Consider the following 144,179-nt stretch of genomic DNA (forward strand, 5'->3'; position numbering starts at 1 on the left):
ACGACCGTTCTTACTTTAGCTGTGAAAGAATAGAAAAAAATCCCAGTTCGTCCTATTACTATCTTATCTCAAAATGTTCTGATGCATCTGTTAGCTATCAAATGAGGGAGAAATGTGAATCGCCGTCTGTCCATTTAGGATCACTCAATTATGAGTCTATTCCACTTTCTCTGGATGATATAGTAAGCTATAGGAATGTATACTGCGCGATTTGTAACGGAGTGGAACTCTTAAAACTAACACCGTGGAAGGTAATACTTCACTGTCCTGATGATGTCGTTGAAGACCTGAAAAACCACTCGCGAACAGTAGATGAAATAGTTCGTGACATGTTATGTCCATTTTCCATGGTTCCTTCTTCAGAGGGAACAGCAGCGAGAATATGCATTGGGGATTCCGTAAACTACGTAGAAAAATGTCCATCCCTCGCTGACATAGCACTTCAGTTTGTATGCTCGTCTTTTAGCGCGCATATTTTCCTGGAGAATAGATATGGAGACTGTGTTTCGTATAAAAACCCTGTTTGTTACGCCTGCAACGTCGGAGAGTTTCCGCCTGGTCGACGAATGTGTCCCCCTGAATGTTCTGGAGGACCTGGAATTAAAAGTGTATCGTTTACGAGTCCCTTGTCCATCCTCTTTGATTTTTCATCTGAGAGTGGAGTCAAAGTAGTTCAAGAAAACACGGTTATTTCTGAAACAACAGTTGCGTGTCAGTCAGGAGAGGTTTTCGATCCATACATTGGCTCATGTCTTAGACTATCATGTCCTGATGGCTACGAAATGATCGGAGATAAATGTGCCAAAGAAGTCTCAGCAGATGATTCAGTTTGCCGTCTCCTAGAATCATATGAAAGCAACGTGGTCACGGCTATTATGATTACAAGTGACCAAGGACTGTGCCAAAGTTTACATTTGATACATGAAAGTTGCAATTTCGCGAGGTTACTGATTACTATGAAAAACCAAACTTTAATAGAATGCGAAGAGAATGATTTCGGTGGTCAGTACAAAACAGTTCTCATGTGGCAATTAAACCAACGCTGTCTGGATTCTGATTTCAACGATATAAGTATCATGATTACTGATTTATCTCTTAACGCTTCAAACAACACCGAGTGTCAAATCTCCTCTTTTTCCATATCAAGTAGATGTGCACTGCTTGGTAATGGTGAGAGTATCTATACAAATTTTACAGATCTAAGAAGTGATTCTGACCCGAGAGGCGACCAGCATCTCTTCAACACGACCCCGAACATACGTTCCACTAACGGATTTAAGGTATTCGCAGCAAGTTACAACTCTATACCCAATAGAAATGATACCACGGAGAACATGTCAACGTTCAGATGTATCCCCGCGACTGACGAGCTCTTATGTCCCAGCTACGTATTTAACATCAGTTTGTTTATCCGTCTTGGAGACAGTGGCATGTTGAAATACTTGCCATCAGGTGATGTCATTTCACCGGGCGAATACGTTTTACTTGATAGTGACACGATCCGAGTGTGTCAGTTCCTGAGCCAAAATGTCACGTTTAATGAAACAACGCAGGACTTTTTCTTCTACTACTCAGCCATACAAACAACTCTTAGCCTTGTAGGCACAACCCTGTCACTAGTGTCTCTATTCACAACGCTCGTCTGTTACATTACGTTTCCATGTCTTCGTCGGCTTGTCAGCAACCAGCTCATCATGATCTTTTGTGGCACCCTGCTAGTGGCACAGTGTCTACTCTTGTTTGGCGGTATGGCGAGCTCGGTGTCTGAACGCCTGTGCAGCGTTCTAGCGGCAATATCGCACTTCTTGTGGTTGACTACTTTCACCCTGTCTTCTTCAATCGCATACGATCTCCGTCGAACCTTTGGATTCAGCAAGACGATCAGGGTATTGACAACAAATCGCAAAGTCCTCCTATTTTACTTATCATTAGCCGCAGGGTTGCCTCTGCTGATTGTGGCTACCTGTCTGGCCCTGATGTTCTCCGTAGAAGGCATTGATTTGCATTACGGCGACGAACAAACATGTTGGATTGGCGGAGGGCAAGCTAATCTCATAGCGTTCGGCGTCCCAGTCCTTGTGTTGCTGGTGTTCAATTTCTCCTGTTTCTTGGATACGATGCGTGGCATATTGAAGAGCAAGAGGGAAAGGAGGACCTTGCAAGAGGGAACAGAAAACCAGAAGGACCACCAGGAACTCCTCAAAATTGCCGTTAAGGTAGGAATATATACCAAGATGAAAATGCCATTATCCATGCTGTAAAAAAAAATGGGTCTAGACAAAAAATGTGTGAGGGGGGATACAAACATGTTCCTGTGTAGAGTATGTACATGTATAGTTTTACTTCTCTCTTAATGTATCAAACGTTCGAATTCAAAATAATGAATTAAAAAACGTATGCCAAACTGTTCGTTTACGGGAAACGTATAACTAGAAGTTACTGGCTTTTGTTTTAGGATTTGCACGGTCCTGCAAGATTTTCTTTGTTATGTATGTTGTGACTCTTGTTGCGACTCTTTTTTACTTGGAGAGGGGCCACATTGATAATGGGTGATTTTTTTTTGCATGGGATTTGTGTAATTCTGAAACCAGGGGGTATTTCACAAAGATTTAAGTATGACTTAAACTCGCATTTAAATGCCTAGTTGTGCGCGGTATAAAAGGCATGACAGCATTGGTCAGATGTGAAACACCACCCTAATTCATATTTCATCCTCTTTACTAAAGATCTCTTCACTCATGGGCTTCACATGGATGTTCGGCTTCATAGCTGCTTTCAGCAAACAGCAAGCTGTCTGGTTTGTTTTTATCATCATCAACTCACTCCAAGGAGTTTACATATTTCTGGCTTTCGCTGCTACCCGCAGAGTCTTCGATCTGTGGCGTGGCCTAGTGATGGGCAAGTCGTCAGGTACAAGCCTGCATGACTCCTCTCAGCGGATCAAAGATAGGACGACGACGACCTCTGTACGAAGTACATCCATATGATTGGGTGGACGTCTGGGTTTTGGATTAAACAAAAACCGCATCTGCCTTAATTGACACCACCCGCTATATAAAATCTCGACCGATTCCCCTGTTCAGGAGAATATAAATCTCCTTAATGATAATATATTGCCAAATATGAAAGAACCTATCAAATGTGTCAGTACTTGAATTATCTGTACATGTATAAACAAATAGCATAATTTATTCTCACGATGGCTCATTCCAGAGGTTCCTATATGAACATGTTCATATACGAGCCCCTTTGTGCTCCGAAATCGTTATTTTATTAAAGCTGAAGATTGCGTTTCGTGTTAACTACTTTATATTTATATTGATATATTTTGTCCATATTTAATTTCAAAGGAGAAAAAAAACAAATGAAATACTATTACATATTGTTATCAGTATTGTGCTCCATGAATCTGACTTTGAGGACCTTAGACCTATAATCCGTGGCCCTGGTCTCGGGGTGGGTCCACAAACGATTCCGAAACAATCAAGGCCCAATAAAGCAAGTAAATACTTTTTTATAATATAAGAAGTTAACAATGAGGTGATCGGTCTAACTAATAAAGACAGACATTCCCATGCATGTCTATACGCAACAAGAATTTAGGGCAGTTACTCTTTCACCCCTATACATTTCGAATAAAAAAAAATATGCAGTAAATTGTTTCTTGTCGATCGCCAATGCAAAACACCATGGTGATAAGCTCGGCCACTTCCCGAGCTGCTGTCTTATGTTTTCGAATATTTAGCGTAGTATGGCCCCCACCATAATCCCCTCTCAAACCTGTGTTTGGCCTTGTTACATTTGACGAAAGAGTAAAAACGTTCTCCTTTTGGGAAGTGGCTTCCCACCATCTACACCCTTCATCACTTGGTCACTAGCTCCGTTCATCACAGCGCTGTTGAAAAGTTTTAACAACGTCCTTGAAATTATACATTACATCTTGAAAATAATTTCACACTCTTGAGCACCGAATTGGATCAGTCGAATGATATGTTTATTTAGAGGTGATGATCTTGTTAGTTATTATAATTGTGTACCCAATCCTGATAGCTCCCAGTGAAAATATACACGATAGACATGATAGAGATCGATTATCCACAAAGCAAACCATTATGCCTTTAATCGTATGTAGTTTATGTTGATACATGTTTATAATCGAAATTTAGAAAGTACATGTATCTTTTTAAAAACCAAGTTCTCTCTATCCAATAAGTGGTGCTTGAACTGATTAGAGACCATTTTACGAAATCCAGCCTCTCACCGCTTTCCTCTGACACGTGTGTTGCACGAGGGGCGCAAATTTTGTAGTTTTTGTCATATTGTTGTCATTCGCGCAATGTGCGTCATTGTTCAGCATTCGTCGAGCGCTTAGACCAAAGTTTTCTGTTCAACGCCAACCGTCTAAATGGTTTTGTTATAGATTGCTAAAAAAATGTGCGCAGAGCTCGACGGCTTAAATAGTCAGACTGAAAAGCCGTTAAAAATACCCCCCCCGCCCAAAGAAAAGGCGCATGATTCTACACGCCAACAGAACACCAGACATGCAAAGAGCGCGCTAGACCAACGCCAGACTTACGCAGGGCGGACGTTTGGTATTCGTAGCAAGTTCGGCGGCGAACAACTAGCGCTTACACAGCGCACGCATACTGCTTTAGACGCTTTCCCAGTCAACATGAAGCGTGCTGAACGAATGTTGAAGGGGTCTCTAACACACCCAACGTTCTTCTTGCCTGTTCCTGGCGATTACCTGGCGTATGGTATCGTGCAGTTGGGAACAGGATTATTAATTCCATTTTGTCCAAGAAATGTGCCGACCCAATATTCAAGATGGCAGCAACTTTCCCAGACAATCCTTTTTTTCGGCCATTCTTTAGTTATTGTAAGGAACTTTAACGTCACATACGTTAGTGCGTTTATAGTGTGTTGATAAGGGTCGTTGAATCATGTTTTGCATATTTTATTTATTAGAGAATATTTATACAGATAAAAAGTTCAGCTATATTGCCGGTTTGTTTTCATTTTTGACTGAATTTCAGTGCTTTGGTCGTGCGTCGGGCTATGCTTGAATTATTTCAGGTTTGATATAAATTGATTAGTGGTTAGGTTACAAAAAATCAATAGCATAAAACATGTGAATAAGAAATTATGTAAATAAAATAAAAATAAGTGATTAGTATAATGTGGTAATAACTATTAGTATTCAGCACAAGTTGATGCAAAAGACAATGTTTTGGCCCAAAAAATTAAGAAAGGATCACATATTAAAGTGAAAGGTTGTTTGGTTTATTTTGCGGATGTGTTTATATTCAGTTCATATGATCACCAGCATTTTCTTTTTTTATGATTTCATTTTGAATTTGTTAAATTCAAATTTTAGCTCTATCAAAATGTAGATGAATACTGCACATTTCTGAAGTTTGTTTGTACATAATACACCTCTCTTGCAAGTAATAAATGGATATCGCGGCATTGCACTATTTCTTTCGTCTATGGCTCATGATTTCTATATAGTATAAATTCGAATATACACAATTGGTTTGTCAATTTAGTACATCTATCAATACATCAGCTACGGCATGATTTACAATATTTTAACATTAATAATAATAATTACAATGATAATCATGATAATGCATAATGAGCGACGTGTTTTGTATAAAACAAAACTTTTTGGGTCACGACGCAAAACCAGTGGAAGGTGCAATATCTGGCCATGGAGGTATTGCTCCATGATCTGGCTTTGGTGATGAAGGACTCCAGATACTTGGAAGTGGATGGCTCCCGGTATCCAGTCCAGAATATGGGAAAACAAATCTGAAGATAAACGAACATGCTAGAAAATTCCGCCATCTCCGTCTGGGTGCGAAATGTCTATAATCACCACATCTGTGAACCAAGGAGATATTTATCGCTAGTACTTGTTTCTTGTTTAAAATTTCCTGTATGGTTTAAGATGATCAGATCAATCGTAACTCTTTGTAAGACAGGACTCTGATATTCAGGTCGTGGTATATGAAATAAATGCGCGGAATATTACTGGAAAAAATAACTACAAAGGAAGATCCTAGTAATACCTTATTAAATGAAAGCATCGTTATCAGATAACGACGTGAAAATAGTACATTTTCACACCCTTATTGTCTCATAAGAAGTTGATTATCGAGCTGATTAACGTGCGTGTCACACAGGAACTTTCATGGAGCCCGCCCCAAAAAAGTTCCTCTACGGTGGGATACAACGTGTATGCACTATTGCCACAATCCCCTCCTCCTCTGAACACTGAAAATATTTGTTTTACTCTTTCTAGAGATTCATCCATGGCATAAATCTTGTGACACCTCTTGTGGTAAATGGTATACACTTAAAGGTCAAGTCCACCACAGAAAAATGTTGATTTGAATCAATAGAGAAAAATCGGACAAGCACAATGCTGAAAATTTCATCAAAATCCGATGTAAAAGAAGAAAGTTATGACATTTCAAAGTTTTGCTTATTTTCAACAAAATAGTTACATGTATATGAACGAGCCAGTTAAATCCAAATGAGAGAGTCGATGATGTCACTCACTTACTATTTCTTTTGTTTTTTATTGTTTGAATTATACAATATTTAAATTTTTACGAATTTGACGATAAGGACGTCCTTGCCTTAAGCATAAATTATTAAAATAATGGAATTCCAAGTGTTCAGGAAGGAATGAAACTTCATTTCACATGACAATGACGAGAAAATAAAAATATTTCATATTTCATATAATAAAATACAAAAGAAATAGTGAGTGAATGACGTCATCAACTCTTTCATGTGGATGTCACTGGTTCGTTCATATAACTATTTTGTTGAAAGTAAGCAAAACTTTAAAATGCCATAACTTTCTTATTTGACATCCGATTTTGATGAAATTTTGAGTGTTATGCTTGTTGAATTTTTCTCTTTTTATTCAAATCAAGTATTTGTTGGGGTGGACTTGTCCTTTAAAGGTTCATTGGGGATGATTTAGCTAGTAAGAAAGGTTCATCAGCTGTTTTTTAAGTCGCTCTTAACTTACGAACAGCTATATGAAGCGGCCCCTGTATTACATGTCCTCTCATTAAACAGAACCCATGAGCTTGCGAAAATAATGTATGTTTTCTCTTCATTCATAAAAAGAATAGTTATTACCTTTTTCTCACAGAATGGCATAGGGATGGATAATGTGAATTTTAATTGAAGGTAGATTTAGTGCTTTTAGATACAAAATCTACTCGTACATAACACACAGTTATGCATGCAAATAATTTCATACTATTTTGATTATCATCCATGCACTATGGACAAGATGGACCTCGTCTGAAATCGTATGATTTATTGTGAAACGTGTAATATTCCCTTTTTTGTGACAAGTTTTTTTTGTGTGTGCAATATTCAAAGGCCGATCGTTAAAAATATGACATATATATGAATATTATATTCGGCTGCAAATGTGGTAAGCTGTTTGCATTTAATATGTTCTCGTTGTAAATTATTTAAGGCTACTGCATTTTGTATATTCATTGATATTTCATTTGGAGGGGTGGAACCATCTTATCAAATATGTTGTTATTTTTAGACGATGATAATTTGAATTGAACCATGAATCCTACTAGAACATGATTGAACGAAACATTCATGAACAAAGTAAGTAAAGTCATGAAAAAAAATAAATGCAGCTGGTATGAATTTCGAAAATATGGAAGTCCTAATACACATTCAATTGAAGTAGAGCATTTGTACTTTGGATTGTTTGAGTTCTACGCTGCAGAGGTCATTGCTGATATTGATCAGTCTCGTTTTACTGTGACCGAGATGACCCTTACCTTGTTGACAGCAGATCCAACGTCACAAAAGTTTTAATTGGCATTGTCATTGCTTGGTTGAAGACAGGATAGACTATATAGGACTTTTTGGAAATATGTCCAAGTACTTCGAATTAGTACCCCAAGCGGGGATGGGAGACACCCTTTTAAACAGAGTCATGAAAGCATTTCGTTCCATGGACATGGACCTACCACAAATTCTCAAGAGGACCAAATCATAGGTCTCGCTCTCAGATGAATCAGCTATTTTAACAAAGTTTGTATGTATACGAAGCGAAGGGGCATCGAGGTAGAAGGAGTCCAATATACATGTATATTCATTGCAAACAAATTAATTCAGTTAATTAGATATTGAACAACTTTTGAAATCAGGAAATAGCTATTTCCTCAGTATTAACCCCTTCAATCGTTATATTCTTAATAAGGTCACATTCGCATTGTATTTTATATTTGAATTATCAGATTATGTTTGACCATCGTGACCGTGGCACCTGAATTATATATGCACCAGACTGCATGATGTTGAATGAAAGCTACTCTTTGTCATGTTGGTCAGTAAAATATCGGCTTAAACAATCACTACTATCTTGACTATGGGTGTCAATAACACACCTTTTTGCTTTTCATATTTCATTCATACTTTACATTACACAGTAAAAATGTTGTTTAGAATTGTTATACAATGGTTTTTTTTACTATAAGAACAACAGTTTAAACAAGTTAAACAACAAAGTTCTTAATTTTTGAGAACTCAAAGGGGTGCTCTGGGCTGGAAATATTAATATCTAAATAAATAGAGTAAAATTTACGGAGTGAAGTGCTGAAAATTAAACAAAATCTGGAAAAAAAGAGCGGAGTTATGGAATTGTAAAGTTTAGCAATATGATTATTGTGAAAACAGTTATATGTACGTCATCACGAACATTCATTAGATCAGCTGGTGACGTCATATCCCCGTCTTCCTTTTTCGTATGTTATTACATGAAATCTTCGTTGTTTCATTTTTTCATATACATGTGTGAATGATATGTCTCCCTTGTAATGATATTAATAATAATAATGTGACTTATAGAGCGCCAAATCCACTCTGTAGAGTGTTCAAGGCGGATAAAGAGCTAAGAGTTAAATAAAAAAAGTTTTTAGTAGATTTTTTAAAGTTTCGACAAAGGTACATTTTTAATGTCACCAGGAAGGCTATTCCACAAAGTGGGACATGCAAAATCATTTGATCTTTCCCCCCAGGTTTTTGAAACTTTTGGAATAACAAGGAAGCCAGAGGTGGATGAGCGCAAAGACCGCTAGTTCGATAAATGAAAGACTGTATTGTGGTGCTGATCCAAGAATACTACGGAAAGCAAGCAACAAAATCTTAAAGATAATACGATTTTTGATAGGGAGCCAGTGCAGCGAGTTCAAGATGGGAGTGATATAAGAGCGTTTATTTTACAATGACGATTCGAGCAGCTGCATTCTAAAGCTTCTGAAGCTTATATAATTGAGCCTGCAGTAAATTGAACAATATGACATTACACAAATCACGGCGGAAGGAAATCAAGACATGTAGGGGAAGGCGGGGTAAGTTGTGACACTTTTTGCATTTTGCATGTTAGAATTGATATGACTAGTACTATTGTAGAAATAAGTACCTTGCCTTTAAATTTGATTCTTGGGAAATGTTTCCCCTACATATAACTTTCTACCCCCACACTGAAAGTCATCGTGACCTTTGAAAAAAAAACGATGTCAAATGGCTCAACTTGCCCCACATATGGGGTAAGTTGAGCCACAAAAACTACGTACAAAATGTATGGGGGGAAAACCAGCATGTCAATTTTTTGTTTGAAGTCTTTTCACTAGCTAATTCTCTATAAATACTAACATCCTTTAAAAGGAAAAGAGCAGTCATGTAAATTTGCTCCTTTCAGCCTGCATTTCAATCGATTTTTATGGCTTGTTTGTTTTTTAAGATACATTACCATAAGAATTACTATGGCTCAACTTGCCCCATGCTGTTTGGCTCAACTTACCCCAGTCCGAACTTAGTGCGATAATTTTGTTCCACACATTTATTATGCATCCATCATATAAAAGACTACGACAAGAATGAAGATCCAGGCTGGACTAACAATGTTGTTATCATGTCTTTAATATATTTAAAGACGTGTGTGTGAATAAAGTACTTATCTATTTCACACTCTTTTTTACTTTTTTGGCTGAAATTCATACTTTTCCCTCCAAAAAACTACTTTTTGTTTCAAAGTGGAAAACAATGTGGTGGGGTTAGGGGTTATGCTATGGGTCATCAATACATGACACCACCGCAATGTCTGACTCATTCATTATTGGCCTGGGGGTGGTGGCTCAACTTGCCCCTATGCTCAACTTACCCCGTCTTCCCCTAACTTTTCCGTCGCGGACCTTGATGAATATTTCCGGATAAAACATTGAACTTTCGTTTAAAAGAAATGTGAGAAGAGTTGTTTTGAGTCACCTTGGCACTCATCAACAAGTTCCATAACGATCAGGGAACGATTTTTTTAAGTGGGGGTGCTGAAATCTCTTCTCAAAGTCGGGGGGGGGGTCACAATTGAGTTATCTAGTGTTCTTTTATACACACACATACACACAAACATATCATTGTTCTCTTCATCCATTTCTTTCACAAAATATTAAAATAAAAGAGGTGCAAAAGCTGTTGTGATTTATTATTTCACTCACACTTTTTTTTGTTTTGAATAATGTTTTTATTCTGATTTCATGAACAAATAGTTACATAACATTTCAATTTAACATTTCAAATCATATATAATACTTTACACTTCATATTTTCACTTTTTTCCACTAACTTAACAAAATCATGAGTCATATATATCTTAAAAAACAACAACAATGAAATCAGTTATTATAAAAATGCTTAAAGACCAAACTTCCCCCTCCCCCCCACCACAAACACACCCAAACACACACACACCCAACACACCACTGCCCAGAAGATCTGCTCACACTCATTATAAATAAATCATGTTTAAAAGTACAAAACAATTCGATGAACAATTTTGAATATAACAAGCTCACGGGAGAAGCATTACATATATTGAAAGTAAATAAAGACTTACAACTTAACCTTGTCACAATTTTACTGTTTCCCATTTTTGCAAGTGCCGCCCTAATTTCCCCATTTTAATAGCTATTTTCTTTTCTTGATCCTTATATTCTAAAATAAGTTTATGTATATCGTCAATGGTTGGTAAAACCCCCTCCTTTCTAAATATAAATAATATATATTTTACCATAAAGATAATAGTATTACAACTTTTTATTCTATTTGTATTGCCTGACAAACCAACAAATATATCCCGCCAATTCAAGTCCTTTATTTCATCTAATTCAAATCGCTGTATCAAAGTTTCCCATATCAGTTTGACCTTTAAGCAAGACAAAAATATATGTGAATATGTTTCCGTTTCCAGTTTACAGTACGAACAGAGATTATCTTCAACAAATCCAAATCTAAACAAATTAACTGTAGTGTAAATTGCCCCATGCAGAAGCTTAAATTGAAATTCCCTCTGTCTTCCAATTAATAATGTTATTCTTGGTCTAAAAAACGTTCACTAATTTCTTTCTCTGTATAATTATAATTATTTTGTCCATCTCTTATCTGTAAATCATATGACTTTTGCAATTCTTTAATAAAATATTCATATATTTTTCTTGATAATACCTCCTTAAAGCTAATTTCCCTCCCCAACAGAAGCAAGTTTATAATTAATTAAGTCTATCTCACAAAATTGTATCGAACCTAAATCATTTCTCCAATCACTTGGAATTGCATGATATATTTCACCTATTATAAACAAAAGATCACTTCCCATACCAAGGTTAAAAAAATATGCGACTGGTTTAACATGTCCATTGTCAATTAAGTGTTCAACCTTAATTAACCCTCGTTCTAATAAATCTTTATCAAATATCGTTTTATTTTCTATACAAATATTCTTATTATTGAAAATGATTGGATTTTTAGAACCATTGAAATGTCTTAAATTATCAATCTTTTGCCAAGCATCTAGCATTCCCAACTAATAAGATGGAATATTCAACTTACTTTTTATCTTTTTCATTTCATAATCACATAGAAAAATTAACCTTCCAACTGAACTTAGGGAATAATCAAAAAATAACTTCCACCCCAAAGTTCTTTCTCCATACAAAAGTCTTTTTACCCACATTATACGCTGCGTTCTAACAAATATTTCAAAATTTATCATTTTAACCCCACCACAATTATGATTCTGATACATAATTTTTCTTTTAATACGATCTTTCCCTCCCCATATAAAATCAAATGATAATTTCTCGATTTCTATATACACCCATGAGGGGACAACAAGGATGGATGAAACATAATTTAACTTTGTCAATGCATATGGTTTTCAATAAATGTATTTTTCCCATAATAGTCAAGTCTCGTTGTTTCCACCAACCTAAAAGCTTTTTTATTTTACTTAATATTTCTTTATAGTTCAGATCATCTTTTAATCTAAAGTCAACTGAAAATATTACTCCTAAAATTTTAACTTCCCTAACATATTTGCCAAATACATATACAGGGTCATTTGTTTTTCCATTTTCCTTACCCATGTACATAAAATGTGTCTTGTCCATATTTACCTTTAAGCCACTGACTTTTTCAAATTCTTCAAAAATATAATGCAACCTTTTTATTGAATCCATGTCTTTCAAAAAAATTGTCATATCATCGGCATACAAGACCTGTCTTATTTCATGCTCCCCCAAACTTATCCCTTTAATAATTTTGTCCCTTCTTATTTAATGTGCCAGTAATTCTATTGCAATCAAAAACAAATAGGGCGAAAGTGGGTCACCTTGTCTGACCCCCCTTTCTACATTAAAGTAACCGGTGGAATACCCACCATTCATAACACAACTACTTATATCCTTATATAGTATTTTCACCCAAGAACAGAATGACTCCCCAAAACCAAAAAAATTGAGTGCTTTCAATAAGTATTGATGAGAAACAGAGTCAAACGCTTTTTCAAAATCTACCGCAATAAAAAATCCTTGTCCTTGCTCCAAGTAATGTCTAGAGTAAAATAATATATCTTCTATTAGTCGAACTGCTTCCCCAATATTTCTATCTTTTATGTATCCCACCTGATCATAATGAATTATTTCGTTTAAAACCTGTTTGATCCTTGCTGCCAAAACCTTGGATAATATTTTGTAGTCTACATTTAATAACGTAATGGGTCTGTAATTTTTAATATATAAAGCATCTTTTCCTTCCTTCTCTATCAATGTGATAGTCCCTTGTTTTTGAGAAATTGTTAATTCCCCTCTTATATATGTTTCTTTTAATGCTTCTACCAACAAATCCCCTAACACTGGCCAAAGTGTATCATAAAATTCTACGGTAAAACCGTCATTTCCAGGTGACTTATTCCATTTCATTTCTTTTAACACCTTAAAACATTCTTCTTTTGTTATTTTACCTTCACATAATTCTCTGTTCTGTTCACTTAACTTTAAGACTTCGTTAAAAAATAAACTGTTATCATAATAACTTTCATTTTCAAAGAATATAATTTTTCATAGAAAATCTTTATTTCTTTTAAAATATTATTTTTGTCCCTAATAATTTCTCCATTTTCAATGACTAAGTCTTTAATAACACTTTTCCTCTTATTTATTTTTAACAGTTGTTCGAAGTACTTCATATTATTTCCCCCCTCCTCAAACCAATCTGCTCTAGAGCGAACTTTAATTCCTTGCCGAGAAAAATTATATAATTCATTTAACTTATCTTTTTTCAATTTAATTGTATCAATCACAGATCTCGATGACCCTTCGAGTATCTGCTTTTCTAAAGTCTTGATTTCAGCCTCTACTGTTTCTATTTCGCGTTTTCGTAATTTTGCTTTTTCCCGAGAGTATTTCATAGCGAATTCCCTCATTTTCATTTTTAAGAAATCCCAAAAGACTAATTTATTCGAAAACCTAGGTGCCCATTCATTTTTCAATTCAGATATAATATCATACATCTCTTTAATAAAATATTTATCCATACAAAGACTATTATTAAATTTCCAGTACGAATTTCCATAAACATAATTTTCTTTCAAATTCTGAAATTGTAGAATAATGCCCGAATGATCCGGTGTTACTGATACTAAGATTTCACACTTATTCACTAATTTTTCTAAACTGCATGATATAAACCAATAATCTAAACGACTTTGGACTAAAGGCGACCTTTGTCTAAAAGTAAACACACACACACCCTAACACACACCACCCACGCACACACACACACACACACACACACACACACATATATATATATATATATATATATATATATATATATATATATATACATATATATGACAGTCACTTCTAAACTTTATTTTTATAAAAGAACATTAATATAAAATATTTTAAGCACGAAGCGCGAGCTAATTTTTTTTAACTTCATGTAATTTGTCATGAAAAAATTGAACATTTTGAGCAATGTTTGTGATCCTGAACAAGATGCGTATGTACAATAACTGCGAGCGCGATCAGCGCAAGCAGATATTTTCAATATACCCTCTGGCCTGATCGAAAGGGACCAGTTATAAGGACTGTTTGCAGCTACCCATGAAGACGATACATAATATCAACAATTAAATAATGCGAGCGCGAAGCGCGAGCTGAAAAAATTGACATTCCAACCTATATACTGGACATTATAAGCACTTTTTGTAATCATGAACACGAAAGGTATATAACAGATGCGAGCGCAAAGCGCGAGCGGAAATAGAAATTAGATTTCAGACCTAAAAACGGGATATCTTAATCACTTTTCTAATCATGAACAGGATAGGTATAAACTATATACAATTGATGCGAGCCGCGCAAAGCGCGAGCGGAAACTAAATTGAGATTTCAGACCTTAAAACGGAACATCCTATTCATGTTTAGTAAATCAAGAAAATGATGGGCAATTCGATAACTTCCTACATTAATAATGTGAGCGCGAAGTGCGAGCATAAAAAAATCATCACTTTAAAACGAAAATTTTTATAATTTTGAGCACGTTTAAAAGGGTACTCCTGACTGAATGTATTATGATTTGAACGGTCGGGTGCACGCACACTTGATTCAAATTTCAAGTCCAACCACACCCATGTCCCTCCCTGCTCACTATCGAATAGTGTGTGTGGTTATCACGAATCGCGTGCGACCACGTCGATCTGTATTGGAGTAGGATATAAGTTCTTGGAATATGTGAAAGACAGTAAATGATTTGTGATTGTCGGATGTGATTATTATATATTATATTATAAAATATTTAAAGAATACAAAGGAAACCTGATTTCGTCGGGGTGCTGCATATGGAAAACACGCAGCATCCCCAGGAAGATTTCACCCCCAGCACCCCCGCTTTTGCAGGATCATGCATACGAGGAAAGATTGCTTCGACCTCTTGACAGGAGAGTTGTCGCGCCAAATTCAGAAATTATCCCTGTCAATCAGTAGTCCACTCGTCCGCCACTTCGTCTCCAGCCTCCGTCGAATACGCTTCTGTACTAACAGTGATATCAGAGCTGTATCACGGGAAGTCCACGTAGCTCTTTACCTTTCTAGTTCTTGGTGGAGCGTGGATGTTGAGAAGCTTAAGTTCAGTGTTGTAGAGAAGAACAGCAGTATCGACGTTGTCTGCAGAAGAAAGGATAATGCTGCTATCAGCCACACTCTGGACAAAAGTTACTCTACATCTCGAACGTTGCGGGATAAGTTGATCGAGTCCGACTGGGCTTGCTGAAACCAATCTCCCAAACAACTGCAGAGTGATATGAGATGCCCGGAACAACCTTCGGTTTAAAACACAGAGATCGGTCATCTGATTCCCGTACTATCACAACATCAAGTAGGTGGCCTTTATCATGAGAACTGACAAGCTAAGACATGGTGTGGCGACAAAGGAGAGAGTCAAACCTCTGCGTGTAAGATGAAGAGGCACTGTCGAGATGTATGTTCAAATCGCCGATAATTATCAATGGTGTAGTTCTATACATGCTGTCGTCGAGAAAGTCTGAGAATTCTTCCAGAAATCTGGAAAAGCTATGACTATTCGATGGCCTGTAGATTACCGCGACGTCGAAGCAACCGGAGTCGCTGGAGAACGAGTACCGCACATACATTCAAAACTGTCGTACCTATATATACGTGGGTTTAATGGTAACCTGTAGATTATACTTGTAGAGGAAGGCCACTCCGCCACCGCGCCTGGAGGCTCTAGGACAATGTTCGAATCTGTCAGAACTTGGGCGAAGATGAGCTATTACTACATCATCATCGGATGTGAGCCAAGTCTCACCTATGAATAAGTTGCAGCAATGAATATTTAATGCGCGTAATATTTATTTGAAAAATATAATTTCATACATTAAAATACAAAAGAACAAGTGGGGATATAACATCAGTTTGCACATTGAATATTCATGAGGACATGCCTAGAACTGTTTCACCGGAATAATGCAAACCTTTAACATACCATAACTTTGTCATTATTTTCTGATTTTTCTTAATCCGTTCAAATCATATCATTTTCAGCCTGGAGAACCTCTTCAAGCATGGTTGTTTAAACATGTTAAACACCTACTGAAAGTTTCATATAGTAAACATTGTTATATAAAAATTCAAACATAGTTTTCCTGTGTACCCTTTTGATTACCGCCAGGATAATCTGATCTGCAGGCAACCTACTCACTTACATTGTCTATTTCAATGACAATGATAATGTGATTTAAACCGCACTCTGAATACATGATTTACATCCTTTGACATTTGAAGTCGAAATATTGCGTATGTCTTCAGGATAAAAATTATACCGAAATACGATATGACCAAGAGTTATGGGGAGCAGATCACGGATGAGTCCATGTCAACGTCGAACTCGATGTCCATTCCGTCTCGATATCCCTCGATATCAGAGGCAATGGCTAAACAGAGGGATGACTTAAAAACCATGCAGTATGGTTCTTAACCTCTTGAAGGCAGTCGTCTTGAGACGAAACCATTATTGGTACCTTCCAGGAAGAACAGTGAGTGACTTCATATGATCTATGTATAATATGATGAATGATTTATGACAGAGGAGAGGAAAAAGAAGGAAAATATTCATAAGACGTGTAATAAAAGATGATGGGCGATTATCGAGAGGACAATGGATAGAATCGGGAGTGGCGCAGGGGTGTCCCGATTTGGGGGGGGGGGGCGACTTAAAGATATCATCCATTTTTCCTCTTGAATAATGTGGATATTTTTGGTATTCCAACACATCTTTATGGAGTTTAGACAATCTTGTATCTTTCCTCTTCTTCCTCTATATATTTTCTCAATTTCCCCTTCTTTTTAACAACTTAAGAAATCGTAGGTGGTCGTCGCCCATGCTTCCACTGTTTGGTTTTCACTTATTGATTATTAAACCTTTGGTATTCAAATTGACTTCCACGTTTGTCTTTTTATTTCCTGAAGTTCCCGGTTTCATCCAAGTTCGCCATCAAATGGCAATATTGATATTCCTTGGGATGACTGCCGTCTGCGCGATGAGGCAAAACGTAAGCGTTGCCATGGTTGCAATGGTGAATGAGTCCTACGTCATACACGACGATCAAATCGGGAACGAGAGTCAGCAAAGCATAGAGACCTGCGCAGCTTCTCCGACAGCAAACTCCAGTGCTGAACAAACGGTAAGTTTTATTACTTTGCTACTTTTGTAATATTCTTGAAGGATGAAATTCATCCCAGAAATAATAAACATAAAGTTGCCTTTGACAGCAGGGACGAGTCACCATCATCTATATAGTCTTCTGTGCAAACCTTTCACTCGATCGAGTTAAGGGTCTGAATGCGCAGCCTAATCGTGCCTTGTGTACTGAAGGCCCTCAAAGAGCTAGTCTTTGCGTGGAGACACACATGCTGATCAAAGTTTCAATCAGGGTCTGTGCCTGCAGACTACATCATCTACATGACAACGTCGTTATGCTCGAGAGGCAAACTTTTCTGACAGCCCCCCCCCCCTCAAAAAAGGTCCAAAACTTTCTTGTTAAAAAAAAATCTTGTATCAACCCGCAAAAAAAAAAAAAAATAATCAGGGTTCACCACCGGTATCATTATCTCGTCCAGAATTGACTGACAACCTACATTCCTACATTGGCCAAAGAAAGCCCACAGAAACGGACAAAAACTCAGTTTATTCAAATTCTGTCGAAGCCGTGGGGGGGGGGGGGGTTAGGGCATTCTAATGAAGTTCTGTATATACATGATATAGGAAGTGAACTGGTAAATTAAAACTTAGAATTTATATTCATCATTATATGAAAATAAACAAATATGCCCAAGATACTACAACAACTAATCATCCAAGGAAGCATAGGATATTCTACAGTCATAACTGCTTAATATTAATTGTGTAGTATTGCCCGATCCCCCAAATGGTATGAAAGGTTAATTTAGCATGTTTAGGTGAATCCAGATTTCACCTTCATATGATGTATTTTTACCCGGATTATGATGGTAACATTTTGCAGAGATCCGGCGATTTCTTATGGGATGCACAGACACAAGAACTGATCCTCGCGGGCTTCTTTTACGGGTACATCTTCACCCAAATCCCAGGCGGCTGGCTGTCCGACAAGTTTGGTATGAAATGGATCCTTGCTTCTGGATTTCTGTTATCGAGTGTTTGTACTCTCCTAGGACCTGTGGCAGCTTATGCTGGAACGGAGTGGTATTTCGTCACACGATTCTTTAGTGGTCTCGGTGAGGTAAGGATCAGTAAAACCATGGACCTGAAGCCCGTTTCATGCAGGACTGACCGACAAGGATCCAGAGTCAGGCCTGTACGCGGAGCGAATTTGTCTTAAAAAAGGGACAAGCATCCCCCTGGGTCTGTGTCTGACTTACAACAGTTGTAAATTTTACATTTATAACTATGGCAACTACCATGATATCAGGGGTTAACAACAGCCAATTGCATTCTGTTTTCATGATAGTTAAATCTTTATGAAACGGGCTCCAGAAGAGAATGTCATTTGTTGTCTGACAAGTTGTCAAATCGTGCATTTATATTCTTCGTTTTTAAAGAGACATTTGTTTTGTTGAATAATGGTTGGACGTGCAGTTAAGATTACGAACCTGCATTGGTTCTTTAAATTAAAATGCTCTAGTAGTGATCACTGGTCCCCTGAAGTATCCTGATTGATCCTGATTTTCATGCTTAGATAAGAAAACCAGCGCCATTTGCATAATTTCAATTACCATGTTGCATCCGATGTGATTCATTTTTCAGGGTGTCTCTTTCCCTAGTATGCTTGCCATGTGGTCTAAATGGGCACACCCGGAAGAGAGAAGCAGTCTGGGTGTCATCGGTGTCGTAGGTAAAAATTGAAATTTTATATACTTTAAATTTCTTTCCTTTATAATAAGTGAAATTAGGTAAAAATGTCCTTGGTCTCGATGGTATTCATTCCATCTCACTTTACTATTATCTACAACCTTTATCGTTGTCGTCGACATTGACGCCACTCCCGTTTTCTTCATCTTGTATTATCCTATCAATATCAAATTTTATCCATAATCGCTCATCTCCATATTGCAAGTTTGTCCTTATTGGTATTGTTGTGTCACATCATGTCCAAGAGCAGAGTACTAGCAATAGGAAATATTGGATCTAAGGTACATGTCAATATGTTCTTAATTAGAATATAATTGAGATTTTCTATCAACATTCAGACAGCTTTAACAGATACACGCACGATAATGATAACGCTCTTGACTTATTACCCATGGCGCTTTGGCGCAATTCAAATGAGAAATGATCATTATACAAAAATTCATCATTGAAATGAAAAGAAAAATATTCAGATAATAAAATGGAATAAGTTTGATACTTAAACTAAGGCATTATGAATCAATCACCGATCATCTGTTAAAAGAAAGATTTTAATTTCCCCTGTCTTTCATCAATAGAAAGTTTTTTGAGTTATTCTACTTTTTTATTTTCCAAACTGCTCAGGTTTCAACTTTGGAAATGTTTTGGGTAATGCATTAACAGGATATCTCATCAACCTCAACGTGATAGGTGGATGGCCTCTTCCATTCTATATATTCGGTTTGTGATAACTACTTTTTTTCAAACGGAATAAGTTGAAATATAAAAATAAACAGAGGTATGGTGTAAAGATCCGCTTGAGCTGTTTCAATTCTAAAAATGGAAGAAAATTGTAACGCATCTGTGGAGGTTTTTTTTTAAATTATTTTTACTGACACAAGTTCTGAAAATAGAGCTAATATCCAAAAAAGCGTTTCATCAACATTTTTGTCCGACAAGTTGTCGGTTCTGACAACTTTGCTTGATTAAACTTGGCTGAGAAGCACTGTTACTATGACAACTGTTGGATAAAACAGGACTTGTGAATAAAACATCCGACATTGATGTCCCTTCATGAAACGCTCATCAGATGGCCTCGTTTAATGGGAACAAAATGCAATGTAAAGAAAGATTATATATTTTTTTGTCATGCATCTGTGTATAAGAAAATGATTTACATTTTGAAAGGAAAACGTATTAGGAAATGGTGTGGTCGCGATGGTTATTTGTTGATCTGTCATCAAACATACTTTCTGGAATAATCTTCGTCTGTATTCAACTGAATGAACAAGGTTTACACAATCTTGGACGTACATGTACTGGTTTGGTCTAACCAGGTACAGGAGAAGTACAGGCGAGTCGAACTTTCACCCGTTAAACCATTTGAACGATGCATTTTCACTTAACAACCGCTTAATTTATTTAGTCAACAAATTTTCGTTTATTAGATGATCCCTTGAAAAGCCTTCGGTCTTCAGGTGTTTAATGTACATTGATTTAGTGTGTGCATTGATTACTATGTTGACAAAAAATAATAACATCTTACCATGCTTACAGGTTCAATGGGATGTCTTTGGTTCTTGTTATGGATCTTCGCTGCCTACAGTTCACCACGAGAACATCCCTGGATATCCCCAGAAGAGCGTGCATATCTCGAAGATGGTCTTAGACATTCTAACGTAGGTCACACATCATTTACCCATACTGGTACAGAGAGAGAAGCATATTCATGGTAAACCATCATACAATATAAATTGTATGAATCATGCAAGATTCTCTCTTATTAAATGTGCAAAGTAAATATTCCCTTGACAGGTCCTATAAGGTCCGGGTCTCCTTGACACACTATCCAACGTATGGCATAAGGAGGGGCTAGCGCCTTCCGAATTTGTAAGAGTAATTTTACAACTACAAGTACTACTACTACTACTACTACTACTACTACTACTACTACTACTACTACCACTACTACGACAACTACTACTCTCCTGGCTACTACAACAACAAGAACTATTCTAGTACTACAACAACAGCAACTACTACTGCTACTACTACTATTATGACAACTGCTACTCATGACTACTACAATAAGAACAACACAAACTACTACTGCTAGTATACCACTACTTCTATTTCAACTACTATACTACTACTACTACTACTATTATACTACTACTATACTACTTCTAATACTAAAACTGCCACTACTTCTACTACTTCTCAGAGGTGTGCATGGTACACTCCTACTGCTGCTGCTACTTCTACTACTTTTTGTTTTACTATTATTTTTCTTCTTCTACTACTTTTAGTACTACTACTTCTACTAACTTTACATATTACTATTGAATCAAACCAGAGCTCACCTTCGTGCAGAATTGCAATTCTTCTCGTATTATCCCTAGACACTAAGACCATCCGTGCCTTGGAAACACATCATCAGGTCCCCTGCTATGTGGTGCCAAGTGTTCACCCATTTCCCGCACACACTTGGGTTATTTACCCTCCTCGTCAACCTACCACTGTACTTCAGTGAAGGACTCCAGGTTTCCCTAGAACAGGTAAGTTTTCAGTGTTGTCCATGTGTTGTACATGTGTTGTATAAGTTGATGAATAGTGACCATTAATGAAATATTAGTAGACTATGCAACAATTCATCAATGTTTATAAACGTTGCATACTATTACCACTGCTTTATCACGGCTACTCTGACTGCCTGATCGGGCGCTCGAGCATTCAAGGAATTCCTTTCATCTGGGTACCCATTTACCCCTCCTAGGTAGAATATTGATAAACGCCTTGCCAGACGATGCGAGTGCTGCGGTTGGTTTGGAAATCACAGATATGTTTTTTGTTAATTCTGTTGTTGCTATAACAAATTAAAGTCACTTACAAAATTTACAAAGGAATATCGAACCCTGGATCTTGTGTTTCAGAGTCAAGAGACTTATCCACTGAGCCATGAGACCTCTGGTAGGCGATTTCATCTACAGATTATTGGCAACGATGCAGAACAGAAGGATCCCCTAAACGGAATCTCCTAGTGCTAGTTTTGTTATGTTACGTGTGGGTGTGGCAAGGTTTGTGTATGTGGGTTGTACTGGTGTGGATATGTGAAGGTGTATGTCAAGGTTTGTGTATGTAGATTTTGAGGGTGAGGGTGTGCGGGAGTGAGTGTGTGTGTGAGAGGGTCGTGAATATGTGTAAGAGAGTTCTAGTATAAGAGCGAAAAGAATGAGGGAGGGGTACAAAGTTTATTTCAAGTTTTTAAGGAATTTACTTAGTCAAATTACGACCACTGAAATTCTAATAATGAATGCTCTGAATAATCAGGAAAGTCAATGTGAGTTTAACTTTGTTAAAGTCATTTTAAACATTACACATTCAGCCGCTATAAGGAAAATTAGGGACAATATGTGTCGCATTTCTAGGATACACTTGTCGTCATATATGACAATTACATCTTAATTAATAAATGGTTTTATCATTTTTTATTGTATTTCATATAAAAGGCAGGTGTATATTCGGCTCTCCCTTATGTCCTCCAATCTTTCACCATGCTGGTCATCAGTTTTATATCCGATGGCCTCGTCTCTCGGCAGATATTGTCTAAAAAGGCATCGAGGAAACTTATGTCATTTATAGGTAAGCATACTGTGTCTGTTGCTCTGAACCCTCCTTTACCATGTTTACAAACTAAATGAATCGGACATTCTTGTTTTGTTTCGATTTGTTTTCTGGCAGCACACTTCGCGTAAATGACGTATTTATGATGCCTTGTTTTCGGTAAAAAGGTAAAATTGTCACCCCTAACATGCCTAACCAAACAATAATTTTGTATGAATATATATGCCTACCTGTTCGGGCGATAATTCTGTGAGTAGAAACTCCTAAGTTCGGAATCTATCAATAATATCAGCTGATTCATTAAATAAATCGCCACTATATCCATCATAAGAACATCATCAACACTGCCCTGTCTGATCTGGAACACATTCAATCGTCACTGTATTTTTGAAAGTGTCGTCGGTCCTCGGTAGCCCTACAGTAACACGGGGAATTTTTTTCTATTGAATTGATGTAATATCCTGACATATTTGTTAACAATATTTATGCATTTTTTTCACATAATATTTTTGACCATTTAGGTTTCGGATCGGGTGCCCTCTTTCTTATCCTTGCTGGTTTTTCGCGGTGCAACACTGCCTTGTCTGTGACGTTTGTGACCCTTGCCATGGGCGGGGTTGGTGCCTCTTTCTCTGGTCATTTCGTGGCCTTACTCGACATCGCCGGTCCGTTTGCTGGTTTTGCCATGGGGATGATGAACACGGCCGGTACACTGGGGGGCATCGTTGGACCATACATTGTCGGCGTTCTTACAGAAATACAGGTTTGAGACAAATCTCAATCAATACCTAGGTAGTTCTTATTAGTTGCAGATTGCTGATCAGCTTGAAATGTGGGAATCAGGGTGGAACTTGTTTAAAAAATTGCAGATTCTGAAATATGGATTACTTTCAAGGGGATTCATTCATTCATTTGTTTTCTAGATTGGATTTTTTGTAAAAAGCCAATATTAATACTTTTGAATGAAAACGTGGTTTTATTGGGTTTGTGTCAGAAAGGGAATAAAAGTTACTTGGGATATACTTTATCAGCCCTTATGCCAACGATGCCAAACTATAAGAATAGTGTAAATTGCTGTGATCATGTACCCCCCTCTCTCTCTCTTTTCATTTTTCCTATCATTCTTCTCTTTAATAAACGTTCTCTTACCAAGACCGATATTACAGGATGGCAGAAGGTGATGTGGTCCATCGCCGGTATATATTGCTTCGGCGGCTTGACTTTTGTCATCTTCGGCACAGTGGAACTTCAATATTGGGCCATACAGGACTACCAACCATATACAGTGATTGATGAATCGACAAGCTTGATAAAAAATAAAAACGTCGACGAGTCTGTGTCTTCAACTCAGGACCCACTTGTTGGGGAAAAATGTCTGTAAAGCTGCATATTTGAAAAGGGGAGGATACAACGTGCTGCAGATGTGTTATATAGATAATTGTCTTTTTTAAAGTTACACTTTTGTAAGTTTTCTTGTAAAAGGACTATATAAAAGCGGTTTTAATTGATATGACTACAGTACTGCTTCACGTTCTTGTTCTTTGTGTAATGTTACACAGGATGCGTACTTTGAATGCTCAAAGAAATCGACATTTTAAAGGCTACAAACCTGACGTCGGACATTTTCTTATTACCCAACTTTTACTCGGTGAGGATTGCAAAGAGTAGAAGTATAAATGAATGTTTATCTTCAGGCTCAATTCGCTCAAATATGTCTTTACCCGTTGACAACTAAGTTTCGTGTTACTAACGGGTTGAAAAAGCGAAAATAAGCGAATGTTATGAAACTTAAGAAAAACGGAATGCAAGAATAAATAATATTTTGCATAAACGAATGTTTAAAACGAACTTCACTGTTACAAGTCAGCATAAAGTTTTGTATATAGGATTTTGGTGTACATATTACTGAATCATGGAATGTTGTTGCGATTCAAGAAAGTGTGCGAATGTGAGAGAGCTGAAATAAAGTATATATGGCATCAGAGACAGGGAGAGACAGAGGAGGAGAGCGAATGCAAGAGAGGAAAAGAGCCAAAGACAAGAGAGCAACGAAAGTAGAGAGACAAGTGTCCAATCACAAAACACGTCAAATCCTCTTGGATAGATTATTCCGCAAACGAAAGAAATCTGTGTATATTAATCTGTATTTTATTGCTTCATGTAATAACCCAGCAGGTTTATACGCCATAGCAAATTAGTTAGGTATTATTAGCAATGTACATGATAACGTCAAGTTATCTTGAATTCATATACTCCGTATAATATCTCTCTTCATAATGTATAACATAAATCACGTGTTGCCGAGGGTGACATGAATCTGTTGGTGTTTTTGCTTATAACTTTGCTTACCCCAATTGAATACCAAATACATAAGTATGCCCTTCTACGTCAAGTTTTAATCATTTAGTTATCATTTAGGAATACTATCCAGGGAGTGGAGGATGTGCACACATAGTGTGCGGAAATGACTGATTCAATCCGATGACCGGGGTAATAATCTGTAGAGCGCTTAAACACCTGTCGTTCCGATGTATTAAGCGCTATATAAAAGCGGTTTATTATTATTAGTTTGGTACACATGTTTCTCTACGTACTAATCTCACATGAACCCTGTGGTAATATAAATTCGATACAAGTAATGATAACATTTTTTATCTACATTTGGATTCTGAATTCTATATACCATGTAGTAATATGCAAACGGTTGCATTCTGTTAAAATAATAAATAAAAATAGCACAAAGGTATCAGAACATTCAAGAACACAATGTTTCAATTATTGAAATGTTTCCCTTATCTTATACCTACTTTTAAAATAAAACAAGATGGCAAGATGAAATGTTCCTATACAACATTTAAGACAATGTTTCCGTTGCCTGTACTCCCGGAGGGGCCACTTACATTGACGAGTGGATACCATGCGCGACCAAAAAAACACGTAAAAAGGATGTCTTTTTCACGATAGGGCACGTTACGTACGTAACGTGATAAGGGTGCCAAAAACACAAAAATAATGACAAAAGGGTATCTATTTCGCTAGGAAAATTACGTGTTTAGGGTCGAATTTGCGGGGATGATAAAACAAAATTAAAATGTTTTATAAAGGATGTCCTTTTTGCCCCAACACTACGTGTTTAGAGTCCGATTTGCGAGAGGTGTAGAAGTGGGGTCGTACTAAACCAAATAAGGTAAAGCCGACGACCGAAGGAACCGTAACAATAAAACATGCCTGTACTTGTTTAGGGGTTCATTTCAGGAATATTTGCCAAGAGTATCGTTTTTGTTTCCAATACTTGTTCAGGGTAGGGTTTCACGCGCCAATACTTGTTAAGGGGTTCATTTTCACAATAGGGAAATTACGTGTTTAGGGTGCTTTTCGAGACCCATTGGTCGCGCATGGTATCCACTCGTGAATGGAAGTGGCCCCCCCGGGCCTGCACTGTGCTCCTCGCCGAACTCGCTGGGGGAGAAACTCGACGGATGCCTTGCTATAACAAAGATTGACGAGCGTATACACTGAATTAGCAGACTACGCTCGCAGGGATATTTTGGGTTGGTAAAAGTGGAATGGCCAGCGATCGACGAAGAATCAGTCGTGGGCGGTAGTGGGCGCTATGTGAGTGCTCGTAAATTCAGCAAAATGCTGTTTAAATTCAGCGAGGAAAATGACTTCATTTCTCAGTGTTTATTTGAAATTATAATATTTCCAAGAAGAAATTCTGTCAATTTCTCATTGAACTGTTATCAGCAATTGTTATTCAATGGAAAAGATCCATTCAAGCGGATTTTTTGTATCCTTTACCAACACTATCCACGAGCTTTAAGATCTCCCTGTTTGGGATCAATATATACAAAAGTTGCGGCTCGCGCTTCGCGCTCGCATTGTTTAGCGAGACAGGTACGTATCGCGATTACTAAAATTTGATCATGAAGTCGCTTTTTAGGTTTGAATATCAAAAATGTTCAGCTCGCGCTCGCATTATTTGATTGCTGATGCGTATGTTATTAATGATTACAATGACTACAAGTGCTTCCTTAAAATGTCTGTATTAGGTCAGTATACCTGACAAATGAGCGTGCTTCGCGCGCTTACTAAGTGACTCGAAATTTTTGCTGGTGCCCCCCAATGCCGTGACCCACGGTACGCCACTGACAACAGGTTTACTCTATTGCCACAATCCCCTCCTCTGAACACTGAAAATATTTCTTTTACTCATTCTACAGATACCTAGTGGGTGTTTCATAAAGCTGTTCATAAGTTAAGAACGACTGGTGACACTTTCTTGTGGTAAATGGTATACTCTTAAATGTTCATCGGTAATGATTAAGCTAGTAAGAAAGGTTCACCAGCCGTTTTTAAAGTCGCTCTTAACCTACGAACAGCTTTATGAAGCGGCCCCGTTATTACATGTCCTCTCATAAAACAGAACCCGTGAGCTTGCGAAAATGATATATATTTTCTCTTCATTCCTAAAAAGGAATGGTGATTACCTTTTTTCTCACGGAGTGGCATAGGGATGGATAATGTGAATTTTAATTGAAGGTAGGCTTAGTATTTTAAATACAAAATCTACTCGTACATAGCACACATTGCAGATATGCAAATAATTTCATACTATTTTGATTATCATCCATGCACTATAGACCTCGTCTGAAATTATATGATTTATTGTGAAACGCATAATATTTCCTTTTTTATTACAAGTTTGTTTGTGCAATATTCAAAGGCCGATCGTTAAAATATGACATACAGTGCGTATGAAAAAAAAGTTTACACTTTGAAAAAGCCCTGGGAATTCAAAAATATGCAACATTTGGGTAATGTTTTCACATAGATTCTTAAATTTTGGTCTCATCTATCTAATGGAAGTAAAAGTTTTGACAGAATAGTACACTAAATTGAGCACTGTCCATTTTTGTAAAGCTCGCAGAAATCTGCGCAGAAATGCTCGTTTTCACGCTGTGTCAGTGGGAAAGGGCGAAATCAAACTTACTCTGCGAAACATTTCTCATACGTTTCCCTTGCACTTTTTGTCAATTGAAATAAAACGGATACATTCAGGCATTTTGTAACAATTTTGCCACCCAAATTGACATTTCAACACTTAGTAAGCACAACTTTTACCCTTTTTGTGCCAGCTGGATCTGAGTACAAAACTGAACACAATATTTTATATCAGACATCTCCAGCCTTTTTATTTTACTAAGTTTTTATCATTTAAGGTGGGTTTACATTTCGTTTTTCATTTAATACTTGTTTCTCCACACCTTTCCCAAGCTTGACAATCTTTAACAAAATAAAAATCAAGCCTAAGCCATTTAATGTAAATCACAGCTCAGTGTAAACCAACTATCGTGACGATGGCCTCGGTGTGAGGGGTTTGGGGTGGGGCGCAATGCACTCTTCGAAGTGTTTTGGGCAAGGAAACATGTTTAAAAAGGCAAAAGATATCTTCAAATCATTTTACTAGCTAAATTTTATTTGTTCTTCATGATTAAGGTCTACTTTTATTCGCATAACTATTTCAAAGTTCTGGGCAAATCATTTTTCACTAACTTTTCAAAAGTAAGTGGTACTCACTCAAGCGAAAATATTTTTCAACAGTTATATCGCCATTTGCTTAAATCGATCGGTACCAATGTTAAAATGTGGAAAAATATTCAGGATATTACAAATGTATGATTTTACAGGATTTTTTCGAAGTGTAAACTTTTTTTGATACGCACTGTATATATGAATATTATATTCGGTTTCAAGTGTGGAAAGGTTTTTGCATTTAATATCTTTTCGTTGTAAACTTTTATAAGGCTACTGCATTTTGTATATTCATGGATATTAATATAAATTTCATTTGGAGGGGTGGAGTCGTCTTATCCAATATGATTATCTATAGACGATGATAATTAACAATTGATCCTACAAGAACATGACTGAACGAAACATTTATGAGCAAAGTTAGTGACGTCATGAAAAAAGGTAACTCAGCAGGTGGTATGAATTTCGCAAATCCTAGTACACATTCAATTGAAGTAGAGCATTTGTACTTTGGATTGTTTGATTTCTACGCTGCAGAAGTCATTGCTGATATTGATCAGTCTCGTTTTACTGTGACCGAGATGACCCTTACCTTGTTGATAGCAGATCCAACGTCACAAAAGTTTTAATTGGCATTGTCATTGTTTGGTTGAAGACAGGATAGACTATATAGGACTTTTTGGAAATATCTCCAAGTACTTCGAATTAGTACCCTAGCGGGGATGGGAGACACCTCTTTAAGCAGAGTCATGGAAGCATTTCGTTCCGTGGACAGGGACCTACCACAAATTCTCAAGACTACCAACATATAGATCTCGCTCTCAGATGAATCAGCTATTTTAACAAAGTTTGTATGTACGCGAAGCGAAGAAGCATCGAGGTAGAAAGAGTCCAAAATACATGTTTATTCATTGCAAACAAGTTAATTCAGTTATTTAGACATTCAAAAACTTTTGGAATCAGGAAATATCTGTTGTCCATTTTTTTAACAACAAAAAACCGATTTTACGATGTTTGAATACCATGTCGAGGGAACATAGGTGTATATATATATATATATATATATATATTGCAGCAACTTTACTCTTTCCATCGAATAAAAACAAAAGCTTGAGCTTTTTGGGACGGCAACTTAGTATGAAGTAACAGAGAGTAGTATTAACCCCTTGAATCGTTATATTTTCAATAAGGTTACATTCGCATTGTATTTTGCATTTTAAATATCGGAATATATTTGACCATCATGACCGTGACACCTGAGGTATATATGCACCAGACGGCATTGATGTTGAATCAATAAAGCTGGCATACACGAAAGATCAGTACTCTTTGTCATGTAGGTCAGTCAAATATCGGCCTCAAACTATCACGACTATCTTGACTATGGGTGTCAATAGCACACCTTTTGCTTTTCTTATTGCATTCATACTTTACATTACAGAGTGAACATGTTGTTTAGAATTTTATTCACTGCCGTTTACTATAAGAACCGTACCGTTGTTGTTTAAACAGTTTAGATAACAAATTTGTTAATTCTTAATAACTTAAAGGGATGTTCCGGACTGAAAATGTTGATATCTGAATAAATAGAGTAAAATTTACAGAGCAAAATGCTGAAAATTTGATAAGTATCTGGTAACAAATAGCGGAGTTATGATTTTTCAAGTTTAGCAATTTATTGTAAAAAGAGTAATATGCACGTCATCATTAATATTCATTTGATGGGCTAATGATGTCATATTCCCATCTTCCTTTTTGCTACGTTATTACATGAAATCTTCATTGTTTAATTTTTCATATACATGTGTGAATGATATGTCTCCCTTGTAATGAAATAAGCTGCAGCAATATCTAATGCACGTAATCGGTTGTTATTCCAATATTTTTGGTTCTTGAAGGAAAATGTTTGAATAAATTTAATTTTATATATCAAAACAAAAAAGAACAAGTAGGGATAAAACATCTGTTTGCGTATTGAATATTCATGAGGACATGCCTTGAACTGTTCCCCGGAATAATGCAAATATTTCACATGCCATAACTTTGTTATTCATTGTCCGATTATGATCAAGTGTTCAGTGTTTTGATTGTCTGATTTTTCTTAATCTTTTCCAATCACATCATCAGCTTGGAATAAGTCTTTAAGCATGGTTGTTTAAATTGTTAAACAACTGTTAAGCTGTTAAACACCTACTGTGTCATGTAGTAAACATAGTTGTATAAAAATTCAAACAGAGTTTTCCTGTGTATCTTCTATACCACCAGGAGAATCTGGTCTGCAGGCAACCTACCCACTTTATATTTTCTATTTCAATGACAATGATAATGTGATTTAAACCGCACTCTGAATACATGATTTACATCATTTGCATCATTTGAAATTTGGAGTCGAAAAATTGCGTATTTCTTCAGGATTAAAAACAATACCGAAATACGATATGACCAAGAGTTACGGGGAGCAGATCACGGATGAGTCCATGTCAACGTCGAACTCGATGTCCATTCCGTCACGATATCCCTCGATATCAGAGGCAATGGCTAAACAGAGGGATGACTTAAAAACCATGCAGTATGGTTCTTTACGTCTTGAAGGCAGTCGTCAGGAGACGAAACCACTATTGGTACCATCCAGGAAGAACAGTGAGTGAATTCTGATATTGGCCTGATAAATTTTATATAATCAGTCTCTAATTTTGAATACATGCATGATATATTTATGTTTTAATATTGGAAGAGGGCTTATTTTCTAATCATATATGTATAATATGGGGAATGATTTATGACAGAGGGGGAAAGGAAGGAAAAATAATCCTAAGACGTGTAATAAGGGATGGTGGGCGATTACCGAGAGGACAATGGATAGAATCGGGAGTGGTGCAGAGGTATCTCGATTTTTTTTTTTTTTGGGGGGGGGGAAGACGACTTAAAGATAACATCGTATGTTCATCTTGAAGAACGTGGGTATTCTTGGTAACACATCTTTTTAGACAATCTTGTCTCTTTCCTTTTCTTCCTCTTTATATTTTCTCCCTTTCCCCTTCAACCTGAGAAATCGTAGGGTGCTCCCACTATTTGGTTTTCACTTATCTATAATTATTGGAATTAATTTGGTATTTCAAGCTGACTTCCACGTTTGTCTTTTTAATCCCTGAAGTTCCCGGTTTCATCCAAGTTCGCCATCAGATGGCAATATTAATATTCCTTGGGATGACTGCCGTCTGCGCGATGCGGCAAAACGTAAGCGTTGCCATGGTTGCAATGGTGAATGAGTCCTACGTCACACACGACGATCAAATCGGGAACGAGAGTCAGCAAGGCATAGAGACCTGCGCAGCTTCTCCAACAGCAAACTCCAGTACTGAACAGACGGTTAGCTTTATTACTTTGCTACTTTTGTAATATTCTTGAAGGATGAAATACATCCCTGAAATAATTAACGTAAAGTGGCCTTTGACAGCAAGGACGCGTCCCCATCATCTATAGACTGCTGTACAAACCCTTCACTCGAGTCAAGGGTCTGAATGTGCAGCCTACCTACGCCTTGTGTACTGAAGTCCCTCTATGAGCTAGTCTTTGCGTGGAGACGCACGTGCTGATCAAAGTTTCAACAGGGTCTGTGCCTGCAGACTACATCATCTACGTGACAACCTCATTATGCTCGACATACTCATGGGCAAAATTTTCTGACACCCCCCCAAAAAAAGGTCAAAGACTTACTTGTTAAAATATTGTATCAACCCGCAAAAAAATATCAGAGGTCACCAACGGTACGATTTTCTCGTCCAGAATTGGCTGACAACCTGCATTGGCCTAAGAAAGCCCACATAAACGAAAAAAAAAAACAGTTCATTCAAATTCTGCCGAAGGGGGGGGGGGGTAGGACACTCTGCTGAAGTGATGTTTATAGGAAGTGTACCGGTTAATTAAAACTTAGAATTTAATATTCATCAGTATATGAAAATGAACAAATATGCCCAAGATAGCACAAGAACTAATCCACCAAGGAAACATAGGATATAACTGCTTGATATTAATTGTGTAGTATTATCCGATCACACGAATGGTATGCCTAAGTGTGAAAGGTTAATTTAGCATGTTTAGGTGAATCCAGATTTCACCTGAGTATGATGTATTTTTACCCGGATTATGTATATGATGGTAACATTTTGCAGAGATCCGGTGATTTCCTTTGGGATGCTCAGACTCAAGAGCTGATCCTCGCGGGCTTCTTTTACGGGTACATCTTCACCCAACTCCCAGGCGGCTGGCTGTCCGACAAGTTTGGTATGAAATGGATCCTCGGTTCTGGATTTCTGTTATCGAGTGTTTGTACTCTCCTAGGACCTGTGGCAGCTTATGCTGGAACGGAGTGGTATTTCGTCACACGATTCTTCAGTGGTCTCGGTGAGGTAAGGATCAGTAAAACCATGGACCTGGGGTCCTTTTCATAAAGGACTGACCGACAAGGACCCGGAGTCAGGCCTGTACGGGGAGCGAATTTGTCTAAAAAAAAGGGGGGGGGGGGGGGTCAACAGCCAAATACATTCTGTTTCCATTGTACTTGTCATAGTCATGATAAATATTTGTATAGGAAACGGACTCCAGAAGAGAATGTCATCAACATTTTTCGTCCGACAAGTGGTCAGATCTTTTCATATTCTTCATTTTTAAAGAGAAATTTCATCTGTTGAATAATAGTTGGACATGACAGCAATTTCTGAAAAACAAAAGCCATGTCTATGATCCAGGGACAACAGGTCGTTTCTAACGTTTCTTTAACCAGTATAAGAACCTCATTAGGTTCTTTAAACAAAAATGCTCTAGTAGGTGATCATTGGTCCTTTGATGTTTCCTGCTTGATCCGGATTGTCATGCTTACTTAAGAAAACCAGCGCCATTTGCACCATTTCAATTACCATGTTGCATCCGATGTGATTCATTTTTCAGGGTGTCTCTTTCCCTAGTATGCTTGCCATGTGGTCTAAATGGGCACACCCGGAAGAGAGAAGCCGTCTTAGCGTCATCGGTTTTGTAGGTAAAAGTCACCCTTAAAGTTTCATATACTTTGAATTTCTTTACTTTATTATGCTAGTGAAGTTAAGTAAAAATGTCCTTTGTCGCGATGGTATGCAGACCATCTCACTATTTACTATTATCCACAACCTTTATCGTTGTCGTCGACATCGACGCCACTCACCTCATCTTCATCTTGTATTATTCTATCAGTAATACGTTCTATCTGTACTCACTCATCTTCCTATTGCAAGTTTGTCCATATTGGTATGGTTATGTCACATCATCTCCAAGAACAGCGTACTAGCAATAGGAAATATTGGATCTAAGGTAGATGTCAATATATTCTTATTGTTAGAAGAAAATTAAGATTTTCTTTTAATATTCAGACAGCTTAAACAGATACACGCACAATAATGATAACACTCTTTGACTTATTACCCATTGAATTAAAACGTGCGATCTCAAACCAAATATTTAAATAGTAAAATACGAGTTTTACACTCTAAGTTAAGCATTATGAATCACCGATCTTCTATTCCGAAAGGTTTTAATTTTCCCCGCTTTCATTGATAAAATATTGTTTGAGTTTTTCTATTTTGTTTCTTTTCCAACTGCTCAGGTTTCAACTTTGGAAATGTGATGGGTAATGCATTAACAGGATATCTCATCAAACTCAACGTGATAGGTGGATGGCCTCTTCCATTCTACATATTCGGTTCGTGATAACTACTTTATTTTTCAAAAGGAATACGGTGACCTATTGAAAATGAATGGTTGTTTCAATTCTAAAAATGGAAGCTGTACGTTAAAATGATAACGCATCTGTAGAGATTTTTACTGACACAAGATCTGAAAACAGATGCCGATGGCCTCGTTTGATGGGAAAAGTATGCAATGATGTATTAGCAAAATTATATATGCACATGTATCTGTATCTAAGAAATTCATTACCATTTTAGAAAGGAAAAACACATATAAGAAAATGGTTTGCTCGCGATGGGTATTTGTTGATCTTTCACCAAACATACCTTCTGGAATAATGTTCGTCTGTTTTCAACTGAATGAATAAGGTTCACAGTCTTGGATGTACATGTACTGGGGGGTGTTTCACAAAGATTTAAGTATGACTTAGGTCGCACTTAAATGTCGACGCGTACATGATATGCAACGCGCAATCTTATTGATCAATACGCAGTAGTGCGCGTCCTCTTGGCATGATCTGACCAATGCTGTCATGCCTTTTATACTGTGCGCAACCAGACATTTAAGTGCGACTCTAAGTCATACTTAAATCTTTGTGAAACACCCCCCTGGTTTGGTCTAACCAGGTACAGCAAAAGTAGAGGCGAGTCGAACTTTCACCCGTTAAACCTTTTAAGTGATGCATTTTGACTCAACAACCGCTTATTAGTCTAACAAATCTTCGTTTGTTAGATGAACCCTTGAGTGGCCTTCGGTCTACAGGTGTTCAATGTACATGTACATTGATGGGATGTGTGCGCATTGATGACTGTGTTGACTGAAAAAAAATTCATGACATCTTACAGGTTCAATAGGATGTCTTTGGTTCTTGTTATGGATTTTCGCTGCCTACAGTTCACCACGAGAACATCCCTGGATATCCCCAGAAGAGCGTGCATATCTCGAAGATGGTCTTAGACATTCTAACGTAGGTCACACATCATTTAACCGTGCTCATACAATCATACAAATTAAATTGTATAAATTATGCAGGATTCTCTCTTCATGTTAAGTGTTAAAAGTAGATATTCCCTTGACAGGTCCTAAACCAGGTCCTTGACAGGTCTTAAGATCCGGGTATCCTTGACACACTATCCAACGTATATGATTACGAGCGACTGTTTAGTAATATGGCATAAGGAGGGGCTAGTGCAGTCATTCTCAATTACTTTTATTAAAACTCCACATTTCTGGTAGATCTGTACTGCTTCACTAGCGCTATCGAGCGAAATATTGCTGAGGGCCAGCAAGTGCCCTTGGTGGGCTCGAGGGGCGGAGCACCTGGAAGCTTTGGAATATGAGGCTTTTTAAATGGCCAATAAAGGATCTAATTAATATCAATACAAGAAATACAAATGCAAACAAACAACACAATTATTTTTCAAATGATCAGTGACTTTTCATAACATACCAGTGATACTGCTAGTTCACGAGGGCATGCGCATATCACAGCAGGCAATACCTTAATTGCAGCATTTTTCTTTCACAACCTTGGATTTTAAATAATCAGCTTTGGAAACAAAGTTTTTGTTTTTCAATACGTCCAAAGCTCCTTAATTCTGTGAAAATTATTTGTTGGTTAAAACTTACCCGACTACTTTTCGTGATGCCACACTAATATGCAAATTAAGAACTTTATTTTATATCTGTATATGTCACCACTTTTTCCGATATGATGTGCTTTGCCAGGAGTCCAAGCTGTTGATTAAAAGCATGGCTTGTCAAGTATAAGAATATTAAATTATGTATTCATTGTCATCATTTCGAATGCTGCATCTGAGCTATTCCATCAATGTTCATTGGTATAATCTGGAAATGCGAAATTACGAGCCCTAAAAATAGTTGCAAACGTGATTGTATAGGCCTACCTACATGTTTATCGTGATGCACATACTTACTATTGACAGTCGCACATGAATCCATACACCAAGCATATAAAAACCATAACGTTAGAATAAATAAAAATAAAATCAATGAAGTTTAAAGGAAAACTGACTTGTTTTCCCCCTTTGTGTAAAATTATCATCAAATATCAATTCTACATACATATTTTTTCCCATTTTTTCATACCGGCTCCCACGCGCCACTCCGCAAGGCTCGGTGCGCCACAAGTGGCGCGCGCGCCGCTATTTGAGAATCCCTGGGCTAGTGCATTTCGAGTTTGTAAGAGTAATTTTACAACTACCACTACTACTACTACTACTACTACTACTACTACTTCTACTACTACTAATATTACTACGACAACTACTACTCTAACAACAACTACTATTCTACTACTACATCAACAACTACTACTACTGCTACTGCTAATCCTACTACTACTACGATAACTACTACTCTCATGACTGCTACAACAAGAACAATAGCAACTATTACTTCTACAAGAACAACGACTTTTTATACTTCTATACTACTACTACTACTACTACTACTACTACTACTAATACTAATACTAATAATATTATTGCTACTACTACTACTATTATTACTACTATAATACTACTAATACTAAAATACTTATCCTCCTACGGCTGCTGCTACTTGTACTTCTTCTTCTTTCACTACTACTTTTTCTACTTCTACTACTACTACTACTACTACAACTACTTTTTCTACTTCTACTACTACTACTTCTATTTTTACATATTACTATTGAACCAAACCAGAGCTCACCTTCGTGCACAGTTACCATTCTTTTCTTTTTATCCCTAGACACAAAGACCATCCGTGCCTTGGAAACACATCATCAGGTCCCCTCCTATGTGGTGCCAAGTATTCACCCATTTCCCGCACACACTTGGGATATTTACCCTCCTCGTCAACCTACCACTGTACTTCAGTGAAGGGCTTCAGGTTTCCCTAGAACTGGTAAGTTTTCAGTGTTGTCCATGCGTTGTATAAGTTGATGAATAGTGACCATTAATGAAATATTAGTAGACTATGCAACATTTAATCAATGTTTATAAGCGCTGTATAATATTACCACTGCTTTATCACGGCTACTCTGACTGCCTGATCGGGCGCTCGAGCGTTCAAGGAATTCCTTTCTTCTGGGTACCCATTTACAACTCCTAGGTAGAAAGTGGCAAATGTAGATAAACGCCTTGCCAGATAATGCGAGTGCTGCGCTTGGTTTGGAAACCCCCGGATCTTTTTTCGTTAATTCTGTTGTTATAACAAATCAAAGTCAATTACAAAATTTACATAGGATTATTGAACCCTGAATCTTGCGTTTTAGAGTCAAGAGACTTATCCGCTAAGCCACAATACCTTTTGTAGGCGGTTTCATCCACAAAGTATTGGCAACGATGCAGAACAGAAGGATCCCCTAAACGGGATTTCCCAGTTTTGTTATGTTATGTGTGGGTGTGTCAAAAAGTTGGTGTATGTGGGTTGTATTGGTATGGGTGTGTGACGGTGTATGTCAAGGTTTGTGTACATTTTTGTGGGGTGAGGGTGTGTGAGTGAGTGTGTGTGTGAGGGTTGTGAATGTGTGTAAGAGAGAAATATTATAAGAGCGAAAAGAAAGAGGGAGCTAGGGGTGCAAACAATGTTTATATCAGGTTTTCACTGAACCTACAAGTCAAATTACGACCAGTGAAATTATCATTATTAATGCTTTGAATTATCCTGGTTGGTCAGAGAGATCAGTGTAAGTTTAACTTTGTTAATGTCATTTTAAACATTCAGCCGTTTTGTGTCGCATTTTCAGGATACACTTGTTGCCATATATGACAAGTACATGTTAAAGCATAAATGGTTTTGTTTGTTATTGTAATTTTATTTCACATGAAAGGCAGGTGTATATTCGGCTCTTCCTTACGTCCTTCAATTTTTCACCATGTTGCTCACCAGTTATATATCTGATGGCCTCGTCTCTCGGAAGATACTCTCTAAAAAGGCAACGAGGAAACTTATGTCATTTATAGGTAAGCATACTGTGTCTGTTGCTCTGAATCTTTCTTTGCAAACTAAATGAATCGGACATTCTTGTTTTGTTTTGTTTTCTGGCAGCGTACGAATTAATGACGCATTGTTTTCGGTATAATAGTTTATGTGTCACCCCTAACCAAACAACAATTTTACATGAATGCCTACATGTTCTGAGTAGAAACTCATAGGGTCAGAATCTATCAATAATTTCAGCTGTTCAAAATCATGAAAACCTAATAAAAATATTTCAAAAAAGGGAAAAAAAATAATAATATCAGCTGATTCATTAAATAAAACACCACCAAAACCATATAAGAACATCATCAACACTACCCCGTCTGGGGCCCGTTGCAGAAAGAGTTGCAATCAATCGCAACTCTAAAAATCAAGCGCAACTTAGTTTTCAACCAATCAACAGCGCGCATTTGGGACTTGCGATTGATTTTTTTACTTGCGTTTAAACGCAACTCTTTCTGCAACGGACCCCTGGTCTGGAAAACATTCAATTGTCACTGTATTGTTTAGAGTGTCATCGGTCCTTAGTAGCGCTACAGTAACACAGGGAAATTATTTCTAATAAATTAATGTAATGTCTTGGCATACTTCTCTCTAAGATTCGTGCATTTTTCATACAATATTTATTACCATTTAGGTTTCGGGTCGGGTGCCCTCTTTCTTATCCTTGCTGGTTTTTCGCGGTGCAACACTGCCCTATCCGTGACGTTTGTGACCCTTGCCATGGGCGGGGTTGGTGTTTCTTTCTCTGGTCATTTCGTGGCCTTACTCGACATCGCCGGACCCTTTGCTGGTTTTGCCATGGGGATGATGAACACGGCCGGTACACTGGGGGGCATCGTTGGACCATACATTGTCGGCGTTCTTACAGAAATACAGGTTTGAGACAAATCTCAATCAATACCTAGGTAGTTCTTATTAGTTGCAGATTTCTGATCAGCTTGAAATGTGGGAGACAGGGTGGAATTTGTATGCAAAATGACAAATTCTGAAATTCAAGGGGATTTATGTATTCATTTGTTTTTAGAGTGACTTTTTTGCAGAAAGCCAATATTAATACTGTGGAATGAAAACTTGGTTTTATTTGGTTTGTGTCAGAAAGGGAATAAAAGTCACGTGGGATATACTTTATCAGCCCATGATGCCAACCATGCCAACGTGCCGAATTATAAGAAGAGTGTAAATTGCTGTGATCATGCATCCTCTCTCTCTCTTCCATTCTTCTCCATCTCAATCCCTCCCTACCCCCCTCTCTTTTCATTTTTCCTCTCACCCTCCTCTTGTATAAACGTTCTCTTACCCAGACCGATATTACAGGATGGCAGAAGGTGATGTGGACCATCGCCGGTATCTATTGCTTCGGCGGCTTGACTTTTCTCATCTTCGGCACAGTGGAACTTCAATATTGGGCCATACAGGACTACCAACCATATACAGTGATTGATGAATCGGCAAGCTTGATAAAAAATGAAAACGTCGACGAGTCTGAGTCTTAAACTCAGGACCCACTTGATGGGGGGGGAGTCTACTAAAAGTATAAAGCTGCATATTTGAAAAGGGGAGACTACAACGTGCTGCAGATGTGTGATTTAGTTGTCTTTTTTATGACTACACTTTTGTTAGTTTTCTTGTTATAAGGACACATTAGAGATGTCAATTAATGTATTATTTTAATTGATATGACTACAGTACTGCTTCGTGTTCTTTGTGTAATGTTACACAGGATGTGTGCTTGAATTGATCCAAGAAATCGACATTTTAGAGGCTACAAACCTGACATCGACACTTTCTTATTACCCGATTTTTACTCATTGAGGATTGCAAAGAGTAGAAGTATAAGTGAATGTTTATCTACGGGCTTAATTCGCTCAAGTATGTCTTTACCCATTGACAACTAAATTTCGTGATTCCCATAGACTTTGTACGCAACGTTCCTGTATAGGCAATGGGTTTATTCCAGTGTGTTCCTAACGGGTTGAAATAACGAGAATAAGCGAATGTTATGAAACTTAAGAAAAAACCGGAATGCATGAATAAATAATATTTTGCATAAAACGAATGTTTAAAACGGTCTTCATGGTTACAAGTCATTTTAAAGTGTTGTTTATAGGATTTTGGTGTGCATCGTGTTACTGAATCAAGGAAGGGTATTGCGATTCAAGAAAGTGTGCGATTGTGAGAAATCAGAAGTGTCTATGGGATAGAGGAGGAGAGCGAATGGGAGAGAGAAAAAGAGCCAAAGACAAGAGAGGGGAGAAAGTAGAGAGACAAGTCCCAAGTCACAAAACACATCAAAAGTCTCTTGGATAAATTATTACGCAAACGAAGGAATTCTGTGTAAATTAATCTATATTTTATTGCTTCATATAATAACCCAGCAGGTTTATACGTCATAGTAAATTAGTTAATTATTGTTAGCATTGCACATTTTAACGTCAAGTTATCTTGAATTCGTATACCAAATACATAAGTATCCCCTTCTATGTCAAGTTAATCATTTTGTTTGGTACACATGTTTCTTAGTCTACTTACTAATCTAACATGAACCCTGTGGTAATATAAATTCGATACAAGTTACAACATTCTATCTACATTTGCATTCCGAATTCTATATACCATGTGTAGTTCTATGTAAACGGGTGCATTCTGTTAAAATAATAAATAAAAATAACATAAAGGTCTCAGAACTTTTAAGAACACAATTTTTCAATTATGTTTCAATGTTTCCCTTATACCTACTTTTAAAATAACACACAGCGTTCTTTAAAGCGAGATGGCAAGATGAAATGTTCCTATACTAAATTTTAAGACACTGTGGTAAATGTGATGGTTCATATCAAGTCAATAATAAATAATTGTACGTTTGCAATAATACAATTATATACGAGCATTAATGCAAATGTGTAAGCATAATACTACACACAAAGATGATATCAACCGTGATTTTAACACGTTAGGCAGTATACACGAATTAACCCTTGTGACGTCATAGTCTTTCTGATAATGGTGAAAGACTATTTTAAGGTTACCATGGCATAACTTGAGGTAAAATAATACACTGTATATTCAATTCGTTGATTGCTTACAGTAACATATACGATTGCCTTATTCTTTACCCCAATATATAGATCACACCAAGTAAACAATTTTGAATAGTATTGTAGAAGTATGCATCATGACGCCACAAATGTAAATACCAACAATATATATTGTGAGATTGCACGCTTATTCACACGATTTACATCACTGTATAACGTGACGAGAAGCACAAAACCGGTAATAGTAACAAGTCTTTCAAGAAGAGCGTGACAGAGGGAAGTGGGTGGAGCCGTTAAGAAAAGCAAAGGTGCTAACTTGTAATGTCGAAATCCATATCGTTTACGTGATTAAGCAGATACAAATAGGGAGGGAGGATAAGAAAAAAATACCGGGAGAACATGAACATGACGAGCATGACAGCATGAGCAAATGAGAAGGGGGAAATATGAATAGCAAACACAAAATATGAGAAAAAAAAATAGAAACCAGAAGTAATAATCCACATTCTCTAGATACTTCTTGTGTATGTACATGTTTTTTACAGGAAACCTAGTGTACTAAACCAAAGCTACAAACACTACTTGATTGTCATAGATTGAGTACAATGTGAGTATGCTATTAGTAATCGAATTCAAATTTAACATAGAAAATAGCAAAGAGTATGTTTGCTACAAGGCATTTAATGCACACACTTATTTAAATATCATTTAAAGTAGACACTAGCACTAGACAGAACACAATAAAATTTTATCAATACTACTAATGCTGGATTCGTATTAGTGAAGAATAATACTGCATTATTTGTTAAATAACTTTAATGTTAAATTTGTTGGACGGCATAATAAAAACATCTTAGTCATGCCAGTAGCTCTTACAACAAAAGAAAGAAGTATCGAAGATTGATTGTGAAATCCCCCAAAAATAAATGTTAAAATACTTGATAATGCAATTTATTTCGCTCATATTGTTCAGCAATTTACAAAATGCCTAAATAAAAATATGTATCATACTATTATGTACAATTATGACAATGATAGCACATACATTTAACAGACTTTATTGTTTCATATTTAGACGAACACACTTTGTCTTGGGAATGGAAATCTGTACAGAGTTGAATTTCAAATCAATTAATGGACTCTAAATAGACTGAATATTTTTGTTGTAATTCTTGGAGATTCACTAGTAGCGCTAGAAAGGAAGTCCCTCTTAGTGATTAAAAGTTTCTTCTCTGTTGTTATTAGTTTCCTTGTTCTTCAAGGAATTGTTGTGGCAGCAGTGGGATACAATCCCATCCAACTCCTGCAACCTTCGGCTTTGGTTTTCGAGCGACTTGATGTGCATCCTCGTCATCTTGCATTCCTCTGGGAAGCCCTTCGTGACTGGTGAAAGGGGCTGTCTGAAGTTTTATCCGACAAGTCCCACTTTATCTTACAGTTACCATAGTAACACCGATTCTTAGCCAATATACATCGAGGAAAGTTGTCAGATCTGACAACTTGTCGGACAAAAATGTTGATAAAACACTCCCCTGACCAGTCCATCGCACGTCTAATTGATGTGAATGACTCGCTGTAGGTACCCTCGTCACAGGTCCTTGGTAGCGTAGAGAGGATCTGAGACAATGTTTTCATGTAGGTCGATGAAGAGAGGGATATAGGTCAAGAAGTCCAGAAAGTCCACCGTTGCTTTCCCTTCTCGAGTGAACTTTGTCATCACCTGAATTATAACGTTATAGAAAAATATAAGGTCAGGCAATATGGAGATATTTGGATTAAAACCCATTCTTTCAAGAGATAACACGGGAGTATTAAAAGTACGAACAGAAGTCGATGACAGTCATTTCGACTTTGAGGTTGTTGATGTAGATTATCGTCATACTAGTAACTTCTCGAATTTTGTTAGAGGGCGAACACAATGTGATGTGGGTACATAAACTTAATAAATGAATAAGAAGGAATAAAATAAAAATAAAGATTCATGTTATCAAAAACACACCGAAGAGACATAACATTACATACCGATAGCAATTTCATGAATAATTTCCTGTAGGGCACATTTGTTATGAAAAGGGGAAACTTTCGCAGTTATTGGAACAATGCTTCGTGTGCTGATATATGTTTATAGTGTCACCTAACCTTGTTCATGATCTTATGTTTTATACAGTGCGCTTATACATGTTAAAGTAAGATTTTTTTTCAAACTCACCAAATCAACATGCTCTTTCCGGAGGCCACCTGCCTCCAGCTCAACCTGAAGGTTCTTGACGGGAACCTCACCAGGAAAACCATGCTCCTCTTCATCTTCCAGGAGATAGAACAACTCCTTCGCTCGATCCATCTTCACATTTAGAGCCTCAAAGTTGATCTTGTTGATCAGCTTCTTGATAAAGGGGCTAGGGGTGTAAAGATAGAGAAGATATGGCATGGTTATGGAAGGGAAAGTTAAGAATACGCCTGTAACATCGTATATGTACAGAGTTACAAATCCTTGATGGGCGTTCAAACGGTTTTTGGGGCGTTTCTAAAGTGTGTCTGTTATGTTTACGTATGGCTATATTGACATATAGAATGTGGAGTGCAGAATGCAATGTAAACATCTTTGCTAAATATAAACAAAGTACGTCTGTTTCCGAAATATTCGATGAGAGAATGCACTAAGATGAAAATATATTTTGTATTTGGTATAGAGATCTTTTCTATTTGTCATAAAGTGGCATGAATGTAACAAGGAAATAATAATAATAATGAATAATATAGTGTATTTATAATGCGCACATATCCACCTTGTTAGGTGCTCAAGGCGTTCCTATATTACCAGGCTAAGCTAGGCGTTCATAGCGCACGCATCCTTTTAAGGAATTACTTCCTACCGGTACCCATTTGTTTATGAGTTTCGATTGATTCTATCTACAAAATTAAGGCAGAGCCTTCATTTCAATATTTTATTTAATAATACTGGTTAGGGACAGGGCAGAAAATGCAAAATAAAAGAAGAAAAAAAAATGAATACCAGAATGTACTTACTCTAGCCTTGATATTTTCTCGGACAAAGCTGCAACGATTGTAAAGAGCTTAAAATCGATTCGATGACGCTGAGGTAAATCAAGAACCTGAAATTTAAAGTTTGATAAATTCAAGATTATTGGTCCATGAACAAATTGCACATGTCTTGCTTCCTAATTCTCAATAAAAGAATAGGTGTTGCTAATTAATGCGTCTACATAGTGTCCTTCATAAAATCATCTCCATACATTCAAATTCAAATAAAAATTCAAAGCAAAGTCGTACTTCGGTCTCCATGTTGTTGACCTTTTAAGCTTATAGTCGTCATTTTCCCCATTGTGTGTAATTTTATAATAGTTTTACTTTGCCAGATTATCGTTCAGTGCTCGAACCTAAATAATTTAGACCTGGATTGTGCGATTTAAAAAAAATTAAATCAGATTGATATGTCTGTTCTCATTCTTTGTTCTCTATCCATCATCATAACCCGAGGAAGGAAATAATGTGTGAGTGAATAATATTCCTAGCTTTCATCCACTCTCGTTCGCTTTTAAAATATCACAACTGTGTAAAAAACTGCAACCGAACTAAGATTATAATATAGTACTTACGTGGTACACATATTGGCATTCCTTTTCCGATATCAAATGACTATTGACTCTCTGCAACAGACTTTCCACATTGGCCGTCTCGATTTCGAACGGCTGTGTAAAACAATGGTATTAAAAAGGATAGTGGTTATCTCACATTAATTGATTTCTTTCTAAATTAGTGATAATGAATGCAATAATGAGGATAACTTAGGAGTCCTCCAAGACAAGGGCATTCATGCTTCGAGTACTATCCTTTATCATTCCCTACTACGGGGTTATAGTACGAAATAAAAAAATGCATGATTATGAAAATTTACACCATTAACGAGCCTTTGAGCTAGGCATGACTGACATGATATAATTCAATAATAACAAAATATCTACCTGGTTAGCTACCTGTTGTGCTCAAAATTCATTTAATTTGCCTGTCCGAATATACTGCACCTAAATTATTCTGAATTTTTGCGTCTATCGCCCACATGTATCGTCGGAATAGAATGTATTGTTTCCGTCTTACCTGTTCTTGGTTCATCATATTAAAGAGAGTGCTCTGTTTCCTTCTAAACTCTGGTTTGGATGCCATCCGATCGGATGATTCATTCTCTTTCATCCTCGTTTCAAGATTTTCCAACATCTTCTTTTCACCTGCAAAGCAATAATTATTTTTTGTTAAGTTGAAAAATCATGTACTGCACACTATGTTTCTACACAGTAAAAATTGAAGTGTTAAAATGTGTAGATAGAGGACCACATCATTAATTTAGCTCCGGTGTTATATTAACAGCGTTAGTTTAACATCCCATGGGTGTTATTACAACACCTTCAGCTGTTACTTCAAGACTCTTTCGTGTTATGTTCAAACTCTAGGGTGTAATTTTAACACCTCAACGAGTGATCCTCTAGGGGCACCAGCTAATGTGAGTTTTAACATACAAGGTTTATGCAGAACATAATGAATATAATTGATGTCTGTTCCCAGATCTCCCCGCTACTTCTTGGAGAAGTTTGGTAACGTGTTTTAATGGACTATGTGGTGATTAACCATTTCAAACATTATCTTATAAATCTTATAAACACCCACGTACACACAAGATTCATCTCCAGAAATGGAGGGAAATGTTAAAGCTGGGATTAAACCATATTGAAAATGAAAATCACATTTATTATCTTGAACATTTGACTTGAAATGATTTTTTTTTTCGAATTGGCTAATAGTATCTTACCTTCTAGTTCTTTGATTTGTTTATTCGCTGCTTCCAGTCTCTCCTCCGTGATTTGTTTACTAACGGTGAGTCTGCAAACCTCAGCATCAGTCTCGGCCTGATAAAAACAAAATCATCATTTTATCAGATAATATCTAAAGCTTGCTTTGAACAAAATCTTAAGCTCCTTGTTTATTGCTCTTTATAGTGTTGCTATCGTCATCGTCTGAATTTCAACTTATGTTTTGTCTAAATCTCCTGTTTTCTTTTACCCATTTCTCATCTTCATCTTTCCTCGTTTTCTTTCTCCATCTCCTCTTCTTTATTATTCAACTTTTTCGACTTCTCCTCCCCCTTCTCATTTATTTTCTTCTTTTTGATTTTCTTTTTATTCTCGTCCTTCTTCTTCTCGTCCTCTTCTTCTTCTTCTTCTCCTCCTCCTCCTCTTCCTTCTTCTACTTCATCTTCTCCTCCTCCTCCTTTTCAATCTTTTCCTCTCCTCCATATTTTCATTCTTTAAGTTCTTGTTCAAAAGTGAATATTAATTTTCCCTTACCATGGCAACCTGTTTTTCGGTCATTCTGCTCAAGACCCACTCGTCGGTCCCATTTTTCAGGATAGGGAATCCCAAACTGCCAATTTTCGTTGTTTCTGTTTCTATTGGTTTGGTTGACGATGAAGATGACAGTGGTGGTGAAGCTGACGTTGTATCTGCTTGATCAATTACCACACTTTTTGGTCCTGATGTCTTTGATGCTGTTGGAAAAAAAGAAACATTTCATTATGGATAATTTATCATTACTTTTAGGCCATACAAACAGACATATCGTACAATCTTAAAAGACAATGAATTCACTAATTGAATCCAAATAAGTTTTGTTTTTATAAAATGGAAGAAAATGAAGAGAGTTAACGTATTTATCCATGGGTCATTGCTCACATAGTAAAAATCAATACTGTTGCCCAGAAGTATGCATACCCTCACAGAAAGACATTCAGAGAAACAATTTGTTTAATTGCATATCATTTCAGCAAGTAAGATGATGCGGAATACATTTTCCTTCATTACAACAAAAATTATATTCGAGAGGCAAATACACATTTTCTTTTCATTTAGAGATGTCTTAACATTCAGAAAGGAATTGAATAAGCATAAAATGCATTCGAACTGAAAAGAGACATACAGTGTTCCTGTCGATTGAGGAAGGAAGATAATTATCTCTAAAATCAACTTCAAATATACATGTAGATCTGTAATGTTTCACACCTTTGTCTTTCTTTTTCTTCTTTGACTTTTTATCCTTCTTCTTCTTCGCCTCTGCTGCTGCTGCAGCATCTGGGTCCCAGTCAAAGCGGAAGATCTCGAGGAACTCGTTTCTTGCAATATCCGCGATCGCCTTGTTCCGAGAAGCTGTAAAATTATCGGTAAATGAGGGCAAGATTGATTACCAATACCAACGTAATAAGGCAATAGAGACACAGAAACATGCGGTATATATATATATATATATATATACATATATAAAACGATGTATACACGATTCCTACTTTCGACTGACTGATTCTGAAAAGCTGTACGATATCAAAAGTAAACTATTCGACTGACTTATTATGAAAAGCTGTAATAGAATCGTTAAAATAAGAGCGAGAATGATTACAAATTACAATACAATTGATATAAGGCATTTCTGCAAAAGAGCTATTCTGGTCCCTAATTACACTCTTCCCAAAGTGAGACAAGGGATCAGTCGTTTTGGAGTGGGATTTACATCTTTTTTAGAGTGCATTATAGCTCCTCCTTGGGTTAAAACGTCTAAAATTTTACACTGTTCACTCAACGTTCACTCAACGTAAGGATGTAAATCCCACTATAAAATCATTGAGACCAGATTAGCACTTTTACACTTACAGTGTAAGCTGTTAATGGAAATGATAGTAATGATATTCAGTTCTTTCGTAATCCATGACACATAGCAAAGTATATCTATATGCACTTATAAGCTATATGACACAACAACATTAAGTACATATATAGGAAATGAAATTCGAAGTATAAGTGAAGATTGCTAGGCACCAAGTTCATCAAATGACAAACAAATACATTTTGGTGAGATTTGTTGGTGAGTCTATCAAGGCCTTCAATTTATTCATCTGGGGGCAGATATAGATATGATTTAGATTTCTTGCATGGTGTATATATACGTCACATATATCACCATTTGGGGATATTTTCCATCTTAGCTGGTCAACTTACTTTCTAAGTACGAAACTTTCTCCTTCAAAGTGGCCACCTTCTGTTCTTGTCTCTCAAGCATAAAGCGGCTCCTATCCAGTTTTTCTTCGACGTCAAACTAAAAGGGGGAAACGGAGAATGGTTATCCAGTATTGAGTATAAATTATTGTCAGTGTTCAATAAGACTGAACAGAGGGCATTGAAATTAGAAATGGCAATCAATGGCCAAAGGTAATAATCAGTGAATAGATTATTGACATTTACATTTCATATGACACTATTTAGGGTTGAACGAGAGTAAAAAATTTATTGACTTTCTTTTCTGGTTTCTTACTACACCGATTGTAGATGTGAATATAGTATTTGAATATACTTTTGTATTCTTATCTCATGTCTCATAATATTCCCTTTTCTTACAGATAACTGTTTCATATGAATTTCTTTGTGATGTAATTTTTATTCTTCTTTACTGTTTATCATGTTGAATTTCTTAGAGCATTCGATCGATGGTTAGAATGGATATATGTCTGTATTAGAAATGTGATTTATTATCAATATTGATGGGAAAAAAAATCTTTAATAAAATGAACATACCTTGTCATTGATTCCATAGGATGCAATCTTTGCTTTCAACATCCTCTGCGGGTCGTCGCTTGAGGCACTATCAGCTCTACCACTGTCAACATCGTCATCTTTGACATCGCCTTTAACGCCTCCATCCTCGACATCGTCCAGTTTCATCGGACTAACATAGTCGTCTTCATTGACCTCCATGGGTGTGGTCTTAAAGGTAGCACTAAACTCTTCCAAGTCACTCTTGAACCCGAGATTGACCTCGCCTGGCCTCACTATTGCACTTCCGTATCCAGATGACTGCTCCGTGGTCATCGACCCCGTCTCCGACTGGTCGTCAATGTCGTGGTCACCCGCTGCCCTGTCCGAAGACGCCGTGTTCATCCATTGCCTTAACGTACGATCTTCAACGTTGATCCCCGTACTCCGGAGTTGGGTGTTGAAGACACGCTGGTAATGTGGCACACGTTCTTTGCTGAAAGGATGAAAAAATATCATACGAAAATGAAGTTTGTGGTTTTCCATAGACCTGTAACCATGATTACGTTGTCTCATTTATAAAAGTCTTGAAGTAATGGCCCATACACCATTCAGATATAGAGTCATTGATGTAGAATTTATAAAAGAATGTGGGTATAGAAATGGTAAAATAATACATTTTTGTTGTTGGTATCTCTGTCCAGAAGAACATTTTTTTAGAGTGGTATAATAGTAAGACATAAAGTTATAAAAATATTTACTACTAAGACCAAAGCCTAACAAACCTTTGTTTGTTAAGTCTTCTTATAGAATTATGTTCTTCCTGTAACATTTATGTGCCAATACGTTCTGTCTTCTTAAGAGACAATGCACTTTTATTGGTTTCGTTTTGGTGCTAGGTCAGGTATTAAATTGAAGACAAGACAAATAAGATTGGTGTACAATGAACTTACTGGACAATGCAGTACTTGGCAAGATAGTCGAGTGGATCCCTCAAGGCTGGGTCCGGGCTGCTAGGGGGGTTACCAGCTTCAACCTTCCTCCATTTTTTCTTCTTAGGTCTGAGAGAGAGAGAGAGGGGGTGGAGGGATCACATAAGTAGGAGATTTTAAATACCATCTTAGTCTCGATCCTATACCTTCCTGAATTCTTTGTCTCTCTATGATGGGCTATATGCCATTTTTTAATGGTTCATCAATATGGTATTACAGATATTAAATCTATTTTCAAAACATTGAATTATTCAATGATAAATAATTCCTACGGATAAACAGGATGGCTATGTATTCAATGGCAATAAGATTTAAAACTACTTGAGTTGAATAGTTTAGTAGCGAGCCTGCATGATACCATGATATGATGGGGAATGGAATACAGGCATGACATAAAAGGAGTTTGAGTGGGATCAAATAATTTCCAAAGTGCGAGAAAGAATTGATCATTACTTGTATTCCGGCCGTCTCCTCCACATGATTGGCTCGGGCTTCTGGGGCAGGGGCATAGGTCGTTTCCGGGGCTCAGGAACGGGTTCCTCGACTGGCTTCGGGGCTGGTTGAGGTACAGTGATCTCGGGAAGAGGTGGGAGTTGTGGTTCTACGGGGGCAGGTACCGGGAACGCAGGCACAGCAATGTCCGCAACTCGTGGCCCAGTGTCAGGCATTTCCCAAGGATCCGATGGCGGTGGCTAGTTGGATAAAACAATTTGAGTAACTAAGTCTACTAATATCTAGTAAACTGAGTAATCCTGCATCTGATTTATTTTTCAAACTTGTATCAATTACACGTTATGATATTTTTACAGTTTAAGTCAACCAACAAACGACTGATTCGAATTAATAGGGCCATTTTACGAACAGACGACCTTCTAAAGATTGATTAATTCCATATTTAGAAAGTAGGGATTTCACAGAAAATGCTTATTTTATTCATTATAATTCATATTGTAATAAAGTGCAATGTCAATTCAAGTGGTGAGTAGAATGTAACGTGATGAAATAATTCGTTCAGTGTCTTATGTAACTACGTTTTATGTGTAACCGCAGAGAGAATATGATTATTATGCGCTATAATATTATAAGTAATATATCAAAATTATTGACAAAATGATTTGCAGATCCAGCAGGAAGCAAAACATGTGTTTACGAACTTAGTCATGAATAAATGATTCGTCTTTAAATCATCACCTAATAGGGTTTCGAGTATTTCTTATTACATATAATATTTTGAGTGGAATAATATAATATAATATTGTTATTGAAGTGAAGCATTATGTTTACTCACCCTGACTGGCATAGGCGCTGCCACACCAAGGGGTTTGACTTCTTTCCTCACCCGCTTAGGAAGCTTCGCTCTTCGGTTCTTCTTCGGAGGATTAACCTTGGGCTTAGACTCTGCACAATTAAAAAAATATTAAGAAAATAGAAAACAAACACGATGAAAAACATATTACACTGTGAAAACTGCGGTGTTAAAACTGACACCAATTGGTGTTAATAGAGGACCACACCCTGAGGTGTTAAAATTACACCCTAGAGATTAAACATAACACCAAAGAGTGTAAATGTAACAACAAAAGGTGTTGTAATAACACCTATAGGTGTAAAACTAACACCACCAATTTAACACCGGTGTAAAATAACTGGTGTGGTCCTCTTTGTACACCGGTTAACACCACAGTTTTTGTTGTGTACACTTTAACGATTACAGGTGGATTGATGATAGGCATATCAATACCAAATTGTCCTTCGTGATGATGCGCAGCCTTATTCCTCTTCCTCCTCTCTTCATTTTAGCTGAACCATTTCCCAAACAGCCATAATTTGCATCAGGACCAAAGAAGGAGATAAAAATCAGAGACACAATGCCGAAGACAGTCGCGTTAAGAATCACCACAAAGTTGTTCTTTGAAGTCCTTTGATATGCCAAAGTGTCCGAAGTGAGTTTAGTTTAATACCAAAGTTCAAAGCCTTACACCAAGAAGGCCTACGCTTGTCGTCTTTTTGTGAGGATTTCGGTTACCACTTCTTATCCATCGAACAGTTGACTCCTAGATTTCTTTTAAACATTCTAGGCTGCTAATAATCGCCATTACAAATCACAGTGGCTATAAGATGGAAATGGCATGCAGTTGGCCTTTTAAGTGCGAAGGCAAAATCAAGGTAGATAACATCACCAATGTACTATCATGTCGATTACGTTTAATTCACGAATAATCAACAGAAATTTATGAATCAGTGACTTGATCAAGAATAGAAAAATCATGATAATGTTCCGTGATAACACCGCTTTTTTCATAGATACTGACACGCAATACGATTCAGACGTGATTCCATCTCTCGCATAATACAAAGGAGCTTCCAAATCGGTAGTTTATTACACTTATTGGACTTCTAAGCAGCTGGATAAGATTTGCAGAAAAGCTCTGATTTAATCCCCATGCCACAAGCCCACAACGGGAATCCATACAACCATATACTTGTATTCTGGAGGGATTTGTACTGTATATTCACAGGCACACTTCAATGTTAAACGTTGAAGTCGCTATGGACTAGACGTTTTTATAGTATGGTATTAATTAATGGGAAATAACTATGTTATAAGTTCAACAAGAGGCAGATGAATTGGAAATTAGCGGGACGGGCATCGCCCTTTTGTCTTTGGACTTTCTTTCAATCGATCCAATTATTATCATTGAATTAGTCCGTCGTGGGTTTAATCAATCAAGCGTTACTGCGTGCTCGCTCTGCCGTGCCATTTAACACAAAGAGGGATGCTTTTTCGGTAGCCATGGCAACTTCTGATTTTATGGTGGACGAGCTCGTTTCGATCGAGCTTAGAATAATCGGATTTGTAATCTATTTAGAATTTTTTTTTAACTGTGTCCCATTCCGACTTTATTTCTTTATCTCCCCCTTCTTGAATTCGATAAAATGAAAGGGGGATTTACCACAATGTCGGTAAGTATACATGTATTTTATCGTTATGCCAGGTGATCGAATAACAATCCAAGTTTATTTGCAACTCAAATATACAAATCTTAGTTAATAGGGAAATAAAACTCCGTGCAAATTCTGCTTTAATTAGAATGTGTGTCAGAGGAAAGTAGAAGGAGTGGGCCTATGGGACCATGGTAACGCTTCCGTCACACCAACGAAACCGACTCCAAACCGACTGATGATAAGCCATTGGATATAACGTAATAGCTTTGATCAGTGTGAAGTCGGCACCGGCTGTGTGAATGGCAATTTTAGGACGTACCTTTTTCCTTGGTTGGAAGTGAGACGGGTTTCCTTGGTTCCGGTTCAGGGGCGGGAATAACTTCCTTTACAGGTTCTTCGGGTGGATCGGGAGGAGACGGAGGGAGCTCTTGTTTCGGTGGAGGTGTCAGATCTTTTTCTATAAATCAAATATAATCATAATGTTTAGGAGTATTGTACGAGGTGACTTGATTCAGAGACAAACAAATCAAACGATATTTTTTTTAGAATGATGAATTTCTTTTATAAAAAAAATTGTTGTATAAAAGGCCATTAAAAGTAACAAAAACATATCTTTAGAAATAATTTTAAGCTCGATACGATGCGAAATGCATTTCTTATCACCGTATAAAGAACAAATCTATGAAACACGATTTCATACTACAGTTAATATATTGTTATTATACTCTAGTTATCGCTTTCAATCAAGTAATCACAAATACTAAATAGTAGACAACTCTATAATTGTTATCTATAACATACTAAAGCAAACAGTATTTGCACCAACTAAGTAAACTAATCACTTCCAAAACTACTGCATGTATTAATATATTCTAATAAAAACGATAAAACTTTATATGATAGATACAGAACAAGAGGTCTTAAAACACATTATATTCCTTATTGATCTTTTATTTCAATTTACTTAAACTTTAATTACCTGGTGATTTATATGGAATAATGGGTATCTTGACATATTCCTTGGATGATTTGGCTGGAAAGAAAGAAGAGAAGGTTGTTGGGTTGATGTTGAATATAGGGGGATATTGGGGATAATAGCTTGATCACCCAAGACTCCAGCCCCCCCCCCTTCCCTCATAGACACCCTCCCTTTACAAATCAAAGTGGGGATAAATATGTCAGAGGAATCTTAGCACAACTGCTAAATAGGTTATGGATTCGTCTACAAGTATTTTTAAAAAACAAATCGCCCAGCAACAACACTGCTTTCGGGGTTTTAATGCTTGTGCATTATCATGTTAAACTAGAAATGGGTAGAATCCGTACTGCAGAACAGGTAATTGCCCCAAACTATACTCTTACAAAAGATTTGAAAATAATAATCAACTTATTATATTTTTAAAACGAAAGTGAATCAATTTTTAATGTAATTATTTACCGTACTGAGGGATAAACACGCGTTAGTATACTATTTCTAAATTAGTTTTATTAAGTAATCTTAAAATGACATGCATAACACACACTACACAAACTTGACCATAGATTAACATTTAGAATGTCACATTACGACTAACGTATTATTCGACAGACATTTCAGAACATTCTGGATTATTACCTAAGCTACTAAGAAAAAAAATACACAAGCTTTCGAAAAACCTCAGAGAAAATCCAAAATAATGTTACCTGCAAACGTAATGTTAAAGTTATGAGATTTATGGTATAAATTGTGTTAATAATCATTCGTATGATCCTGATGATGAGTAAAAATATCATTTCTGCATTATTGAACCATTTAAACAAAAATGAAAGTGTAGCGTTTTGGATGTTTTCTCTATTTCTGATTTAATCATTTTGTAAAGTGAACAATAGAAACACAATCAATAATATAATATATTAATCGTATATAGTCATTATCTTGTAATGTTTCACAAAAAGATTTTAATAAAGAATTATTGCACTTCCACCGTTAAGTTTCAATATTAGGAAAGTGAAATTAATGACAAACCGTTACCATGGTTACATTGATGTACGTTAGTTTTCAAACCTGATAGATAACTTTACACATTACTTACCATCCTGTTTCTTGTTTTTAGTTTTCTTTTTCTGTTTTTGTGGTTTCTTTCTCTCGGGTGGAGGTTTCGTTTCTGAAAGCGTGTGTGAGGTTTCAATCATGAAATACTCGTAACTGAAGCAATTATTTGTGAATTCTTTAACCTCACGGTGAAAGTAGTTATTCATCGGGAAATGATGAACTAGGTGATGTTTGATATCATGTAACTGACCCACCACCTTTAGGTTTTTCAAATTTATCGGGGGCCTCGAAACTGGGGGTAGGGGCTTTAAAAAACTACGATTTCATTGAAATTTGCATGACCATCCCACCCCCCCCCCCCACTTTCACATCGTTCCACAGCCCCTGTTAATTCTAACGGTTGAAAGGGGAATTTAAACCTTAAAGAAAAAATAAAACAAACGAACAGAACAACTGTCAACAAACAATTGAAAATTAAGACCTAATGATAAATTAATAGATATTTACCTGTAGTGGAATGTAAATTAAAGAATGACAACTAATATAATATAATATAATTCATGATAAAGCATAAAAATATTCGACATTAATTGAATTGAGATATGAAATAAACAAGCGGTATACCTTTCTTCGGCTTCGGTGGAGGAGGCGGCGTAGGGTCTCTGGGGGGTGGTACCGGGGTCGGGTCTTTGGGAGGAGGTGGTGTTGGTTCCTTTGGAGGGGGTGGGCTGGGTTTGCGTGGGGGAGGCGGTGCTCGATTACCTGAGGCTGTCATAATATTCAATTACGTATTATTAGAATTAAAGTAGAAGTAGTGGCATTATCAGAGGTCTTCAGCAGAAGCAACAGCAGCGGCAAAAGTAGTAGTAGTAGTAGTAGTAGTAGTAGTAGTAGTAGTAGTAGTAGTAGTATAGTAGTAGAAGTAGTAGTAGTACTAGTATTAGTAGTAGTAGTAGTAGTAGTAGTAGCATCATGCAGTCGTAGTCGTAGCAGTAGTATATGGTAGAAGTAGTAGTAGTAGAAGAAGTAGTAGTAGTAGTAGTATAGTAGTAGTAGTAGTAGCAGTAGTAGTAGTAGTAGCAGTAGTAGTAGTAGTAGTAGTAGTAGTAGTAGTAGTAGTAGTAGTAGTATAGTAGTAGTAGTAGTAGTAGTAGTAGTAGTAGTAGTAGTAGTAGTAGTAGTAGTAGTAGTAAGAGTAGTAGTAGTGGTCGTTGATGTCGTTGCAGTGTTGTAGCAGCTGAAGCAACATAAACATCATTAGCAGTAGGCACATGATTTTTACCAAGTGAGTGGTGAAAAAACTATGCACCTCAAAATTCGCCAATTTAACTAAAGAAAAGAAAATATTCGGGACACAAAGCTCTCATATTGTACGTCCGAAATAGAATATTCATCAAAATTACTTGATACATTTTTATGTGATAGCCGAATTACGTGCATGTTCTATGATAATTAGGATGTATAAAGTGAAAAACTATATCAAATGCCATTTTTTTTAAAAACATAATATATACCAACTTCAAATGTGAAATAGAATTTTGGCCAAATAATATATAATAAGCGGATTCAATAAAAAGCTCACCTGCTGCTACTGGCTTCGTCGGAGGCTCTTGTTTCTTGCTGTAAAAGAAAAATATGAAAAAAGACATCAAAAAACGCTCTCACAAAATGAAATTTCCAACGTATTAATAATAAGCCCATATTCCTTAATTACAAAATAGTACAATGAATTTTGAAGAAACAGAATTACAAGATGGTACATTTTAGTCCTTTAGACTCGTCTCTTTATGATAATGAATCAATTTTTTGTTGTCACAAGTTTTACAATTTTTTTGTCCACTCAATATACGTTTTCTTCTTATTTATTAATTTTAAGGAAAAAACTTTGAATACCTCATCGAATATTTCAGAATTTCAAACATGTCATACTGTTACATAATTTTGGTAAAATGACAAAATACCATGGCAACGCTATCGTTATCCATTCATTTTTGTTAATTTAAGTACATTTGATTCAGGGAAGGCATTTGTCACCAATAATGTAACACATATCTATACTTTCATGGATTTGGTGATAATCAGATCAGGACCCGGTAACATAAGAAAGGTACAATCAATATTTTACAACCAATTGTTATAATGTATACATAGACGAACGGTTAGGCATGATTATATAATTGATTGTATTTGTTTATGTTACGAAGGCTATAGATCACTTCACACTTGCAAGATTAGATTAATATTGATCACACAATGAAGATGTGATTATAAGTGCTTAATGAACCAGGAGCAATGGGAATAAGAAATTACATTTGAACGCAATTAACAGAAAGTAAAACCCAAATCCAAAATACAGGCATCTGATTGGATAAAAATGATAAGCAGTGTATATTTTCGAAATGGTATTTGGTTCCAACTCATTCTGTAGTCTGCAACGGCCCCAGTTACTATGCAAAAAAACGTGTATTAATTCATTGCATTGACTGTGCGAACACTATAGATTAAATCAGACCACACTTTTACGAAGTGCATATCACAATCCCATTCGTTTAGTAATATAACACAATCGTGCAGTGAAAAGTTGTAACACAAAAAATTGCAATAAATTGGGAAGAAATATATAAGGAATAAATGGATATAAAATAGATTAAATGAATATTTATAATTTAATACGTTGTACTTGTCATGGATGTTGAATATGAAGGTGAAGGAGACCCCAACTCCCCCCCCCCCATTCATTGAGAGTGTGTGGAATTAAATCATTTATACCTAGAAATACTGGGCTACTCTGGCGCCTAAAAGGGGTACCACTACTGCTGCTACTGCTGATACAGCACCCAAGTCTACTGTATCTCGACACTTGATTGAAGTCATTTTTGGCAGGCATGAATCATTTCTTTGTACAAAAAATAATATCGTTTTCTAAATTGTGATATGATATTTTTTATAAAATTGGGGGGGGGGTCCAAATTACAACATAAGTATTCACATTTTATATTTTTCCATATCGATTGATTGATTGCTTGGTTAGTTGGTTGACGGACTGATTTTATTTACCAAATCAGCAAAAACTACAATGGATTTTATACATCGTAGAATATGATAACATCGGTAGGCTTGAACAGGGTAACCCGCGAAAGCTCGAAAAGCTTATTTACAGAGTTAAGCCAGGCTTGTTTGTTTATTATGAATACCAACCATGATGGAAAGCTTTACTTGCTTTGTAAAGCAAACAAACAAACGGAAATATTATAACTTCTTAAGTTATACCACACATTATAATATTCATCTTCATACACCTCATCATTTCCAAGCATTTGAATTCCATGACCACATCCAAGCTTTGTACACTTTCAAACATTTCTTATGTTTGCAAATCTTAGAGCCCCTTTTATGTATAGAACATACAAATGTGGTCAGTTAGTCATTGCGATAACTATTATGTGAATAAGGCTAAGCAAAAATCACAATCACGAATGCCATGGTTACATGCATTGAATTGGTACCCATAATATGGAAAAGTTACCATAATCCTGTTTTTTTTAATGAAACATGTCTTTAGTAATGATAATTATTATTGAAAAATTATATGTCTAGCCATCCGAATCACACAGGAAGCAATGTCGCTGTTGCTAAATGTGATTCTCTAAACTAAAGCTGAAAGGTAGATATATCAAAGTTAGTCAATAAAACGACGGATGACAAACTGGCTAACAATATTGGTGAAATCAGACAGAGTGTATAATTACCTGTACAAGACGGAGCAATCATCAAATTTATCTGTCATTTCTTACAAATCTCAAATCCTTTTGAACTTACTTCACCTTAGAATACACATGCACACTGAACATAAAATCAACACAAAACGCAGTTAGTAACAACAACAAAAGTGCGTGATATATAAGATGTTTTTTTTTTTCGATCGAGAGTGATGGATTAAAATGGGCTACATTATCATGGTTATGATTAATATTCGAGTGTAGCAAAGTAGTGACAGTGCAGATGTGATGGTAAAAAGCACGACGCTTTTGTGAAATGCTATAAATTTTCATTGTTTTTGTAAAGCTTCAGCAAAAAATGATAACACATAAAGCACAACTATGCGAAAATTTGATATCTCATTGACTTTCTAATGGTGAAAGCCATAAAGGGAATGCACGTACAAAGGGGAGGTTATAATAGCAATTAGTAATATTGCTTCGGTTTTACAGGATCTGTAGTATAGGTGAAGGGATGGTGTGAGTGCGTTGCAATGCGTAAGTGGGTGCGAGCGTGTGGGTTGTGGATAACTCGGGTACATCCGATTTACTCACACTGGCCGGATTTCCTTTTTCGGTTGTTCCTTTACCACCGGTTTGGGTGTCTCCTTTACAACCGGTTTGGGTTTTTCCTTTACTATCGCTTTGGGTTTCTCCTTTTCGACCGGTTTGGGTTTCTCCTTTTCGACCGGTTTGGGTTTCTCCTTTTCGATCGGTTTCGGCTTTTCCTTTTCCGGTTTCTCCTTCCTAGGATGTTCTTCGACTTTCTTCGGTTTCTCAATGGGTTTTGGAGGCTCCGTCTTAACCGGTTCAACTTTCTTAGTTACTTCTTTCTTCGGGGGAGGGGGAGGAGGCTCCTTCTGTGGTCGCTGTTTTGGCTCCGGTTGCACTTTCTCTTTGGGTGGTTCTTTTGGTTTCGGTACTTCCTTTGGTTTAGGGGGTTCTCTAACCGGTTTTTCGACAGGTTTTGGTGCGGGTTTCGGTTTTGGTTCCGGCTTTGGCTCTCTTTGTTAGGAATGAAAGTCATACATTTGAAATAAGACATAGATCGATAGAACATGCAATTGACATGAAAAAGGAAGAAACTAAATGTGTATTTTTAAAAAAGAATAATGCTTTTGAAACGCGTTTTTAGTTGCAGAAAAAAAATATTTATAAGGTAATTAAGAGATACAACTGAGTAAAACAATGGAGTGTGATAAAGTATAATGTAGGAGTGATAAACAATAAAAAAAACTACAAGTGTAATGGTATATGAACTCAATGTATTTTTTCACAGGAAAGCATTGCATCTAATGGATGCGAAACGCATCGACGAGAGTGATTTTATGCGATTCAAACCAGAATGGTGCTTACTAAAAATATTTCACAGAAACAATTTCCAATGAATAGAAAAATAATATGGCTTAAACTTACATTGTACAATATGGACAATGATCAAGAGACTTGAAAAACAATGTATTGTTGAAAATTGAAAAAAAATAAAGGAATGCTTCTGCTCGACAACATAAATTCAATTGTGCTAAAGCATGGTTAAAGAATGGTTGCATTTACTGCACTGCCTATTATAATATAAATTCTAACTCGCGAGGAAAATACTACTTTGGAAAATGACGTAACCCATAGTAGGAAGAAGGGAAAATTAAACGAACTTATCGAAAGAACGAAGAAGGCTTTTGAAACCAAGAGATCGGAGAAATTAGATGATATTCTATATCAAAAGAAGTGTGAAAAGGAAAAACGATGGCAATTACGCATAGTCTCAGCTGAATCGTAAAACCTAAAGGAAAAAATGGAATGAAGATGAGGATTCGAAATAGTATTCAATAACTAAAAAAAATACCTTTTCTGTTGAGGAGGTTCTTTCGGCTTTTCAACGGGTTTAGGCTTTTCAATCGGCTTCGGCTTTTCGACCTGCTTCGGAGGATCGGGTTTCTTCGGAGGAGGTTCTCGCTTTTTCGGCTCGATGGGCACTGTGGGTTTCTTTCCTTTCGGTGGAGGTGGCGGCGTCGGCGGAGTCGCAGGTCTCAGTCTTTCGGGTCTTTCCGGGGGCTTCCAATCCGTTTTTGTTGTTTTCGGTTCCGTCTTCGTAAGTTCAAATTTCTTCGGCTCTTTCCATTCGGTTTCCTGTCGGGAATGCTCGATAAACTTTGTCGTCTGCTTCTCGGTTTTCTTGAGTTTGAACCCTTCGTTCTTTGGAATGTTCAGATTTCGATCTGTCGAGAAGGGGTCCTTAGATTCAATTTCTTTCTTCTCAGTCTTCTTCAACTGGAATGCTTTAGGAGCTGAAATATAAGAGTGATAGTGTTCATGATATATATCCTCCAATAACTGCGAAAACAGAATATCATTTCTCTTGCCTGACGGAAGAAAAACAGCATTAGCCTCGATGTCAACAAAATGATAAAGCATATGCTAATACTTTAACTTTAAATTTTACATATTACATTTTCACATTTTACACTACATATTTCTTATTTTATACTTTACCAATTTACAATTTAAATAACTTTTGTAATTTTGACATTTTTTTCGTTTTACATTTATACATGATTTATTTTCTTTCATGCTAAATAAAGAAATTCATTTAGAAAATATGTGTAACTTACGTTTGTAAAGATTTTTCCTTCTCTCTGCTTCCTCTTCTTTTCGCCTTGCGTCTTCTTCTAATCTTAATTGTCGTGCTTCCTCCAACTGTCTTCTTCTTTCCTCTTGGCGGCGCTCTTCTTCTTCCAAGGCTGCGACATGAAACAGATAACCAGATCGTCATTATTTCTGTTCGACGGCTTGGATCCAACTTATTTCAAATAGTACAATTGTCTGAACTGAAATCAAACTAGTTTTCTTTTTATACATTTATTAAAATGGTAGAATATGCCTTGCCTGAAATTATATTTCATATAAGGTTTTATGGTTTATTAATAATGTCATTCATCTTGTTTTGCTAGAAAATACAACATAACATGAGAAAAAGGGGATGAATAACTCATGACATTGAAAAAGATTTGACTAAATGTTTGTGACTGAGACAGGTCTTATTATGAAAGGTACATATACAAGATGGATTTAACATAGAAAACTAGTAGAATACGTTCTATCACATATCTGAGTGAGATGTATGTGGAAACATTTGGAAATTCAAGGAATTACATGAAGATGAAGGCATATCTGATATATGGGATGATATCATGGGCGAAAAACATAGTGAAATGACAAGAATTGTGGATGAACCTTCTGAGCCGATAGAGGTGCCGACCCCGGATGTCGAGCCATCTGATTCGTCTCTCAAGGTAAAGTATTCCGGCCAATAGTGTTTGAGAGCTGCGATGACGTCATGAATAATGAATAAAGATGAATCGTGGACAAAAGGATGGATGTTGGAAAGAAAGTAGAGGAGAAAACAAAATCAACACGTTATTTCAAGCTTATTGCTAGTTATACGAAATTATTTTTTCATGTTTTCCGTTATTTATTTCAGTTTTATCTTTCATCTACAATTTTTTTTTTTACAATTAGACTCGTGTCTATGATATTTAGAAATCTTAGTACAGTTAACATCATTAAATGATTTCTCCACAAATTCAATACATCATTACGATGAAATAAGCACTACGCAATAGTGGTTTATCAAAATGGCAGAAGAATAATTCAACTACACTGATGGCAACCAAAGATAATTTTAAATTTCCATAAAGCACATTATCATGATCAGTTTTTCATCACTACTCTGCTATTGTTAATTTGACAATGTATTTGTGGTTTTTATATCGGTCAAATAAATAATAAGGATAATAAAAACAATAACGGCAATAGTGATAATAATAATTTTAGAAATATAAAGCAGGGAAAAGGCTTACCTTCGCGACAAGCGTAGCAATGTCCTGATTGATGGATGTAATGAAAGAAGAAAATGAAAGATTTAAAAATTACCTATCAGAAGAAAAAACTAATGTGTTGGGATTGCTGAGCGCAAACGTAAGCTGATAATTCTTCACACCTTAACCATGTTAACAGTAACTAAATAAGATCCTGCCAAATTCTAAAATTGATAACTGGTTTCTAAGTTAGATAACTTCAATAATTATGAGGACACGTGAAAGCCGTCAACGAAAGATGGCCGTGTATGGCACCAACGGCGTAATGAGCAAAAAAAAAAATGAGCTGGCCAGATATGGCATTAAGAGATTAGGGAATCTGCGAGCGAAGCAAGCGAGGAAATTTTCAATTAAATTTTCTAATAATCTTTTTAATGATTTCTTTAATACAGGAATCTATTTATGTAATAAATTTTGAGATGATATTCAGAGAATGATATCACATTTTACCCTTTTCCTTTTCTTTCCTTTTTTTTTCTTTAGTCCAGAAAAGGTTAGGGGTTCCATTGCCCCAAGCCCCCTCCCATCATAATTATGTAGCCCGGTGTTTGGCATAACTGCATCAATTTTTTTAATGCCCATCTGTGCTTTCGTGATTTGTCACTTTTGGCCTAGAATTTCTACCTGTTCATTGCAGCCACTTAAAATACTTACGTTCATGCAAGCTGACAGCCTTTACATCTTTGGCCTTGATCTTTTCCAAGATACAAAGTGGGATCGGGAGTGGTTTCTCCCGTGGGATTGACGGGAGCGGGAGCGTTGGCTCATCCAGCTTTGCGACATTGATATAATCTAAAATCCCCCTTTCTTCCTCGTCGATCTCGGCATCGTAGTGGCTTTCGATGTCCTCATCGTCTGAAGACATGTCATCTTTGGATGGGATCGAGATGTGATTTATGACATAGGTGAGAGGAGAAAATAGAATGGATGGGATGTTGAGATGATAATGGACGCGGAAAAATAAGAGAGGAGGGGAGAATTCTTTTTTGGAAGTAATATCGAATGAAAAATATGTATCTGATGGGAAAGGAGAAGTCACATGTAGAACTGAGTAACAGAGGAGGCGATGCTTTTTTTTCTGGAGGAGAAAGTAATATGGTTTGTTTGAACATCGAAGAGTTGGAATAACTTAGTTTATTCATGGAAGAGAATCTCGATGTGTACAACATAAAATGAATAGAAGCATATGCCTGTAATGATATGTGTAGCTTTAAGAAATTTTTATCAAATAAAAAGCAAGCCGTGGTATAGATACTGGAAATGATGATACATTCTGAAATATAGGTCTACGTATTAAGAGCATGGAATGATGTGAGAAACGACATTGGCAAGAATGTACATTCAAGAGGTTGAGTAATTGTACACAACATGAAATCATACTTCATACCATGATGTATTGATTTATGAGAGTATGATGTAATACCTGATATATATGTTGAGGGTGGGGGCGAACCGCCATCTTTGGGTATGTCTCCCCTGTAAGGCTCGACAGCTTGACGTACCATGGTGTATCCGCCACCTACTCGACGTGGCTTCGTCACATGCACACTGAAAATAAATTAAAAAAAAAATCATAAAGTAAACTAGTTAGATTTTTTTTTTGGGGGGGGGGGATTTGTCAAAATAATCTGATGTTATCATTTCTACTTATTAAACCTATAAGTTAGTGGCGACATATTAAGTTACCTTACTAAGTCGAATAACCAAGAAATGTCACAATGACGACATGTAACTTTATTTAAAGTCAACTGAGCATTCGAAAGATACATTGCCAATGGAGTTTCATGTCACTTTTTAGAAGTCGACAAAGCGAGAAAAAAAAATGTCGCCATACATTTATCTTATAAAGTTAATAAGTCGACAAAAGTCGACTTAACACAGAGTGTCTCGCCACCTCATTAAGTAGATGGAACATGAAAACATCCTAACTAAATGTATATATAACTGTTTAAGAATATAAGAGATTAAGCCAAAAATGATGACCAGATGAAAGGATCAACTGGGGAGATCATCATTGTCTAGTCGCATTTTAAAAAGAACAAAGTCGTTTCTGACTATTATATGAATATGCAAATGAGTTATTCCTAGAATGATTATTAATCTAGTCCAGTCAAAACTTTAGAACGTAAGATGATACAAATATATTTATAAGAACTATACTAATATACAAGGGCCGCGGAAGCCATGTACAAAAACGTAAAAACGACCATACGATTGTAATTTTTTGCATGATCAGCCCCCCCCCCTCCCACTTTGAAAACCGTTCCGTGGCCCCTGATATACTTTACTTATATACTTAACATAACTTACTGTGGTAGTTTGCTGAGAGAACAGCCGTAGCAGACTCGGGTGGTAGCAACGTGTTGGTGGGCGGGGCCATTTTGTGGAACCAACTGCGCATGCTCGATGCCTAATCGGTCATCATCCGTGCTATTATCTGGATTGTCAAGAAAGAACAGAGGTGCCTGGGTGTGGAAGAAAAATGATATAAAAATTATTGAGTTGCATATATATATTTGAATTCATCTAAGGCTTTTCAACGCATCATGCTGTAAACAATGATGAAATGCATGTACTGTTAGGTTGTGTAATTGTCCTCTTTTTTACTAGACCCTTTGATTAAAGGTGCTTATACTTTACACAGACTTATGTTGTGATTATGGAGAAAAGGGAATATCAACTCGACTCGAATGAATTCTTTGGATATGAAATAAAAGAAATTGCGTAATCAAGTCCAGATTGCTGGCAATTGAACATGCACAACTTTTGTTACATTTACATCCCAAAACAGACCCCAGGTCACTATTCTATCTGCAAAGTATGGTGAGTTCTCATTTAATGCACCATTTAAATTGGCCGGGTAGAATTTTATCCTTATTTCCACAAAAAAGTATAAAGAGTCAACTTTATATGAGTATACTCTTTACATTCATATATACTTCCAAACAGAATATGAGATTTTCCACTCCTCTCCTATTCCTGTATAATAACACAAATGCCGCATCATGGAGCAAATAAAACAAAGAGTAATGAATTCGGTTCTTACTTTGCTATCTGGGAGATTCCCAAGCTCGGCCGTGCAACCGTAACAGAAACTAGGAGGCTGTGAACTGTCATCCCGCCGAACTGTAGGGGTGAGTTCCTTGGGATGAAGACGAGCGGTACCAATAAAAGGGAGATAGCTGGTGCTGTTCAGATCTGATGAGACCGATGTCGCACCCATCGACGACGACGCCGCCGCCGCAGACGACTCCCATCGTTTCCGCAATAGATGTGAAGGGTAGCTGGCAGATAGGTTGGCGAAGAGGCTGTTGTACAGTCTACGACATGAACGGAGACAATTTTTATTAGATAATTGAAAGACATTACTAGTAGCGGTCGATCTAGGGGGTGTCCTCATCAACAACACCTTTGTCAAGTTTTGTGTTTTATATATGTATTTTCAGAGTCATACTTCGTCATCTCAATTTCTAATAAGGTGCTTTACTCATCCTATCACAGGTCACAGTTTGCCACAAAACAAAAGGCTGGGATGGGCGGAGAATATCACATAAATGCCATTTTGTCATATAAATTGACAGAAAGGCTGTAAGAAATGTAAGGATTATAAATGCCACTCACTAAAATATGGTATGGGACGAATTTACACATCGGCACACATTATACAGTATAAAATAGAAAAACGTCTTCACTGAGATTGAGAACCACACTTCATCAATGCGTCGGAAATATGCAGCTCGATTGAGTTAGGACAAGGATAAGGGGTTTAATTTTTTTGGTTAGGAGTAGGAAATTGTGGTCATATTCTTAGTCGTTTTCATCAAGAAATTGCTAAAAGTATGAATATACCTTTCCCAACGCTCTAGTTCCTTGCGATTTTGCCAATATTCCCTTCTCTCTATGAAGGCAGCAAATGCGCGGCAGCAATACCGCTCAAGCCGAATGACATTCCTTGGTTCAGTAATATCTTCTGGTGAATTCTCTGTCATTTTCCTGTCTTCTGTCCTGTAACTCCCTTTATTTGATGTAACAGCCAAATATTCCATTCTTGATCAATTTGCTAAATCTCAACACAGTGGTAACATGCCGCAAGAAGATGACACTCCGAATTTAAATTTCTCGAAGATCGAAAAGTATTTATACGAAATGGGAAGATGTTATCATTCTGAAGATACAAACCGGTCCAATCCATGAAATCAAATTAGTCGTATCATTCCTCCAAGCAATCATTTTTATCCAGTGTCTATTTTTTTAACATGTCTCGTCACGTTCATTTCCAAAATTTGGGCAAAGCTATAGCAATCGTGAGCTTCTAAAGCATAAACCCTTAGTTCTCCCCAGAATCTTGTTGTCATGGAAATTAATCAATAAACCCTCTAACGCCTCTTGGTAATTGTCATTCACTGATGAGAACAAACGTGTATACAGAATCTTGTTTTCTTATGCATGACTAAAAATTCTACCACCTGCCGGCAGTCAGGCATCGCCGCCTGGCAAATCGATTAAGTTCTTCCATTTCTTTGAATAATTGAAAATTAAATTAAATTGGTAATTCCACAACGCGGCAGTGAAATACGGTGTTTTAACAAAACTATGCACCTGTTTTGTCAAAGGCAATTAAACAAAATGAATGACCAGCTCCCGTGACAAACGAAAATCTACTTTCAGCAACTCTTCAATCATCCATGAATGTTCCGTGTAGTTTTCTTCAGGCGGCTTTCAGAGTTTATGTCCATACGTCTTATTTTTCCAGAGATGTTTATAAACACATTATCAAATGTCAAACATGAGAGTATTCAAATGGAAATAACAAAATGTATGTTTACATTGACAGTATCATGTTCATTCCCTCCACATGTACAGTATCTGCGATGTTCTCAAAACGTTACAAAACACGTCATCAAATATCAAACATTTACAAGAAAGGGATACTGTTGAATTTGAAGTGTCATGTCTATTCCCTGCTAATTGTATATATTTCAGGATTGTTAAGTATGAACCAGCCTCTAACACAATCACTTTAGCTTGTTTTAAATTAAGATAGGATGCATTTTTTCCCGCCATGTCTGAAATGAAATACTTTAGAAGTCAGAAATTGGCTCAACGGAACACTACATTTCTCGAAACATTTCTTTCTAACCCCCCCCCACCCGCTGTGTTGAGATTTCAAAATGTATCGCATATAATTATAGTCTCTCGAAAATCTTTGTAACACAATTCACTGTATTGACAGTACGTTTTACAGATAAGTTTCTAAAAAGTCAGAGAATAAGAATTTTATTTCCTTCAACTTATTTAAAAATTTTAAAGTGCTGCGATAGTGAATTCGGGTCTATCATTCGAGCGCAAAGCGACGAAAGCAGATATTTTACGCTTTTTAATAGGCAGAAAGCCTAGAATTCCAGATAATTCGAGGCATAACTTTCATAACGATTATAAAATAATAGATTAAATCAAAATTTATAAATATGAAAATATTATCAAATTATAACTTAATTCAACTTATATACATATTCCTTGGTGAAAGATTCTACTCTGGTGTTTTTGGAATCGTTATCACGAGAAGAATTGAGGCCGCTACCCTAGTCAAGCACTGCTTATGGTAGCGGTCTCCAGCATTGTTTTGTCCACTCAACAAAGTACAACATATAATATTGCAAACTAATAATACCTATATGCATTTTTGCCAATGAATTATTATTTGTATTTATTTTTGTAAAAGGAAATGTATCACAAGTTTTGTTTTATGTTGACTTGAATTGAATTGAATGTTGTACATTATGTTTGTTAATAATTTCTATTGGAAAAATGCTGAAAGAAAATCAAATCAAACTAACATAATCTAAAACCAAGAGATCCCTATCATGACTGCATTGTTTTTTTTATATTTGAAACGAATAATATATCACCTATTTATAAAATAATAAGTGATATATACTTACGCATCAATTGGTGGAAGAATGGTCTGTCTTTCAGTATTCTTTGTGTCCTGTGCAAATGAAATATAATTGAAGGTATGAAAATAATGAAATCATACATATTAATTGTACAATGTCATAACAAGCATTCAAAATTCACAACAAACATAAACTGGAATAGGAGTAGGAATATTCTGCACAGCAATCTATCGATGTGGATCAATAATGACAATAATACCATTAAAATGTGCAGGTCTTTTTAAGGTTTAGGTTTACACCTAAAGCCGAATTTATGAACTGAAATTGTTCTTTCTTTCTCTTTCGATAATTCTCCTATTCCTTTTAACCTTGTTTCCTTCTGCTTGCATGAATGTTACATTTCTATACAAAAAAAGAAAAGATAGGAAATATTCTTTGACTATATCTACATACATACCAAATAAAACGTTTTAACCACAGGAAATTGGAATTCATAAAACGATATAGTCGGTCTACTTAATGTCCCACCAACGGCCATTTTAGGATCCCTTGTTTCTGCCTGTGGTCGTATACTTCAATTAAAAAAAAACTTTTACAACTGTCTAGTACGCTCTCTTTAGCTCCATTCATGTAAATGTATCAACTTACTTCGGACAGAGGAAAGATAAATACTGACATAAGAGTAAATCAAACTTTAAAGAGAATGAAGTCCGGCTTGAGTTGACTTAGTTTTCAATTTAAAAGCTTTTAGCAGGTTTATGCTGTTGACCAACTTCAAGAAAGAATGGAGGCGTTATTTACTTGTACACCATGCAATAATGAATTGTCGCCCTCTATCGATACATCGAAATTTCATTAGCAAGCTGCAAGAAATAATATTTGTATGGACTGCAAGCACCTGAATAATATTACACAATATATCGATATCATGTGTTATGTATGAGTCCTTTCATGTTTACCGATGAGATAATTTATGTTTGACAATCAATTTAGATATGCCATGTCAGCTAATTAATATAAGCAAATTGTGTTACTCTTCAGGGAAAGGTTATTCTCCGATCTTTGATTTAATTGTTTTATTTGTTTTGTTTTTATTTTCCTAAAAATTAAGATTAAACTCTACAAAGGGTTGCTTGAAATCGAATTTCCCTCTTGAAACATACAAAAGTATGATCGATTTATTAGTTCTTTAATGCAGTTGTTTCTAATTATTCTGTTTTTGTACTCAGTAACTCTATGTATTTATCATTCAATATATCCTATAAAGGAAGATTATTACCGATTATCACTACCGTCACCATTTGTTGATAAATTGTTTTCGGGCAACTGTAACATATCCAACATTCCAATATAACCCGGCTGTCATTTTTTGCAACATGTTCATATTTATTGTCAAATACATCAACATTGATTTGCTTGTTCATGGTCGGATGTCGGAGCTACAGATCATTATCAACGGCGGAATTTTCATTTAATCATTTTCATGCTCTGCTCTTTGTTTGCATAACCATGAAGCGTGTTAGTGCTTATTGATTGCTTTACAGAGGACTACCCACATGAAAGCCATGTGTTTAATGATTTGACTTACAATTTATATAAGTTTACTTAATATTTTACTCCTCGTCATGAATAATATCATAACTGATCATCGTTTTGTGGTTATTTTCGTTAATGATGACGGTTTTGAGACGTGTACCACATGCGCCTAATGATATTTTTATGGTAGGGCAGCCTGTTTCTAAGAAAGATTGATGAATCATTAATTTCAACGGGTAAGTCTAGATTTGAATTAGAAAGCTTTGCCCTCAAAATTATACTCCGTCTGAGACTTTTTAATACGAAAACGAAATAGAAAATATAATATTTTTCATTGTAGAGCGTGACGTACCTTCAGTTCATTGATACCAAATGAATTCTGGAATTATAGGCCTATGCTTATAAACGTTATTTAGTAATATGACTTATAAAATTTCCCTTGAAAGTTATTCAACGCTTGAAACAACCTGATCAATTTGGCAATATTCGGGCGTGTTTGTAAACAGAGCGTTCGAATCACTGAGACCATGGAGCTCATAACTCTGTGCCGATACCAAACCCTTGATCTGCAATGCACAGGTCAGTAGACCAAAGCGAACGCACCGAGAAACGACACCACTCTGGTTGCTAAGGAGACCGCGACGCTTGGCGTTCCGCCCCCTTGGTTCACAACGTGGATTTTAGTGTGGTATAGTAAATACTGCATGAAGCGGATGCGACGTTTAACTGTCATATAAAACCACCAAGATGGGAGACTTGCTTGACCTGCGGATTAGGAGAACATTCCATCCTATTGAGTCAATTTAAATTCTAGGTTTTCACCAGTCACGTTCATATGAGAAGAGTCCATGACCTCTACAAGTTGACAAAGCAAGCCGGTTTCGGATAACATTTTAGGCCTATATATACTATACCAAACCCAACACTAAAATATCATCGTCATGGCCATACGACTCGTGCTGTTCGTGTATGAAACTTTCAATAAGAAAGTTTAAGAGGAAATAGCATTTAAAAATATTTGCTACAAAATCAATGAAAGACAATATAAGTCCAGTCTTATTTCCTTCAAATTTGCATTAAACAGTCTTTCATTGATTTTGTAGCAAATATTTTTTAAAAATGATATTTCCTCTTAAACTTTCGTATTGACATGTAATGATTATAATGGTATAGGGGGTATAAGATTTGAAAGAACGATAAACAAATTAACTTAACTGGACCTTTCTTGCTCACTGGACCTTTTTCAAACAGACCATGTTCACGAATCGACAACAACTTAGGCCTTCATGAAAAAAAGCAAAATGATAATATGACAGCAAACTTCCAGCATAAATCTAAACAGATAACAGAATCAAACTAAGACACAGGACTCAGTCTTCCCAATTCATGTTCTGTCGTTGGATGATACACAGCAAAAACTGCGGTGTTAACCGGTGTACATAGAGGACCACACCAGTTATTTTACACCGGTGTTAAATTGGTGGTGTTAGTTTTACACCTATAGGTGTTATTACAACACCTTTGTTGTTACATTTACACTCTTTAGTGTTATGTTTAATCTCTAGGTGTAACTTTGACACCTCAGGGTGTGATCCTCTATTAACACCAATTGGTGTCAGTTTTAACACCGCAGTTTTTACAGTGTATATTATTTATCGATCTTCCCTTTTCCAAACAATGATTTCAAAACACTCTACATTGTTTTCATTTTCTTTCCAATAAGATTGGTTAGTTAAATCTTTGATAATTCATTATCATATGTGTAAAATTAGCTCTTTGTTGGAATTACAACATCACTGGATATTACTGTGTTCATTACAAAAAATGATTCACAAAATATTACTTGTCACTTCCAAATATTTCACTATAAATTTCACGTTTCAGTATTTCTTAAAATGAAGAATATCATAAATTCTTATTGTAAATAATTGATTTAGAACAGTCGGAGGGCAATGACTAACCTAACCTTGTTTACGATTAATTGACTATTTTGTTCGCTCTCGATCGTGACCTCAAAACGATTTTATTGCGTGGATAAAACCACAATCACATTGTCAGTCTCCATTCAATTAAACATTAATTGCCGCAAACCTCTAAGATGAGTACAAAAGAAAACGATCAAGATTAAAAAGTAATTACGAAAGCAAGGTTCTACTGACCTAATAGGAGAATAATTAAAAGTATGAAAGGTATCACACAGATTCGGTATTAATCAGGTATACGGACAGTGTTGTTTTCAGTAATAATTAGTCGTGATTAGATATTCTAGAATAATTAGCCCTATAAATAGATCAAGTTAACCCTGAATGTACACAATGCAGCCTTTGAATCTGGGCTAGCAATTAGAATTAGAGAACAATGATTATGTAATGTTAAAATACCACCTCAAAGAATAATTTTCAACCATGTCACAATCACCTTCACTGTTTTCTCTTTCTTTTCTTTAGAAAAAATCTCAATTTAACTATTTTTCTTTTTAATTCATCATTTCCTATGTCACATGCCCAGGAGGGCCATGCATGCACGTTCCACTTGAATCTTTCAATCAAGAGTTCTTGATCCATTTTGTATGGGCTTTAATAATGACTAGACAACAAGGATAATCCATTGACACCACCATGCTAACATTGGCTAATTGCGGTTGGATTTCCTCCTACATGACCGTATCTTGGATCAATATCATCCATGTTTTGCATGTTACCCGATAATAATCGAATGATGATCATTGTTTTGTAAGATACCGCAGTGGCAAATTGCCCCGAGGCTCTCATAAATTGGTGAAGTGATGGGATCGATCGTTCGTTGAAAAGCGAAGGTGGAAAGTTGTATTGAATCGGTGCTAAGGAACATTTCGATGACAAGTTCTTTATTGATTAAAATGGAGGGAGGATGGGAACATAGTGGAAAGGTGGAAAGAAAAACAAGTAGAGGAATGTGGGTTATGGATTATGACAACTATATAGGTGTCACACCTGTAATTATTTCCCCGTGGACACGCGTGTTAAAATAGATCATAATCTATAAAAATCTAAAATCTTAAAATAGTTCAGAAATCATACGAAATAAGGAACGAATTAAGCATATAAGAAGACACATTTTTACTAAATTTATATCAGAAGATATGAAATATAATTTATATAACATTTCATTATCTGACCATCAAAATGTATGTTCAATAATAATATATAATGTTTACCGCTGTATGTTGACCGCTTCATTTTGGAAATAAATCTTGTGACGAGATCTCATCCATAACCAAACAAAATTAATTTCATAGCTCCGTTTCTCCCCCCAGTCAGATATTTCACTCTCATTTGGGAAAAGGGGTTGCCATTCCTTATAGAATCAGTGCAGGAACATTCCTGGTATCAGTATATCAAATTTCAAATCTTGGGAATGGGATGGAACGAATGAATATTTTTGCCTTCTTGTTATGTTGTTGCAACTAGAAGTGTTAAACAAATCGATTGAGAAATATACAGAAAAAATTTAAGTGTATACTTGTGTATAAAGGATAGAAAACTGCAATGAAAGAACAGTGGGAAACGTTATAGCTTAATTGGTATTACTATACTTTTACATCAGATCTTTGCAAAACAATGTACATTGCACACTGCTATGTCGATATAGAAGTAGGCCTAGTTATTCCGATTTTACCTTAAATAGACGTTAAAACCGTTCAAAGTAATAAAATATCATGGGGATAAATATAACAAAGTTATCATTACTTTTGGTTTGATAAAGAAACTTTCTATCGACTATACGCTCACAGCCCCAACTCCAACCCCCCCCCCCTCACTCTGGACTCCAGTTGAGGCAGCGTACAAAGACAGCGAACCTCCCCCCCCCAAAAAAAAAAAAATCGAAGTAAATGTGGGAATATGGAAACAGATTTTAATAAACACAATGGTAATACAATTGTTATGGAAAATGTTTACTAAATATTGTTTTAGATTGTAGCATTGCAATGAAAAGATAAACACGCGGTTTTTTAAAGACAAATACTGATATTGGCTACGGTTTTAATACATATCATTGAATGATCTTGGTTGGTAAGGAGAAATAAATCGATGAGAGCAAAACATTTGATTAATTCAGGCATATTTTTCTGGCTCTGACTAATAATTTCTACAAAAACTCGGCAGTCAGAGAAACATGTACCACATGTACCACATGAAAAACAAGAAAAAGTGTACTGTTATCTAGGCGATTTCGTCGTTTTTATAAGGTTACCACGACGCATAGAGCGTATAGATTAGACACCATTAATGTCTCAGACAAATTTATTAATTATTAATCAAATTGATAATGATCTTGTTTATCCAAACTACAAATCATGTTGGGAATAATGTAATTGTAATGAAAGATAAACAAATATCATATCACTATTAAACCTGAATTATAGAGAATCAAAGTATAACATTATTTGTTCAGACGTGATAAACGTCGGTGTTTTTTTATTTGTTTGTTTTGCTTTTAGTGTTTGCATTTCTTTTTCTTGGCGGCATTTCTGCATTCAATAATAGAACAAATTATATACATGAATTGATTCATGAAATACACAATATAATCTTGAACATAAAGGAATCATAACAATGATATTTTAAAGTAAAAAAAAAATATAGTTAGTGTACTGCTATATCGTGAGGCGTCAAGCTTGAAATCAATGGCGTCCTTATCGGTGGTTTGTTGTCATGGAGATGGCCAGGGTGTATAATCTTCTTATCTCATTTGTGTTATTTGTGTTCAAATAGTGAGGCTCGTTTAGATAAACTATATTTGCCTACAAGTTCTCAAAAATTATCCAATTGTTTCCCTTTCCCAATGGGGCATATATAAGCCAGCGTAATGATCGGAATATAACTAAGTACACACAAAAAAAAATTGCACATTGCAAATGCAATGTTCAATCATTTTTTTAAAAGAAAAATTGAAATGTGGTAGGAAAGCTCACTTGCCTGTTGTATCATTGAAAAGAATCATCCAACTTGTTTCCGAATACTGATGTGGTATAATTCCACATTCTAATGATTTTTCACGTATTAGCCTGATAAAAAGTTGAATCCGTTTTTTCTACATCACATACAGGACGTCTGCACATAACAATACCATAAATATGCTACACTGTCAGCACGGTGGCTACATTATTGTATAAATAGTAATACTTTGTAAACTCCTTGACGATGAAAACATCACGGATGGGGGGTACATGTGAATAAGGAGAAAAAGAGACCTAATCTTTAAAGTACACTAAATGAACAAAAAATGAACAAAGATTCTACATTGGAGAGTTCTTGAGAATTACCAATCTATTGATACAAGTGCATTGAGAAGCCAGACTTATGAATAGAAAAAGGGCGTCATGATGGGTGATAGCTAGATCGAATCATTGGGTGAATCGGATTGTAAAGTCGTAGAAAGTATTGTGAGATTACAAAGGGGTCGGCCCTGGAAACCATAAAAAATAGCAAACAGAGGGAAAATAGAAGCCCTGTGAATATTTTCTGGAGAAACTGAAAGACATAAAACCCATACGGGGCTCATAACTTCCCAAATCAGAACAATTTTCTCGATGTCATTAGTGAAATGGGGCGTTTCATGATGAATACGTGCAGAGGGAATATATAACTACCTCTTTTGATGGGTGTACTTTTAAAACTCTAATTTATCATTAAAATGTAGTTGAAGTGGTTGAAATATATAGAATACCATCCAATATACATGATACTGGATCCTTCAGCCTATATTCATTTATGTCTAGTAAGTCTAAGGGGTAATCTCCCCATTATGTTAGTATTACTAATGCTTTGTTTTTTCAAATCAAAGTTTAGATGAAGGAAATGTGAACATTTAATTTTTATTTAAAAAGAGTAAGAGCAACTTAGTATTTTATGATATAAATCAAGCACTCTTGATTTATTTTCAATGTTTAGCCACTTGCCTTATACGGTATCTCTATCAGATATCATACTATCTAATTTGAAAATTAATCTGTTTTGTTGTTTATTCCGTTTCACGACAAATATCGACTGTGAAATCAATAGAATCTAAAAGAAAAGCAGCCCCACTCTGAACTTATAAAACTCTCTCTCCATCACTAAACATCTTTAAATCTTGATTAAAAACATAAATGTTCAGTTAAGAAATTTACTAAAACTGAAGATTTAGCTGTTACCAAGTGCAGCAGAATTTAACAAGCTGTGCTGTATACAAATTTTCGATCCTGAACTAATGTTACACTGATGTGAACATAATGAAATAATAAAAATAACCCCAATCGTTTGGCTTTACACAGAGCACAGCACGGCAGGTGAAACATACCTGGCCAAAATGATATGCAAATGATTTTGGCTTGTTAAAGAAACTATAAATTTTATATAGGGGCTGGTAATTAATCATAAAATAAAATACTATAGAGATGGATGTTCGGCTGTTCGCCATCAAATTTCCTTTCTCATCGACATTGTGTATGTACATACATGTATATAATCTATTGATAATGAACTAATCATATTACTTTGTAGTCTACACGGATTACCTTTACTGAGCGGACATCGGGAGGGGGAGGGGGAACACGGAAAGTGCCCATAGCCTAGGGAAGTGCGGGAGCTGGGGCACCCCAAGGTGGGGAGGGGGTGCGTGTATTATTCGTATAGGCAGTATCCCTGGGAATGATGCTAAAGAGCATACATTTAATCAAAATTACCTTTATTTGTAGCGAACCAACCCTCTTTATTTTTGTTTGTCAAATTTGCTTCCAGACAAAAATCACCTATATTTTGTACCTGTTTTTTTTCTTATCGAATTAAAACCAGCACCCCCCCTTGAAAAAAATTGTTACCAGGGCTTTAAAAGTGCCCCGGAAGTTTTTGAATATATACCATTGATATTTTACCATGTTTCTTGAAACCTAAAACTTGTATATTATTTCATGATTGTAAGGTCTGCCTTTAAAAAATGGTCTTGTTTAGTGTCTTTCGATTTATCGGATACTGACCGTCTCCACCATCCTCCACGTAATTGTTAGAAAATAAATGATAGTGATGGTAATGATGACGATCATTATGGTAGAAGAAGAAGAAAAAGGAAGGAGTAGGAGGAAGAAGAAGAAGGAGGAGGAAGAAGAGAGGAAAAAGAATAATAATAATAATAAGAAGATGATGATGATGATGATGATGTTGATGAAAAAGAAGAAGAAGTAGGATGAGGGAAAAGAAGAAGAAGAGGAATATAAGTGAAGATGGAAATGTGATTGCAGAAACGAATTAAATTATTTTTTAATCAATTAGATCCATGATAAATCCGTCCATAATGTTTAATAAGACAAATAGGCAATGGAATCCTTGGCAGGGGGTATATTTCACCCCTGCATGATCACCAATTTATGCTAAAGATCAAAAGCTTTGATTTATTATGTACCACGTTGGGGGTAAATGGTTTTATTGATCATGTTGTTATTTAGAAAAATCAATCATGCGCATTGAGTTTTAAGAGACTATGGCTAGTTGTTTGTAGACTGTGACATAATCAAATTTAGATCCACATTTTTACACGATATTAATGACTTATCATGTATTTTAACTTTATAAACATGGCTCAAGAAAGTGTGGGTGCTGGAACACCCTAAGATTTTCTAGGGTGCTTCGTATGGTATAAACCAAAGGCAGCACCTCCTGGAAATCAGAATGGTATGCTAAAAAGCAAAAATTTGCCCGAAATCACCTTCATTTTGAAGAGAACCCCCCTCTCTTTTTTTGGGGGGAGGGGGACTTGTGATCCCCCCCCCAAAAAAAATAGCAACCTTCCCTCTAAAGAAATTGTTCTCAGGCCCCTGCTTATTATCCATTTACAATGTTACAGAATTAATTTATAAAGATTTAACACTTATTCAATATCTTTAGATCACGGTTATAAGAAATAAAAACCATTTCTTTTCCTATGAAATATTCTCTCTATGATAGCCTGGAAAATATGTTGGCAATCAATTAAAAACAATACATGATTTACTCTGCGGATACAAGAACGTAACGTCTGGAAAAAGAATAACATATTATAATTTCTTTAACTGGGCGTTGTGGCGTGCGCCTGTAATCCAAGCTGTGGGGAAGTTACAGATTGATGCAGAGGTTCGAGCCCTGGTCACGTCTTTCGGATGGTGACGTTAAAGGCCGGTCCCAGACGTAAATAATCATATCTGATTGATACACGTCTGACAAAACTCAAATACACACACACACACACACTTTTCAACGTGATTGTTTTACATTGTAGGAAAACAAATGTGCGCATTGGTAACATTATACGTGTGTATAAGATGTTTTTGAAATATAACTCACGGACTCAAAAAAAAATCATTTGCACACTGAGTCCACACAATCATATCAGTTTACTTTAACATGAAGTCTTCCCATGAGGCCGAGGGTTTCCCCCTCATTATTCCGACATTTGTCCGAACAAATGTTTTATGGCTCCTTCGTCCATGTAGGCATTACATTAAAAAAATGATTCGATCATATGACGTATCTAAATAACGTATTTTCTTTCGTGAAATATTATGAAACGTTACACCTTGATTACGTTAATGTGAAAACTGTGAACGAGGGACTCTCCCTCACCCTTACGACTTTACAAACGACTGCATGTAAGGAACGTTTTTTCTTTCCTTTCCTTTTCTTTCTTTCTTTCTTTCTTTCTTTCTTTCGTTTGCCGATGGAATATATTATTCTTTAAATCATTGATAAATACTTGGCTGCATGGAAAAAAGTGATCAAAGATGAAGAACCAATTATAACGCATTTTAGTTCTAGTATTCAATGATATTGTGCTAATTCCTCTATTTGGTCTCGAATGAAAGTTATTATAATCATCATATTTTCATTCTTTTTCGAACTCTTACCAACTGTAGTTAAAGAGATATTATGTGTTTAAAATGATACTGTTTTATGACGGGATCATCAGATATGGGGAAACCACTCCGAAGTACCAAAAAAGACGATATTAACGCGTTGACATTAACTGTCATTATGTTCTAAATGCTAGATTCAAACATTCAATACTTCAAATTAATTTGCCTACTTTTCAAAATGTTTGAATAAAATGATGATGCAGATTTTTTAATTTTGTTTGTTCCATTTTTAAATTATTCATATAGCATTGAAGAAAAATAATGAACAATTTTTTTTACATCGAAAAAAATAAAAACTTACAGATTTAGCTCTTGGGAATGTTTCGCTTCTTTTTCTTCGTTCTTTCCTGTTTCGTTTGGCCTCCAGGTAACCCCCTGTAAGAGAAGCCACAGGACCAGTTCTTGTATAGTCAGGTCGGGCTGGCAGAGGTGCATGGGGCAACCTCCATTCCTCGGGATACTCGGGCCAGTTGCCCTTGGCAAGTCGAGCTCTGGCTCTGGCAATGGCCTTTTGGTAGGTGTTGTCTAACCAAGAAGCTTTGATCCGCTTCGTCACAAAATGGATCGACTGCTTCTGTCCTTTATTTTTGCCAGATTTTGAATCTTGGATATGATCGTCCTCTTTGAAGGAAACGACGAGAGGATTCCGGCGCTCGACGTCCGACTCAACGCCGTCGCCGGCATCATCCTCAATCCCATGGTCGTGGACGCTGTCAACGATCACAGGAGTTTCGTCCAATGTGATGACAGTTCCATCATCTCGGGTGTTCAACTTGAGGACACTCTTGTTCTTAGAAGCTCTTGATGCTACAGAAGTGATCTCTGAAGCCACTGCAATCGGGTCCACAGAGCTGTAATCGTCGGCCGAAAACCCGCTATCGCTCTCATAATTTCGCTCGTGGTATGCTACGAGTTGGCTCGTGGAAGGATTGAGCAACGCCATATCTCTCCCCGACAAAATCCTCCACAAAATTATTTCTTCTGAAACTGTCCTACATCTCGCCAATCTTTACCCGTTCTCCATCGTAAATAATACCTCTGTGTCAAAAATATCGAATTATGATTTAAGCAAAATGCCGGCTGCTTATATTATTCTCTCCACTACTTTGCGACGGTCGGTGAACAGTTTGCAAACACGGTGTATAAAACACTGGATTGTCCCCATGGAAGTTTTTCACAATAGGCCTCCTAATCGTCATAGGCCGATTGACATACTCTATTGAATACCTCATTGTGTTCCTTTGCTTACGTTATCATTGATCTTTGCCCGGACTCTTCACTGGAGCTTGGAGTCTGAGAAATGGCGGAGACTGGTGAGCTATCATTTCTCATCCAATAAACATATCTTCGTTATAATACCCGTTATCCGTCCATATATCTGTGGCACATGACTACAATCATAACATATATATTAATATTTCTTCTTTAAATTACTATTATCATTCCACATGATCGTGGAACATGGCTAAACTTATATTTCTCACACCATGAGCATATCGTTTAATATATGTGCATGTACATCCTGCAATATCTCTGGCACATATATGATCCTCGTAACTACAATATTATTTTTAAAAACATCGTTATATCAACGACCCGTGAAATAAATACACTTATGCCCGTATTATGCACACTTATTTCCGTTTAATTGTTAGTTTTAGGATATATTATTCAGCATGTTCATGGAAAAGTCTGTATTATAGAAACTTATAAATCGCTCTTTACCTTGAACACCACTTAACCCCCCGTTCAGCCCCCCTTTTTTATCATAGTTTATTCCTCATCATTATCATGATGATAATGATGATGATGTTATTTGTGATGATGATGATAATGATGATGATTATAATCATCATTATTATTATTATTATTATCATTATTATTATCATTACTATCAATATTATTGACTCCGTGTATCTATAAATTGACTGATTAAAACTTTATCCAATCAATCTTAGCTAAAGGCTTCCGCACACTTTACGACTGGTCAACGATCCGATTATGAAACAAATTACATTTTTCTTACTTTCTGGAAATGTGGATGTAAAGTATCTTTTTTATCTGAGGTTCATATATTATCAACTGTGAGGATACTAACATAACGACATCAATTTCGAATGATTGCAAGCCTTCATTTTTTTTAAATGATTATTATCCAACTTAGTTTCAAATTGTAGACAATCGTACGATTGCTATGGCGTCATTACGATATTCAAATATCTTTTATTCGAATAATGATGATACCATAATCACAAATTTGAACACAGGTATTTGTACGACGATTTAGAACATTACACGATAAGATCAAGTACCATGTGACAATATTCGTTGTGTGCCATAATCGGGTCGCAACTCAATCGGAATGTGTCTAGTGGCGTTTATTACCAACGAGGGTCGCTTTCGTTGGTGTAACTGCATCATGAGCAGAGTAGAGGTGCCGTGGCCGAGTGGTCTAAGGCGCCTGGCTATACATGAAAGTCCGGGGTTCGATCCCCGGCGGCGGCACCTATGCCCGTGAGCAAAGCATTTAATCTACAATGCTCTTTTATCTTGCTTTCAAATAAATGAAAATGCTATATGCATTAGCAGGTAAGGGACGTGTCTTAAATATTTCATCCTACATGTCAATATTCGTCCTCTTAGCGGGCTCTATACCATTATGAAGACAAATGGATTTTCCCAAAATTAAAAATCTCGTAAATTGCTACCCTGAATGGCTTGAAAAACTGCGAAAAAAGTTGCATATATTTATTTATTTATTTAATTATTTACTTATTTATCAGAACATATTCATTCATGAACAAAAGATCAGCATAGAACTGTTTTTTCGTCAGTGACCCGATGAAAACATGAAGAACAACAAAAATCATCATATCATGCATAAAAATAAAGTCAAAATCTGAGGCAAAGATAACAATGCTTGGTAACATAAACAAATATTTTTACTTAAATTATAACATGAATAAAACTGAAATATTGAAGTTATCAGAACGGGACAGTTACTGATAATAAAACTACTAATTGTATAATTTATTCACTGATAAAACCCCCCACTGAAATGATAGTAATGAATTTATTATGGCATTATAGAAAATATATAGAAAATCTGGCGAAACAATAACAATAAGGTAAGAGCTCACTTGCAAAAGGGGTTAGGTCCATTTTTCATCAAATTTGATTTTTATGTCTCAATATATAGATTTTAGTAGAGCTATAAGATGATACCAAAGAAAAGTTGAAATTCCTATTAAAAGGTGAACTAAAATGGCAAAGAAATGTCCTTCTTTTCAAAAGGGGTTAGATCCATTTCAGTTTAGTTGCAAAAGGGGTTAGGTCCGCACAGATTTTTTTTTGGAAAATAATATCTTTAAATATATGAAGACATGTAGATTTCTCTTATACCCAATTTATGTTCTCATGGTAGGGTACCATGAAAATTCAGTTTCGCATAAGAATATTGCAATAAGGGAGAATAAAAAAATGATTTTCTTGGAGTGGACCTAACCCCTTTTGCAACCAAACTCTTCTGAAGAACTCATTTGTCAAAAGGGATTAGATCCATTTTTCATAAATCTTATTGTTTTCTGTCTCTAAACCTCTAAATTTTTAGTCAGTCTGATGATTCCAAAGACAATTTGAAATTCAAATGAAAACGTGAATGAAAGTGGCAAAGAAAAATCACTTTTTTAATCAAAAGAGATTGGATTAATTTCAGTTTACTTGCAAAAGGGGTTAGGTCCACAATGATATTTTTTAATATGTATATTAATAAAATGAAGACAGGTAGATTTCTTTTATACCCAAATTTATGTTTACATGATAGGGTAGTACATCATTACAATTTAGTTTCTCAAAAGAATATTGCAATAAGCATGATAAGTGAGAACAAAAAACATGGTTTTTATCGGAATGGTCCAAAGAGGACCTAACCCCTTTTGCAACTAAACTCTTCTGTGTCTAAAACTATAAAATGTCAAAGATCTTATTATTATTATTATTATTATTCATTATTATTATTATTATTATTTATTATTATTATTATTATTCGGAAAGAACTGAAGGGTAAAGGAATCTCGGTAATAACATGAAAACTAAGGAAAGATGAAAACAGAAATGCATTCATACATGTATATGCTGGTAATAATTGTGTATGACAGCCAATGTGAGGTGAAAATTGACATAGTATCATAAGAAATCTTTTTTTTAAAGGATAATTTGAAATAATTTTCTGAAACTGCATTCTTAAGAGAATCTGGCAAATACGATGAATATGATATGAATATGATATGATGAATATTACGTGTTTGTTTTGCATTACGGTGAAAATGGTAATTTGAATCTGATGAAAATGTTTAATTTCCTGAACAAAGTACAAATAAAATAGGTACGGCACCGATAATAGTCACCTTTCCGTCCTTTGAAATTATGAAATCTTGTTTACGGTGCTTAAAAAATGCACCCCTGCACTGTTACCGATTCCATTTTTTCAATTTAAGCTAATAATAATTTGGTATTCTTTTTTATCAGGTTATAGATCCTATAATCTATGTGGAAATACTACTTGATGATGTCAATTTCGATTTCCATCCAAGTATTTTATTCCAAATACATTAAAGATAACACAATGAAAAAAATATAAAGAGACAAAAAGTTTTTAAAAGAAAATCAAAGATATCGACAGAAAATCGGCAATATCATCTGAGGTAATGATAAAAAATGATAAAATAAGGATTGGCGCACATATATAGTCATGACTATATAGTTGAAACAAACAAATGGAAATGGGGCATGAAACTAATATTCAGTATATTGTATGGATGCGACAATGTCCAAAGAATAAGTAGGAAAAAAGTCATAGACCCCCTACCCCCCCCCCCCCCCAAACAAAGAGACAAAACCATGATAATAGAAATTCGATGGATGTTCAGTAATTTATTTTTAAATTGTCTTTTAGAAGTATTATAAAATTATATGTTAAATGTGCACGTTTCTAAACTATATGGGCCGGTATGTCATGTATGTCGGTATGTCTTATCGAATGTTTAGATTTATCTAGGTCCATCTGTGGATTCCCCAAGCCTAAATTCTTTTAAATTTAAGTTGAAAAAGTTTCTCCAAGATACTAGTTAGTTTATGTAACTCTTCATCACTCATACATTATATTTTTCATATATACTCAGCACTACGAACTGTGAAATATGATATTTTTTTGTTTTCCTGTTGATCCGTAACATTCGCTGTGAGTGTCGGGGCAAGAATCTGGAGAACATTGATCTTGCTTTTTTTCTCTCATTTTTTATTTCTTTCTTTCTTTTTTTCTTTTAAACTATTCATTCAGATAGATTTAAGTTCAAATTTCTACCATGTTGTATTTGTGTTTTGTTTACATTAATCATACGAATATGTTATAGGAGGCTGCCTCCTACAAGCTTCGCTTTTTAGCAGCTTCCTCCGTTTCCGACCTGTTATCTTGATTATTATACATAATAAGTTTTTTGTTTAATGATTATAATTATATCAAGATGTATGTAACAAAACTAATTGTAAATGTAAATGATTGTTGGAAATGGAAAATTAATGAAATGAAATGAAATTGTTAAATTATTTTTTTAAATGAGAACACGGTAGGGAGACATACTATTTGAGTGTGGTATAGTTGCATGATTCAAGGGAAGGAGTCGAGTCATTATGGTTTGTTTTACATATACATATCCGATTGGGTATTTTGTAGAATGATTAATATACGTAATCGGCTAGAGTATGTGTTATTCCAAATTGAATTACAATAGAAAGGATAAATTTGAGCATTGTAAAGGGTAAGTAATATGTAACTAGGCAAGTCATATTTCAAGCGATTCAAGATTCCATTAAACTGATAAAACGCGATATTTAAACAGAGACCGCGAAATTATTTGATCATTCTAAATTAGATTGTTTGAAATCATTCCTGAAATCTTAACTTGAAATCAGGAATTTGGGACAAGATTTTTAATTAGAACATCAATTTAAGTACAAACATTATTGATCATGAAGAAGTGACGCATCATCAGCACAAAATGACAACATCAATATCAAATGCATTTTACGAATCTGATTCCTCGAAATATAGTGCCTTTGTTTCTGCCCAAAACTAATACTCAATAACTTAATTAATTGATCTTCTCTAGCCACTCAATAGACCGTCATTAAACAAGAAATACTAATCAAATTTTTAATTCGTTCATGCAAGCCGAGAGCAAAACAAACAACTTCTCTCAACAAAAGAACTCAACGCACCTGTTACAATGTACCGTGACGGGTCAGAAAGTATTTGGTGTAACAATGCTCACAGTAATGTTTGTTTCACTATGGACCTACACCATAGAGATGATAATTAGTATACATCTCTATGACCTACACTGATCATGCTGATCAGGGAAACCTTCCACGAAATATACGTGATCTTCACGGACTATTGTTATAAGCTACCGAAACTATTGCATCTCATTGGCTCAGACTCACTTTGTCAGTGAAAACCATTCATTGACTACTAATATTTGTTTCATAAAAACAAATCTACTCTTGATAATGTCCAGTTAAAATGCAGGTGACTGGAATATTTCGACGTCAGACAAACCCATTGGCATGTTTGGTAGCGGCGCCTATTTACTTGACCGTTTTACTCAGTATTTGAATATATTCATCCGATTGATAAAAAGTGCATGAACGACGCGACATGGGTAAGGAGCTGGAAGAGACCCCCTACCCCCCCCCCCCCAACAAAGAGACAAAACCATGATAATAGAAATTCGATGAATGTTCAGTAATTTATTTTTATATTGTCTTTTAGAAGTATTATAAAATTATATGTTAAATGTGCACATTTCTAAACTATATGGGCCGGTATGTCATGTATGTCGGTATGTCATATCGAATGTTTAGATTTATCTAGGTCCATCTGTGGATTCCCCAAGCCTAAATTCTTTTAAATTTAAGTTGAAAAAGTTTCTCCAAGATACTAGTTAGTTTATGTAACTCTTCATCACTCATACTTTATATTTTTTCATATATACTCAGCACTACGAACTGTGAAATATATTTTTTTTGTTTTCCTGTTGATCCGTAACATTCGCTGTGAGTGTCGGGGCAAGAATCCGGAGAACATTGATCTTGCTTTTTTTCTCTCATTTTTTATTTCTTTCTTTCTTTTTTTCTTTTAAACTATTCATTCAGATAGATTTAAGTTCAATTTTCTACCATGTTGTATTTGTGTTTTGTTTACATTGTTCATACGAATATGTTATAGGAGGCTGCATCCTATACAAGCTTCGCTTTTTAGCAGCTTCCTCCGTTTCCGACCTGTTATCTTGATTATTATACATAATAAGTTTTTTGTTTAATGATTATAATTATATCAAGATGTATGTAACAAAACTAATTGTAAATGTAAATGATTGTTGGAAATGGAAAATTAATGAAATGAAATGAAATTGTTAAATTATTTTTTTAAATGAGAACACGGTAGGGAGACATAGTGTGGTTTGAGTGTGGTATAGTTGCATGATTCAAGGGAAGGAGTCGAGTCATTATGGTTTGTTTTTACATATACATATCCGATTGGGTATTTTTGTAGAATGACTAATATACGTAATCGGCTAGAGTATGTGTTATTCCAAATTAAATTACAATAGAAAGGACAAATTTGAGCATTGTAAAGGGTAAGTAATATGTAACTAAGCTAGTCCTATTTCAAGCGATTCAAGATTCCATTAAACTGATAAAACGCGATATTTAAACAGAGACTGCGAAATTATTTGATCATTCTAAATTAGATTGTTTGAAATCATCCCTGAAGGAATTTTGGACAAGATTTTTAATTAGAATATCAATTTAAGTACAAACATTATTGATCATTAAGAAGTGACATATCATCAGCACAAAAAGACAACGTTCATTTCAAATGCATTTTACGAATCTGATTCCTCGATATATAGTGCCTTTGTTTCTGCCCAAAACTAATACTCAATAACTTAATTAATTGATCTAAACTAGCCACTCAATAGACCATCATTAAACAAGAAATACTAATCAAATTTTCAATTCGTACATGCAAGCCGAGAGCAAAAAACAACAAATTCTCTCAACAAAAGAACTCAACGCACCTGTTACAATGTACCGTGACGGGTCAGAAAGTATTTGGTGTAACAATGCTCACAGTAATGTTTGTTTCACTATGGACCTACACCATAGAGATGATAATTAGTATACATCTCTATGACCTACACTGATCAGGGAAACCTTCCACGAAATATACGTGATCTTCACGGACTATTGTTATAAGCTACCGAAATCCTTGCATCCCATTGGCTCAGACTCAATTAGTCAGTGGAAACCATTGACTATTATTTTGTTTCATGAAAACAAATCTACTCTTGATAATGTCCAGTTAAAATGCAGGTGACTGGAATATTTCGACGTCAGACAAACCCGTTGGCATGTTTGGTGGCGGCGCCTATTTAATTGACCGTTTTACTCAGTATTCGAATATATTCATCCGATTGATAAAAAGTGCATGAACGACGCCACATGGGTAAGGAGCTGGAAGCCCCCCCCCCCGAGAGGAGGGGGGGGGGTTATCAAGTGCTTTACAAAATAAAAAGGAAAAAGTATATTATGAAATTTTCGATAAAATTAATGCGATCTTCATGCATCTTTGAAACAAGGTATAGGCCTATTGTAGAAAAAGGCATAATTTCCGATTTTTTTAAGAAACTGAAATGAAATTCAGTACAGTGATACTGATGAAACACCAATTCTTGCGAGTTCTCTTCCTATTGGATCGAGGGGGGGGGGGGGGTGTTCTCCCCTCAAAATAAGAATGAAGTTATACTACTTTTGTGTTTGATAACTCTTTCCGGGAGTTCTCCTGCCCCTCCCCCATTTATGAAATCCTGTACTCGCCCCTGGTAACCACCGTTTGTTAATTGGATTAACGTTTCGCGATGCTGGGTAAAGGAATATCATACCGTGCTTAACTGTTGCTACATCAGAATAAACACCTTTTGTTCTGGCACGTACGGCCGACTCAATGTGAAGATGTATTCATCCGCGCTAGTTCATGACACAACGAAAATATACAATGTTCTAGAATGTTTGGATGAGGGTTCTATTTCCACGTTTATCAGATTCATCCTACATATTAAGACAATTAATGTCATCAGAAATGCAAGAAAAGAGGTTAGTTTATTATTCGAATCATGTATTTTTTATAGAATATTATTAAGCATAAAGTGAAATGTTAATCCTTTTATGTCACTTCATGCAGCTCGAATTATGTGTAAAGAGCCTATAAGGCTAGGGTCAACATAGTCTTGAGGACGCAATGATGATGAAGAAGTATATGTCAGTTTGTCAAAAATAATCATCATTGCGTCCTCAAGACTAGGGTCAACAATGGTCAAATGGATTTTTTACATTTCCATTGAATTATTAAAATAGATAACGAAGCTTTATTCTCAAAGACTGAATGCAATATACAATGATTAATTCAACTTTGCATTGATAGATAGTGAGGTTTATTTCTTGAACATTGAATTTATAGTACAATAATTATAAATCCAACTATAACCAGAAGACCGCCAGAAACAGACAAGAATTCCGTGAGTACCCTCCGAGAAACTGAATTAACATATCTTTGGAAGGTTTATAGAAATCATTTCTAATGAGATATACGAATTAAGAGCTTTGCCCCAAAAGTTTTGTTTCGAAATACTTGTATTTGTATTTTATTCTTTTTAAGACGGAGGAGACGCTTGCCTCGAAACAGCTGAAGCGACAGAAGAACATCCCAGAAAAGAAGGCACGGCGACTGTCGATAACCCATGTCCTAAGAGCGGTGGAAGATCTTAGTAAGTAAATACTATATGAAAGAATATTACATTTCCTACAAGTTGATAACACTTTTTTATGAATATGAGGCAATCTGGTGCAAAATCGAGTACTTTTTTCCCAATATTACAATGCGGAAATACGATTGTGTGTTTAATAAATAATGAAAACATGTATTAACTTACCACCATCTTACAAAACTATTATATAAATAATTGCTTTAGGTTTGACAAAAATCAGAAAGCAAAAGCTTCAGTCCGTTTTTAAATTATCTAAGGTCTCAAAGTTGAAAGTACGAGTTTACTATATCATATTTCACGCGTGTTCGTGGAAATCCAGTAGTTTGTAATGCATTGTGTATTTATACTTTTTTCTCGTAATGTGGCGTAATGCGCCAAAGAATTGAGGGGGCAGACATGACGTACGGGAAAATTTTCTAGAAAAATGCTCCGCTCAAGTGAAGCAAGCGAGCAAATTATTTTTACAGTTTTAATGCAAAAATATTGTTTTGTAATGGATTTTGACTTAATAAATATGATTTCATAGTTCACCCATTTCTCTCTCTTTTTTGAGGGGGGGGGGTCCTGACAATTTTGGCCCCTTGCCCCGACACCCATAACACGTGCGGAAGATATGATACATTTTCTCTTTTGAAGGGGGGCATTGAATGACAAAAGAAAGTGTTTGGAGCAAGGGCGGATGGCTCACTCTTCAACCTCTTTCCTTAATTAATCAAAAATTTCGGAGGGAATACCCCACGCCCCTCTCCTTGTTGCCACAACGCCCCTCCCCCCTCTTTCTCTCTCTTACACACATTCTCCGATCTCGAGCCCAATTTCCTAAATGTAATAGCTGCCAGTAAATTTATGAAACAAGCGAAGTATTTCACTTCTGTGTTCTTGCAGAGAATTTTGTACATTTCGTGCATGCAGACATGCATGCGTTCATTTAAAAAGGGTAAATTTCCCTACCCAATGATGGATAATTGTCATGGTTGGGCACGTGCGGACTGTCAGGACGATCATATCGCTTCACGCAGTCATGTATCCTGTATCACTAAATACTGATTTTAAAATCAATTTGGAAATAATTGTAATTAATCGGTAATTCCATAAACCCCACTTTTTCCCCACCTCTTCAAGGGGAAACTACAGGCAGAAAATGACAATTTTTCTCAGCGTGTCCATGTAGATGGAGCCAACGAAAAGGACCAATCTATAGTCCTATGATTTGAACAAGAGCTGTCATTTTTTTTTGTTAAGACGCATAGCTGACCCTGTATCTCACATCACAGAATAATGTGATCGCGAAGCGCGAGCTCTTTTTTTTTGGTCAATTCGGACATGTAATTCTAAAATCAAGATATGTATCTTATTAAACAGAAGAAGCGAATATGAAGAAAATAGAGGGAGGGGACATAATTGTTTTTATTTTTTAAATATTTTATACTGTATAGTAACCTGAATGTTTTGTTGAGTGCTCCTCCCCTTCGCTTATATTCTTCATTTTCCTTTCTGTTATGTTTACCCCATCCCTGCATGTTCCTTTCTTTTTCTCTTTTACCTCTTTTTTTCTCTGTACTTCATCAACCAACCCAACTTGTCCTCCTTAAAAAACATTCTGAAAAACATTCTGCATAAATAAAATGTCTTCCAATTGCATTTACGTATCACTATACAGATATTTCATAGGATTCATGACAGTTTTTTTTATCCATTCCACAGTTTTGACGGATTTCGGAATTCGAAAGTTACCCCGAGATCGTTTCGAACTTTGGAAATGAATACAGAATGAAAAGTACGACGCACATTTCCAAAACAAAGACTAGATTCCGTGCAAGCCTGTGTTCTCTCAATTCATCAATCATCGACTTCACTGCAGCCATAATTCCACACCTATGTCGTAAAATCAATGAGAAATGCAGCCAAGATGCAAGTAAGAAGTCTGACTTCTTAGGCTAAGAACTCGAAGAACGTAAAGTCTGTAGTAACAATCTTTGTGCGAGACATTCCTCGCTCTCTGCACAGGTGCAGCAATTGTTATGTAAATTGGCGCCAACTGCATATTGTACATCCATCTCTCCAAAATCAATGCGTCATAATTATTTTAACTCACGTGACCAACCAGAATCGTTTCTCCCAGAAAACAGGCATAGCAGGTCTAATACCAACACTAGATTAACTTCAACGGGATGTAATTTATATTTTAGAAGATATCTTTGGTAGTTAGCGGATCTTTATCCATTGGAATAGCAACAGGAAGAACTTGAGATACAGAATCACCTTTTTCATCAATTTTTGTACGCGGACTAGACACCAATTTCACGGCAGAGCTTCGCCGAGGCTATCCGAACCTCAGCCTCAGCTCACCGGAGGTTTGTTGATGGGTCTCAAGACGCTTGTTCTGCCCTTGATTTATGAATTTGAACTTGATATAAATTTTGTGACTATCAACGGACAGACATGGTTATGGAGCTTTGGAGAAATATTTCTTTATTGGATCATATGAAAAATGAATTTGCTGAATTTGTGTTGGATCATGGATGCATGACGACGCCGTCAAAGAGGAGAAAGAAGAACATGCTGAGACTGATCAAACGTTGCTGTATGAGTGAGTCCTTTTACCCGTAGAACAATACAGCAATATCACTTAATGATCTTAATGAAACTTTGAAATTTATGGAAATTGGTTAAGTTTAGGTTTTAGTGCTAGGATTCGTAGCGTAAGTTTATGTAGCCCCCCCCCCCCCCGTAGGCGTAGAATAGGCGCCTGGCCGAAACCAATTCTTTGGCCCTTTTCCATAAAATTTAATGTGTCATGTCAAGAAGATTGCTGTGTTGTCACCTACCGGTAATGAAATTCATTTTCATATATTCTTTATTGAATGATTATTGTTCACCGAAAGCTTTACAACTTTTTTATGAAAAGGTCGTAAGGCTTTTATCCTTTTCGCTACAATTCTCGTAGAATTGTTCGTTAGCGTAAAAACAAAACAAGGGCGGTGTCAGAGAGAGGAGGCAGGGGCTTCACCCCGATGAAAAATAACACCAAAAGAGGATAAACAAAAAGAAAGCCAAATAAACAACGATAAGTATTTCAAGTTTTGGGTCGTTGAAATCTAGAAGAAGACCCCTTTCATTGAATTGATAAAAATGATGTCACATTTACGCGGCCTTGCCTCGAAAACCCAGGCACCGCCCCTGAATAAAAAAAACTTTCACTTGCCAAGAATTCGGCTGGTGAAATGTTGCGTTTAAAAACATGAACGATATTCGATACTTCGGGCGTTAATCGATTTCGAATCTGAAACTGGACATTGCGTCTGTCCTAGTTGATCCGTTTCACTTGTTGACAAGGTGAGAATCATTGCATTTTTTTTTTATAATTTCATATAATGTATTTTTGCATGGCAAGTATATTCATCAATTTCATCATTACCGTACCTTTCTAAAGTAGTATGGATAATTGTATAGTCCCATAATGTAAGCCCATTAAGCATTCTTGAGGTAATCATCAAGTGATGTATGAGTGAGACTGCATATTGGTAATTAATAAGATGATAGATATATAGGAGTGGCGAAGATCCAATATTCAATGTCCAAAGATGGATAGTACAATGATAGTCTAGAATTTGATATCGTTATACATGCCGGGCTTAGATCTTAGTACATGTATTGCTGTGATAAAGGCATAGTTCTAAGTAAAAATTTCTTTGATATAATAGAAAAATGAAAGGGGCTTTAGGCTCACTAGATATAACAAAACGCAAAAATTGATTATGAAGATAAACTAGTAGCAACATTGATATATTAGATAACTACAATGAGAGGCAAAGATCCAAGCCTTGGACCAAGGCATGAGAGTTGGATAAGGAAAAAAGTAGTTAGAATTTACATCTCTTTATATGTAGGGCCTCATAGTAATTTCCGTAATACTTATTTGGCAGTTTGAGGCACTAACAAAAGTCCCACGCAGTCCCACACACGTAATAAATAGATATAGAAGCCATGTTATATGGTTGTTAAAATCATTAATTACAAAAGGCCATAGTCGCGTACAGTTGGGCATATGATGACAGAGATAGACAATCTGATAAAAGACTAACTTTCTTTCGATTATTTAGAGCCTCACTGAAATAGAAAACTTTGCTGAAACAATTAGGTTTATGAATGTGATTATAAGAGTAATGAGAATCATGATCACTGTGAAATATAGAATACAAAGCTTGTTTATATTCAAGATCTCGTGCAGAATTTATTTATAAGATTTAGCAACCGTTAACAGAAACAAGCTGTTTCATTAACATCTTATCATTTTGTGTGTTTATGTTTCAGGTATGGAATGCTCAAAATATCTACATCATACAGAAGGTGTATCGAAAAATCTTTCTTTTACAATTATCGGCCTGTCGTCCTTAGTAAACATGGTAAACCTCATGAACTTCAGCAAGAATAATTTACCTGAAGAACAATACAGTAATGCCACTTCATGATCTTAATGAAAATGTGAATTTTATCGAGCTGGTTTGTTAAGGCCAAGTTTAGTGTCAGGATTTCTAGGCAAAATTCATAGATTAGGTCCCCAATAGGCGCCTGACAGTTTAAGCTTGTTCTTAAACTAGCTCGTTAAAATTTATTGTTTCATGTCAAGAAGATTGCTGTAATGTCACATAAAGGTTACTTATTTCCAAAATGATCTGGATAGTTAGACTGTTTCGAAAACAGTTGAGGTTGTGCCTGATTTACCATAGTTCAGCTTTTCGCCTTCTGACGTTAGACTTTCGGTTAGCAAAACCTCCGTTGTAAACATTCGTCCATTCGTTGATTCTCTTGTACGATCGTCTTGTGTCTCGCTTTTACTCGTCATCATCAGCAGATCAATATGCACATCATAAATCATCGATCGTTTCGTTCGTTTGAATAATCGTGGTAAGTTTAAAATCATTAACGTTTTTTGATATCTCCTTTATTAACACCAAAAGTAATATGAGTGTGCATTCTTTCATTCGGCATTCATGTTATTGATTACTTTAATTCGAATTTCGGAATTTGGGTTCGACATTTCTTATGTAGAACTTCATTTTCATGCACGTAGGCTTAGTAAAAATCTTAGTAAAATTATCTTTAAATTTAAGAAATATGAAAGGGGCTTTAGACTAATTATTTTTGTACAAAGCGCTAATATTGATAATAAACTAGTACCAACATTAATTTGATATAAGAAGATAGATACAAGGAGTGGCAAAGATTTAATATTCAGGACATAGATATAGATCTAAAGATGCTCAAATGGAAATTTTCACTACTCTATTTTGGCAGTTTGAACCTTTAACAACGGTCCCACGCATAGTCTCAGACACATATTATAGAAATATATCCAACGAATTTGCCATGGTTGTTAACTCAAAGAATCGTGTGTGGGGAAAGGGCCATAGGCGCATACAGGGGGGGGGGTGATACAATCTTAAGACTATGTCAAAAGTCCCTTTCAGCTATTAGAGCCTAAATGAAACAAACTTTGCTGAAACAAAACGTGTATGCTGATGACTGAAAGTAACGATGATAGTAATTGTCAAATGTATAAAAATTATGCTATTGTAGACCTGGTTTATAATTTGATTAGATTTAGAGAGCAAAGTTTATACTGATTATGAAGGTGGCGATGGAGATAATTGAGAAATGTTGAAAGAAAAAAACAAATTTTTTTGTATGTCATAGATCTCGTGTATAGTTCATTGATTAGATTTAGAAAAATAACATAAAATCTATTTCAGCAACATTGATCTTTTGTGTGTTTATGTTTCAGGTATGGAACGCTCACAATATCTACATAATGCAAGACGCGTGTAACGAAACGAAAACGTAACGAAACATCGTTGCTTATAAGATCGGCTTGTCAACTGAAGTAAACATGGTAAACCTCTAGAACTTAAGCAAGAATAATTTACCTGAAGAACAATACAGTAATATCACTTCATGATCTTAATGGAAATATGAATTTTATCGAGCTGGTTTGTTAAGGCCAAGTTTAGTGTCAGTATTTCTAGGCAAAATTTATACACTAGGATTAGGTCCCCAATAGGCGCCTGACAGTTTGAGCTTGTTCTTGAATCAGCTCGTTAAGATTTATTGTTTCGTGTCAAGAAGATTACTGTAATGTCAGATAAAGGTTACTTATCTTCACCGTAACTGGATAGCTCTTTTGTTTCGAGAAGCGTATGTGGTTCTGCCTAAGTATCTATCGTTTAGGTTTTTGCCTTCTGACGTTAGACTTTCGGTTAGCAAAACCTCCGTTGTAAACATTCGTCCATTCGTTGATTCTCTTGTACGGTCGTATGTATTTCGCTTTTACTCGTCATCATCAGCAGATCAATATGCACATCATAAATCATCGATCGTTTCGTTCGTTTGAATGATCGTGGTAAGTTTAAAATCATTAACGTTTTTTGACAGTTTCTTAATTAACACCAAACACCAAAAAGTAATATGAGTGTGCATTCTTTCATTCGGCATTCATGTTATTAATTATTTGATACAATTTGAAGTTCGGAATTCGGGTTCGACATTTTTCATGTAGAAGCACATTCGTATGCACGTAGACATGGTAGGCTAAATGTAATGCTGTAATGGAGACATAGTTCTTAGTAATTTATCTTTAAATTTAAGAAATATGAAAGGGGCTTTAGACTAATTATTTTTGTACAAAGCGCTAATATTGATAATGACAATCACACTAGAAGCAACGCTGATTTGACATAGGAAGATAGCTACAAGGAGTGGCAAAGATTTAATATTCAGGGCATAGATATTGTATAAGGATGCTCAGATGGAAATTTTCATTATTCTAGTTTGGCAGTTTGAACCTGTAACAACGGTCCAAAGCACAGTCCCACACACTTATCATAGAAATATATCTAACGATTTTGCCATGGTTGTTCAAAGAATCATGTATAGGAAAGGGCAGAAAGGCGCATGGGGGGGGGGGGTGATAACAATCTTGAGACTATTTGACAAAAGCCCCTTTCGGTTATTAGAACCTAACTGAAACAAACTTTGCTGAAACCAAAAGTTTATGCTGATGACAGAAAGTGACGATGATGGTAATTGTAAAATGTAAAAAAAAATAAAGATTTTTTTATGCTCTAGATATCGTGTATAATTCATTAGATGATTTAGAAGAAAGAATGTCACATAAAATCAAATTCAGCAATATTGATCTTTTGTGTTTTTATGTTTCAGGTATGGAATGCTCAAAATATCTACATAATACAAGAAGCGTGTAACGAAACGAAACGAAATTGTAACGAAACATCGTTGCTTATAAGAACCCAAGTCGGCTTGTCAACTGGAGTAAACATGGTAAACCTCGTGAACTTACGCAAGAATAATTTACCTGAAGAACAATACAGTAATGCCACTTCATGATCTTAATGAAACTTTGAATTTTATCGAGCTGGTTTGTTAAGGCCAAGTTTAGTGTCAGGATTTCTAGGCAAAATTCATACATTAGGTCCCCAATAGGCGCCTGACAGTTTAAGCTTGTTCTTAAACTAGCTCGTTAAGATTTATTGTTTCATGTCAAGAAGATTACTGTAATGTCAGATAAAGGTTACTTATCTTCACCGTAATTGGATAGTTCTTTTGTTTCGAGAAGCGTATGTGGTTCTGCCTAAGTATCTATCGTTTAGGTTTTTGCCTTCTGACGTAATACTTTTGATTAACAATATATTCGTTGTAAACATCGTTCATTCGTTAATTCTCACGTGCGGTCGTATTTTTCTTCTCGGCCTGTCGAACGAATGCTCAAAATATCTACATAACACAGGTGTCTCGAAAAATCGTTTCTTATAATTATCGGCCTGTCGAACTAAGTAAACCTGGTAAATCTCATGAACATGAGTAAGATTAATTTACCTGAAAAACAATACAGTAATATCACTTTATGATCTTAATGAAACTATGAATTTTATCGAGCTGGTTTGTTAAGGCCAAGTTTAGTGTCAGGATTTCTAGGCAAAATTCATAGATTAGGTCCTCAATAGGCGCCTGACAGTTTAAGCTTGTTCTTAAACTAGTTCGTTAAAATTTATTATTTCATGTCAAGAATATTGCTGTAATGTCACATAAAGGTTACTTGTTTTCATCATGATCTGGGTAGTTCGACTGTTTCGAAAACAGTTGAGGTTGTGCATTTTTTTCTATCGTTTAGCTTCTGACGTTAGACGTTTGGTTAGCAAATTTTCCGCTTTAAACACTGGTTCATTCGTTAATTTTCTCGTGCGGTCGTATGTTGGTAGCTTTTGATCGTCAACCTCAACAGATCAATATGGATCATCATAAATCATCGATCTTTTCGTTCGTTTGAATGATCGCGGTAAGTTTAAAATCATTAACAATCTTTTGAAAATTTCTCTTTAAACATCCCTCAGTGATATAAGAGCATATATTTTCATTCGTTATTTATTGATGTAATTCGAATTTCGTAATTTTCGTTGGCATTTTTATGGAGAACAACATTCCAATTGATCTACATGTAACGGGGTGATGGAGACGTAGTTCTTAGTAAACATTCTTGAATGTCAGAAATATGAGAGATGCTTGTGACTAATTATATATAAAGCGCTAGAAATAATGATAATCACTCTAGTAAGCAATTAACATTGATTTAATATTAGATCTAGGTTTTAAATAGAAATAACGAGAAGGTTGTCAAAACATGGGTATAATAAGTTTCTTTCATATTCTAGATCTATGTAATTAATATGTTCCTTAAATCATCGGAATAGAAATATTTTATCTAAATTTTCTTTATGTTACAGGTCTGGAATTTAATACATCTTCACGCAGTTTTGAAGAGAAGTGTCTTCAACAATGCCGACGAGGGGAAAACATCGTAAAAAATGAATCAAGCTATGTGCAAGTCGCTTGCTTGTGGAACTGTTATACAAAATTATAAAGAACGCCACATCAACTCTCTTATAATTGACCATTTCATGAAATCCTTATATGGTATTAACTATTGAGTATGATTAATTTGATTGGTTAGATATCAGAGAGCACAGGGTATACTAGTTAATTCGTTTTTTCTCATAGAGCAACTAGGCACCTTTCTTCGTCTTCCTTTCATCATATAGCAGCAATTGACCTTTTTTTCTTAAACTTTTCGTCGCCCTTTCATCATAGAGCAACTAGTCTCCTTCTATACATGTTCTCATTTTCATCATGGAGCAACACCTCAACTTTCGTTTACAACTTTTCGTCACCCTTTCATCACAAAAAGACACCTGTCACCTATCGCTCTCCGTCACCCTTTCATCACAGAGTAACAAGTTATCTTTCATCTTGCACTCTTTGTCACCCTCTCATCATAGAGCAACAAGCTGCCTTTCATCTGCCACCTTTCGTCTTCCTTTCAACATGGAGCAACAAGTCGCTTGTTATCTTCCACTCGTTCGTCACCCTTTCATCAAAGAGCAACAAGTAGCCTTTTTTACCCCTGTTCGTCTCCCTTTCATCATAGTAACACCTTTTATCTAATCTTCGTCTCCCTTTTCATCACAAGCCATTTGTCATCTACTACTCTTCGTCTCCTTTTCATCATAGAGCAACACGTCACCTTTCTTCTACCCCTGTTCGTCTCCTTTTCATCACAGAGCAACCCGTCACCTTTCTGCTACCCCTGTTCGTCTCCTTTTCATCATAGAGCAACACGTCACCTTCCTTCTACCCCTGTTCGTCTCCTTTTCATCACAGAGCAACACGTCACTTTTCATCTACCATTTTTTGTCACCCTTTCATCAAAGAGCAATTCATCTTCCACTCTTCGTCAGCCTTTCATCATAGAGCACCAAGTCGCCTGTTATCTATCAGTCGTTCGTCACCACTTTCATCATACAGCAACAAGTCGCCTTTCTTCTACCCCTGTTTGTCTGCCTTTCATCACAACACAACACATCACTTTTCATCAATACTCTTCGTTACTATTTCATCATAGAGCAACAAGTAGCCTTTAATCTACCACTCTTCGTCAGGCTTTTATCATAGAGCAACAAGTCACCTTTCTTCAACCCTTGTTCTTCGCCTTCCTAACATCGAGCAATAAGTAACTTTCATCTACTATTCTTCGTCTCCCTTTTATCACCATGGAGCAAGTCACACGTCATCTACTACTCTTTGTTACCCGCCTATCACAATTTGTCACCTGCCATTTTACCACTCTCGTCACCCTTTAAATCATAGAGCAACAAGTCGACTTCTATCTATCACTCTCCATCACCATTTAACTATAGTGTAAGGAGTCGCCTGCCATCTAACACTCTTTGTCATCCTCTCATCAGAGAGCAACAATTCGCCTTTCGTTAACCCTTGTTCGTCTTCCTTTCATCATAAAGCAAGAAGTCACCTTCTGCCACCCTTCGCCTCCTTTTCATCATAGAACAACAATTAGCATGTCATCTTCCCCTGTTCATCGTCCTCTCAACATAGAGCAATGAATAACTTTCTACTTTTCGTCACCCTTCCATCGCAATAAGTCACCCGCCATCTACCACTCTTCTTCACCCTTTCTAAACCTGTTCGTCTCCTTTTCATCACAGAGAATCACTTCACAATTCGTCTACCACTCTTCTTCACCCTTTCATCATAGAGCAACAAGTAGCCTTTCATCTATACTTTTCGGCGCCCTTTCATCATCGAGAAACAAGCAGCCTTTCATCTACTACTCTTCGTCACCCTTTCATCACAGAGCAACACGTCACCTTTCGTTTGCGACTCTTCGTCACCCTTTTATCTTTCATCACAGAGCAACACATCACTTTTCGTCTGCCCCTCTTCGTCATCGTTTTATCACATCAAGTCACCCGTCATCTACCACTCCTTGTCACCCTTTAATCACAGAGCAACAAGTAGCCTTTCATCTATACTCTTCGGCACCCTTTCATCATAGAGCAAAAAAAGAAGCCCTTCATCTATACTCTTCGTCACCCTTTCATCATAGAGCAATAAGTCGCCTTTCTCCTATCCCTGTTCATCTCCCTTTCATCACAGAACAACACGTCAACTTTTGTCTGCCATTAGTCGTCACCCTTTCATCATAGAGCAACAAGAAGCCTTTCATCTGTGCTCTTCGTCACCCTCTCATCATAGAGCAACAAGAAGCCTTTCATCTGTACTCTTCGTCACCCTTTCATCATAGAGAAACAAGCAGCATTTCAACTACCACTCTTCGTCACCCTTTCATCATAGAGCAACAGGTAGCCTTTCATCTACCACTCGTCGTCACCCTTTCATCACAGAGCAACACGTCACCTTTCGTTTGCCCCTCTTCGTCATCGTTTTATCACATCAAGTCACCCGTCATCTACCACTCCTTGTCACCCTTTAATCACAGAGCAACAAGTAGCCTTTCATCTATACTCTTCGGCACCCTTTCATCATAGAGCAAAAAAAGAAGCCCTTCATCTATACTCTTCGTCACCCTTTCATCATAGAGCAATAAGTCGCCTTTCTCCTATCCCTGTTCATCTCCCTTTCATCACAGAACAACACGTCAACTTTTGTCTGCCATTAGTCGTCACCCTTTCATCATAGAGCAACAAGAAGCCTTTCATCTGTACTCTTCGTCACCCTTTCATCATAGAGAAACAAGCAGCATTTCAACTACCACTCTTCGTCACCCTTTCATCATAGAGCAACAGGTAGCCTTTTATCTACCACTCGTCGTCACCCTTTCATCACAGAGCAACACGTCACCTTTCGTTTGCGACTCTTCGTCACCCTTTTATAAGATAAAGGCACCCGTCTTCTACATCTCCCCGTCACAATTTAAACATAGAGCAACAAGTAGCTTTTCATCTATACTCTTCATCGCCCTTCTCACTTTTCATCATGGAGCAACAAGAAGCCTTTCATCTATACTCTTCGTCATCCTTTCATTATTGAGCAACATGTAGCCTTCCATCTATACTCTTCGTCACCCTTTCATCATTGAGTAACAGGAATATACTATTCGTCACCCTTTCATCGTAGAGCAAAAAGAAGCATTTCATATGTACCCTTCGTCACCCTTTCATCATAGAGAAACGAGCAGCCTTTCGTCTAACATTCTTCGTCACCCTTTCATCACAGAGCAACACGTCACCTTTCGTCGGCGACGCTTCGTCACCCTTTTATCACATAAAGTCGCCCCCGTCTTCTACCACTCTTCGTCACACTTTCACCATAGACCGACATGCCGCCTTTCATCTACCACTCTTCTTCACCCTTTCATCATAGAGCAACAAGTAGCCTTTCATCTATACTCTTCGGCGCCCTTTCATCATGGAGCAACAAGAAGCCTTTCATCTATACTCTTCGTCATCCTTTCATTATTGAGCAACATGTAGCCTTCCATCTATACTCTTCGTCACCCTTTCATCATTGAGTAACAGGAATATACTATTCGTCACCCTTTCATCGTAGAGCAAAAAGAAGCATTTCATATGTACCCTTCGTCACCCTTTTATCATAGAGAAACAAGCAGCCTTTCGTCTAACATTCTTCGTCACCCTTTCATCACAGAGCAACACGTCACATTTCGTCTGCGACTCTTCGTCACCCTTTTATCACATAAAGTCGCCCCCGCCTTCTACCACTCTTCGTCACACTTTCACCATAGACCAACATGTCGCCTTTCATCTACCACTCTTCGTCACCCTTTTATTACATAGCAACAAGTAGCCTTTCATCTATACTCTTCTTTACCCTTTCATCAGAGAGCAATAACTCGCCTTTCTTCTACCCCTTCCATCACAGAGCAACACATCACTTTTCGTCTGCCCCTCTTCGTCACCGTTTTATCACATCAAGTCACCCGTCATCTACCACTCCTTGTCACCCTTTAATCACAGAGCAACAAGTAGCCTTTCATCTATACTCTTCAGCGCCCTTTCATCATAGAGCAACAAGAAGTCTTTAATCTGTGCTCTTCGTCACCCTTTCATCATAGAGCAAAAAGAAGCCTTTCATCTATACTCTTCGTCACCCTTTCATCATAGAGCAATAAGTCGCCTTTCTCCTACCCTGTTCATCTCCCTTTCATCACAGAACAACACGTCACATTCTTCGTCACCCTTTCATCATAGAGCAATTTTAAGCCTTTCATCTGTACTCTTCATCACCCTTTCATCATAGAGAAACAAGCAGCCTTTCATCTACCACTCTTCGTCACCCTTTCATCATAGAGCAACAAGTAGCCTTTCATCTACTACTCTTCGTCACCCTGTCATCACAGAGCAACACGTCACCTCTCGTTTGCGACTCTTCGTCACCCTTTCATTACATAGCAACAAGTAGCCTTGCATCTACCACTCTTCGTCACCCTTTCATCATAGAGCAACAAGTAGCCTTTCATTTATACACTTCGTCACCCTTTCATCATGCTCCAACACATCCTTTTTCGTCTACCACTCTCCGTCACCGTTTCATCAAAGAGTACTTAGTCTCGTGCCTTGCAACATGTGCAACGTTTCACTAGCTTCTGCCAATTAGTTTGGCCGATTGTTTCACCCTTCCTCTAAAATTGAGGTAAGTGACGAAAGAGAATTTAAAATGATACGATATTTTGCTTTAACATCAATTGCCGTAAAAGGCCATACTCTATGAAACGCCTAATTCAATGCAATCTGTTTACACTAAATATAAGAACGAAAGTTATAATATGACAAAGTAAACTTTCCCACCATTCAGCAAACTAGAATGCATCGTTATGGATACGTTAAAGAGAAAGTCTATTGATATACTTATTTAAAAAAAATAGTCCATAATTATGAAAGGGAGATCGATCCAAAATATTCGTCAGGGTAATGTCGAATTAAATTGACCCTAATTTGGTATTCATTTAACATAATGATATAAAGTGTAACTTTTTTTAGGTTGGCAAAATCGTTTATATTATGTCGGCTTAACAACATTATTTTTGTTATATTCAGGATTAGCAGCAGTAAGTATTGCTATGATGGTGACCATGATCGAGGAAGATCTTGTCGTTCAGAAAAGAATGCCTCAATGATTCCAAGATCTTAATTTATAGCTCTTTAAGATATATCATTCTCTTTACAGACTCGACGTGACTTAACCTAATTATGATTCTTATTTACTAAGGGTAGCCACTTCATCGTGTTCACTGCAGTATATATATATATATATATATATATATATATATATTTGGAAGTTTTCTTAGAGAGGGACCCTGTATGATAATGTATTGTATTCCCTTAATAATATTCATAATGTATCTTTATCTTCCTCTGATATCCAGTTCAGCTTTTAATGGTGGTATATACCAGCTTGCCTGCTGACACGGTGTGTACATCTAGGACTTTTTTCATTCTTTCATTCCCAAAAGCAGAGTTGCTGATACAAAGGCAGAAAGTCATGTTTTAAAATATATGTTTAAACTGCACATTAATCATAATATGAGATTTATCTTCCCCTGACAGCCAATTACATTTTTATTGATGGTATTCCAGTATGTCCTGCTAACATGATACAGTTATGACTTTTTTTCTCCTCTTTAATTCTTAAAAGCAGAGTTGCTGATGCAAAACCAGGATGTTCAATTTTATAAGTACGTCTTTTCAATTGCACATTATATCGTAATATATACGAATTTGCTATAATCCGTATGTGTTTAATTTTCTTAGTTTCTGGTATATCTTCTTTTCCATGTTTTCAGGTTGGATGAGTATTTACCCACATTAGCAACCACGGCTTTTAATGCAGTTCTTCTAGTGGCCCTAACAACATTTAATTACCCAGTGTAGCAACTTTTATCTTTTTGCGGCTATCCAGTGACACTGCATCATAAGAGTCAGATATCCTGTATTAAATATCGGTATATCGATAATGTATTTTATTAACCCAAGATAGCCACTTTTATTGGCAGTCTTTCAAATGTCATGTGTAACCTGAAGTTTTTATTCCAATGCCCCTTCTAAATGTGTTATGGTACTATTTAATTACTGCTCTTATCAGCCTAATGTAGCAACTTTGACATTATTTTGGTAGCGACACCACAACGTAATAAGGCATGCAGATATCCCATTGACAATACAACTTTCAATTGTATCATGTGAATTTCCATAGTATGTAACTTTCGATCATTATTCCCTATTCAGGCTGGATGCATTTAAATAATATCAATAAGGTCTATTATTTACTCAGGATAACCACTCTAGTTTTTAATGTCTCTTTCAGCAAGCCCTGTTTAACATTTTTTATTCCCGTTAATAGTGTCTCTTATTCGTCTCGAATATTCACTTCAGACTTTTTTTGGTGATCTTCCAGGTGTCTTGATAACATAATGAAATACGTTATCATTCTTAATACTGATTCGTGTTTATCCAGGGGAACCTCGTCGGTTTTTATCGGTAGTCTTCTAATGATTTTTTTATTTCCCTGTTCATTCTAAAAAAGCAAAGCAGGTGATAAGAAGACAGAAGTATCAATTTCGATAATGTATGGTATATTCTTATTAAAGTATAACGTCATCCCGGATACCTGTTTACTATAGCATTTGTTTTTACTTGTAACGTCGAAATATTCTCTTTCAGGGCTTGGTGCCTCAATTTTAACGCAATATTATGAATCCCTATAAATACAACATTCAATACAGGTCCGGGGTTACCACTTAATAGTTAACTATGAGACTTTTAACTTGTCTTAAACAAAGTATAATCATCTTATATTTTCATTTTAGTTTGGCATTTAGCAATAGTCCCGCGGATTCTGATTCATGTGTAGTTTATGATCACCAAATGAAAACTTTTGTTTTAACATAGGGTAGACGCTTCAACCTTCGGCGGATTTCCAGCAAATGCCGCTAATTATTGTTTGTATCCTTGATATTGACTCTATCATTCTATTTCCAACTTGGATGTATTTAACATTTAATACAAATACGTATTTATATGAGGTAGTCACTATCCCTTCGACATTATTTACAGTCTTCCAGCAGGCTTTGATTTCTGAACTTAATATAAGGTTTTTCCATATTTACTTTTATTCACTGAAGGGAAATGACATTTACGGTAGTCAACCCAGATGATCCTGTCAAATATTGATGTACGTTATGATTTTCTTGAATGATATTCATTTTATTTATTTTACCAAGGGTATCCAAGTCAGCTTTTATCATGTTTGTACTTTGTTCTGTTAATCTCGTTTTCATAATATTAATGCTGGTCTTTATTTTAACTTTTTTTCTTTTGTTTACAGAAGCCAGCGAGAGCAGCAGTGGCTGGTTATGTTTCCTATGAAATATTCTAATTGAAAAACTAATTTATTTTATCTCCTCTAGGCCTAGGCATTCACCCTCAGCTGCTTTCGAAGTGTCGGGCCTTCGCCCATCCTTTCTTGTTACCATGGTCACGGCCTTTTTGCCAGTTAACTTTTACCTCGTCTTTTCCCTGTCACGGTATTTAGCCTGTTCTAATCACAGTATACCCTCCCCTCACCGCAGCATCGCTTTTGCTTTGCATCCGCTTTGCCTTCCCTCGGCGCCGCTTTTGCCTGCTTGTTTTTTGGGTTTTTTTTTTTGGCTTCTTTTTGTATTTTCTGCCTATTTTGTAAATAGATGTTTGTGTATATAAGTGTACATTTTTTCATATTTGTGCCCGATCATGCCTATTTGTGCATATTTGTGCATAGTTGTGCATATTTTCATATTTGTGCCCGTTTGTGCCTTTTTGCATAATTGTGCTTATTTTGTGCCCGTCTAGTCTGTGCCTATTTGTATAAATTTGTGCATAGTTGCGCTTATTTGGGCTCGTCTAACCTATGCCTATTTGTATATACATGTATTTTTGTGCATAGTTGTAAATATTTTGTGCCTGTTTGTGCCTATATTTGTTTGTGCATAGTTGTGCCTACTTGTATATATTTGTGCATAGTTGTGCTTATTTGCGCCAGTCTAGTCTGTGCCTATTTGTATATATTTTAGTGCATAGTTGTGCATACTTTGTGCCTGTTTGGGACTATATTTATATATATTTGTGCATAGTTGTGCCTATTTGTGACGTTTGTGTTAGTTATACATATATTAATCATTTATTCACCAATTCCATTCATTGGGTCTTTTTATACTAACCTTATTTTTCATGGCATATTTTTGTTCTTACTTTGATTTAAAATCACCTTTATTTTTTTACTAATGCGGGGTCATGCTGCTACCTTCACGCGGTGACTCTGTTACGTGCAAGGGCATCACTTGTCATTTCAAAGTCACGTAGAATTAAAAAAAAAACTTATTAATAAAAAAGACTCTGAAATCGAAATTATATAAATGCAGATCGAGTACTTAATTTTGTGAACCAACTTTATATTTAGATAATATCTAAATATAAAGTTGGTTCACAAAATGAAATCTGGTAACACCCTTGCACTACTAAAGCAGCCATTTCATATCAGTTTAATTTCTTGTATGGTGTTTTCTTTTTTATATTTATTTAAAACGGTTTAATTCAACAAGGGTATCTATAGCGGCTGAAAAGCCGAATTGCATTACCCTTTACAATCATTTACATAAAAATACAATCAATATCAAACAAAAAACAGCTCAATTTACATAAATTCTACATCATAAATACACTTACGATATAAATTAAATAATAAATTGATACTGATAGTACATGCATTTGTTGTAAAATGTTGTAAAAAAAAATTAACAAATTAATTAAAAATTCACATCTGAATGGAAAGATTCGTTTTCTATTTCCCGTATTAAAATTTCTTTTAAAATTTAAACACTTCAGTGTCACTCAGATAACGAGATTTCGAATCTTGCCATGTCTAAATCATTCAGAAGAAATAAGACAACGAGGTCTCTGATCTCGATCGTCATTGCTACATCCTTCAAAAGATGACAAGATATCTTGTCATCTCATCACAATATAGTAGAGAAGAATTATTGACTATATCTTGGAGCGTGCCATAAAAATAATTTATGTACTACCTCATTGAATAAAAATGTTAAAACGTTTTATTTTTTTTGTTACCCATACAGGGAGCCACTTTTATTCGGGAACTGCTCTACCAGTGGATTCTGCATGCATAACATAATTACTTCTCCAATCGAAGTGCTGAGCGCCTAGCAAGAAGTTAAAAGTTCCCATTTTATATCGAATCCACAACCTCTTGTTCATGAGGCAGGCGCTCTACCACTGAGTCACCGTACCCTAATGGAAGATAAAGATATCAGATATCGTCATGTCATGCATGTCTACATCCCATCCATGATTATTTCCATTATCTGATCCAGAGTGATGTCAATAAGATGAGATCCGAGATCTTGTCATCCGATATTTTCTCTAATGAGATGATTATATAACGAGATTGTAAATCAACGCCTAATTTGGTGCACGTACTTTAAGCCTCCATACAAATATGATTTAGGACAACTTTTTTATTCTCGCCTTTCCTGTCAGCACTCGTTAGTCTTGATAATCCCACGAGAATGAAGCTTTGTGAGATATTTAAAACAAACCATTATTACTCAGATCATTGTTCATCGGCAATGATTTTCTGTTAACCAGTTTGAAATTTTAATGCATGAATAACATACAAATTCATGACAAAAAATTACTCACATAAATCCGGGAAAGGGTGATTCCATACGTGTCGTACAGGACATTTAGAGAGCATTTTACAGTTTTTGACAAGAAAAAACAAAAAATATTCCAGTAACTATAGGTGATCATCAAGTACTACCAGAGTGTTAGAAAAACCAAGACTTAACATGACTTGAATTCACATCCTGTATAATACAGATTTAAAATAGTAATGTGTCGTACGGACGCAGAAAAGTGGCTTTTTTAGAAACCTCAAGTTTGTACTCAAAAGTCTGTGAGTTGGGCAGATAAATTTCATAGAAACTGAACTCAAATTGACACTCAATTACCCAAGAACAAACACATTTATAAAAGAAAGCAAAATAAACATTCATGAATAAATAAAGCAAATTATAATTTTCGAGAACATTGTGGCGTACGGGACATTCAAAATGTGTCGTACGGGACATCTCTAAATTGAAGCCAAACTTTCTTACTTTATGTCACTTTGACTTCTTCAGTCACATTATTTGGCTGATGATAATGACAATCCTATCAAACTAAGACATTCATTAGGTTAGAAACCGCTATTAGCTGAATATTTCTGTCAATATATCATAAACAAAATAATGTGTCGTACGGGACAATTGTGTGTCGTACAGGACACTTCTGTGTCGTACGGGACACTTGTGTGTTGTACGGGACACTTGTGTGTTGTACAGACACTTGCGTGTTGTACTGGGCAGCCTGAATAAAAAAAATGAACTTTTTATCAATCAGAAGGAGCATTGCCCCTAAATTTTTCCTTTTTTATGAGAAATCTTTTAATAAGGAGTCATTCAGGGCAATATAATTAAGTAACCTCAATATATACAATTGGGAGCAATATGTTATAATTTTTTCATGATGGGAAATGGCAAGTGTTCACAGCATTTTTACGAGCTGAAAAACTTGAGGTTTTGTGTGAAGTTATATTTTAGGGAATTAATTGATGATTTCCAAACACTATTTAAACAATGAATGAATGAAACTTTGTGTAAATTATGGGGCTAAAATGTTATAATTTTTTTTTATACAAAATGAATATCTACATGATATATGTCACAACTGTCACTTGTGATTCCACATTTTTTTCTCAAGAAATGCGGTTCTACTTTTTCAAACCTATCTGCATTTCATGAAACCATATGGTTTGTCTTATTTTCCAGATTTATTTTTAACAACTTGAAAAAAGTAAGGAGTTTCAATACTGTATATAAAAAATAGTGATCATCAAGGGAAGTCCAAATAGATGATCATGATGATTGATATGTATTTTTTTTTACATCTTATAATAATTCCACATTAGCATGCAAGAGGAATTCATCTTCCAGGCTAGGTTGAAATAATTATAAAAGTTTTCTTTTCATGTTCAATGAAAAGAAATTAACCTGCTCTGATCAGTGAAAATCACCAGTTTAGCTGAAGGGATTCACAAAAAAATAAGCCTACATAAAATCAATTAAAATGTTTAGAATCACCTATTTCATGTTCTATGGAGACAAACAAAGTACTTTTTCAGTTCACTTTATGTTAAATCAATTAAATGAATTTAAATATGCCTACTATTTATGGTTTCTGAATCCAAATCCTGCAATTAAATGCATTATTATATTGTGTGTCGTACGGGACAACTTTTAATAGGACAATAATTGAAAAATGAAGGGCAGTAATTAGATCCTTATGGGATAAATCGATCACCCATGGGTCAAACAAAGAGAAACTGATTTTATGAAATTGCATCATCAAAAATAAAATTGTAGGAAAAACTTTTGCATTGTCATGTGTCGTACGGGACATTGCCAAAAATAGGTTCGGAAAAATCAGGGCTGCCCCCATTATGGATCATCAAAATGTTGTAGATATTAGTTGGAACCATCAATGATATATTATTCTATTGACCTGCAATATTTTCAATCTTCTCTTGCTTTGCAAATAATTGTTTCAGGCGGTCTTTGTACTTGACTATTCAATGGGCAAAATTATTGAAAATTTAAAATTCCATTGTTCCCCCCAATTAAAACTATATCTGTCTTCACTTTTGGTTAAAACTCATAATTTTCATAAAATTTAGGTATCATAGTAAAATATTACACTACTTATGACTTATTGAAAGCATGTTGAAATTTATGATATTTTCGAAGTTCTAGTGTGGAATCGCCCGAAAGATGATCTAATATACATGTTGTTTTTCAATACTTTTTGTATAGACCTGCAATGATTTCTGTTTCGGTTAATTTCTATTATATTGATTTCAAAGACTATAATTTTCAATGAATGATATCTTCCTTATGCTTTGCTATTTGGGGTCTAATTGCATGATCATGCAACTACCATATTGGTGAAGTTAAAGTTTTGCTTGATTTCACAGAACAAATATATAGGCCGGCTTCCATGATCGTGGCCAATGGGAGTACCGATGAAAAAATACCCACTTTCTATCTTTTTTTTATTATATCAAAATATGAAATCCCTTCAATATTTATCTCATTACACTGTGAAAGAAAGTATTCTTCACTAAAAATATATACAATTAAGAAATGCTTGAGAGGGTGTGACGTCAATATCATTGTTTATATTTTTGTTTTGTGAAAAATGAGCGAAACTATAATGCTACATTAAAAAAGAAATTACGTTTATTTTATAATAAGAGAATGCCCAGCGCATGCACATAGCCATGACTACATTATAGAGATCGAACTTGGGAAAGAAGTCCCGGAATGAATACATGTAGGTCCATGATTGAAATAAAGAACTTTTTTTAAAGATGCTTAAGACAGTGCTATTCATTAGCGGTGGATACAAAATGAATAAGAAACTTTTGGATTTGGTGTATCTTTTATAGGCAGTTGATCAAAACTTTGTATAGTGGAGCATGTATGGTTACATGTATTTTGATAAACAGAGGGGAGTAAGACAGGGAGATCCCCTCTCGCGTGACATTTTACATTATCTATTGAATTACTTGCAAATGTTATGAGAAATGATTCAGGGGTTAGGAGCATTTTATTGGCTCAGAATAAAGTTAAACAAGTGTTGTACGCTGATGATGTATACGAGATGAACGGTCCTTAGAAAGACTTTCTTTTTTATGTTTTGGTAAATTAAGTGGTCTCAAATTAAACGAGGATAAAACAAATTTAATGAGATGAGGAACCAGTACAAACCAGGACTCTGTCCCGAAAGGATGGAATGTGATTAAAGTATAATGAAGATTTGGGGATTATATTTTACAATGGATGTCAAGGTTAAAGAAGAAATGAACTAAGAAATATTAAGCAGAATAAAAAAAGTTATTCAGTTGGTGGAAGCAAAGAGATTTGACCATATCAGGGAAAATTCATCTTCTAAAAACTTATATGCACTTTCAAAATTGATACATGTATCATCTTTGATTGTGGTCCCGAAGTGGGTAATGTGGAAACAGAAAGAATCACATTCGAATTTATTTGGAATGGACAAGATTAAATAAAGAAACACAATGTATCAAAGCTATGAAAATGGAGGTTTACGATTAACAAATTTTGAACTGTTTATTAAAGTGCAACGTGTAATGTGGATGAAAAGATTAATATATTGTGACAATGAAATGAAATGGAAAACGCTGTTCAATAGTTTATGTAAATCAATTTGACAGGTGGTGTTCATTTTTCAATGTAATTATAATACCACCAAGATCAAAGCAAAGTTACCAACAGGAATGAAAGAATGTACAAGGAGAATAATATTTGATAACAAAATGGTATAATTTATATTTGATATAAAACTCTATACATGTTTAAACTTATTAATTTTGATGGAAACGGCCACTTAAGACCAGTATCTTATATTTTAAACAGCAATTTGGACTCTAATTATATTTTGAAAATATATGGTGTATATAATGATGGTCTGCCAATTGGGTGGAAACGTTCATTCAGCCCGTTAAAGATAAATTCCAGTTTTGGTAACGATCTCAAAATGACTTTTTACAGAATCTAATATAATGACCACCCAAGTGTCTGTTTGTATGAATAAAAAATATGAGCCAAAGGATTCTGGAAGAAATTGTGTAATTGCTAAGAAATAAGCAAAAAAAGCGCGGATTCGGTCAGTTCTGTCGGATCTTTATTCCAGCAATAATAATACACCGTCCTACGTGTGCCTATCTGTGTTGGCGATCTTCAGTGTGATCGTATTTCAGCTTAGATTTTATGATTTCACAAAGTTCAGTTTATGTAACTGTAACAGATCTAGATCCACGATAATACAGTGCGTCCCAGAATAAACGAAACCGAGATTTAGCGATCATTTATCATAACTTAATCATACATAAAATAGACAAATGACCTACCAATTTAAAGCTCAGAATCTCCTCTTCCATCTGATATTACTTAGATTATTTCTTATTCATGCATGAGTGAGCAAAAACAATTTGAAGAAAGGATACCAAAAACTCATTTGGCGGGGGGTATCTGGGTTTCAAAAAGAAAATCACATTTCTGAAAAGTTCAATATCCGCTCTTTAATTTGGTACCTAATTTACAGAAAATGGTCAAGAAATAAAAAAGTTCTGGTCATTTGAAATAAGGCTTGTATTTCCATAATTTCATGAGATAAACGTGTTTTCACCGGTTTCCCACAGAAGCTTTCGCATGGTGAACAAAAGATTTAATGCATGGCTGATCGTCAACAAAACAGAGTGTCGAGTGAGTTTGAAAGCCAGCCTGGAGAACCTCTTCTGTTTATGAAATTATTGAAATTCAAGCCTTATTTCAAATGACCAGAACTTTATTTCATGACCGTTTTCTGTAATTTAGGTATCAAATTAAAGAGGACATATTGAACTTTTCAAAAATGCGGTTTTATTTTTGAAAGCCAGATACCCCCCGAAAAATGAGTTTTTGATATCCTTTCTTCAAATTGTATTTGCTCACTCATGCGTGAATGAAAAATAATCTAAGTAATATCAGATGAAAGAAGAGATTCTAAGCTTTAAATTGGTAGGTCATTTGTCTATTTTATGTATGATTAAGTAATGATAAATGATCGCTAAATCTCGGTTTCGTTTTTTCTGGGACGCACTGTATAGTCATACTTAACCTTGGTTTTACAGACTTTCTCACGAAATTAGTGTTTTACTGCAACTACTATCATTTAGCTTTAATCCATTATAAAGTAATTATTCCCATGACAACCACATCTATTTAGAACTATTGGGAAGAATATAACACTAGACAAGATCTGTTCAAAGCAATTATTTAAATATTTCATTACTACAGTTTAAAAAAGAAGGATGACATGCCTAAATCACTAATCGGATTTTCTCAGGTTAACACTAAAACAAATTCGGGATATTTTTTTTAGAAGACCTCGTTTTTCTACCGTGCGTTGTAAACTAATATAAAGGAAATTTCAGTTTAAACAGCTGCACGGGGTTATTTACACAAAAGATTAACTTCATACAATATACTATATTTCATCTAACAAAATAATGTTCGTTTTGTTATCAAGTTAAAACTCTAGCTGGATCACTTATTAAAAAGTTGCCCGAATGATGTTCAAGCACTTTGGAAAAATATTGGACATAAATTAAGATATTAATGTAGAGTTGTTGTGTGAACAGGCCATTTACGCCCTTTAACGCCCTTTACCGCTCTGGCCACACTACATTAAGAATTGGAGAATCTCTCAATGGAAGACACTTTGTTAGGGATTGATGGAAGTTCAAATAGATGTTAAAAAAAGTAATTTTAATGCATGAAGGTAAGAAAAAGAGATTTATTCTCCAAGACAGAAATCTGTTTTGCCACCTGCTGGAACCATAATAAAACAATGTAGAAAATATAGGGAAGAGGAATATAAGATTGCACAAGAGAGGAATACCCCGGGGAATACCTTCATTGATGTATTGCTGTTTTGAATTGTGCCATATGAATTAAAACACGTGATAGAGAGAGAGAGGATGGTTGAATTGGTGATTTCAATGAGCTAATGGCACTAATTTATCAACTTTTTTATACAAAATTTGGACCAGATGTCCTTACAAGTGGAACAATATTACAGCAAAAATGCATCTTTTTTGTGAATTTGAGCAGTCCATTTTTGGTCATTTTGTCCAGATTGAAATAATTTATTGTTCTTGGTAATACATATCCAGAAACGGGAACATGATTTCGAGTAACGAATGGATACGTATAGATCATTTTTAACATTAATTTAATTTTTTATAGTATATACATGTATTAAATATTAGTCGTAATGTTATTACTTATTAGTAAGTGTGATAGACCGCAGGCCGAGGTGCTTTTTACTTCCGTTTCGTGCCTCAAATTTTGTATCTACCTACAACTTTGTCGACATGTGTAAAAAATAATTCTAAAATCATATGTTGAACTCGTCACAGACAAAACTTGCACGTTTTCTGAAAAAAATGAAAATATCAAATAATTATTTGCAATATTCATTTCGTCTTCCATGTTTTGTAATACACATATGATTTGTTTGATTATGAATATATTGAACTACAATTTTTTTTTTTCAAAACAAAAAAGTTTATAAACAAATCGCTGAAAAAAAAATTAATTTGGAAAAAGAGGCCGTGATCGATAACTGCCCTTTTCTGTTCAAAGTTTTAACACTGATTGGTTAGCATTTAAACACGTTGGAACGTGCAGCATGCATTATACATATCGGTCGAAGCGCGACGAGCGGTACGGTACCACCACCGAATACTTAGCGCATACCGGTGCGTTATCTCCTGCAGAGGAAAGGTGAATTACTTGGAAGTAAATATTCGAGCTCTTCTGGCTTGTTTGATCCACTGATTTTCCGGAAAATAGTACCATGGGAAGCAAAGAAAAGGTTAGAAGCTTAGTATCACTGAGTCAGTCCTGATTTAACCACAGACCATCTTTTGTGTTACATGTAGGTCTTAAGTTTTGTGACCTACGGAGTACGTACGGTAGTGTACGGATAAGAGTCTATGACGTGCAGAAATTAAATGAAGTACCGCATTCTTATCGAGTCGCACGATACGAGGGCAAGACTTCCATATCAAATGTCCCCTCCCATTGTCCCAAATTGAAAAAAAAATAATGGAGGTTTAATCAAGAATTATCTAACATATATCTAAGAGGTTTAGGAAGGAAAAGTTGGATACTCCAAAATATGGCTTTATTCCGTCAAAATCTTGAGTGTGTAATTCCAAATATTAAATAATACCGTAGGTAGGCAGGACAACAAGAATTTCAAAATGTGTTTGTTGTCCCCAAGAATGATATCAAAAAATTTCTTAATATCTAATTTGTCATGTGAAACCACTTAAAACTTACGTAAAATTCATTTAAACTGCAAAAAAGAGCAATTTCATAGCACCAACATGGGTCGAAAAAGTCATAGACATCGCGGGTCCCTGTTAATACACTGTCCTTACTATCGATAGTTTAAACGATCACGATGTGCTCGCTAAATGCGCGCGCCCGTCGGCGTCTGCTAGCCGTCCTCTGCTGTGACTCTCAAATAGCCCCGCATGTGCGATTTTAAGTCAGATCGTCCCATATGCTGTTTTTCATGTTAGTACATAGATGCGTGCGCGTTTTTTGCGGACGCAGATCATGCACCCATCTCCGTCGTCTGCTACGGCTCTCTATATCAGTCCCAACTTGTGAAATGTGTTTTCTGGTGTATTTTCATTTGGTCTACATGCAGTTTGCCCACTTGTCATTTGGTCTAATGCCAAATGGGCTAAACCCATTTGGTCAACTAAATTGCCATTTGGTCTACACTTGGTCTAATTCTCATTTAGTGAAATGTCCAGTTGGTCTAATTTCAGCATAACCTACATAATTATATATTTTTTTTACTTTGTCAAATACTGGTACATAAAATTGGCTTTATATCATGCAGTTCCACATTGTAAATATGTATATTCATTTGGTTCACATGCAATTTGCCCACTTCTCATTTAGTCTAATGCCGAATGGGCTAAACCCATTTGGTCTACACTTGGTCTAATTCTCATTTTGTGAAATGTCCAGTTGGTCTAATTTCAGCACAACCTAGGCTACTTATATTTTTTTTAACTTATATACATATATTTAGTCTTTATACATATACCAAATGGGCTTGACCCATTTGGTTTAAAAAAAAATCTAATTGCCATTTGGTCTACACTTTGTCTAATTTACATTTGGTCTACACTACACTTGATCTAATTTTGAGTCCAGTCCAGGGTCTAATGTCAACATGACCTACATCATTATTATGATTTTATACTTTGTGAAATATATATTTTTTTCTTTATATAATTTCATTTCACCTTATAGTTTTAGCATTGGTTTCCAAATAAATAATACTTGAACAGTGGCATAATCATGATAATGGAGCCAAAAGTTTTGAAAGGTGTATCGGGTAAATTTATAAAGTTGTAAGCAGAAGCAAACAACAAAAAAATGTTGAAGCGGGGGGGGGGGGGGGGGGGGGCGGTGTTAATTAATTTCCTTTTATTTTCCAATGCCAGATCAATCTTTGTTTTTGCTTGCTAAATTTTTTAAAAATGATATGTTCTGTTCTATCTACAATTTTTACTAATGATCCTTTTTTTACTTTTTTTTTCAGACACATTCGCACCCGAACCGACTCTACAAGGGAAGAGAAGGAATTATTGAACCCCTTGAGAATATACAGGTCAAGGGCTGTAATAGTATACAGGGGCACTTCCTGGGAGTTTAATTTCATTTTAATTATGTGTTTTCAGGATTTTTTTAGGATATCTAACATTGCAGTGAAAATTATTGCCCCTGCTGATAGTTTTTCAGCTGTGCATGCCCCTCCTTAATTTCAGTGAATAAGGTGTGGCACTGCCCTCTATGATTCATTTTGAATTTTAATGGGCTCCAAAATGCAGTAATTTGTAAATGATAGCATAATCTTATTTTGATAAAGCATTTTACTTAACGGGGGGGGGGGGGGTGAATTTGACTACTAAACCAGCCCCCCCCCCATGTCAAGGATTAAATTTTTGGAAAAAAAGCATATATAAAATAGATATAGTTATTGCATATCAGAATATTATTTTTTCTTGATGTTTTCTCAATAACTCTAAGCTGTTATTGATGAATTCTTTCTTGAAACAAAAATAAGCAATTTATCCAAACATGTCAGTTTCATTTTGTAGACATATGCATTGAATTTACCAATTCAGAATATAAGGTATGCAATCTTTCATAAATGTTGATTTTTATCACTGGTGGATCTGGGGGAGGGCACATCTAGCTCAACCCCCCCCCCCCCTTTGAGAGCTAGAGTCAAGATGTAATGAAAATATGCAATTTTCATCAAAGAATGCCCCCCCCCCCCGTAAGGCCCTTTTTTGCTTGACAAATTTTCATCCTGAAAATGTGCCTCCCCCCAGGATAAATCCTGGATCCACCACCCCTGGTTTTGATTAAGTTTACATGTATTTTCATTTTGAAAAAAAAAAAAATTCCTAGAGATTTATAAACAGCATGATTTACACTAAGCATTTCATACAATTTGTGCAGAAGAAATATTATCTTGAGAAATTTGGTTATTAAATTATGGAAGATATCTTTTGGAAATGAAATTACTTTATTGCAGTTATGTCTTACATTGTATTTTCATTTTACTTGATAGAAATTCATTATTTTTTATAACCATGACAGTGTTATAAATTCATATTTGCTAAATTGTAATAATCATTTTGATGTTCCTTCATCTTCATGAAAGTATGAATTCTAGTCATCTGCTTCAGTCTGCCCAATGAAATGGTTACAAAGGGCCTAAGCATCCCTTGTCATTTTTCAATAATTAGTTAAGTCAGTAGTCAAGTAAGGGGTCAGACAGTTTGGCTGTATTATATTTGTTTAATTGTCTTACTAGTGTCAATTTACTAAACTTTTTCTGCTTGTGATTGAACCACCAAATTGCCAGATAGTACCATTTTGTTGGGCAGACATTAATATTGACTAGAGGACTTACTTTCCAAACCAACCTAAAGATAATATGATACTTCATGTATTACAGGGGTATATTGCCTCCATTCCATTGTTGGGATGTATGCTATGGGCTGGGTAATATCTAACTTGTCCTGAAATAATCATTCTCTATAACAAGTTCACAGACAAACAGAGATTCCACTTCAGCAACTCTCAGTTAAACATCAACATTCCTGGCATTGGTGGGGGAAGCCAAAAATTTTAGGGGGGAACCGCCAAAATCTTTTGACCCCCCCCCCGAAAAAAAAAGATAGTGACCAAATAATATCTTGGGGGGGACACAGGAAACAAAATTGAAAATTGACAAGCCAAAAAAAAATAAAAAAATAAGGTTATCAACAAAAAATCGAGGGGGATGGAATCGTCCCCTCCCCACCTCAAATTTAGGGGGATACCCCCCCCCACTTCCGCCGCCTATGATTCCTGGTGCTTGGAGATCTGCGAAAGGCATGCTATAACATCCACTTAAGTTCCATTTCCTTTCATGTTTTTTCCTCTTCTTAGTGAGCATCTCCAAGTGTTCATATTTTTTCAGTGTCCTTTTTTAGATTTATCAAACTCAGTTTTATTACCTGATAAAATTCTATCCCAAGAATTGAACACTTTGATCAAATTTGGAAGTTCAACTTAATGTAACTGACAATATATAACTGAAAATATATAATAAAAGGCAAAATAATAATTATGAGAAAAATAATAAAGAAAAACAGTTACTCAAATCAAATTCACTCAAAACCATACACTAATGTACTCTCCTCAAAATCAGTTCTCACTTTTAGGTATTAATCATTCATTCAGTCAATAAAATAATAAAAACAGAGTCAGGAGGTCCTCCTCAAAATAAACACAAACACAGTGTCTCACATACACACTACACATTAAGAGTAAAATCAGTTTGTATCTTTCGTGGGATTTGTTTTTATGTAAATCTGGATTCTTCTTGTTAGTAGGGCCTTAGGTCACTCTGACTTGAACTTAAAACTTCCAATCTCAAGAAGGCAAGATATCTCAGTAGATAGTCATTGTCAAGATGTTTAGGAGTTCAATCTGGAGGTGAGGTTATTCATGATGGCATCTGATATTCTGGCAGAAAGAATGAGAAATAAAAAAGTGCATAAATACAATTATTTATTTTTTCAATGCAAATTAAATAAACGAGTCATTCAAGATAGTGTATTTTTTAGAGGGGGGGGGGGGGTGATGGCATATTTTAGTCCAAATTATTTTTATCTTCATTTTTTTCCACTTTGTATTACCATTTATTCAAAAATTGCAATAAACATATTAATAAATGAGTTTTAATCTAGTTGGCAAAAGAAAAACCAGTGGCGGCGGCAGTGCAAAGAAAATGCCAGTAAAAGGCAGTAAAGCACTGTGTCTGAGTGACTGACACCACGGCACTGACAGTGAGGTGAATGTACTTCATTTTCCAGTGCATGCACATTATTGCCCCATCATATTCACTCGTTTTCAGAAAATATTTAGTTATTCCTCATATGACCATGATTATCTCCTTCATGTCATTACTCTGGTGTTTATTCATGATTTTAAATTCAGGAAATCATTTAGCAAACAAAGAAAACAAAGCATTTCTTGACTGTGATTCCGTGTGATTCATCAAGTTCTATTTCATTTCTGTGTATCACACGTACGCACGTACGTGACGTAATCTTGATCTCTAATCTGCTAATTGTTATGTTAATTAATCATCCCGTGCGCGCGATTAAAATGGCTCGAAATTCGACCAAATTCAAGGGCAGCTCAGCTTGTAAACCTCACTGAGAAGGGCTTCCACAGCCCTTGCGATTCCCCGCGCTGCAATTTAACTGCAAGACACAGAAAGGAAATCAATTCAAGTTTCACAATCAACGGAAAATCCAGAACCCTTCGAGACCCATTTTGCAAGAAATACAACTAAATAAGGTAAGAATTGAGAGCAACTCACGACACTTTTGACTTACCGACACTTTCATGGTTATTTTTGGAAGATTTCATGGAATTTGGGCACGAAAATGACTTCGGTAGCTCGCGAAAGTCCTATGCATTACGATGACATATTTTTCATTGCACGGGAGGACAATCACAAAGAGAAAATATCATATTCATCCGCGCTGACAGGGGCTTAATTTTGACGATATCGCATCGCTATGCGATTTCACTCATTGACAAGCGGACGAAGCTTACGTACAAATTTTGAGCACTTCCGCGACAGCGCCATCTAGTGACTACGGCCGTGCCTACCGTAGGGCTAGCCGGGCTAGGGGCAATCCTGTATTTTAGGGGTCTGAATTATTTTAGGTTGCTAACTTCAGGCAACCATTGTTAACGGTAGTTCAGTAGTGTGTACGTACGTGCCAGGTATGGCGGGCCGTCAATGCCATTATTATAGGACTAGTATACGGCTTCACGCCAGTCGCCTATGTAGTAGATGTAAAGTTGTATTTACCAATCACCAATGGGGTATCATGCGATTTATAGGGGCCAGGGGGGTATAGAATAACGGGAATAACGGTATACCTAAAGCCGTCGGGGTGTCACGTGACCCGGGACTAGTCATGGCCGGGCCGGGGGGGGGGTATGCAATGAAGAAATAATAAAAGGCCCGCCATATCCGGCACGTACGTACGCTCTACTGAACTACCATTAACAACGGTCTTGGAGCTGTTGCCTGAACTGAAGTTAGCAACATAAAATAATTTAGACCCCTAAAATACAGGATTGCCGGGCTAGGCCCTACTAGTTTTTTCGGGCTGGTTTATTTAGAACTAACTTAGTCAGAAAAACAAATATGGTTGGAACTACCCCTTATCGACCACCTATAAATCTTCTAGTAAGCATCGTATCTGCGAAAATATTCATCAATTTTACTGAGTTTTCGTCTCATTTCATTTGTGCAGAAAATTGAGCAGATCAGATTCCCATGTTTTGCTCGGCGACTCTGATTCAATCCGCGTATATATCGACGATTTTACATTTGCTCATTTGCACCCGTCTTTTGAAACCGACCACCCATGATACACTAAGTTTACGGCCGATTCTTGTCGCAGTTACTCTTTCAAATCGTTTCTATGATGTCAACATGCATGCTAAATGATCGTCTCACTATTTCCACTGTGAGCTCTGGCACATGATTCGACGATTGATGACGGATATTTGTTCTAAAGCTGTTTCCTATCGGATTTCTTGGTTTTTCAGCGGGGTTTGGGTCTGGTCAATACAATTTTGATTAATTCTACTAATTTTTACTTGTCGTTGGGTCGGAAATACTTCTTTTTCTCTCGTAAAATCAATTACTGTTTCTATGGACACTGAGCCTACTCTCCCGCGCGTATTGTTTGTAATACGCAATAATTTCAACGCACGCAAGGTGGTTGGTTTCAAAAGAGGTGGTCGATATGTGATAATCTGACCATACCCAATACTTTTGGAGAGTAGACCAGTATCGGTAGATAACCGTAGTGAAACCCATGGCTGTAAAAAATTCCTGCTACCTCAGTAAGACGTTCTGCAGCGAGATAGCGAGAGGTTCATATCCAAGATCCAACCGGAGGTAAAATGTAAGGAAAGGAAAAAAACGAAAGAAGAGGGTTTTGGAGAAGTATTTTGTAAAATTATTGGAGGGGACATGAGGAAATCTTTCTGATATGAGAGTTTGAATCACCATGCCCATGCATCAGATATGCAGCGGATGATGAACTTCTGAAGTAAACTCAAGTCTCAAGATTAAACATGAATTTCGCGCTAATGCAGTTTCGCACTGGCTGACTTTTCCCACCAGTGTTGTTTAAAAATGTCTTGGACCTTTAGTGAAACTTAAAGATGTCATAACTTTCTTATTTTACATCCGATTTTGATGAAATTTTCAGTGTTATGCTTGTTGGATTTTTCTGTTTTTATTCAAATCAACTATTTGTTGGGGTGGATTTGTCCTTTAAGCGGCAGTTGTTTGCTCCACGAGCCCAATGGCTGTCTTCGTTCTGTTGAGAGAGAGGTTGCCGCAGAGCCAGACGAAGACTCGGCGGAACATATCACTGACAGAATTAAACCCATTTATCAATCTAACTCATACTTAGTCATAGCATATAGGCATCTAGGACTTAGATCTAGTTAGGGCAATATGCCCACCACTTTGCTGAATATCTGCAGGTATTTTGGCGGCTCTAATAATGGCATGCAGTTTCGCACCGGCCGACTATTCAAGCAAAATTCCCCACCAGAAACTGGCAAGTCTCTCACTCTCAGTCGCATTTCAAGGTCAATAAATAATATGCCCACCGCTTTCCCAAATATCGCGATCGGGAACGGCTGTAATTCGGTTCCAATCTTGACTTTATCTTTCAAATTCTCGAACAGACCAGACATCGCTTCATTTGGCTTCGCTGTAAGTTTGACATGGACTGAAGTTAGCGACCAAAAGATTTGCCTATGCCCTTCAGCAGCTGTTTGTTCACATGATTTTGGTCACTAAGTTCAGTCCATTAAAAATACGGCAAGGCCAAAAGAAGCACATGTCTGACTGAGAATTTGAATGACGTCGAGATCGAAGTCAAAATACAGCCGTTCCCGATCATGATATTTGGAAAAACGCCGACATATTAGCGACCAACATGATCATGCAAATATGTGGCAAAAAAAAGGTGAGCTGCCACAGGCAAATTGCCAGCTTAAATCCATATGTACAGTGAAGCCAAGCATTGCCAAGCAAAGCGATGTCTAAATGAAAATTTGACAATGACCTCTAGATCCAACTTTCATACAGCTGTTCCCGATCACGCTGTTCAGAAGATAAAGTGGTGGGCATCTTGACCTAAGGTCCTTTAAGTGTGATGTAGAGACTAGACATACATGTAATTTGCGAACAATTACTGGTGAGAAAATTCTTTAGAAGTTGGCCGATGTGAAACTGCACTCGTGCCGTGCCAGAATTTCTTTAAATTTTCATTGAGATTTCAATAAAAATTGGTTCATTATATTCTAAAGAGTAGTTAGAGAGCCAAGCAGGTCCTAATTATACCAGAAATCTCATAAAATTAAAAATTTGGCGAAGCTGAAGTCAATTGCCTAATGGGCCCCGAATTGGATATGTGACATCATTCAACATTTCGAACTTTATTTCACATGCCAGCGTGATGTACTATGTCAAACTCAAGGCAGGGGATGTTGAATCTCGGCCGCAAAACATGGCGATGCATTTCATGATTTTTATGAAATATTATGATTGAAATTGAAAATATACATTACAATTGAAAAAAAAAGCACAAATATATTAAACAACCATTGATGTAAATTTTATTTAGTGAAAAGACATTTCAGAATAAAAAAGTAGTAATTGAGAATTCCCTTTCCAGACTTTCCTGCTTTTGGGGCAATTCTTGCAAGAGTTCAGAAATCGTAATGGTATAATTCAGTAACATAGTTTACATTTAACCAATGTTCTTGTGTGTGTTTCAGGAAGCGATTGTGATTGTTCTAGATGTTGGTCATTCTATGAACCAAGCTCCTCCTGGCAGCTGTACGACCCTTGAGACAGCACGGGATGTCATCACCATGATACTCCAGAGGAAGGTAAAAAAGTCAGATAAGAGTCTCCAGTTTTCCATGATACATAAACAGAAAATAAAGTCCACAGAATTCAGGAAGAAAGGAGAAAATTCACGGAAGACACATTTTTGCATTCGAAATATTTGATACGTAACATTGAGAGAAAATCATAAAAATCAAAGTAAAATCCAGTATAAGAACCCTGTGCATCTAAGTAAAAAACCAGCCTGTCAAACCTTGCAGGAAACACAGAATATGTTTAAAACTCTTTAGACCACTGAAGAACATGGAAATGGCACTGTTGAATACAGAAACCTGGTGCCGATTGCACAAAACCGTCCTTGCAAGGACCGTCTTATGTGTCGTCCATCTTTTACGATGCGCCATGTGAAACGCATTTTAAATAAATCATCTGCAAACATATTTCATTCGTCCATTAAAATAAACAAAATATTTGTTTATAAAATGATGTGATATATCATGAAATTATATAAAATTTGATTGAAAAGCAAGCTAACGAATCTTATTCTCTATCATAAATTTCAAAAACACCCCGCTTAAAGCGTATCATAAAAGATGGGCGACACGAAAGACGGTCCTTGGAAAGACCCTTTCGTGCAATCGGCCCCTGGGTTCTCAAGAAAGGTGATACTAGGCTTGAGTCCCAGCCATGGCATGTTTTCCTTCAAGAAATTTACCCACGTTGCCCTGCACTCAACCCATGTGAGGTGATTGGTTACCCAGAAGGGTTAATTCCATGCATGCACAGAGTGCATTAAACAGCCAGAGCTACAGCCGGGTAATATACAGGTCACCATTGAATAGGCAACTAGATAATCGGCGCCTCTTAAATGCTATGAATTTTTTTATTTTTGGTGATTGTGTGATTCTATAGGCGTCTCCATTTATCAATCAAATCATTTATTTGTTCAAGGCATGATGACCTCGTTTTTTCCCCCTTTATAATCCCAGAACTTCTTGGGTAAACTGAATTTTTTGTACAGTGTAACATTTAATTGAATACAATATGGGGGGAAAAAGAGATAAGAACACACTTATCTAGTAGCTTCTAAATTTCAGCTTATGATTAAAACAGAACAGTGCAGGGAATAATTTTGCTTCCCAAATTGGATTAGCCTTTTCAGTCTCAGAGGAGCAAAGCTCTCTCCCAGGCTCTGCATCATGACAATAGTCCTATGTAAAAATCTGATATACAAAAGAATTTGTGTAGTAGTTAAAAAAGTGGAGTAAATTGCAATGCAATACCAGGAAAACTATTCCCTGCACTAAACACATGATTATGAGATATAAATGAAGGATATTTCAATGTATTTGTTAATGTTTACCACAGGTGTTCTCCGAGTCTAAAGATGAGGTTGCCCTTATCCTCTTTGGCACTCCAGGGTCGGCCAACAAGCTGGACTATGATAACATCACAGTGGAAAGACCGTTCAGACTAGCTGATCTTGATCTCATTCAACACATAAGGTCTAATATTCAACCAAGCCAGGAATCAGGAGACTGTATCCTTGTCAAAGCACAGTGGTGTCAAGTTCAGTGTCAAATGATGTTATGAAAAAATCAACACCAACTAAACAAAACAATGAAACTTTACACTATACACCATACCAAGAGTAAAATAAAAATAGTGTTAGTGTGAGTGCAAAGTCAACAACACCACCCACATCAAGCAACCAAATCAAATTAAGTTGATGTTGGTGTTGGGGCAAAATCAATGACGGCCACATTATACATACAGTACCAAAATGTTGGTATTCCAGCTAATTCAACACTAGCCAGATACAGCCCCCGATTCAAAACAAAGTTGGTTGCCAAATTGGGGAAAAACCAACAACAGCCTCAAAAAAAAAAAATGACTGAAATGAAACTGGTGTTGGTATTTGGGCGAAATCAACTCCTTTCTTACATAGCACCCAAATTCAAGTTAAGTTATTGTTTGCATTGGCCCTGTCTGGGCAATATCATTGCAAGTCTCACACAGCACCAAAATTAATACAGAACTGGTGTTGGTGCTGTTGGAAAATCAACACCCAACACAAACATCAACACACAAAAGAGATTGGTGTTTGGATGGGGTTAACACTTAAAGCTCTATCAATAGATACAATATCCTTGTCTATTTCAACATGTGTTCTTTATGTAGTTATGAGGTGAATAGGCTATAGACGATCACATTACTGATTCACTACAAGTTCATCATAAACTGAATACCATTATGATCCTTGACTTTGATTCCTTTTGGAATATCAGTTGTTGATGCTCTAATTGTGGCCATGGATATAATCCATGATGCTATTTCAGACAAGTCATCAAAGTTCACAAAGAATCGCATCATCCTCTTTTCAGACCTTGGAGGAGAGTTTGCTGATGATAAGCTACAGAACGTCACCGATAGCCTCAAAGCCATGAAGACAGAAGTTAACATGATGTAAGTGCAATGTTTTTGTTCAGAAATTTAAAACAAATTGAGACGTTTGAATATCTTGAAATTGAGATTGAATGATGATCCTTTTTCCTTCGAAATTAAACTATTTTTATCGTTCTTTCTGTATTCGTGTCATTTCTCCTTTATTTGGTAAATTGCTTACTGGTCTGCAACAGCTGTATCATTGTTTTGGTTGGTCTTATCCCTCATGGTCTAATTCTTTTTCATTTAGAACCTGTTCGTCTACTAACTGTTTGGTCTAATTGCTTTTAAGCTGTTATACCATTTTGTCAACTTTCCAGTTTAATAACATGTAATTGATTGGTGAATCCTAGTTACTCGTTCAACTTCATTTATCACCGATATTGCAGTGGACTTCAGTTTGATAGCTTGGATGGGGGTAGCGGCGATGGTGGTGATGCCCGGGATCAACCATCTACCAGCCGAGGTCTAGGGTCAAGGAAGCAGAAAACCCCACAACAGAGGGCAGGAGAGAGGCTGGTACTAAGCATTGTAGAAGAAGTGAATGGAGCCATCTATTCATTTGAGTGAGTCTTCCATTGCCAAAGCTGTGTTCTTCATTGTTCTGAACATCACATTCTGTGTTCACCAGCAACATGTACAAAAGGGGAAACCTTAGAAAAAAAACATAAGTTTCCCTGCAGATAAAGCTTGGCTTAAAAAATGCAATCAAGGTTTGATGTTTCATTTATGGACAGTTTTTTTTTTTATTGGAATTTGCTTGGACTTTGATGAAATGTACTCATTTCTTGTAACTCAGTTTGGCTTTGTCTATATTATATATTTTTTTTTATTTCTCTGAATTCATATTTCTTCTTAAATTCCATCAATGTTTTCCCTTTTTCTGTATTGCAGAAAACTAGGTAGTCTCATGTAGATTCTACAAAAAAAGGCAAATATGTCAATGCTAAGAGTCAAGCATAAGACACTTGATATAATGTTTACTTTTGTTTTTACAGTGAGGTGATACCAGCTGTGACCATGTTTGAGAAGAGAGCTGTCAGACCTACACCATGGAAGGTCAATCTAGAGGTCGGATCAGAACTCAAAATTCCAGTCTCTGGTTTTCTCAAGGTACCTATTCAATATTTGATACTGTTTTAGGACAGTAAACTATAGCATATTCCTCTTTAGTGTACTATATGAAGGTGGAGCATTGTGGCCCAGTGGACTAATCTCCCTACCTTGAAACATAAGGTCGTTGGTTTGAATTCCAGCTATGGTGTAGTTTCAGCAAGAAATTAGTCCACAATGTGCTCCACTCCACCCATATGAGATAAATCGGTACCGACAGGAAGTAATTACTCAAGAGCTGTGAGTGCTGTTTTAGCCTAGTAGCACTTAACAAGATGGATACATGCACTATACAAATACCGTATATTATTTCCCTCAAATGAATGATGATTTGGAGATAGGGATGTTCTTAAGTATGATAGTATTAGGTTTCTTAACTATTTCTCTGTAGGTTAATAATATAAAGAGAAAGGGGTGTGGGATCGAAGTGTGCTTCAAATCAAGCCAGTTCAAATTCAACTTAAAATAAATGAGTTTATATCAAGACTAAAACTAATTGAAATGCATTAAAGCATGATACGCCATGCCTTTGTGCCAATAATCTAATGCTTGATCGAGTTGAGTTCAAACTGACAAACATTATTTCTACTCTAGGTAAAGGAGGCAAGCCCCAAAAGCTGGAAGTCCACATTCCATAAAGGTGCTAGAGAGTTCACCCCTCAGACCATCCGCTCCCAGCATCTTAACGATGATGAAGAGACAGAAGTAGAAAAGGATGACCAAGTTGAAGGTTATCGCTATGGCAACGACATCATCCCCATCTCCGAAGAGGATAAGAAAAACATGGATTACAAGAAACCTGGGAAAGTCATGCAAGTTCTTGGGTTCACAAAAGACAGTAGGGTAAGCTACTAGTTGAATTCATCAAATTAAGATTTTGTGCATAATGAGGTTGCTTTTTACGTGATGCACTTATGAAAACGAATGCACAATTTCAATAACAAGTTCACTACCGGCATTACCGGCCAATTGAATTGAATTATTTCAGTAACATTTTTTGCTTTTATAACAAGTTTTATTAAAGAGACTACTGGACAGCAGTATGACAATATTAACAAGAAAATTCTTGTACATCATTATAATACTTCAGGATGGTAGTCTGATAATAATCAAAATAATAATAATGATGAATAATGATAATGACAATCTAATAATTGAGAATTGGGTAGAAAGTTGACAATATTTGGAGGTGCAATAACCTTTTTTTGATAGCTGTATGATCTGAAATTTGTGGAGTCCAATCTTTATACATTAGGATGGAGGGGGCGGGGTTCAATGTCTACACTTCGGCTGATAAAAACATCACTGTTTTCTCTGAATTTTCTCAAAATTAAATAGCAAAAATACTTGTGAATAATTGTGCCTTGTAGTAGGGTATGATATTATTTTCAAGATAAATAATGAAATATTGATCACAAAGTTGCTGAAATTGCTGTCTTGTCTGGACAAACAACCCGTCTGGACATGGAACAACCGGATATATATTCTCGTCCTTGTCTGCTGTGCCTAATGAATGGATATAAGATTACAGTAAGACATGAAAAACAAGATCTAAAACAAAGTGAATTAGTGAAGACCTATAAATGTATTTTATGAAATCAATGAAAGCATTATTGAAAGCTTTCAATATTCATTTTCATTTCACCAGATAAAAAGGCATCAACAAATGGGGAACAGCGTGTACATATTCTATGCACAACCTGATGACCAGGCAGCTTCGATGTCTTTCTCAGCTCTGGTCAATGCTCTTTATGAAACAAATTCAGTAGCCATCGTAAGGAGAGCGTACTCGGCCAGTAGCAATCCAAGGCTAGGATGTTTGATACCCCACATCAAAGCTAATTATGAGGTTAGTCAGAGGGTGTATGATTCATTAAAATGACAACTTCCTGTATTATGAACTCTGTTTGGAATCATTATTACTAAAAATTTGCTTGGGGAAAAAATTGCAGTATGAAAATACTGAATTCTTTGTTACCAATAATGAAGACATCAATACAGGAAGTTCATCCTGATGGTAACTTGGTTTTAATAAATGCAGAAAAATTAAAGGAAAATTTTGGTGAATGTTCCATGAAAATCTGTCTTATTAAGAATTTTTTAAGTTAAGATTTTATGACATCATACATTAGCAGCTGTACCATATGTCATGTCATATAAATTCCAAAACCTGTTATTTTTTCAAAATTTGTAACTGATTTTCTTTGTGGGGGTGGGTATCATCAGATGCATCATTTCATATCCCCTACTCTAGAAAAATATTTTCATTCACTGTGTTCCATTAAAAAACTTGGGAGTTTGTGGAATTTATTATTACATGATATATGTAGAGGCTGCTTGCATATGACATCCTGTGCTAAAATCCTAAAAGAAAAATCATAACTATCATATGATTTGATGGATATTCATCAACCATGACCAATAACATTTGCTGATTTTTTTCTGCTTTTATTATAACTATCTTGTAAGTGTGAACTTCCCCTTTGAACAGTACAAATTAAATATTTATTTCAATTGAATTTGTATCCCTCAGGCTCTGTTCTACATTGAACTTCCATTTGCTGAAGACCTCAGGATGTATACCTTCATGTCCTTGGACAATAACAAGAAATGTCAGCCATCAGGTTTGTGTCACATTCACTTTTAAATGGCTCCATCAGTGATTTGTTCCTTTTTCCCCTTTGAATGGGGCAATAGATTTTTTTTTTCAAATATATGTGCCATAGTTAAGTATTATGTGTGATCCGCTATCCATAGACAGAGCCGCAGGTTTTATGCTTGGTTGTGGGCCTGCATTATCCTATACTGTGACCAGAGACATTGATTGCTCTGGCTTAATATCATGTCTTCCAATTTGACATCCAAGAGATATAGGCTGGTGATTGTTACGGCAAGAGAATTTTTTTTTCCTTCTCAGAATAGTTTTGTTAGTTGAAGAAGATTGGCATCTCTGCTTCATGCATACAAACTCCATATAGTTTTGCCACAAAACAAAACCAGTTGTGATTGGTGGGGGTGCATAATTGGTCATAAGGTATAGACAAGAACCTGTCTGCATCTTTAAGAGTGTTTCCCATCAATCCCTCCTAACTAAGCTAATCTGTGACATTGTTCTAAATATAATTTTCTTTTTATTATTTAATATCTTGCAGAAGAGCAACTAGCAGCGGTTGATGGTCTCATTGACAACATGGATTTAATGACAGCAGAAGAGTGAGCTATTAAATAATTATAATTCAGGGTTTGGGTGTGTTAGTACAGTTATTCAAAATGGACATGTGATCACCTTGATTTTGAAGTATCATATCAAGAATATCTGTTTTTTGCTAGAAAGGCTAAAACATCATTTGTCAAGCATTATCTGGACCAAGCTTGTACTCCTATATGTTTATTAAATGTTGTTTTTTATTTTAGTCCAAGTGTAGAGACTTTGTTGGACAGTTTCCATCAGACAATGAGTACATCCATCCCCATTTATTCTCCATCTTTACTTCACCTCATTAATTTATTGAGCCATTTTTATTTTAAGGTCAAATCCACCCAACAAAATTTTATTCAAATAAATAAATATAGATCAAATGAGTGTAACTTCAACAAAATTTCATCAAAACTGGATGTAGAATGAGAAAGTTTTGACATTTCAAAATTTTGCTTTTTTTTCACAAAACATGTGCAATATGTAAATGAGAGTTGCACACTTCACTATTCAAGTATTTTGTTACATGAAATGTAGAATAATTCAATTTTTGCAGATTTGATAGTTAGGAAGCTCTTCATTGAATCACAATTCCACATTTTAAACATTACTTTTGTTTGATTTATCCAAAGCCAATTTTGTTATGCATGGCTGGACCTTACAGAATACTTCAATTTTTCTACCAGAGACAGAAATTGAGTCATCGAACTTCATTGTAGGGATGGTCAATACCTGTAATATGCGGAAGTCTGTAAATACACAATAATTGAAGATATTGATCATTGCTTTTCTGGTTTTGATGCTTTACAATATCATTCCTTGATATTTTTGATCCGCAGGGATGAAGATGAAAAGACGGAAGCTTTGAAACCCAAGAACACCTTGAATCCCTACACTCAAAGATTATGTCAGGTGAGATTTGACCCATTGTACATCAAACTTCTCAATCAGTTCATCTAATGACCGACTTGATCACCAAACTGTTAAGTTTGTTCACCCATTGTTAGTTTAATATCTTCACTTCTTGTTGAGACCATTTTTAGTCCTATTTCAGTATTTTTGATTGATGAAAACTTCAAAATGTTTAAGTCTTTGTGTTTTGTCTCACCTGCATAGCAGAGTGAGACTATAGGCACCGCTTTTCCGACGGCAGCGGTGGCAGCGTTAACATCAAATCTTAACCTAAGGTTAAGTTTTTGAAATGACATCATAACTTAGAAAGTATATTGACCTAGTTCATGAAACTTGGCCATTAGTTTAATCAAGTATTACTGAACATCCTACTAGAGTTTCATGTCACATGACCAAGGTCAAAGGTCATTTAGGGTCAATGAACTTAGACCATGTTGGGGGAATCAACATCAAAATCTTAACCTGAGGTTAAGTTTTTGAAATGTCATCATAACTTAGACAATATATGGACCTAGTTCATTAAACTTGGACATAAGGTTAATCAAGTATCACCAAACATCCTGCATGAGTTTCACGTCACATGACCAAGGTCAAAGGTCATTTAGGGTCAATGAACTTTGGCCGAATTGGGGGTATTTGTTGAATTACCATCATAACTTTAAAAGTATGTTGGTCTAGTTCATAAAACTTGGACATAAGAGTAATCAAGTATCACTGAACATCCTGTGTGCATTTTAGGTCACATGACCAAGGTCAAAGGTCAATGAACTTTGGCAATAATGGGGGTATCTGTTGAATTACCATCATAACTTTGCAAGTTTATTGATCTGACTTTTGAAACTTGGACATAAGAGTAATCAAGTATCACTGAATATCCTGTGCAAGTTTCAGGTCACATGATCAAGGTCAAAGGTCATGTGAGGTCAATGAACTTTGGCCACATTGGGGATATTTGTTGAATTACCATCCTATCTCTGTAAAGTGTATTGGTCTAGTTCATAAAACGTGGAAATAAGAGTAACCAAGTATCACTGAACATCTTGTGCGAGTTATAGTAGTTTTCAAAGTCAGCACTGCTGCTATGTTGAATTGCGTGATGCAGGTGAGACGGCCAGAGGCATTCCACTTGTTGTATTTGAAATTATAATCCCTTTACTCCCAATGTCTAATGAAATCAAAATCAAACTTCAAATGGTTAAGTTTTTGTTAAATTTTTCTATTTTTTTGTGACCGATTCTCACAGTGCCTTATGTATCGAGCATTGAACCCAGAGGAAGCCTTGCCTGGTATAGAGCGAGCTATGGATGCCTTCCTTCAGCCATGCAGGGCTGTAGCCGTTCAATGTGAACCACAGGTTGAAAGGATGAGGGAGCTCTTCAAGCTGGAGAAAGCTAAAGCCAAGGAAGCAGTCACAGGAGACAGCATGTGGAAAGCCAGGTAGGACAAAAATTTGTAGAGCATGCCCACCTTCCAGAGACGCTCATGGTGCTAAGGCTGAGCAACAGTTCTCTTGTATGTAGACAAGCTACAGATATAAACAAATTCATCAATTAACCCAAAATCCCAAACAAACGCTGTGAAAGTGCATTTTTGAGGTGAGAACCAAGGTTTTTAGAAATTACTTGAATACACAAAGAGCCCGATGATCCTATGATGTCACTTGATTCTCACCCCAGTAATGCACCTTTTACAGTGTTTGTTTAGGATTTTGCGTTAATTGGTAAATTGGTGCTTGGAAATATTTTTTTGTTTACCACAGAAAATTGCTTGAACAACTGTTGGACAAACATTGCATACCCTTCAAGTTTGCCCGGGTCAAATTGGGCCTTACAATTAAATGGCCGGGCTTGAAATGATGGAAAAGTAGTGACTATGAAAATTGTCATGAAAAATTGTTATCCTTCCTTTTTTGCATTCCTACAATAAATAAATTTTCAAAATGCATAGGTATTGCTGCGATTTGTCACTTTCATAAATTATTATGTTTTTGAGGTGGGGGGGGTCATGTGAGATGATTTTTATGCAGGTCAGATTTGGCAGATTTTGCTCATGCAAATTTTGTCTGTAAAACACCAATGCTGTGAATTAAACTGACTATTACATCTATTTATATATGGGGTATCTCCTCAAACCTTTGAGGAACCAACTTAGTTCATTTATTAATTATCTGATTAAATTTGGGGGTTACAAGGTCAAAGATCACAGTGGTCAATTTTTTTGAGAAATATGAACTTAGATGTGTGATGTATTTCTTATCTGGCAACGGCAGAGGCATAAAATTCTATTGCAATCAGTGGGGAATCCATCTAGTGTTCTTCTTTTCTGGAGGTTATCCTGGAAGTTTACCAAGCCAGATTCATGTTTTGTTTGTGATTTTTTTTAGTAATGATGGCGACGGAACAGAGGAACCAGCCAATAAGAAGGCAAGGTTGGATGATGCAGTCAATGGAGATCTCAGTATGGCTGGAATGGCAAGAGGAGTTATCACGGAGGTATGCTATGATGATGATGATGATGGAGAGAATGGGTACATGGTAGGAAGAAATTCCTTGAATGCGTGAGCGCCTATATTGGATGCACAGCTAAACCCGGGGTAATAATAGCGCTTTGTATCCTCAGGCAAAATGTGCTATACAAATCCAGCTATTATATTTTTTCATGATGATGATGATAATGTTGATGATGGTGGTGATGATGATGATGATGATGATGATGGTGATGGTGATGATGATGATGATGAAATCAATTCTGATCATTTTAGTATAATAAGGAGAGAGATAACTTATATAATTTGAAAACTATAGAGCTGATACCTTGAAATCTTTCAAGATTTGACGATTTTTTTTTGTGGGTTGCAATATTGATATGACCACAAAGATGTTGAAATCAGAAAATAATGATAACATTTATATGGCCCTCAATGCAATGTTTCTAAACGCTAACTACCCTGGCTTGAGCATTGCTACCATGATCGGGCGATCAAGCATTTAAGTAAAATTCCTTACTACCAGGTACACATTTAATGCCCTTGGATGGAGAGTGGTACAGTGTCAATGTAGATAAACGCCCTGCCCAAGGATGGAAGTGCTGCTGTGGGATTTGAACCATGGACCTTGTTCAAAGTCTAGAGACTTGTCTATTGCATTAGCATTTATTTTTAATTCTGTAGGTCGGTACAGTCGATCCAGTTGGAGATTTCAAGACGATCATCTCACAGAAGGATGAGGATAGATTCAAGGAAGGTAAGAATATATTTCATTTTATCTCAAACTCAGAAGAAAAAAAATTCTTAGGTTATACCCAAACTTTATACCAGCTTTAAAATAAATATGAACCAACAGGCTTGTAAAGCACCACCTCAACTACTCAAATATGACCAATGGCTCTTAACACAAAGCTTAGCAATGATCTCAGAACATTTTTCTACAATTGATTCCATTGGCTACAATGTACAATCAATCGTAGCAATCAAGTGTACGATTAATCGCGAACCTTTGTGTAAGGGGACCCAGGTTCCTGACCCATAGTGCAATATGCTAAGCAGTGCAATCTTGCCATAAAGGCCAACTTGAATCATAAATTAATTCATTACTCGTCTACTCAATACATTCATAGTGCAATTGTTATGTTACCAAGTATCAAAATAAGTAATTTTCCTCTCAAAACATTTTCTTTTGTTTCTCTTACAAATACAATTGTTGTCTTATTCACTCTGACTATTTAACAGTTATCTCAAAAGGCATGTTTGATGACTAGTCAGTCGCACAAAGTTAATGACAAATCACAATACCTGTGGTCAGTTAAAGAAATTAAAATGTCCCTAAAGTCTTGAAATATTGCTCTCACTAAAAATCATGAAGGTGTCTGTATAGAAGTGGTGTATACAGCAATTCAAAAGAAATATTTATATATTTATTAAATCTCTAGCTGCTGAACAGATGGGAAAAAGAATCCTACTGCTGGTCAAAGAATCGTTTGGTTCACAACTCTACGGCAAAGCCATGGACTGTCTCAGGGTTTACAGGGAACAAGCTATTCAGGTAAGATGTGGTAGTAAGGAACCTTTTCCACTGTAAAGGGGAATGAAACCTTTGGAACAAATAGGCTTGTGTAGAAACAGAAAAATCAAAGAATAAGAATAAAGAAAGTTTGAGAAAAATCGGACAAATAATGAGAAAGTTATGAGCATTTATATATTGCAATCACTAATGCTATGGAGATCCTCCCATTGGCAATGCGACAAGGATGTGTGATGTCACTGATGAACAACTTTCCCTTTGGTAGACTATAAAATACCCTCAAAATGTCTCTTTTTGCTTTTTCTTATGATGATACAAGCTCTTTATCCATGATGTATTCTTAAAAAATATGTATTACATGCCCTCATGTAGAAAGAACACATGATCTATGGATAGATGTGATAAAAGAGACAATTCAAGTGAAATATATATTAAAGTAATGGGGAGAGTTGTTCACAAGTGACATCACACATCTTTGTTGCATTGCCAATTTGCTATCTCCATAGCATTAGTGATCGCAATATTCAAATGCTCATAACTTTCTCATTATTTGTCCGATTTTTCTCAAACTTTTGTTGATCTGTTTCTTTGATTTTTCTGTTTTCACACAAGCTATCTTGTTCTAATGGTTTCATTCTCCTTTAAGCCTGTTTGGTACTAGCTTTGTGAAAGGATCGTCATAAATAACATTATGCATTTATGTAGCATCATCAATGAAGAATATTATATTCCAACATGCACATGAACATAGAAAGAATAAGAGTTTGGATTTATAATGTCTTACTATTAAATGCCATGAACGATGAACTGATAATGTAAGATAAGATTTGAAAGTCTCTAATTTATTAAAAATTTTCTTGAATTTTACTAAATTTTGTATCAAAGTTCAGAGGAAATAATTTACAGGTGGTAACTGGTGATGAAGCTGGCAATGGAGATTACAGTGATAACAATTGATGATGATGATGATTGCCATATGAGAAATGTAAAATCAAGTTTTTTTTTAGTTCCATTGACAATGTTTAGATTTTGTGTTGTTTTTGGAACTAAGAGACCATATGGATGATGAAAATGAAGTACTCCCTCTCTTTGACTCAAGACCTATTTTCTGTATACACAATGATAAATGAGGTTGAAGATGGTGATTATGATAAAGATGATTTTGACGATGATAATTATGATTTTGATGAATACTCTTTTATGAAAAGATAATTTTATTCAAATTTATTTAATATGTCCATGTACATTCCCTAGTTCAAGTTTATAAAGGATGTTTTGTAAACTACTAATCCAGTTATTACACATGATCAGTAACAAAATTTGCATGTTTTATAGGAATTTTTAATTTTATTAATATTATTTTTAATGATCTATTTTCCTTTTATATAGCTCATAATCATTTCATTGCTTCTTTGTATGTTAACATTTTGTTCTTTTCAGCTGAGTGAACCAGAATCATTTAATAATTATCTCAGGAAATTGAAAGATGAACTCAAAGAACTTTTGAAAGTTGATTTCTGGCAAGATTTGACCAAAGGTAATGAGGATATATGCATTTGTAGTAGTAACTAGAAAATAAGATTATATACAATCATATTGTTAATAGATATTTCACAGAAGAATGCATTCAAGGTTGACCTTTATTTTGTAATTTATATTAGAAATGCTTACCATCAAGTTTTTGCAAAAAAAATGGCACCAAAATACCTGATTTAAAGAAATAATGACATTAACAAAAAAAATAGAAATGTATGCAACTCACTGCATGATATTTATATGATAGAATAGAAGCTAATTTTGAGCCCCCCCCCCCCCCCCCCGCAAAAAAAAACAAAAAACAACTTAGCCTAGAAAAGCTGTTTGAATTCAGGTCAGTGATATAGGCCTATGTATTTTATTTTTCTATTGTCATCATTAGCAAGCATTCCATTAATGATTTGCCATGACAACCAATATTAGGTACTGTAGTTAGATCCTGATATCTGATTGGTTGTTAGAAAGCTGGTCAGTTTCTTGAATCAATTGAATTCAAGTCAGTGCAAAGATCTTGAAAACTAGACCAAACAAGAAATAAAACCTTATGGTTGCATGGGCCTAATCACAACTGACAGGTCATAGATATTCATTTGAGCCAACCCATTGCCCAATTTTTCAATTTGATATTGCTGATTGACAAAAATGAATGAATGTGACTGAAAATCTAACACTGATTCTAGGGAGGGTACCTACTGAACTTACTTTTTTCCAAATTTGAATGATACATCACCACTATGGAACTATATTTTTACTGGCAGAAGAATTAGGGTCATTTTACTCAAGTTATGAATTTGGTCCCATCAGGTGTAATCTTCATAAATGCTGATTTATTTTATAATGAGCAGGCCGAGGTACCCTTTTCTAATCAGATATGGAATGTCAGACATTTTTCCTATCCACTGGTAGTAAACATTCAACCCTCAAACTTCCTTGTTATTTTTTATGAATTCTTTTAAGTGCCACTTTAACACACAAGTCTATGGGAAATGAATTAGGGCTGTGAGCCCTTATAGTTATACTTGTAAGAGTTTAGACAATAGAGGGGGACATTCACCCCATCATAGAGCATTCTCAGAAACAGACATGTTGGAGGATAAACAACAAAAACCTGTACATCAAACCTTGATAAATTACTGTTTGTATGAACTGATGCACATGGTTCCCATTGTTATGGCCTCCATGTGATGTCACCTGAAACAACTCTTCATGTTAATACAATATTTGACAATATTTTAGTGGAGCAAGGGGTTTGCCCAACTTAGATAAAGAATGAATTTCTAGCGTATATAGATGCATGTATCTAAACCATGGAATTTACTACAAGATTTGTAATATTCCAATTGTCTAAACTGTCCATCTTTATCTTTTTATGTTTCTGTATATTTTTTCATAGTTTTTTTTTTCAGTCATGATGTAATACACATAATCCCTGTTTATTATGCACCATAAAGGTCAAAGCTAGATCTATCAAGGTACTAGGCTGTTCTGAATTCATCTGCCCATAGGACATGTTCATGGTAGGTGATGCAATTAATTAGTGGAAATACTAGTAGTAAAACTTGATCTCTGATTTCCATTTTTTTTTTTTGGGGGCCAGATGGACTCACACTGATTGATGTTACAGAAGCAAGTGACAGCACTGTATCGAAAGAGGAAGCTGAGAAGGTATGTTTCATTAATAGACCAGTTCGAACAGACCAGCAAGAAGTGTTTGAAATGTCAGAACCAAGTTGCGAAGGAAAGGGTGATGAGATTAGTCAAGGACACAAGTACATAAATTGCAATAGAAAGGCAGAGATGCCAAGTTCAAAGACCAGCCATCCGTGAGATTTTCAGTGATTTGGTGTGAGAACACAGGCATTGTGTGTAATGTGTTTGGGGAAAGGCTGTGAGAAAGAAATTTTAGGGCCTGAGCAAGAGTCCCTAATGCGGGATTCTCAATGCATAATGCGTGAGACTTGGTATGTCTAGAAAGGGATGGCTCATTAGCATGTATTTACTATTATTTTGTTAAGTCTATTTCTCTAATCTGTAAAGGAAAGTGGATTCAGCTTCACGCATAGGTTTATGTGCAAATCGGTTTTGACCTGCTTCAGTATTTTTTGTTTGTAATCTTTCATACCACAACAATTCACTCAATATTTGGTCTTGAAACAAAGAGAATAAATCATTCTTATCTTTTTTTATGGGATGTCCTGTAGATAAAAATATCTTCCTACTTTGGAGGTGGATTGGATATTAATCGATTTCAGTTTTATAAAACTATGTTTATCATGTTCGTAGTATTCCAGACACTCCACATATGTCGAAGTGTCTCCTTTCTAAGGAGGTCTCTTGAATTATTTCAAAACTCTTATGTTTTGTTTTATTCAATTTTCTTAAACAGTTTATTCAGGAGGAGGAAGTCCCAATGGAAGAAGAGCCAGCTGCAGCCAATGAGGAAGAAGATGCCGATGATTTGGTGAGTTTGATTCACGCATTCCTCACTTTCCTTTGTTATATTTTTTACATTCGATTTCAGTTCAAGTACATCCAAAACAACATTGATCTTTGTTATTTTATAAACCGTCCTCATCTTGAACTCATGAGCAGTCAATAGAGCTAGTCATTTCTACTAGTCATTTTCAAATTTGGATGTTAGGTTAAACAAAGCACTGGTCATGTTACAGATTTCTCCCAATCACTTGAATTAAATCCATATCACAATTGTAGAATTATCCCTATTATTCATGCAGTCAAATTAAAGAACAAATGCACAGTTGCATAATACTAGTCTACAATCTTGTTGCTTAATGGATTTTTCGCCCATTTTATTATGAAACATAACACTATTATTTGCCACTTATCTCTTCCCCAGCTTGATATGTTGTAACATCTTGAACTATGTGATCAGCTCAGAACCAGGTGACATTCACTTCCCCTTAATCTAAAAGGGTCATATTTTCAACAGGTAGATATGTGAAAAAAAAGACATTGATCTTTAAACATGAAATTATTTTCTTAGTCGGATGTGCATCAGCTTTCATGGGGAAATTGACTATTATTTGCTGCTCCCATACGTTGTGAAAGCATTGGAAATACCTGTAACAGAGACATCTTTCGAAGGAAGCAAACTTAGTGTACCAGCAAAAAGTCATTCTACAAACCTCAGGTCAGGGAAGGTGAGATAATGACCTAAACAACAGGCAGTTTTCAGTTGCATCACATTATGTCTGCTGGTAAAAAAAACTTACTCTGTGTGATTTATGTCCGTATGCTGTCAAATTCCCAAGAAAATTGATGATTTTCTCCCTTTGATTGCAAGATGTATAATGCGATTTTTCAAGTCCTTTGATCATAGTATTCTATCAATTTACCTTGTGCAGAAGCACCATTATGTTCAAAAGCTATTGAACCCCACCACAAAATTCACTCCTTCATGCTGTGTGTTGAATGGAGATAACAACACTACAATGTCTGGCGAGCTCAGCGAAACAAACTTTATTAAATGTAATATTTTATCACCTTACATAAAAATTTGATATCTTAAGGCCACCACACACCTTACGACCCGACCGGTCGCCGACTGGCTTGCGACTGGATGAGGGGAGATGAATCGCAAGGCAGTCATAAGCCTCGACACCCCACACCTTGCGATCCGATCTGCGACTCACGCATGCGCTTTTTTCTTTTTGGCATAGCATCTGAGAAATTGCGCTTACTACTGAATATGCGCGTTGTTTATCATAATACGCGTTATGCAAATCTGCTGTCTGATTGGCTGGAGGTTGGATTGAGCTTGCGATCCAGTCATAAGGATTCAACATGTCAAATCCTTCCGATTTTCCATGCGACTTGTCTCTGACCGGTCTACAACTCTGAAGCTGACAAGCGCTGTGACGTCACATCTCCCCTCGCCCAGTCGCAAGCCAGTCGGCGACCGGTCGTGTCGTAAGGTGTGCGGTGGCCTTTAAACATGGCAGAACTTGAACACTTTTTTCATTTTCTGGTGGGATTCACTAACTTTTCAGCAACATTGTGTAAGACGGGCATGAATTCAGTATTGTATGTGAAGTTTTCAATTAATTGCCAAATAATCATTTGAAATTCAGCTGTTTTCTGTTACATTAAAGAATCTTGGTTAGTCATAACTTATCATAACTTGTGTTATTATACTGGATGTTCTTTGACATTAAGTTTTGTGATTTTGTAGATTGTTCACTGGCATACATGTGTAAAACCATGAAAAATGCAGTTGAGTATTAAACAGTACTAAATAATCACTCCAATCACAAATAAGCAAAGCAAACTGCTATTCATGTGATGATTCTGGTAATTAAGGATATTATTTGCCAAGTATTCTTATTCTCAATTAGCAATGTGTAGAGTGTACCATCATCTTTGAATATCATATTTTGCAAAGGAATGAATGTGTATTACCATTCATGTTTCAGAATATAGCATTTTAGACACATGTAAATGGATAGAGTATAAAATAGTTAAATCCTATTGAAAATGATTATCACCACAGAGAAAATAAGATAAAAGATTGTGTAGAGTTGTGTAGATGGGTATAAATGACTCTCAGATGGACATTCCTTAGAAAGGTGGTATGATTTTTTTGTGTGTCTTATGTATGAACAGAATGAAATTCAAATTCATAACCATTGATTGATATTTCATTACAAAGTACAGTCTTGCAACTTTTAAGGTTACAGCCTGAGTTCAGGCCGAAGCAATTATTTTTTTAGGATATAGATACAAACTTTTTTCTTTACGAATTGGCTCATTCTAAATGACTTTCCTGGATTTATTATCAATTCTAAGAGGCAGCCCTATAAGTACAGTCCATTAAAAGTTTTGTTTCAGAGATGTACATGCCAAAGTGGAAAGAGGTCTTTATTCTCAAAGATCTTGCATTTGCACAGTGCCCTTCAAATTTTCAGCTCATTTGACACTAAAATAATTTTGAACTCTCTTGGAAGGATAGATAAGTTGTTTTCACCATTATATAATTGAGGAAGAGCATAAACAAAATTTTGAAATTTTGGGTTCCAGTAATTTTAGCACAATAATTGGACCATGGTGTAAGTTAAACTGAACAGAGTATTGGCCAATGTGTTACAATAATTAAGTATAGCAGTACAGTGCCTTTTTCTTCAAAATATGAATGAATAGAAAATTAGTGATTATTTCCAATCTTAGGAGCTAAACAAGATAAAGTTTACCTCTATGGGTTAAACTGTAAAATAGGATCCATTTTGGTATCCATGACTACCTTTTGTAGAGATGGGCAAGTAAAGATCCTGTTTGTGATCACTCTCCTTCAGATAGTATACAGGTCATTGAACTTTGAAGCAAGGCTCCTATTATCTTGGTATTCAAGACTATCTTTTGTAAAGATGGACATGCCAAGATCCTGTTTGTAATTACTCTATAATAGATAGTATACAGGTCATTGAACTTTGAAGCAAGGCTCCTGTTATCTTGTTATTCACGACTATCTTTTGTAGAGATGGACATGCCAAGATCCTGTTTTTAATTACTCTATGATAGATAGTATACAGGTCATTGAACTTTGAAGTAAGGTTTCTATTATCTTGCTTCAAAAGGGGTGAAGATTTTCCCTGTCCTGTTTATTAGAATATGTTAGATAGTTGAATCAAGGGATGAAGCATTAGATTCAATATGCAAGCAATTAACTTTTAAAGAGTGAAAATAGCACAGATCCACAGAGCTTGTCAGCACAGATAAAGTTTTAATTGTCCGACAGTTACCTAGCAGTGAATGACCAGTCATTTCAAGGATCTCAGCAAGTCAAAACCAATTACATGTTGTCATTCCATGACAAAGTCCGAATGACAGACCTGATAGATTATAAAAAAAGAAGTGATTGGACACTGGGGCTGGCCACGACTTGTTTTCTAGAAAGATCAGAGTTGTCAAAATACATTTTTAGAAAAAAAATCTTTTCATTTTGTCTGTAGATTTTGGATGCAAGTCTCAAATTGGTATTCAAATGTAAGATTTTTATAGTACACCATTTTCCTGATTCAGTTATTGTATAAATCAAATGTAATATTTTCTTGAAGATTGGCTACAAATGTATCAAATTGTACTTCCCAGATTTCTGTGAGGAAATTATCTTTTCTATATGATCACCACAATTTTTGTAGTTTTCCGTTTAGATGCAAGTAATATAAATGAGCAGGTATGTTGCATACAAATGTGTGTATATGAATGAATTGTTAACCTTTACAAAGTGCAACTAGACCATAGCTTCTCTTTGTAGGTAATTGGTACTTGACTATACACATAAGAAGACTCAGTTTTCTGCCTCACAATCCAGCCAACTGGGTATGGAGTGAAGAAGAGATTTAGGTATTTGTAAGATACCTCTCTATCATACTTTCGTTGATGAGATCATTTGTACTTGCCAATAATGTTAAGAAAATTTACTTTTCATTTTGTCACTCGCTAAATGTTTTAATGAATGAAAATGAAATGTGCTAATGCAGTAATATTGTATGATGTGTCCTAAAAATATTGGATTGTCTACTGTCAATTACATCACATAATGACTGGTGTTTGATTTTCATATAAATGTTTGCAGTATACTGGACATTTAATCATTCATTGAATAATTATTCCATACAAACCTCATCTTCCCAAGCAAACTAGTACTTACAACTAGCACAAAATATTTGAAGTAAGCAAATCCAATGCCCCACAACACAAAGGTTAGTGTTTAATTGCTAATATGAAAGAACAGTTCTGATTGGTTTAGTGATTAATTACTATCAAACCTTTGTGTTACGGCGTTCAGGTCAATTGAAAACAATCCAACCAACAGTAGTAATATTTGTGTTATCAGCTGAATTCGAAAAGAAAACATATATGAATGTTGAATGCTGATTTGGTTACTATCGATCACTTGATCAATCATATGACATGTATTTATGTACACCGACTATTCATATCTTTCAAGGATTTATTGTTAAATGCGTTGCAATAATATCTTGTACGATGATTGATTTTTGCAACAGAATATGAGCTACAAGCAGAATTAAAGGGAAATGATCATGCCAATTTATGTCAGTCTGTGTAAAAAAGCTGAGCTTTCCAGCAACTGTATTTGTATATTGTTATATTCCATATTTTATTTGAGAACTTCACCTTTTGTAATCATGATTGTTTTTTTTGTTTTTTTATAAATCTGATTTTTGTTTTTATGTTGCCAAGCAGGTATCATTTAATGAGTCTATATACATGTATATTGTCATTGTTATCAGGTACCTTATGAAGGTAGAGAAATTAAAAGATTCCTTAGTGAAATAGATTTTAAAATGCTTGTTTTCGGTTTTTATTTTTTGAGAGTTATGATTAGTGAATGATTAATTCAAGGTGTATTACTTTTGCCCACCACAAGTTGATGAATTCAAGTTAATGGATAAATGCATGTGTATCATGGATGAACGAACAATCGAACGGACGGACGGCTGGATGAAATTAGATCAAAATTTAAATGATTTTTTAAGATATAGATTAAACATAGAGTGTTATTTACCCCCAGGGTTATAAGTTTAATCTTATTTCTTGTTCTTCACAAGATAATGAATTTTGTACAGACAAAATATTACTCCAAGTTACATGGATGAACGTTCGCAAGAGACAAAGTTTGGTTCCAAAATAGACCTTGACTATCTTCTAGTATGTCACTTATCCACATTACCAGGTCCCTCGAAGAGGACCTCAAGTCTCCAGTCCTCTGGTTTCCTATAGCAGCCAGGTAAAAATCAGCACTTCCACTCCCCTCCTACCCCACCCCCTCTTTTCACCCACCCCCGCCTCATACTCTTATCTTTTTTCTCTCTTTACATGTAAATATTCTATTCCCTTCCTCTCTATCCCATTCCATCTACTGACTAATCCAGTCTAAAGCAAAATGTGGTCGGGTTTCATAAATACCTAAATGGACCTCTATCAATCCATTGTGATTGCTTACTTTTATTACCTGCCTATTGTATTCTAATGGATGGTATTGGAAAGAAAGAAGAAACCATCCCATTCCAAAGGATAAAGATTTCCCTGATAAATTGTGGTAATTTCAAATCATGCTATGCCGAATCAAATTATCAGGACATTTATAAAAGGATCATGGGTAGGCCGCTACTATGTGTTTGGATTTTATCTCATTTATCCTTAAAAAGCATCTATTTGCAGTACTCGTGCAAAATAAGAATGAGTGATAGACC

General features: G+C 35.9%; 7 protein-coding genes across 10 annotated transcripts; 4 read left to right on the forward strand and 3 right to left on the reverse strand.

Annotated features, from left to right (window-relative positions):
• The first annotated feature begins 1,694 nt into the window (after positions 1-1,694).
• LOC121406517 (adhesion G-protein coupled receptor D1-like) lies at positions 1,695-3,071 on the forward strand. Its single transcript, XM_041597528.1, has 2 exons — positions 1,695-2,216; positions 2,727-3,071. Exons 1-2 carry the CDS (start codon positions 1,695-1,697, stop codon positions 2,985-2,987), a joined length of 783 nt encoding a protein of 260 aa, XP_041453462.1. The 3' UTR covers positions 2,988-3,071.
• Positions 3,072-19,168: 16,097 nt separating this feature from the next.
• LOC121406518 (sialin-like) lies at positions 19,169-24,698 on the forward strand. The gene is made up of 7 exons (XM_041597529.1): positions 19,169-19,288; positions 19,927-20,022; positions 20,839-20,960; positions 21,684-21,839; positions 22,791-22,923; positions 23,427-23,668; positions 24,059-24,698. Exons 1-7 carry the CDS (start codon positions 19,219-19,221, stop codon positions 24,284-24,286), a joined length of 1,047 nt encoding a protein of 348 aa, XP_041453463.1. The 5' UTR covers positions 19,169-19,218; the 3' UTR covers positions 24,287-24,698.
• A 4,312-nt stretch (positions 24,699-29,010) lies between these two features.
• LOC121420874 (sialin-like) lies at positions 29,011-40,207 on the forward strand. The gene is made up of 11 exons (XM_041615485.1): positions 29,011-29,291; positions 30,706-31,080; positions 31,595-31,809; positions 32,613-32,849; positions 33,388-33,475; positions 34,076-34,171; positions 35,004-35,125; positions 36,913-37,068; positions 37,997-38,129; positions 38,786-39,027; positions 39,453-40,207. Exons 2-11 carry the CDS (start codon positions 30,879-30,881, stop codon positions 39,642-39,644), a joined length of 1,683 nt encoding a protein of 560 aa, XP_041471419.1. The 5' UTR covers positions 29,011-29,291; positions 30,706-30,878; the 3' UTR covers positions 39,645-40,207.
• A 1,517-nt stretch (positions 40,208-41,724) lies between these two features.
• On the reverse strand, positions 41,725-53,171 carry LOC121420890. The gene is made up of 14 exons (XM_041615486.1): positions 53,030-53,171; positions 51,053-51,162; positions 50,218-50,456; positions 49,726-49,833; positions 48,815-49,268; positions 48,242-48,338; positions 47,255-47,398; positions 46,544-46,743; positions 46,009-46,105; positions 45,303-45,430; positions 44,804-44,896; positions 44,214-44,299; positions 43,396-43,582; positions 41,725-42,906 (listed from the first exon to the last, which is right to left on the reverse strand). The coding sequence occupies exons 2-14, from the start codon at positions 51,062-51,064 to the stop codon at positions 42,775-42,777; spliced, it is 1,977 nt and encodes a 658-aa protein (XP_041471420.1). The 5' UTR covers positions 51,065-51,162; positions 53,030-53,171; the 3' UTR covers positions 41,725-42,774.
• A 221-nt stretch (positions 53,172-53,392) lies between these two features.
• LOC121420906 (chitin-binding lectin 1-like) lies at positions 53,393-55,630 on the reverse strand. Its single transcript, XM_041615487.1, has 3 exons — positions 55,367-55,630; positions 54,783-54,854; positions 53,393-53,743 (listed from the first exon to the last, which is right to left on the reverse strand). The coding sequence occupies exons 1-3, from the start codon at positions 55,515-55,517 to the stop codon at positions 53,682-53,684; spliced, it is 285 nt and encodes a 94-aa protein (XP_041471421.1). The 5' UTR covers positions 55,518-55,630; the 3' UTR covers positions 53,393-53,681.
• Positions 55,631-56,157: 527 nt separating this feature from the next.
• On the reverse strand, positions 56,158-79,998 carry LOC121420922 (pollen-specific leucine-rich repeat extensin-like protein 1). Of its 4 annotated transcripts, XM_041615488.1 has the most exons (12): positions 79,015-79,993; positions 68,318-68,364; positions 65,422-65,695; positions 64,686-64,840; positions 63,799-63,923; positions 63,030-63,245; positions 62,358-62,381; positions 61,732-61,821; positions 61,110-61,238; positions 60,344-60,785; positions 59,056-59,505; positions 56,158-56,362 (listed from the first exon to the last, which is right to left on the reverse strand). In XM_041615488.1, the coding sequence occupies exons 1-12, from the start codon at positions 79,654-79,656 to the stop codon at positions 56,173-56,175; spliced, it is 2,784 nt and encodes a 927-aa protein (XP_041471422.1). In that variant the 5' UTR covers positions 79,657-79,993; the 3' UTR covers positions 56,158-56,172. The 4 variants fall into 4 exon arrangements, with proteins under 4 accessions (XP_041471422.1, XP_041471432.1, XP_041471440.1 ...); XM_041615498.1 differs by lacking the exon at positions 59,056-59,505 and having other exon boundaries at positions 79,015-79,990; XM_041615506.1 differs by lacking the exons at positions 68,318-68,364; positions 79,015-79,993 and adding an exon at positions 66,225-66,379.
• A 33,914-nt stretch (positions 79,999-113,912) lies between these two features.
• On the forward strand, positions 113,913-139,452 carry LOC121420955 (X-ray repair cross-complementing protein 5-like). The gene is made up of 19 exons (XM_041615518.1): positions 113,913-114,045; positions 122,652-122,765; positions 124,093-124,264; positions 125,013-125,190; positions 125,559-125,735; positions 126,168-126,282; positions 126,877-127,125; positions 127,931-128,131; positions 128,816-128,906; positions 129,435-129,495; positions 130,318-130,390; positions 131,634-131,827; positions 132,774-132,882; positions 133,560-133,632; positions 134,318-134,430; positions 135,850-135,946; positions 137,543-137,610; positions 138,332-138,406; positions 138,803-139,452. The coding sequence occupies exons 1-19, from the start codon at positions 114,028-114,030 to the stop codon at positions 138,815-138,817; spliced, it is 2,193 nt and encodes a 730-aa protein (XP_041471452.1). The 5' UTR covers positions 113,913-114,027; the 3' UTR covers positions 138,818-139,452.
• The last annotated feature ends 4,727 nt before the right edge of the window (positions 139,453-144,179 follow it).

This window comes from Lytechinus variegatus, chromosome 1 (assembly GCF_018143015.1).
Source record: "Lytechinus variegatus isolate NC3 chromosome 1, Lvar_3.0, whole genome shotgun sequence".
Lineage (NCBI taxonomy): Eukaryota > Metazoa > Echinodermata > Echinoidea > Temnopleuroida > Toxopneustidae > Lytechinus > Lytechinus variegatus.

Coding starts and splice junctions, on each gene's coding strand:
- LOC121406518 (XM_041597529.1), top strand. CDS start 19,219: ATGCTTGCCATGTGGTCTAAATGGGCACACCCGGAAGAGAGAAGCAGT. Junction 19,289..19,926: donor GGGTGTCATCGGTGTCGTAG/GTAAAAATTGAA, acceptor CAAACTGCTCAG/GTTTCAACTTTGGAAATGTT. Junction 20,023..20,838: donor TCTTCCATTCTATATATTCG/GTTTGTGATAAC, acceptor CCATGCTTACAG/GTTCAATGGGATGTCTTTGG.
- LOC121420955 (XM_041615518.1), top strand. Junction 125,191..125,558: donor AAGACAGAAGTTAACATGAT/GTAAGTGCAATG, acceptor CCGATATTGCAG/TGGACTTCAGTTTGATAGCT. Junction 137,611..138,331: donor CGAAAGAGGAAGCTGAGAAG/GTATGTTTCATT, acceptor TTTCTTAAACAG/TTTATTCAGGAGGAGGAAGT.
- LOC121420906 (XM_041615487.1), bottom strand. CDS start 55,517: ATGACAGCCTCAGGTAATCGAGCACCGCCTCCCCCACGCAAACCCAGC. Junction 54,855..55,366: donor TCCACCGAAGCCGAAGAAAG/GTATACCGCTTG, acceptor ACACGCTTTCAG/AAACGAAACCTCCACCCGAG. Junction 53,744..54,782: donor TAAAAACAAGAAACAGGATG/GTAAGTAATGTG, acceptor CTTTCTTTCCAG/CCAAATCATCCAAGGAATAT.
- LOC121420874 (XM_041615485.1), top strand. CDS start 30,879: ATGACCAAGAGTTACGGGGAGCAGATCACGGATGAGTCCATGTCAACG. Junction 31,081..31,594: donor GGTACCATCCAGGAAGAACA/GTGAGTGAATTC, acceptor TAATCCCTGAAG/TTCCCGGTTTCATCCAAGTT. Junction 31,810..32,612: donor ACTCCAGTACTGAACAGACG/GTTAGCTTTATT, acceptor AACATTTTGCAG/AGATCCGGTGATTTCCTTTG.
- LOC121420922 (XM_041615488.1), bottom strand. CDS start 79,656: ATGGCGTTGCTCAATCCTTCCACGAGCCAACTCGTAGCATACCACGAG. Junction 61,239..61,731: donor CACCTCTATCGGCTCAGAAG/GTTCATCCACAA, acceptor TTCATGTCGCAG/CCTTGGAAGAAGAAGAGCGC. Junction 60,786..61,109: donor AAGGAAAAATCTTTACAAAC/GTAAGTTACACA, acceptor CTTATATTTCAG/CTCCTAAAGCATTCCAGTTG.
- LOC121406517 (XM_041597528.1), top strand. CDS start 1,695: ATGATCTTTTGTGGCACCCTGCTAGTGGCACAGTGTCTACTCTTGTTT. Junction 2,217..2,726: donor TCCTCAAAATTGCCGTTAAG/GTAGGAATATAT, acceptor TCTTTACTAAAG/ATCTCTTCACTCATGGGCTT.
- LOC121420890 (XM_041615486.1), bottom strand. Junction 44,897..45,302: donor ATATGATGAACCAAGAACAG/GTAAGACGGAAA, acceptor TGTTTTACACAG/CCGTTCGAAATCGAGACGGC. Junction 43,583..44,213: donor GAGAAAATATCAAGGCTAGA/GTAAGTACATTC, acceptor TTACACCCCTAG/CCCCTTTATCAAGAAGCTGA.